Source organism: Clavelina lepadiformis, chromosome 3 (genome assembly GCF_947623445.1).
Source record: "Clavelina lepadiformis chromosome 3, kaClaLepa1.1, whole genome shotgun sequence".
Taxonomy (NCBI): Eukaryota; Metazoa; Chordata; class Ascidiacea; order Aplousobranchia; family Clavelinidae; genus Clavelina; species Clavelina lepadiformis.
The window spans coordinates 25,570,706-25,714,374 of NC_135242.1; the positions used below are offsets into that span (position 1 = coordinate 25,570,706).

Genomic DNA, 143,669 nt, shown 5'->3' on the forward strand with positions numbered 1-143,669 from the left:
TTTAATATTTTTTAAAATTGTTTTTACTGACAAAAATGCAACTAAATAAATTTTGTTTAGCCCCAGGAAAGACTTCGTGACAAGTCAGCCAGTGCATCACTTGACCAGCACTACGTTATTGGAAGATTTTCGTACAGACGCATAACAGTGATGGTAAAGTCTTATGCCAGGGGCGGGCAACTTCTTCGGTCGGCGGGCCTGATATGAGAAAATGAAGTACTTGGCGGGCCGGATTCCTGAATAGATTGGAACGCAGCTTTGTCTTATTAATGTTCATGGTCGAAAATATTTGCTCACAAATGTATGTAGACCCGAACAGAACAAGTAGATTCATGGCCATCTTTCTCAGGTTGGCAAACTTGGACTTATTCAGTGACGCAATACAGAGATTGCGGCAGAATTTGGCCGCAGGCCACATTATTATGTAAGACCGGAAAGTGTCTGCGGCCGCTCAAAATCCCGTTGCGGGCCGGATCCGGCCCGCGGGCCGTATGTTGCCCGCCCCTGTCTTATGCTGTAGAAGCAACCGGAGAAGTCACGCGTTAGCCTATTGTCCAATCAGACTCTATGATGGAACTTTTTTAGTAAGTCGGCAATATGGACATGGTAGCGAATATTTTCAGAGAACGGGATGTCGCACAGAGAAGAGAGGGGTGGCGACGCAGAGAGCGACACAAGGAGAACGCAGAGGAACTTTTAAGACTGACTGACAATTTATGAGTGAGCATTAATTGTAGGCTTACCATACGTCCCGTTTTAGCCGGGACACACCCGCTTTTTAAGGCTTTGTCCCGGCGTCCCGGTTAGTCAACCAAAAGTCCCGCTTTGGCATTTAGCCAGCTAGCATTGCCCCACACTACACGAATATTAGCACATTGTGATAGGTCTGTTTAGCCAACTTGCTGAAGACCACTGCTCGATGCGTGTTCTTGTTTCGTTGTGTTAAATGCGAAAGTTATTGTTACGTCATTCTAGCGGGTAATTGGTCCAGTAGTGAGTTGATTGTTAGCGCATTTGCTAGTTCAGTAATAATAGGCTAGAAGGAGAAGGTGATCTTTTTGCAGTTAGGTTATTGAAAGAACTTATTTCGTAAGGAGAAACTTCGTAAGGAGAAACCTTCGCACTGTTGTCAGTCTTAACTTATGTTATTCGGACTTAATTTACCTGCCGAATTAATGATCTGACTCCGTGGTTGCGTGCGGTTAGAATTCTCTAACCTAACGTTTTACTAGTCGAAAGCTCTTACGTTATCACAGATACAGTTTATCAGAAACGATCCTTTATTGTAGGAACTGTACAGGTTCCGAATATGACACAATCACAAACCTAGCATTCACCATTTAAAACAAGTCTAACGAATTACAATTAACACGACTAACGTAATACGTTCGTACGATTCTATATCTCTGTCTGTGCGGTTACTCGCGCAGAAGTTTGAGCTTATAAAGCGGAGCGATGTGAACGGAAGTATTCAACACAATATACACAAATATGTCAGAAATCGCAAACGATAAAATAAGCGTTGGGCAATGGGGATTATTTACAGTTAAAACTCGGATGTTATGAAATCACCTGGTAACGTACTAAACGGCGCTTTCACATAACGTTATTTAGAGAAAGTTTCCAAATATTAAACGACAGTTGCAGTTTTATCACTAAACAATACTTCAATAAATCACTGGCGAATACTTTCCCACGAATGATATATTGGTATTGAAAGTGGCTCCCAGGCCACTACACTTGTTTGCATTTCCTTCGGTAAAAAAACCATTTGAATTTGTAAGCCCTTATCTACTGCAAATTTAACACTGACTTTTCCTGCTGCGGCTTTTATGAGAAAATAAAGTCGAATAAAGACTTCTTGAAGAAAGTATTTTCTACAGAAAAGTATGATTGGACGATTATGTAAATTTACAAATGCTTGAACATTGTTTTGTTTCCTAGTAAAATGCATTATTTTAGTTTTTCTTGGTGTCTTACTACTTTAGTTGTCCCTGACGATAGGAATCCAAAATAGTTTCATACTCCTAGTAAAATATGAACCACATTTGTCTGATAAGGCTCGTTGATCTGAAGCTTCCCGTTTTTTAAGCACAAAAATATAGAATGCCTGACCAGAGGTAAAATAGCCTAGTGAATTCACGACACTATGTTCAAAAATCCACTCCAGTATACAATGGATAGGCAAAACATTGCTAGTGGGACGTCATATTCACAGACAATGTGTTCATACCTCATTTTAAAAACCGCTAGTGGGCACTAAAGAGTGTCCGGATTTTAAGCCACGAAAATATGGTAACCCTAATTAATTGTACGATTGAACCATTAAGTGTGTTTATTACTACTAACTTTTCGGAAGCGGTTGTGTGAGGCTCGATAAATATAACTTGTACATATGCTGCTGGTTGTGTTATTTTGTTCCAGAAGTCAGTAGGTTTGTGTAAGCGAAATAAAATTTATAACTCACCGGCAACCTACCATCTTATAGCACAATTATCATATTGCTATCTTGCATGTTTTAAGCCCTTGTGCTTTGCCACTTTTTCTTGCTCTTTAACTGTTCGTAAGCATGTGTTTTTATTGTGCTATAGCTATAACTACAATAGTTAGCATCGTAACTTTCGCTCCGCACCGTTAATGGCGAAAAACACACAATACAAAATAAGGTTGTTCCCAAGTTGACTTATATTGTGCTAATTAGCCATCGATGAGACAATCAACAAATCGATTGTGACATTGGCAGCAATCAACAATCAACTAATTACCGCTTCGTCAAACTTGGTTTGTAATCTTTTGTTATACAAATGTCTTTATAATATCCTTATAGTAGTATTATAAAGGCATTGGTTATACTATCAAAAGAATTAGAAGTCCTCAATCGTGACGAAAGAACTATAAGCCTTCATGGTTGTTAGATTTCTATGGTTCTTTTTCCCATTTAGTCATTGAATGTTGGCATTGGCATTGGCATTTGGCAATATTAATTTGCTATCGACAACTGCATTTTGCCATAGTCGATCTTTTTCATAACCTGTATCCGCCACAAAATTTAGACCCAAGCAGAAAAAAGTAGTTAAAAAAGAAACCTATGGAAAGGATAAATCCGGAAAAATTTAAAGAAACATAGAGGAGGAATTAAGGCGGAAGTGTGCGAAAAAAGTGCTCTCTAACTCGTTTCTTTCATCAGATATTACAGTTTGTGAGCTCGACATCGAAATTTCGTATTAGGCTTGAAAACCAGGTTTTTTCGAGGTGATTGAATTTGACGGGATAGAACTTGTATTGCAAAAACTCCATTAAATTGGACCAGAAATTAATATGGAAATAGCTATTTTTTGGTAAAATTCAAATACTGAGTACATTTTAGACTCGCTACCTGACCCTAGGCCTATTGGCTACCTAGTAAATTCCAGTAAACCCGTAGTGGAAAGTGTAGCACCTACACGCATGAGATTCATCTGTGCACGCCAAACTTTTCGAATGCCAATTTATAATAAGCAAATCAAATATCACGCCAAAATTTGCAATTTTTCTTTGAAAACTTCCGCTCTTTCCAGTTATGCCTCAATATGAACACTTGTTAATAACAACAGTTTCAAATGACAGCAACTACTTTTCTTGTGTAAATAGCAATTTGTGCCATGTTTTTATTGTGGGCTAAAACATTGAAAGAGCTGCACTGGTCTGCAAATATAGACGTTCTGGATAGGCTATAGATCTTAACAAAAACGATTCACTTTATTTATTTCACTAAGCGCATGGTAAATAGACAGGATAGACAATGCACAACTAAATACGATAACGTACAAATACTTTATCACTATAGTTGTAGTTAGGAAAGTAATCAATGTCTTTTGGCATATGGCCAGGGACAGATTCTAAAAGGTTTCCTTGTCCAACGTGTGCCATTCTACATTCTTGTTTAGTGAATGTACTTGGTTATGTTTTTTGCACTTGACATGGGTACAAATAAACTGCTTTATGAAACATATTTAACATATAAAACAAAGGTTTACATCTTAAAAGACACCAAAGGAAAAAACTTTAATTAGGTGAAGAACCGGAATTTATGCGTGAAGAGTCGTCGTCTCAAGATGTGTACAAATTCAAACTGCGTACCAAATCCAAGCACAAGTTATTGCTTCTAACTTTATTTACCAAATTGTGGAATGTGCCACAACAAAGTTCAGACAGCCAATGCGAAACATGGGGCAAAGGATGGCGTTGGCATGGCAAACTATTGTCATCAACGCAAAAAACTTTCGAGCCAAGTTTCATTATGATTATTCACTTGCTTTCTGCTAACTCTGTTACCAGAAACTGGGCTTCAATGAAGTTTCTTTTCCAATCCACTGGTTTATGATTCAGCATTGAAGGAATTTTCAACCATTAGTTGCTTGAACACACCACTTACTCATCTGCTTAATTTCGCTTAAATTTAACTTACGTTTTGTGCATTTAACTAATAATGGGTTTAGCGGCCATGTTAGTTGTTACCAACAATTATTACCTTAATTATTTTTAAGCACGTTTTCAGCCATTTCGGCTTTATCACTTTTTATCGTTTATTAACTCATGCTATTAATAACAGGCTTAATTTTTTTCAAACCAATCGTGCTTTTGACGAAAAGTAAAATAAAAAAGTTAAAGCACATATATTTTTTTTCCTTTTCAAGTCTGGCTGTTTAAAGCAGATGACCAGCTGCACTCAACTTCATCGTTTGAGGCGATTGGCTTACCCCTTTACCCGAGTGTGGGAAAATGCCAGTTGTTTTACACCTTGCGAATGTTGATAGCCGAATATTCAGAAAATTTCATAATAAACACATTTTCCTTTAGATTTCAATTTGTAGCCTATTTTATGGATTTATAAAATTTTTCGACGGTCATTTTAAAATATTTATGCGCGAAGTGGTTCCAAGACAAAGTGCACAATTGACTCAATTTCCCACCTGACTCCAATGCAGAGGGCAATTCACTGCTCGCCAGCCAAGAATTATGTGACCTAAATAAAATACTTTACCCGAATGCACGGAATATGTGCTTGTGGCAATACTGGAACACCGCCTTGACCCGCCCTTCATGTTGTTCTCTGGCCAGGGTATTTTTACTTATGTAAGCATCAGGGTGGCCTTGACCATGTGGCTGTAATCACGGTGTGGCTTGGCCACCCTGTAGCCTCGTAAGTAGACGTCAATGAGTACAGCCATATAACTTCCTGGGTAAAACTCGTGATTAAAATGACACAAACTTTTAGGGCATAATTGTCAAAAAAGAGAAGGTATGTAAACATTTAACAAACATTTTTTATAAAAGCAATTACGGAAATGACAAGAATTATTTTACTCAAAAAAAAATATTCTTTTTATCGCAGAAATTGCGACAACAGATTTTTTTGAAACAGCTGAATGTTTTTCTGTTGTGTGGTTGTAAAAGTAAGTGGTGGACAGCATAATTAGTAACTAGAAGCTGAGCTGTTTAAGATGGGCTGTTATTTTTGTAAATGTTCTTGTTCCAGCCAACAAATAGAATTTTATATAAAAACTTTTCATAGAACTTAGGTTTGATGGAGGAGGCGCCTCCTCCGAGGAGAGATGCAGATGGGAGCAGAGAGGATTCTAGTCCAGGAAGATGCTATAGCTCATCCGAAAATTATCGCACCACCGAAACTAAGAAGGATTGCACAGCTGAAAGCCTCTATGCAGCTGAACACAGAGATTTTGAACAGAGGCTCTGGCTGTCGTTCCAGAGCACGGCTTCTGCGATTGCGCAATTGTACCGGGAGAAAGCACAAGGTCACGAATATGACGACATGTGGATATCGTTTCAGAACGCTGCAGAAATCGCAACGAACATGTACAAAGACAGCATCGAAGGATGCAAAGTGGTCTCTGACTTGGCTCTACAGTGTGGATACCAAAGAAGAAATAAAGAAATTTTAAGTTGGGCCAAGAAGAGGAGGAGAAACATCCGACGCGAAGATCTCATCTCTCTCCTCCGCTGCCACTCTCCCTCCCCGACCAAACCTCACTCACTGAGCCAAGATGGGAACCGTGGTGATAAAATGCAAACTTTCCATGAGGCAGTTTCCATGAATGGGCTGAGTGGAGCTATGGCTGAGATAAACTTTGGCCCCGAGAACTCCCCCTTGCACCAGAGCTCTCCCCGCAACGACGCTGACCTCGCTTTACTTCTTGCTGGAGAGTTCCAACAACAAAGTGGATCAAGTTCTGGGGCATCTTCGTCAAGGAAAAGACTTTCATCTGCACACCTCAAATCTCCTTCTCCTAAAAGAAAAAAATAAACTTGTAGCTTTGTTTGTTTGTATGTTTCAAAATTCTTTAATATATGATAATGATTGCTTACTTTCTGCATTAAATGTAACTTTAAAACGTTTATCCCTGAGCTTAGAAATGGACATGAACTGGACTAATTTGTTCTGGAACGTTCAAATTCATACAATGCTTAATTAATGTGTTGTCTTGTTCTACTCTCAAACTGCCTGGAGTAATGCCATAAATATGCCTGTGACATCACAGTATATTACTCTGTTTATATTTCTTTGACGTCTTTTCAGTAGGACGATTAATGTTGAAGTTTCTTATTAAGCAATCTGTTGGCCACCAAACCAGTCTTAGACCAAGACTTGTCACACGATTGCAACTTTTCTTGAAAGCACCTCTGTCGTACTTGACAATATTTCTAGGAAGAATAAATGTGTTTGTATTATCCACATTTACATTAGATTGAGCAGATTAATCTTAAGTGGACAAAGAGTACTGTGTGGCCATTTGTGAGCTTTGACGCAAAAAAATCTTTTCCTCAAAGAAGAGTTTTAATAATGTATTGGTTATGATGTAACATTGATGTTGTTTCATGTGATTATAAGAAATGTTCCGATAAATTTTTCCCATTTCATTGCATGATGTGAACCAAGAAATAAGTTTATTTTGACAATTCTTTTCTCATTTATTGCCGCTTGCATCAGAAATACACGAACGAACAATGTTTCAATGAATTTGTGGCAGTCTTTGTCAATTTGCTTTTTATCTTCATTTTGTCCTAATTCTAAGCTAAGTTTGACTTGTTGTTTTACGTGAAATGTTGGATGTGTATCGTTATAGATGGCTTGCTCAGGTGTTTGTAAAAATAAGTGGAACACTTGCTGGCAATGAGGTCACATTTGAAGATACAAGCATCTACTTACAATTTCAAAACTACGAGCTAGTGCCACGAACATCTTATCATTGTGCAGTGAGATGGCAACATATTCGAGGATTGATGCTTAATATCAGCCTTATCTGGCCATTGTATAAATTAGGTTTTCTCTCTCAGTGGTGACATTTTGAAATATAAAGAAGTTTTCTTCGATAATATTTGTACAAATTTATCGATTTTCAGGGAAATTTAAAATTAGTGATGGCTTCCTCACAAAGCAGGCGAAAGTCGTTTCCTTCTATTTCATTTAAAATGAAGAAGGATGTTTTGAAGTTATTCTTCGACCCATCTTATACATGGCTTTTGGGATTATTGCTTTGCAACGTTGAAATCTTCATCAATTTATTTGTCATCAACAAAGTTAAGTGTAAGTTATTTCGTTGTATTACATTTTGTAGCGTTAGTTGGTAAGCTACAGGGCAATGTATGACCTCATAACTGTTTATGCCAAAGCTAGATACAGAGGTTGACTGGCTGGCTTACATGCAAGAGGTTGGAGGTTTTCTCAATGGAACTTGTGACTACATGCAGCTGAAGGGAGACACTGGACCTCTTGTTTATCCTGCAGGTTTCCCTTTTTAATTCTTTGATTCCATGGTTGTGTGATTGCATAATGCTGATTATGACATCATTGCAGGTTTTGTTTACATATATTCACTGCTTTATTATGCAACAAACAACGGCCAGAACATCAGACTTGCGCAATACATATTCTTCATATTCTACCTGATCAATCACCTCCTTGTTGTTCGGATTTATCACAAGACAAAGCTGGTAAGTTCCATGAAATATTGTGTCTTTGATGTGAATTATGGTCACTATCTCCTTCCAGTGTCCTCCCTACGTGCTCCTCTTCCTCACTTGCACTTCCTATCGAGTTCACTCCCTCTTCGTTTTGCGGCTCTTCAACGACCCCATCGCCATGCTGATCTTGTACATCGCAATAAACCTCTTCATCGACAGACAGTGGTGAGCTTCAGTTTCATGCAACTCTGCTCGCTGATAGGTTATGGCTTTGTTACATCATTAAGTGTTGAATGACCTGGATCTCTGGTTTAGGTATCTCGGCTCTCTCGTTTATTCCATCGCCGTGTCAGTGAAGATGAACATCCTCCTCTTTGCGCCGGGCCTGCTCCTCCTTTATCTTGTCGGAAATGGGATCAAGAAAACCATCATCAATTTATCGATATGCGCTTCCCTGCAGGCGAGTAAATGATCAGGCAGATGCTTCACATCGCCAATTCTATTATGATCAAACAATGGCTTGGAGTTTGCTGGATGGCATGGTCCTATACTTCAAGTTTTTGACTAATGTTTAGGTTGTTTTTGCAATTCCTTTCCTCCGGATAAATCCGCTCGGTTACGTGATTCGATCTTTTGATCTCGGTCGCCAATTCTTTCATCAATGGACGGTTAATTGGAGGTTTTTATCCGAAGATTTATTTGCCGATAGAAGATTTCACTTTGTCCTTCTTTTTTCTCACATCACAATTCTTTTTCTATTTGCTGCTTTTAAATGGAAAAGGTAATTATGACATATTAATGCCTTCAAATTCCAGTTTGTGTGAAAAGGAATTAGACTTTTATGGCATTGTTGTTTAGTTGACTTAGTATTTGACACAACACTGAAGTAGTTTAAGTCTTCATACTCCATTGTTGGTGGGGATGTAGCCTACTACTACTATCCTAACTACCAGTGTGTTACCACTCAGCTTGGCTCAAGTCAGAGGAACTAAGTCAATTGTAGATTCTCTGACTCTCAAGACAGAGAACATTTTTAGTGGCCTAAGTTATGACTCGAGTCATGACAGTGTCGTTCATAAAGCTTGCTGACTTAACAATAATGGCTGAGTTAAGTAGGTGACCATATTTCCAGCCATTTCAAGTTGTCGTGCTTAATATCTTTTCCCAGACAACGTAATTTGTTGTGACAATTGCCGATTTTATTTCTTGTAGCTCTGACTTTGACCATGTACCATAATTTGACTCAACTCAATCAGACAATCGACTCGAGTCAAATCAGAGTCATCGCAGCAATATTACTTTGGAAACATAATTTTGTGGAAAAGTTTTAATAAGTTATTTTTTCAGATCTTTCTCTGATTTGTGTGACGTCATAAATGTAAAGAAGATGTGGGGCAAAGGTCAAGCAGATATTTCATCGAATCATATCCTTATTTGGAGTGCACAGCCTCGCACATTCATTGTGGGGGTGATGTCGTGATTAAGCTGATGATGTCATAAATAGAGTGATAATGTTGCTTCGACCAACGCTCTGTAGTTGCACAACGTAGGAGGAAATGTTGCGATATCTTCCTTAATATTTTACCTACAGATTGTTTTAATTCTGTTTACAAGCAACTTCATAGGGATATGCTTCAGCCGGTCTCTTCACTATCAGTTCTACATCTGGTATTACCACACCCTGCCCTACCTGCTGTGGTCAACTCCCTATCAGGCGCCTGTAAGGTAAGACTTGACAGTGTGTGTGTTTGTTGAAGATGCTTTTTTCTAAAATCTTGAATTGACTTTAACTTTAACAAAAGTTTTTGAACCTGAGTTATTTTTCTGCCTCTAAGTTATACTCATTTGGAAAGTTTGAGATGGGCCTTCTAGTAACTTGGCTGTTACATTCATAAGTTTGAGCACGGAATTTTTGGTAAAAGTTTCTTAGTTCATTAAAACATGAACTTGTTTTGATTAAAACTTACGGAGCAAAATCTAAATCAACCATTTTCAGTTGAAAAATAATTGAAAAAATAAAAAAAAAGTTTTCAGTAAAGTTTTGAAGTCATGTATTTTGTTAAATGTCTCATTTGTAACCAGTAACAGCAAGCAACCGACCGTGCAAGTTGTGAACGAAAAAAAGCTTCCAGATTATGAGTTGGCTCGATTCTGGAAAATAGATTTTACAATTCTTGTGAATATGAGTGTAACTTCCTCTATATTGTGTGTGCTCTCCCCTATCTAATGTATGACTTCATCAGGTTGTTACTCTTCGGAGTGATCGAGTTGTGCTGGAACACCTTCCCCTCCACCAACCTCAGCTCCTCCTCCCTCCATCTCTGCCACACGCTCCTTCTTCTTGGACTGTGGAAGCGGAAGGAAGTCGTACGTGCTCAAAAGATCGAGTAAATTTTATCCTCTTCCAGCGATGTGGAAGTGGTGACCCCGCATTGTGTTTTCGTTTATGAAATCGCTTTCATTCACCGATGTTATGAGATATTTCTGAGAGGAAATAAATTCGATCACGTCATTCTCACTGTTTCGTGACTTGGTAGCATGGAAGTATTTATTACGTCGTCGTTGTGACATACATCACGCTACATATTTTACCTTACTGTGGCAAATATCTAATTTTGCTTCTGTTGTAAACACGAGATCTTGCGTCGAAGCGCAGACATGAATTGACGTGGAAAACTCCCTGAAAAGCGTTTGTGGATATCGGCGTCCAAGCGACGAGAGAGTAAAATACCGATTATTTTAGCCATAGACTGTGAGAACGAGAGAATAGTAGGAACCTCGCTGTAGACTGGTCAAACAAGAAGCACGCTAAATAAATCAACAAACGGGAAAAAGCGGCAAAGCTTTTGGGCTTAAAACGTGCAAAGTGTTAACTGCACTGCTACAAGGATGGAAGGTCACCAAACCCAGAATGCATTTTTGTTAAAACTAAAGAACATGTTATCACAATCTTTATCTTCGAACTAATTAGTGTCACGTTCCTCGGTTTCCTAATTCCGTAAAATCTATGACAAATTAATCACTGGACGGACAAAAACTTTTTCTAAAGATTTCAGAAAGTTCCAAACACATTGTGATAGAAATACTTTTGTAGTTAATAAGTTACGCTAAATAATATTGCATATGTTTGCCAATAGTATTACTACAAGCATAGAAAATAATCTACCGCAATTTATCACTTTCCTTAAATTAGTGTTGTCCTTCACTGAGACAACTATAGACAGAATTATAACTAATTTGCTATCCGCACAATATTAATGGCTTTGTAGGCCATTATTAAGCGCACATTTATTTTTAGCGAAAAGATAAATCAGCTGCGTATTTTTTAAATTTTACAAACTTTCTGAATATTTTCTGCCGAGCGTGTCTCATTGGACGTCAAACTGTGAACACGATTTGGGCGACAATTAAATCAGACAACATTTATTTTATCGTCCATACCCTGTCCCCCATGGTGACGTCATAAATTCAAATCTAAGTATGGTTAACTTTTTTCCGGACCTCTTTCAATACCGCTAGAGGACTAAGAAAGCATTTATACAACCAAGAGAAACTAAGATGTCTATTGTGTTGGTTGGCTTGCACCCTTGTCATCATATCATGGTGGTCTTAACTCTTAAGTGCAAGAGTTTAGTCAGACCGTAGTATGTAGTATAAACCAGGGCTTTGGAGCAGGCGTAAATGTTAAATTGCTCCAGCTCCGGAGCTCTATTTTATCATAAATTAGCTCCAGCTCCAGCTCCAGCTCCATTACGGCAAAAACTGAGGTTTAAGGATGAACGCTCAATTTGGAATATCTAGCTCAATGGGTCAGTCAGTAGTCAGTGCCATCGGTTGCAGCTATGAACATGTGACTGCTCTGCTGTCAAATCCCCAGCAATTCTTAATTTTGTGAAGGGTTGCTGTTAAATTATGTGAATTCAGCCAATAGTAGTAGGCTAGTAGCATAGCATCTTATGAATACATCGGAGCCGGAGATATTTTTCAAACAACTGGCTCCAGCTCCTGCTCTAGCTCCATTTGAATTTCACGTAGAGCTCCGGCTCCAGCTCCATTGAAAATGCACGGCTCCGGCTCCAAATCCCTGGTTATACTGTATGTAGGCCCATTATGAACATAATATAAACACGTGCTCAATATTCAGTATTTTAACTTCGTTATCACTCGTTTACTGCTGATTCAACCATAGTTGAAACCATAACCCACTAAGGTTGTAACTCCTAACCCCTCCTTTTGCCTACGCCACTGTATTTAACCGTTTGTCTACTAGTTTTGCTGGAAAACTAGTTAAGGGTTTTATGCAGAAAGACTTACCTTATACAGCAGGCCAATATGTTTTATACAAGCTGGCTTAAAAAGCAATGGAATCATTGTAAACGTTATTAAACATGGCAACTGCACCCCCGAGATATCTGAAGACTTTCGTTGGTGCACCTGAACGTTTTACATTTATGACACCACTGGAAAATGGAGTTCATTGCCTCTGCGTTTTGCTTACCATAGACCTACTACAAAATGCACCAAGTGCACCCAGTTATTTTACCCATCCTGCACCTCTGAGGTCTCGTCAAAAAGCGCCACGCTTTCCAGTCGGAACGCCGGCCTATAACAAAGCGAGTGAAGAAAGTGTTGCCCCACATAGCGTACTACCAAAGTTGGTGCAATTTAATCATCATTAGTGTTATCAGAGAAAGTTTTACTTCTTATTGGTGCAGCCCATTACATTGCAAACAGATTGCTGAGTCGTGATTGTAAATTAACTATTGTCACATGCGGTAAGAAGTGGCGTTTATACTTGTAAGGCTTTAAAAAGGGGCACTCGACAAAACGAAGGTTGAGAACCATTGTGGCAGATGAATATCTGCGCGTTATTGGCTGATAAATCATTAATTGTGTTGTGTTTGAAACATGGTTCACGTAATGCACTACCTGTGATGTGTGTCTTATCTCTAGGAATATCTCAATGCTTTATTGATATAAGTTGAACAAAACCCAGACTTAAGTCATCAGCGGAATCAAAATATGGATGTCAGTGGAGTTTTCAGTAAATTAAAAAACACTTTGACTAGCACTGTCAATGAAATTAGTGCAGCATTACCTGGAAATCCCCTGCTGCGAGAATATGATGCTGGCTGCCAAGTGGCAAGTGCTGGACCGAATAATCTTTGGAAAATTTATGAAGGAATGAAGAAGTCAACAAAAGCTGTAAGAAACTGGTTTCATTTATGGAATAATAATATCAGGGAATATCGTTGACTTACGACACACTTTGTATAACATAATCATAGATAACATGGTGATAATTTGTGGAGTTTCAGATATAAATCTAAACTTAAATCTGTTTGACTCACAAAGTAATTTTAATTGGTTGAAAGTCTGATTGAATAATGGTTAAATGCATAGTCTGTGTGCCATTCCCTAACACCGTAATCCCCTGAAAACACCTCAAATTGTGTAAGGTCATCAAGTATGCAAGCCACCCTTTTTCTTTTAACATATGATACGATTTTGCCAATTTGTGAGCTGGTTAGGGCTGGAAACACTTGGTCTTGTTTTCATCTCATTTGGAGTAATCTGCACTGATACAATATGATGAATAGTTGAAGTGTTTTTTGCAACATTTTTAGTTGAGATTCAGATATGTTTGTTGAAAAGCTTGAAATTTATTGTTCAGGAGGTTGCAATTTGGATCCTGGAGAAAAAGCAGCTTGAACAATTTAATCGAACAGATCGAGAACCAATACTGGATATTCTGCGACGTGGCTGCCTGCAAATGACAAAGTTGCGACATCCACGCATAGTGACTGTTGAGCATGCTTTTGAAGAGTCGAGGTGATAGAGTGAATTCTTCGCAGAGTTTTGTTTGATTTATTGTCTCACACTTATCGTTGTACTCGCCAGGGACAGCATTGTCTTCTGCACAGAACCAGTTTTTGCCAGTCTTGCAAATGTTCTTGGCATGCATGGCAACATTCCCAACCCAACGAAAGAATTGCAAGGCTACGAACTCAATGAAGTCGAACTGAAATATGGAATTTTGCAGGTTAGTGCCTACTTTTCCTGGGTTATTTTTGTAATTTCAAACTTTATGATTGTGTGAAGGTTTCTGAAGGGCTGGCATTTCTCCATACCAGTGTTAAAATGACCCATGGAAATATTTGTCCCGAATCTGTCATTATAAATAAGATTGGATCATGGAAGATTGCTGGTTTTGATTTTTGCATCCCGAACAGTGGATCTCTGGCTGATGTGAGTTCTTTGTTCGTTTTTCCACACTCGTCTACTTTAAGCTGACTGGTTTAATTTTGTTTTGTCAGAACTATTTTTATTATTTATTATTCTTGCACTACTTCATCGACTGGTAACTTTTTCTTTCCCCATGTAACAATTTTATAACGACTTTGTTATAATTCTTGTGCAGTTGCTACATGAGTTCAAATTAACTGCAAACAGATGCATGAAGTATAAAAGGTCATGCTATGTTTTGTTTCCTTTAACATTTGTGTAAAGAAATTTCCAGACTTTAAAAATTTCAAACTGTAATATTCCAGCAGCGACATCATGAATGTTTTTTGAAACTTTGAATTACCATGACACTTGCAGAAAAACTTCCCAATTAAAACTGTTCCACTGAAAGTCAAATTTCTGCTTAAAGATTGGACCATTTGGTTTCTGCGTAGTACTTGAATTTTCAACACGTAGGATAGTTGTATGTGAAGTAAGATGTTTTAAACAATTTGAGAATGATCACGTGACTCATTTTGTGGAAATCCCCCCAATTGTTGAAAGTTTTGTTTCTGGTCTCATAACCATTTGTTTTTACTTCTTCCTGTTGCTTTTGGAGCATTTTCCCCACAGACATGAACCGGTGTCATTCTACCATGAAATTGTTTTTAATTTTAATCCTATCATCAAGGGTATGGTGTTTAAATACAGTCACATGGGTTTCACAAAGAATGACTTGTGTTTTGAGACCATCCGTACTTATTACACACATTACAGAATTAAGAAGTTTTTATTCTATAATATGCTGGGGTAGTTCTCACCAAATTCAGAGTTTTGAATTCTGTTCTGGAATTGTTTAAAAGGTAAAGATTTCAAGCTTGAAATCAGACGTATACATACATACATGTGCAGGCCATCAGCCTGATAAATCCTTGTTGTTACTACAAGGTTGATAACCAACAATGAATAATAATGTGTGCTTGGTTCTGAAGCACTTATACCAATCAAAATCGTTTCTTTCCATGGAAAATAAGCTCCTAATATTAAATAAAATCCAAGAAATTAGATATTAATTTTTTGAAGTTCACTTCTTTAGGTTCTGTTATTTTATAATTTGCATTCTTATTCGCTTTACATCAAAATCCCTCTTGAAGTTGGACTGCCAACTTGTGGTTGACTTTTAAATTGCGGTTTTGTTCAGTTTGATACTAATCGTTATAGTCCTATCATTTAGTTAGTATTTTGTCTCTACATGCGGTGTTGAAATAGTAGCGATGTGATTTTATTGGTTGGGTTTAGGTGGAGTTTGCGGTCAAGGAGTGGGACACTTATTTACCAGCCGCAGCACAACCCGATCCAAATTATCTTGCCCCGGAATATATCCTGAGGAAGTCGTGCGATACTTCCAGTGACTTATTTTCTCTGGGGATGTTACTTTATGCTCTCTATCATCGAGGAAAAACCATCTTTTCTCTGAAATGTGAGGATGTTTACAGAAGAATGCCGCATAATGCAGACAAGGTAATTTTCAACTTAATCTTCACATCTCACAGCATTGATTATTCCTTCATCATAACCAGCTACAAAACCTGAGTGCTGGCTCCCTGTCCAACATTCCCGATGAATTGAAAGATCATGAGAGGATGCTTTTAAATCCTGATCCCAATGTCAGGCCGGATGCTGAACAAATGTCGAAGGTAGGATCCAGAGCACAAAGTTGTCATTTCCGCAAGTTCAACATTTTCACATTTTGCAGCTTCCATTTTTCAATCACGTTGGGGTCATGGCTTTGCAGTACCTCGACTCTTTGCTGCAAAGAGACAATTTGCAGAAGTCTCAATTTTTCAAAGGACTTCCAAAGATACTTCCACAGCTTCCAAAGGTATTATGAGGTTCTGAGGGAAGAGATTGTAGTGGAAGGTTTTGAAGTGCTGGGTTTTTTTTAATCATGAGTTTTTTGAAGAGGGTGGTGGTTCAACGCGTCTTTCCAAACCTGACGTCGGAATTCCAGAATCCAGACATGATCCCCTTTGTTCTTCCCAACGTCATGATCATTGCGGAGAATTGCACAAAAACTGAATTTGATAAAATCATCTTTCCAAAACTTATTCCTGTATTCAAGATCCAGAAACCAATTCAAGTAAGATTTTAAGATCATCCTGTGCCTGGCATCTTCATCATACTTTCTTCTTCAAGGTCTTGTTGATCCTCCTTCAAAACATGGATCTTCTTCTTTCTAAAACTGCTCCTGACAAAGTCCAGTCTAATATTCTTCCGATGTTGTCGTCTGCTCTTGATGCTCCGTCCCTCCAGATCCAGGAACTCTCCATGAATATCATCCCATCATTTGCGGAGCAGCTTGATCTGCCTGCCGTAAAGAACAACATCCTTCCAAGGATTAAGAAGATTTCTCTGCAAGGAGGCAGCACTGCCGTAAGTTGGAAGATTTAATCTTGATTTTGTGGACTTTCATTCAAATCGTGGTCTTTGCAGATTCGCATTCACGGGCTGGTATGCGTGGGAAAGCTCCTCCCTCTTTTTGACAAATGGTTCATCCAGGACGAGATCTTGACTTTCCTGCACAAATTCCGCTCTGGTGAGCCGGGAGTGCTCATGGCTATCCTGGGAGTCTACCAGAGTATTCTGAGGAACGATAAACTTGGTTTGTACCAACCATGTCAAAGATGGCCGCTCTGAAGTCTGTAATTTCATGACTTATATTTTCAGGTATTTCAAAAGACGTTATTGCTGGAAAATCTCTTCCGTTTCTTATTCCCCTTTCAATCGAGAGTTGTCTGAATGTGAATCAGTTTGCGTCGTACATGCGCGTTATAAAGGTAAGTCAGCGTGCTTGATGTCTTACGCGGCCAGGCACCAAGTGAGAGTTGTGTTAAAACAGGAATTACTTCAATTATATGAAACTGAGCAACGGATTAAACTCGAACAACTGAATAAAATTCAACTTGAGCAAGATGCTGCACTCAGTTTCACAAAAGAGGAACTCCCTCCAGTATCGCAACCAACAGAAAACGTAAGTTGTTGGTTCAGGCGCTTAGACTATGCCCAACCCGCGCACTGGTCAGCAGCACCACTTGACATAGCTTGCACATCCTCAGAGTAACAAGTTGATTTCTTTGAAGGTTGACAAAATTTTTTCATCGATGAAACAAAGCACCGACCCGGTTGCTAGGCAACCGCTGACGTTGGAGGAGAAGCAGAGGATGGCTCGGATGAAGGAGCAAGAGCATCAGATGAAGAGCGTGGGGATGATGAAACCAGTCCAACAAAACAAAGCGGTGAGGCGTAGAGGACATATGTGTAGCCATCTTGGTGGTGGCTCAGCAGATATTCCTTCAATAAAATTTGCCTTTCTCCATTACAGGTTCGTGACCTCACTTCAACTCTCCCCCCACTTCAGAAGCAAACCAATCTCAGGTCCATGACGTCAAAATCAACGAACAAAACGTCACAACCAATGGTACCAAATATGAGAAATATGACGTCTTCAACCTCCCTGCAATTTGGCCAGAACCTGCCGATGACATCACACTTTGGTTTAACAACGTCAGCAGGTCCTTGGGGAAACACCTCATCACCTTCATACCCTTCCTATAATCCTTCTATGACTTCACAAACTAATTCATCGAAAACAAATATGACGTCACTGGATAATCTTTTCGTTCAGTCTGGTCAACAAACGTTTGTTACAAAACCCATGATGTCACAAACTCCTTTCATGATGTCACAAAGTAACAACAATATGTCACAATCTCGAAACAATTCAAACGGTTTGTCGCAAAAAACTTTGAGTGAGAAGGACTTGCTCGACTTCCTGGGCTAGTCTGCAATTCTAGATGTTTCCCGCTTAAGTTTGGTTTGTCAGGAATTTAGTGGACTTGTTGCTCCAAGCTCATCCATGTCGCTGAGTTCAGGAATTGTTTGTGTGAAGACAATTGTGGCATTTGCAATTATTATGACGACGCTGCAATTTGTATGTTCAAGTTGCGCTGCTGTTACGAGTACACACTATATCCAGGTCCGCAAGTGGGCGTATTTTCACGTTTGACCTTGTCTATTAATCTCTCAGAAAATTTTGTCAAGTAAAGTGCAATAAACAAGTTCTTCATTTTAGTTCTTTCATCGACACGATGCCGGCATGTCTGAACTAAGCGCAAAAGGTTTTTCCGTACTGTTGGAAAATTAGCTCTTAAGCCAGGGACGGACCGGTCGACTGACTTTTACTGGGAAAATATTGAAAATTTGAAAGGGTGCCCAGAAAGTAGTATTTAGGCAAAGACTTTTCATCCGGTAAAGTGCGTTCATTAGCAGATTCCACGTGTAGCCCTTGTTTGAAATTGCAAGTTGCCAAAACGACTCTTTGCTGCAGAGAAATTTAACTACGTTGTAAAGATGCGTTGGTCTGAAGCGTCTGAATTTCTGAAACGCGTTGGTAAAGATGATAAAATTATATTTCGTCAGTTGAAAACGTGATCTGTGTTTTAGAAAATTGCTCAGCAAACCTTACAAAATACAGCCCAATCGACTTTGCTTCTGTCGTACATGGTTACCAGGTCGCATTCGTGCAGTATCACCTTGGGGGCAATGTTCCCTTAAATTTTTCACGAGCCTGAGCAAACACATTAACTCCCTGAGCGGTCTCTTGGACCACTGTGAGTAACCTCAGACGCACTGTGGCCATTATTATGCGTTTATTTTATTTTCAATTCAGGTTGGATTTGTTTCTTGTGTGCAGCACAGATTTTCTGTGCGCGGAGACCGTGTCAGCATTTGCGCACGCGCGCAGCTTAGAGGAAACATTTATTGGTGGGTTGAACACATCTGAGCCAGTTTGCAAAGCCATGGCTCATACAATGAAACTGCTGTTGTGACAAGAAGCGCATTTTACGAAAAGATGCGTTCTTCAGTTATAGTGTGAGTTGAAGTGCACCTGATATTTGCATGAAGTGCATCAAACATTGAATGCTTTGGCATCCGCCTAGTCGACTGTAAATGAAGCCCTTTTATTACGTTTAAAAATACAGCATTGTTTAGTCACAATGTGTTGGATGCTATTAATAAATGGAAAGGTGTAAGCATGTTTGCTGCATTGGGCCTAGGTGTAGACTATGTCTCAGTGTTTATAAAATAAAAGAAGTATCATAGGTTTTGCAGTTGGGATTTTTACAGTTGTTGTTCTAGTAAACACAAAAGCAAATTGACAAGTGAAAAACTAAACAGACGTATTTCCTGTGCAGAACAAGTTATATTCATGCAATTGACGAGGAAGAGTTTTTTGAGTTATCGTGTAGCCGAAAGAAGTAGGCTGGCTTCTATGCCACATTTTTACTGTTGTCGCTCGCATATCAGGTGAATAATGAATCGAGAAGCACGGGACTGGCTAGTATTGAAAGTATGACGTTGTTTATGACGGGAAATTGTGGAGACACACTTTTGGTGAGATAACGTGCTCTGAAACTTCTAATCTGTGTTTCTTTTAGGAAGGCTATATTACCAATAATTCTATATACACTACATATATTTGTATACTATACTTCTATATGTGTATATAGAACTGCAATAGTGGAAAGTGTGACAGCTTCACACACAAAATTCTTCCCCCTGCAGGCTCAGTTTTCTTATCGTCACACCGATTTTTAATAAATAAACAAAGAAAAAATATGGCATAGTGCGAAGGTACGCAACTAAATAATGTCACAATTTGGGCAGCGGGGTCTATTACGCAACTGCTTCCCGTGGTTGTGTACTTTTACACTAGATACAAAAAGTCGTTGTATGTACACCAATTTATAATAAATAAACAAAGAATTGTGGCTTGTGTGCACGCCATCACGTCAAAATTTGCATCTTTGCCCACACAGTTTCTCGTCATAAGCTGCCATAGTTTTCAGCTGGGTCTAGAAACATCGATATTATCTATAGAGTTTAAACAACTGACTTTGGTTAATTGATGTGATAGTTGACACGTTCTTATGTAGCCTAGTTAGTTTAGTAGAAAATGAGCATAAAGGGTTGCCTAGATTTAATCCAGTAGCAGCCTACCCTGTTTGGGAGACTAAGTTTCAGTTAAGTTTGGTAATAGGCTAGAGTGATTAGAATATAGGGTTAATGTTTTATAATTTTCAATTTTGGTTTACATTATAACAAGATAAATCACTTTGAACAGATTGAGTGTTTACCAATAATATCTGCATATAATATGCTGCCGTCATAGAATTGCGTCATTGGGCGATGGCTGTCATAACGTCTTCTACATGGGTCGTTTATTGGATATTTTTGCCAATCACGTTAGTATCAAGTAAGTTATTTTGAGTGGTAAATAATAGGTTACTGGTAACTTTGTTTTTCTTATCTTGTCTTGTCTTATCTGCTGTATAATAGGCTATAATTACATACTGCATGTCTGTATATAAGGTTTTAATTTTACCTGGAAACTAAAATTTTCTGTTTGAAAATTGTAAGTCTTTAAAATCATGTGAAGGTGTTTGTGTTAATGTCAATCCTGGCAAAATGGTGTTCTTTAACTGTAAGTATGATATATACATGGTAAAATGCTTTCACTGACACACGTTTTACCTGTTGTGGTTTGTGACAAACCTATACATACTATACACAGTTCTGCCAGCTTGGTTCAAAGTCCAGTGATTATTTTTGGAAAATGAAGCATTGCAGCTACAGCATTATTCAACTTGAGATATTTCTCTTCTTATTAAGCCACCAATAAATTTGCGCCCTCACTGCAAGTTGAAAAGAAATTACCTTTGGGCCTTGAACTATTTATGTTTAAAATCTTTTGGAATAGGATTTGAAGTTCTCTATATATAGATATCGTGCCATTCTGGGATATGGTTTTCTAGAATATTTCTGTGATTTACTTTCTTTCCCTGGTCACAGAATGCTTTTTGTTGCATAGAACTAGTGAGAAGTATAAAGCTAAAAAATCTTTTAATATTTCAGGTGTTATATTTCGTTACAATTTGCTCTCCGGTGTTTATCTAATTCTTCTGCTTGGTCTGCCTTTCACTCCACAACTGCGGCCCGATAAAATTGGTTTGTGATTGGAGATTGCATATGTTCAGTATTATATTACTCTCTTTCATTGTTCTAAAAGTTATTATCTGGCGCACAGGCTTATGGAGCAGACTTGTCAGTAATGCATATTTTCATTGAGTTATTGTCAAGTTTTTGTTAAGTTTTATTCAGATTGTTAAATTGTTTCAAGAAAAACATGAATTTCAGGATCATGGGCGGGATTTGCTCTGGCCACCGCACTTCTCTCCGGCTTATTCTTGCTTGGTCACATATGCTTCCAAATCGTCCTCCTGGTCATGTCTCCGTATGGTTCCATTCTCGGAGATTACTGTGAGTGACTAATCAGAAATCAAAGGATTATTTCCTGTTTTAATCGATTTCTCATGTATGTCAATTATCGTAAATGCTTGTTTTATAACTTGGCTTTTCACACGCAGGCTCTAGGGTAGAAAGCATAGCAAGATATGTCGGCTTCCAAAGGTATTTCTTTTCCATAAAATGTTTGCATGAGGTTCTCATAGTAATCTGACACGTCATCATTCACAGACTCGACCATGAAGATGTTGGAAATATTTTGAGACTTTTGCTCCCTGATGTCGCAGTCTTCTTGCTCGGGATTGGAACTTACATATTAATTAGAAAAACATCCGGTAAGATTGTTCTGTGTTATTATGACACTGCTTAGTGTGACATCATCTGAAGTCTGTTTCATTTCTTGAAGACTAGATCCGTAGATTTTAAACAGATTGTTCGATTTTTTTTCACAGCCTACTTTGCAAGGCAAGAACAATCTGCAGTTTCCGAGCCAAAATCCTTGTCTGTTGTTTTAAAAAATGCCACAATTTTATGTGTAAACATGATTTTTATGGCATTAGCAGGTTAAGTACAGATATTATTATTTATACACGGCAATTAGGGTACCGCTTAAAATGACACTTTGTGAAATTTCAGGTATTGCTCTTCCAAGCGTGGTGTCGTCTGTCTACCTTCTAACCTTCATGATGTTTGCGTTCTTGTGGGCTTGCCAAGTGTCATTGCTGACTTCGCTTCTCGCATCATTCAGGTGAAGTTTTGTGAAAGATTATTTGCTTCATTATTGTTCACTTCGATCTCTGTTTCATCGTTTATGCTCCACAGAGCAATGGTGTCGGCCGTTACCTTCTTGCAGCTGCTTGCCCTTTTCATTTATCAGTTCAACTTTGCTCAAGATTTTGTTCCACCAGATTCATTGGCTGCCCGGTACGACACGTTCTCATGGTTTCAATCACTTTGACTTCCTCTTATGAGTGACTTGTTACATCATTGTTCCAGGCTCATTGGATTGACGGCCATCATAAGGACAGATTGTGATGCTACATACAAGCTCTTGCTATTCCCTGCCCTGCCATGGACCGAGTTTGTGAGCCCTGCATGCATTTTCCTCCTGCATTGGTCACTTGCAGTTGGCTGCCGGATGTATTTCCAGGACTCTCATGTAAGCGTATCTTTGTCGTAACGTTTTACTGCTGAAGCTGTGAATATATTTAAACGAATGCAGACAATTCCTTTGAGGTTGAATTTGTTGAAAAATATGCAGTACTCATAAAAATATGTAATTTTATGTATATTGGAGAATTGAGCTTGTTTATCCTTTGAAATGATTTGTTGCAAACAGTTTTTCTTATGCCAGGTGAACAGACAGATACAAATATTGGACTGATATGTTTTAATCAAACCAACGCAATATTGTTGAATCACAAAGCATATACGTTGTTGATGTTAAACGTATACGTCGTTAACCCTGTGTAGGTTTTGCAGCAGCAGCAGTCTAGTTTGCTGCCATCCAGTGGTGGGATATTAAGTAGTCGCACAAAGAAAGACGAAAGAAAGGTGAGTGGTTGATGTTTGTGTGGTTGTGGTGGTCTCGCTTCATGTTTGAGTTGCTTTAGTCACATTTCTTTGTTTCTTCTGCTTTATTTCTTTCACTTGTTAAACAACAAAGCAAGGACTGCTGGCTCGATAGAAATTTTAAGAAATGAATGTTTAATTTTACCCTGTGAATGGTATTTCATGTGTGTTAATATGGTGATGTGTGTTATGACCTGGTTGAGTAAGATTTCCACTTTAATTGTGTTCGGTGTTTTTTTTATCAATTTCTTTAATTTTGGAAAAACTTGAGCAGTGATGAAAAAATTAACTTAAGTGCTGATGGCGTCGCAACCTGCAATTTGTTACTCAAGTTTTGATCAAAATCCCAACTTATATGCTATAAGTCGCGATCTCACTCACAATCAACATAAATCGTGCTTTGCCAATTTTAGTGATTTGATTATCAAGTCTTTTCCGTGATCAAGTCAAAGATTTTCTAAAAATTTTATTTGGCAATGTGAAATGCATTCAAAGTGAATTACTGGTTTTGAAAAGAAGCAATTTAAATCGATTCACAAAAGACATTGCCGACAGCTGATTCTAGCCACACTGTCTATCAGATAGATTCTATCCAACAGGCTCGGGTTTTAAAAAATGACCTGCTATTTGAGGTTTAACTTATTATAGGGATGTACACTACTGAATAATTAACTATTATAGGATGTTCTAAAATAGGTTAATTGAAATCCTATTCTAGAATACTCGCAATTTGAATCTGTGAAAGACATCAAATGCAGCAGAAGCTATCATTACAGACTGAGTTTGAATTTGTAGACAAACCTCGTTAGTATATTCACTGACTAGCTGTCACACATCAAAGATAAAATAGTGAAAATAGTCCAACATGCTCTGATAGCAGCTGTAGCAACTAAAATTCCAAGCTTGCTGGTGTGAAACTGTGCTCATATAAAAACGACACTAATGGTTGATGCCAGTAAATGTTCGGTAATCGATAACAATAATAATCGGTATAGGCATTTACGAGTATTATATAATATTATATAATACATTTATAGTATCATTACTCTCGTATTAACCGGTTCCTAGGATTCAGTTAAAAAACTAAAATTGGATTCCAATCCTTTAAGAATCAGGTCTCTTAGATTAGGTGTTGTATGTCGTTTACCTTATATGGAATGAAGGCATAGCAGTGGCAGCACAATTCCAAACTTGTACAATAATAGATTCGAAATGCAGTTCCAGTAATCCAGTCATAAGCGCAACCCAACTGTGCTGACCCCATTCAGTTAAATTTTTCACTCGCTATCAAGCTTGCAACTCAGTGTGAGTTACATTAAGGCTCAAGCATATACTTTTGTGAGTTGGTTTTTTCATTTTCACCCTTAGAAATATCATCTAATCTAAACTAATCACCTAATTTCTTTCTAATTCAACACAAGAACCACCCGATTTATGAGAATTCTCCGTTGTAATAATTAATGTTTGATCATAGTTAGCGCATAGATTCACGTTATCAAACTGTCCTACTTTGTTAAATGTAGCTTGTTTTATAGCGTTAAGTGATTTAGGCTTGCCGTAATTTGAATGCTTTTGAACTTTAGGAGAGTGTGTTGGAATACATGGAAACTGGAGCCACATTGCAAGTGCGGGTTAATTATATGCTTGCATGCTTATCGAGGATTGTTGTGAAAGTTTTTGTTGAAATTTGTTCAGAATTTCATCCACATGTTGTTGCAGCTATGATATTTGTGGCCGTGCAGTTGTTAATCTCTTCATTCTTTGAAACATGTTGGGCAATTGAATGGCTGCTGATTTCACTTTGATAATTTGCATGTTCTGCAGCACTTCGGGCATGTTATGGTGCTGACCCACTTTAATTATCATTTATCAGTCGGCATGATCACTTGTGCATGTGGTGCTAATCCATCGGCATGGCGCTTCCAAATAGTTGCTGCTGTTTAAATCCGGTTATTGTTTGTGTGATTCCTTGATAATAAGGAACAATGAATAATTAAAGGTTATTGTTCAGGTACAGAGACTCTTTATGACAAAATTGTATTTATGGTTATTAAGTTTATCTGTTATAATGGTCGTATTTTGACGACACAGCAAAGTAAAAACGCTAAGTAATTGTTTTTCGCACATGAGTGAGCAGCACGAGTTCAGTTTGTGATCTCTTAGCACTTTCATCTTATCATGAGTCCGCATTCAGCCGATAAGTCGTCTTAATTGCCTCTTGTGCAGCCTCTAGTGGCAGGGGAGGAGACACCTCACAATTATGAAGCGATCCAAGCATCTCATCCCTCTGAACGCCCCGGAACGTCGAAGCAAAGACACAATGGTCCAAAGCAAGCTGGTAAGGAAGATTTTTATGTCTATGTAAACATTGTCTTTGTAACCCGATGTCTATTTTGTGGAAGTTTAAGCATTTTAATTCCAGTCTTGAACATGCATGCGTTGCATTCGCAATCGCAAGCCTGTGCTATTTTACCATATACAGTTGTACATATTCGTGCATATTTTGGCCTATTGCAGTGGTTTGCTCAATAAAAATGCAAACGTCAAACACTACGTGGCATTTGCTGCCAGGAACACCTTTTCAAACAAGAGCTTTTCCACGTTGTGATGTCATTACTTGTCAGTAATGTGATTTATGTTGATTTCTGTTTAAGCAAGCCAGATAGATGGGCCCAGTGCAAACAAAGGGATTCTTGTTCAAATATCGAAGTGGCTTTCAGAGATAAAGCAATTCTCCTTCTATGTTGTTGCTCTCGTTGTCATGATGGTTTGTCCTTCTCAATATGTTTGGATATTTTTTACAGACTTGCATATTCTGTTGCTTGTTTCAGCTCTGGAGTGTCACTTACCACAGCTGGCTCACATTTGTCCTGCTCATGTGGTCTTGTGTGCTGTGGTTGACGAAGGCGCGGGCAAGGTACACGCTTTATTCCTCCCCTCTCCTCGCATTGTATGGTTCGTGCCTCGTCCTACTCCAGGTCAGGTTTGCTGAAATCTTCTTGAATTAAAAACTTGACACTCTGTGTGCAATCACATGTTTTGTTTCAGTTCATCTACTCTCTTAACTTGAAAGAATCTGAGCTTCCAACGGTAATAAATGAGACAGACGGCCAGATTTTGTATCTCTCTGCATTTGGGTTGCGTCGATATGACTACCCATGCCTCCACCTGGGCGCACAGGTAACGTCGCCTGCCATATCGACTCTTAAAGTTTAATTGTTGATGCCAAAGTATAAAATGTGAGCATTTGGTAGATTTTGTATCTTTGTGGTTTCTGGCTGGTTCTTCATCAGTTCATGTTCATACGACGTCTTGGACAAGCATCATCAGGTGTGCTCTATTTATACATATTTCATTATCAGGGCTCTATAACTGCCTCCCATGCAATTTGTTTGCAAAAATTTGTCCTAATGTCAGTTATGGGACATTGATTAGTATGCCAAAGATTGCATTAAGCTGTTGCTATTTGCATTTGCTTTCCACTGCTTTGCTATTGACGACTTCCTGGAAATGGTACATGGGAATGTCGAAGAAATGACATCATAACAAAATTCATCAACGCTGTTCAAGCTTAAAGCGATTATATTTAATTGCGTTTTTTGTTATTCAAATCATTGAACTGGCATTAGCCATTGCTGGTAATTTGCTGGGAATGTTCAGTGAATTGACCCTGATACCTTGATACTGAGCCTGAATGAATAAACACAAGTTCAGTTGTTTGTAAAACTTTTGCTCGTTTCAGAAAGTCAAACCAGAAATGAATCATCATTGATGGAAAATTTTGCCTCATGTGTCAAAGAATTTCTTTCCAAATACTGGATCTTTGTTGTTATTGGTTTTCACTTAGCCGTGGGCACTGAGGGTTATCCTGATGGCATGAAGCTCATCTATATGTTCTTCTTTCTTCTCAACACTTTCACCTATATTGTACGGATCACCATCGCAACGGAGTCATGACGATGACATCTTGTTGCTCATGAAATCTTCTTTTGATGCAGGTGTCGTGGAGGGTTTGGAGAACGACTTTGACATTATATTGGACGGTGCTGGTTGCCTACAGCATGTTGGTGCTTGCCCTCATTTACACTTATCAGTTCAAAGAATTCCCGAACTACTGGAGAAGTTTGACAAATTTCTCTGATGCTAAGTACAACCTGATACGTTAACGATAGCTTACGGCAAATTTTGATGTCACTCTCTTGTCAAGGTTGAACGATCTTGGTCTGGAGCAAGCCGAGACGTCGGGTCAACTTCTCGGCATGGTCCTCATCCCCGGCTTATTCCTGCTTGTCGTCATTTTTCAACTCCATTATTTCAACAAAAGATTCCTTGAGGTACCAACAGTAAGTTAATCTCAATTCTGCATTTTCATTGGTTGGATCTTGATCAGGTGACCGATCGACCAGTGGTTGTCGCACACTCTTTGAGCAACGCAACCGACCAATCACATGAATCGAGGAATGGTGACGAATACGAAATGAACGAATTATCAGGAGGTACAACAATCATGCAAGGTCTGTTTTCTGCTCCTTGTTTTCAGTTTTAATTATGTTCCATCGCAATATTTTGATCTATTTATCAACCATTTTTGCTTCCTTTGAATTAATCAATACGTTTATGGTCAATATGTTCGATGTCAATGTAATCAACGTGTTTGTTGTCTATGGTTTCATGGAGCATGACAGCATGCATGTGTTGGTGTTGGGCTTTATGAAGAGCCGGGAGTAATTTAAAATCATGTGATTATGCTCTAATTCTTTAAGTTGCCAGCATATTTGTACTTAAACATTATTCTTATAATTCTTGCAACGTGGATTTGAAATAGTCCTGTGTGTTCCAGTGGACCTTGCAGCAATGTCGTTTATTGTCAAGTGATGCTTTGTTATTTAGATTTGTTCAAATTAAAATTAGGTTACAAATGTGAAAATAAACTTTAAAGTTTCATCCTACCATGACCTCAACAAAAACTGTCAAAATTAAGTAGTTATTATGTAAATAACAGTTTTGCACTGTAGGTACAATTAAGGCCAGATGTAGTTTATGTGATAAAAATTTATTTGATGCAAGGTTATTTTTTGCTTGGCACCTGTGATACAAGGTTTGCATCAAAGCGTAACAATTCAAATTAGAAAGGAAAATATCTTTTTCATTTATTATTTATGAAGCTTAATTTGAAGTGAGGCTTAAACTGTCGTAATTTTTTGTGCTATTTAATTTCTAGTTTAATGTGTTTTTAGCGAGTATGGTTTTGTTGTCCTGCACATCAGTCTAATAATGGACTAATCAATGCGTAGCGGCTTCCATATTGGAAATGGTGGTCTACATGCAACTGTGAGATCAAACTAGGCTCATTTCAAAGTTGGAACTTTTTGTGTCATTTTAGTAGTGTAATTTCTGTTGCAAGCTTTTTAAAAACTCCGATCCTATTCAATCTCAAACTTCAATATGACTTGTATAGGTCAGTAGGTTCGTTCTCATGCATATCAGGCCAAATGGATGGGGCTTACATGGATTACTTGTGCCATCGCAATTAAATTAAACTAATTATTTAATTTTTAATCTTTCGATCACGCCATTGCCTACCATTGATCGACAGGTAGAGGAGGTCCAGGCAAGAATTTGTTTGTCTTTGCATAGTCGTGTCAGTCATAATTAGGGATGGGTCGATATGAACTCAAACTCGAATGGGAATATCGTGTTGGTGTAGATTTGGGCGTATACGAACACTAACAAAGGCCAACCTGAATATACATAACTTCATTTGTAATTTTATTTCTAAACTTTTGCAAGAAATAGTTATTTAGTTTGATAACTTCCAGCTTATATAGGGACAATGCTTTTACAATAAAAATCATTTGCCGGTTTAGGTTTTCTGTATCTATTCAAATTTCTTTATAGAAATAAAGCAAATTACGCACCAAATGTATCATTTTTAAAAACCAAATTGGGCAACACGCAGATGAACTTTAATGGTCTAGTGCTGATAGCAATATGGGATTTTTTCGTGTTGACTTGCTTGATATTTGTATGAACCCGAATATGTGCAGGTGTTGTTGTCGTTTCTTTTTGTTGTTCGCAAAGAATAGAAGCAGTAAAATAGTCAAAGTCTATGGTTTGGATTAGGCTGCTGAAAACATGCATATACTATAGTAAGCAACTGTTTGGCTTCGTTAATAATTACGAAATATGCACGCAACTTGAATGTCCTACAGGTGGTGGTAGAGAGTCGTCTTGTCTATGACGCAAAATGTTTTTGCAGGATAAAAACTGGGACGAGCTTGCTGGTATAATTAGTGCATATACCGGGGCAGCACATTTTAACCTTTCACCTTTATTTTAACCTGTAGCTCTTAGCAATTGCAATACGTGGCATCATAAGGAAAATGATCTTAAGAAGAGAATGATTATATATGTCATGAATTCATTTCAAGCATGGAATTATTCTTTCTGATTGTTTTGATTTTTTGTTTTATCTTAATTCTTTGTGCAGTTCATTTCTGTGGTTTTTAATAAATCATTTCATAAAATGACATATGTTATGTAGACAAGGATCGCAAAAATTGGTTTTTGCAAAAATTTCATGAATGGTCCCCACTCTTGTTGAAAGCCTGGGGTGCTTTTATGTCATTTTTTATGCGAGCTATGGAATTCCATATGTGGGCGTTGGTGTTTGTGACAGTTTATGCGGCCGCTGCACATCAGGTACCATGAGAGCTTTATTTGTTATATATATTATTATACACTCCATACATTTTATAAAGCATATGTTGAAACATTTTTAATGCACTTGGCTTGCTTGCCTTTGCAATAATGCGAAGTTTTTGCAGCAAAGTGTTCTAAAATGTTTCCTAAAATGGGATTCTTGTGTTGAAGGTGACTGCGTTCTACGCCATCTTTGTGGTTTTCTGGGTTTTGCTTTTGCCTCTGCGCAAGCTCCACTCCCCCCTCTTCATCATGACGAGTTCCGCTGCATCCTTGCTCATTCTCGCGATCATGTTTTATCAACTTCGGTTCATTTCAGAAGATGCCAACCTTGTTTACAACTGCACGGTGCGAAGATTGTCCATAGTTACACAGATCTGTCGTTCGCTGACCAGAGCCGTGAGCATCATGTTTCTATTTTTCTTCGTCAGGACGGGAATGAGACGGGGAAGTACCACTTGACCGACTGGATTGGAGTTGGAAAGATGTCAAAGACCGGCACCGGCTTCACCTCGTCATTCTTTTATCATGTTGAGGTAACCATGGTTACAGCTCATATCACAACAACCAGTTTCAAGCTGGGGTGTGATTATTTTGCTTCTGGGTCCTTCATGTTTTTAAAATATTTAGGGCTACATTGCTATTGTATTGATGATTGCCCTTGAAAGGACCGTTGCTCGGAGGCAAAGTTGGAGGCGTTTATGGCATCAAGAGCCCCCTCCAGTGGTGACAGCATTTTATCCGAGCATAACTTGGAGAGAAGTGGATCGAGGAATCATTGATTGTGCAAAATATTTTATCAATTATTTCTTCTACAAGTTTGGCGTTGAAGTAATATCTTTGTTTTCTGTTGTTTGCTGTTTGTAACATTTAACATAATTACAGTAAAAGTCGAGTCAGTAAAAGCCGCCTTTATAAATGCAGACCTGCTTTGTTATGAGTGTTATAACGGTGTGGACCAGAATGGATCTCTTGTCACCACTCTATTGCATTCTGCTCATAATCCCTCTTCTACTTCATAGAAGGGCCGCTGTCTTCAGGTTGCTTTGCAGTGGTAACAAATCAAGTTGACTGTTGCACTTCATTGCACTTCTCTTTCTCAGATATTGGAGCTTTTATGTCATTATGCTCATGATCTTGCTGCTTTGGGTATATTTTGCATCTCTCGGAATTCCACCAGTCTGGTGCTCAGGTAAGTTTCATGACTTGGTGTACGCACAAGTGAAGTGCAAATAATTATGCTTCCACTTGCAGATCACAACTACCCTTGGGACCATATCATGGAAAATAAAACCATAAGAGATCGATTACTTCTTTGGCTTTATCTTCCAGATTACTTTTTGGTAAAAGACAGCACCACATCCATTGGTATGTTGTCGCTTTCCAACAAATTCTCTGAATTTTAGGTTTTTATTTTTTCAAATTTCCTTTTCAGCCGATTTCTTCCAGTTGCTGTTTGTCATTTGCCAGTTGTACGTCTTTCGACGTGAATCCAACATTGGTTTAAAGTATGGTGGCGACAATAAATATTTAACTGGCGTAGACTTGGACAGAGTTACATTGTCAACCAACCCAAAGAAGAACTTCATGCTGAAGGGTTCCCGATCAATTCTGGATCAAATAAAAGTTTTTATCTTCAAGTATACAATCTGGATCACAATGTCGATTATTTTCCTGGCCGGCACATCACGGATATCGATGTTCACGCTCGGATACCTCGTCTTCTTCTTCTACCTCCTTGCTAAGCAGCAATCGTTGGTCTTAGGAAGACCGAGTCGACTGGTGAAGCTGGTCAATATATTGCTTGGTAAGTCAAATATTTTGATTTAAAACAAGTGATCATAATGTCCACTGACTCGTTTGTTTAAGGTTACACTGTGTCTGTGATTACGTTGAAAGCGAGTCTTCAAATCGCATCCTGTGTTTTTATCGACACTCTTGTAAATAAAGCCTGTTGGTTTGTCCAGCTCATGAGCTTGGCTTGCTCCAAACCTGCTGCTTATCATCTAACCGGTGAGTTTTAATACGTGGTATCTTGCCTGTTCATTTTAAACCATGAATGATGTCGCTGTATGGTCATTGGTCAGGCGTCGATCCACTGCATTTTGACCTTGTTTTAAAGATTTCTCGAGTGACTGCGAACTTTCTTACGACAACGCTGGACTTTCCTGGGATTTTGTTTGTTTTTTGTTCCTCTTGATTCAGCGGAGAATTTTCACATCTTACTATTTCCTTCATGTCGTTGAGGACACAAGAATATCAATGCAGCTTTCTGCCAGGTACTTTGGTGTCAGATATGTTGGGAAACTGTGGACTTGGTTGCCTTATCACAGGGGTGGCCAGACCTGCTTCATGCTCGAGCCGCATATAACAAATTCCAGTTTTAAAAGAGCCACAACACAAACACAATAAAAATTCGAATTTATTCACTCACAACAAAGTGTAGCTATTGATAAACATTAGTGCTACGTGGTGATACTATGAGTCTTCACCAACTCTTTTTGCAATTATTAGTATAACGTAACCAAGACTTAAAACTAGGTCAGCCCTGACGTACAGCTTCAATCTGACAGTGCTTAACTACAGTGTATAAGTTAGCACACTTCGGTACAATAATGTAGTTTTTGGAGTGTAATTTCATTATTACTAACAATGAGTCCATTGTTACTACGTGTGATAGAACGCATTGTTTCATAATCTGATCAAACAACTCGTCTTGACCGGGAAAATGCATGTCTAATTCAACAATGCTAATTCATTAAAGAGCCGCAATTAAAGGCTCAAAGAGCCGCATGCGGCTCGAGAGCCGCAGTTTGGCCACCCCTGCCTTATCACATCGTCAACGTGTAATGACTGGTGGTGACTTGTAGGGGCGGTGAACTCTTTCAAGAAAAGTTGATCGAAGAAGTGAATGAAAGAAAAAGACTGGAGGAAGAAAGCATAAGTGCGATTAAAGAATCGTGAGTTGTTGTTGTAGATGGTATTGTATGCTGTCTATGATGCTACGGCTTGTAAAATATTGCCGTTAATACAAGTCATCACAAAAGAACCCTTTGCGTGTTTTTGTGAGTGAACTCTTGTAATCTGTGATTCGCGATAAAGATAAAAAAGATGAAATTTCTGATGTTACAGGATGTTAAGGATTCAGGATCGATACTCGACTCTGAGGAAGGGAATGACTTTCATCAGGAACCACGTGGATGGTGAGAGGTTATATGACTTTGCAACTGACACCGGATTCAACTATGTCTTGTTGTTGCAGCGATACGAGCTGGCGATTACTACATGTTCGATGATGAGACCGTGAGAAGGAATTTACTTCACGGAGATGATCTGGAAATCATGGACCCAATCAAGGTAATTGAACCATCTCCGCACTTATTCACCCCTGCCTCTGTCATTTGTTATCAGTGTTTCTGATTGGTCAATAGATGGTTCATAAAGCGGGAACTTCTGGCATCGACGAAGTGTTGAGGGAGAGAGAAGCCGACAAGAAGAAACTGGAAGGTAAATTGCGTTGTTACAATTCCCTGAAGAGTTTGAAGAATTTTTAATCTTTGTTTCAAGTTATTCCTGCAACTGAAGAATGTGATGAAATTTCCAATTCGTCAAAAGAGCAATCACATGATGATGAACAATCACATGATGGGGAGCAATCACATGATGATGAACAATCACATGATGGGGAGCAATCACATTATGGGGAGCAATCACATGATGGGGAGCAATCACATGATGGGGAGCAATCACATGATGGGGAGCAATCACATGATGGAGAGCAATCACATGATGAAGAGAAAAATTCAATACTGGGTGAGTGCAAAAGATAATCATGGTTGTAGTATGATGTCAAAATGCATTGTGTGCAGATAAGATGAAAAAAGGTTTGAGATTTGTCGGCGAACTTCTGCTTGCCTCATTCGATTCTTTCATTCTCTTCTTAAACACTCGCAACAAGAACTATAGAAATGTCATGCTGAGGATCTCTGTGGAGAAAGACCAGCTGAGCAAAGAGAAGTTCGACCAGCAGGTGGATATCCAATTATACTTTTTGTCAAACTCATCGCAAATTTTTTAAAATGCTGTTTTTAAACAGATGGCTCCACGTAGATCTCTTAGTGAGGTCACAATTGAAATTGACGAGCAAACGGATAAATGTAGAAAGCAGCAAAGGTTTGTGGAGAGAGTATTGCAATCCTTTTGTTTTTTCGTAACTTTATTTTGATGCGTTTTGTGCAGAACACCCTCGCTGGCTTGTGATTGGATAGATCTTGAACCAATAGAATTTGATAAAGATCAGAGCAGGCTTCTTCGCTTCTTCTATGCGATTTGGTGAGCCACATCATGTTCCCTGCGCTTGTCACCTCAGTTGTTGATATGCAATTTGCACTGGAGCAGGTACACGGTCGTCTCACACACGGACATAGTTTGTTATTTCCTGATCATCCTCAACCTGATGCTAATGGCTTCTCTTCTTTCTCTTGTCCTCCCCGCCTGTGTCCTGCTATGGGCCACTCTCTCCAATCCAAGACCAAGCAGAAAATTCTGGAATTTTGCGATTATTTATCTAGAAGTGAGCTTGACGGAGAGCTTCATATTAACTGAAATTCATGGATATGTCAGAAGTTCATGAATATATTACTCTTCAGGTCATAATTGTCATCAAGTTCATCTTTCAATTTGAATTCTTTCCGTGGAACAAGGAAGCAACGACGAATATCAACTTGAATGAGCCATTCTGGCCGCCACGTTTTATCGGAATTGAACAGTCCTCCACTTGGAGTGTCATGGAGCTTCTTCAGCTACTTGCTGTGTTTTTTCATATTTCAATTTTAAAGGTAATTAGTTGCTGCTGTCGGTAGTTGTAATGTGTAATAATGACGTATTGTGATGTAATTAGGTGTTTGGTTTGTGGGATTCTGAGCATGGAGCACACGAAGCTGTTGAAGGAAGAAATGACGGTGAGATGGTTCTCTTTTAACCTTCTGCTCTATAGTTGGTCGATGAATTGAAGCAGATGCTGGCATGTTGTCTGTTGAACTTGCATTTTTTACTCAGAACCTTCAACTTCACGATCTGCAGATGACCTCGTCGAAATAAACCAAAGGAACCAAACAGGGAACGCACCTGGCAGAGAATCGGAGAAGAAAAAAAAGGCATCTTTCATCAAAAGGTGATCTAAAGCTTATTACAGCTTCTAACCAGGCTTAAGGCTTTTATTACGTTACACTGCTTTATGGTTCAGTTGGTGTTTGCGTCTTTGTGTAGTTTTGTTCACAGCAAACATATAATTTTCTCAATTAAATGGGTCATTATTGTGCTTACTAGGTCGTTGGCAACTATGAGAAAGGACTTACGGGTTAAAATTAATGTCTCTTATTTCGCAAATAATAAAATCTCTGTGAAATTATTTGATGCTGCTCAGAGGTAGTGAGCATGACCTTAATGTCGTTGATGTTGTAGCCACACAGCATGCACACATCCATCCCATTTGTGATGTAATAATAGAGGTGGTTCATTATAGTGCTGAAGAGCAAGCGATCCTGGCATCATGCATGTTCCACAGAGACATCCTAGCAATTAATCTTGGTCGTCAACTAAATTTATTTGACAGATGTCAGCATTACGCCAAGCAGCCTTATGTCCTCTATCGGAATCTTATCAATCAGGAATTCACCTCCGTCACAGATGTCTATGTTTACATGTTCCTCTGTGATGTCATCAATTTTATCATCATAATATTCGGATATTCTGCGTTCGGGGTAAGTTGATGCTTGTGACGTTTAAGAAATTGCTTTTGTGACATCAGTGAAATATTATTCTTGCCGCGCTGCCCTTCCTCAGACCTCAATGTGGTCATTTGGCTCCTGGCAAGTTCCCAAGCCGTCACAGATTGCTTTATCCACTAATGTTTGGTTGAAAGTGAATAATTATCACAACACCATGTGCGATGTTTGCGAGGAAATGTGATGAAGGCAAATGCATTTAAGGCTCAACGTAGATTAAAAGTTATTGACTCTGTTCGAGGTTGAACAAAAATAGGCTCTGGGCTGAGTTCTTGGGAGGTTGTCTCGCACCTCACAATGTTCGAAGACATCCTGGTCCAAGTGTTTATCAACGTATATTTTCCAGCCTTACGTGAGCCAGAGCACGGATGTTGTTTCCACCATCCAGTCCAACAACGTGCCCACCGCCTTCCTTGTCATGCTCCTGATCCAGTTCTGTATGATGGTCATAGACCGGGGATTGTATTTGAAGAAAAATCTTGTTGGAAAGTTGATCTTCCAGATTCTGCTTGTGGTTGGCGTCCACGTCTGGTTGTTCTTTATTTTGCCGTCAATCAATAAAACGTGCGTTCCACCTCTCTTAATGGTCATCAGGTTCTTGATAGATTCATCTCATTGCGTTGTCATTTCAGGCCCTTCTACGAGAACCACGTTGCTCAAACCTGGTATTTCTTCAAAGCTCTCTACTTCCTGTTATCTGCTTACCAAATCCGAGCTGGTTACCCAAAACGAGTTTCAGGAAATTTCCTCACAAAATCGTTCGGAACTTCTAACTTGTTTCTCTTCAAAGGGTGAGTGCTTCAACTTGTTTCTATTGGCTGTCTACTTGCACCAATGAACGACGTTGACTTCCATCCAGTGATACTGGCATGATTTTTTGCACAGGTATCGCGCCATTCCATTCTTAGCGGAGATCACGGCGATCATGGATTGGATGTTCACCGCAACCTCGATGGGGATCGGAGAATGGATGAAGATGTGGTCCATCCACGCCGAGGTCTTCGAACTTAAATGCTGGAGGGTTTTTGAAACCGTGAGTTCAACAAAGTGATTAGGAGGTGACTGGACACAGCGTTGCATTCTTTTTGCTTCTATGGTCAGGAGTACCCTTCACCACGCGGCGAGGCAAAGTCAAAACTGTTCAAGGGTCTGGTTGGGGGATTTCTCGTTTTCATTCTTTTCGCCATCATCTGGTTTCCACTTCTCTTCATGAATATCGCCCTCACCATCGGGGGAATACCCAACAATCCGACCCAGGTTGATGTCAAAATAACTCTCGGAACGTACGAGGTAATTACATCCACTAGGTGTCCTCCGTTTCTATTCTATACTAAATCTCTCATTTTCTGCAGCCATTGTTTCAAGTTGTTGCTGATGCCGACAATATCACCTTGTGGACACCGGCGCAGTACGCAGCATTTTCACAGCAGTTCGCCCATGACCAGGTACCCGGACAACATGCCATGAATGGGGTCACCAGTTGTGCTAACTACGACTTGTTTGTCTGCTCAGGAGGCCGCTCTCTTCTTGCAAGGATTCTCGAACAAACAAGTTGTTGACGTCAGCATTGACGGCCAATCAAAGACGATTTGGATAATTAGCCCCCCTCAGAGGGACCAGCTCCAATCCAAACTCTGCTCGAATCAAACAAAATCCGTTCGATTGCTATTTGAATGGACCATAACAAAGTAAATTGTCTCGTTTGTCAATAATACCACTTGTGTTTACCATATTTGGATTGATTAGAAGTTTGCTTTGGTCATCTTGCTACAACAGTTGCTACCAGTTTCATTGGAACTTCGTTGCATTGGAATTCATATGGGATCGGTCTTTCATCAGAATCGAATTTTTTTTATGAAACTGGGTTTTGTTTTGTAGAGACCCTGAGGCAGCCCAGGTGTTGAGTGCTTCTGGATTGAACGAAGCCAAACTTGAAGTCGGAAACCCGGCTCGACAGATCCTTTGTCAAGGCCTAACCTCTGGAGGCAACATATCCAGCATGTTAGTTCTATTTTATTTCCAAATGACTTTGGGAGTGAATTTATGGGACTTTCCCCGTGCTTCTTGCTCGGGGAATCCCCATGGTGGATCGAGATGTTTACAAACGTGATTTCAGGCGACGTACATTTCGCTGTTTATGCTTCACTGGTGCAGTGACGTGCTCAAGGAACAGGTGTTCGTTGTGAACCAATAAGGAGGAATTCGTGCGGGCAATGTAGCATAATGTACAAATAAGCGTAATATTGTAAAAAGGTTATGACGTAGTCATCTCTTAATACTTTGCGTGTCCGGGGAATCCCCATGGTGAACCGAGATGTTTTCAAATTCTCTCCTGACAATGTTTGTGCTACGTTCAATCTCGCTTCCATTTTTAAAACGGCTTTGTAGTTGTTTACGGTGCAGCATTTATGACGTGTGACGTGTGGTGCTCATGATTGACTTTGACTAGGATTTTGGCGTATTAATCTCATAAGCATGAGTAGGTCATTGCTGGACGACAAAGCTTTGTGAACATTGCGTTAATGTTTTCAGCCCTGTTGAACATCTCTTTCCTGAGTTCATCCACGTCCCGGGAAGGTCGTCAACTGCCCAGGCCGCAAAGAGTCTCTACAACGAGCAAGAGAATTTATCCGACGGGTTCCTTGATCTCGACTTGTCCCTGCAAACTTACAACAACGACACCTGGTGGTGGATGGTCAGGGAAGATTCGACCTCGTCCATCAAGATGGTCATCTTCAGTGACAAGGTCTCGTCGTCCAGCTTCAGTTTCCTAGTTAGTTACGGGTGAGTTATTGACACAGCTCTCGATTTATTCATCCTAGATGGCGCCATTAACTTGTGTTTTTTACAAGAATCATCGGACTGTACGTGTCGGTCGTGCTGGTGCTTGGGAGGTTGGTGAGATCTGCATTCATCGGAACGACGGCGACCATCATGTTCACGTGAGTCAGACTTTCATTTCACTTGACTGCAGGATCCTGAGTAACCTGATGTTGTTCCCTGCAGCGAGCTTCCATACGTCGATAGAATCCTGCAACTCTGCCTCGACATATTCCTCGTTCGTGAAGAGGAGGAATTTGAATTGGAGGAGGATCTTTTTGCAAAACTTCTCTTCCTTTATCGATCCCCGAAGATCCTCATCCGATGGACTCGGCCGAAACAGGACTAACTGATGAGTCATCTCACGTCATCACCTTTCCATCATGTACTCTTATCTTCATCGTCATGGAAACGCAGCACTTACCTCAGCATTTAATCGACGTTCTCTTGACTACACCGCAGTTCATCCAAATAATGACCCTTCGATTAATTTCAAAGTTCTTTCATTTTTCTTTACTTTGGTGCCTCGCAACTGTGCCTAGAAATTATAAAATCTTTCAAGTAGCTCAAACGTAGTTATGAAAAAATTTGCAATTCTGCAGTGTTTTGACAAATTTGCAATGATCCCTTAACCGCCGCCGCAGTGTTGTGATGAATTGCTGCGCCGATAAGTTGATCCGACACCAGGTCACAATGTTTGTTGTTTGTCGTCATCAGCTTTGTGACGTAAATGACTTGTCAACACTCCACAATCGTGATTTCTATGTTATTGTTGAATTCATCCGAGGTCACTAGGTCATTGTGTCTGATGTTGTTTAGCAGGGGAAGTACCCTGCTAGATGGCGGTAAAACTTTATTTTGTAACTTTATAAACTATTTCGCATTCATTAGTCTTAAAATTGGTGAAGTATGGAGAAAGATGTTGATTTTTGTCCCAAAATTCTGGTGTTGCGGGAGCTTGACATACGTCATTTTGTTGGTATTTCATGTTTTAATAGCTTAAGGCTGTCTACACTATGTTGTGGTTCAGATAGGCTTAAGGCTATCTACACTAGTTGTGGCTCAGATAGGCTTAAGGCTATCTACACTATGTTGTGGTTCAGATAGGCTTAAGGCTAAGCTCACATGCAAATTTTCTGGGAGCTTTATATGGGACTTTTCGAGTAATTGTGTTTTTAGTAAAACACTATTTAATATAAAATCGTAGAAATTTGTACTTTTCGAAGACCTGAAAATCAACGACAACTTTGCATTTCCCGAATATGAGCGACATATGCCAATTATGAGAATTAGCCAACGCTTTGTGCAATTAAACTAAGAAAGATTTGATCGTTTTGGTGTTTTATTTGACCTTAGAGATGTTTGGGTGGTTAGCGGTCGGACACGTGGCCGTGTCTGGACCCAAAAGCAACTTTTGTTGAAGTTTTGTTCACGATTATGTTCATTCAGTAACAAATATCAACGGTGGTTGGAATATTTTTGGTCCGGGCTGGGCAAAGTCCGATGCGAGCGATAAATATGCATTTGGCGCCGCGTTGCTGAACGCTGAAACAAAAATAACAATTTAGCTTGTTTTTTCGAAAATCTCAGTGTCATTTAGTTCGTATTCGAAAAAGCGCACTCACCGCTGGAAGTTTATCAGGAAGCAAAGCTTTGCTGAGAACTGGTTTGCTCAAGTTGTTAATTGATATTGTCCTTATTGCTCTTGTACTGTTGAATCAGGACGTTTGAAATCGCTACTATGTATGTTAATTGTAAAAAGCATAACAGGTGAATGGAAATACTGATGTAACGTTCATAGTTCTCTGGTACCCGCCCGTTCTTGCCCACTTTTGTCGCGTTTTGTTTGTTTTCCTCTAATTTCTGTGGCGATCTTCCATTGCAAGCTCGAAATCTAGGCCTATCTATCAAAAACTATCCTTCAAAACTCAAAACGTCCACTTTGAAGAAGTTTTAGGGAGGAAGAGCGAATAAAATTGAAATTTTGTATCGTAGGAAAGAGAGAAATGAAAAGGTCTCCGTCGTCATGTGTTAAAGCATTGCAAAGCCATATCGACCAAAATCAAAGACGAATTTTTCCTGGCGTTAGGCTTTTTCGGATCGTCAGATCTAACGACTTACTCCGCGATTCTGTTAGGATCACGACTTGCTTGACCTCCAACCAGAAGGACGTTCCCCGTCTGGCCCGGCCAACCCGCGTCTCTTTGCCCTGTATTATGCGGCTCTTTCGTTCATATTAAACCTGCGAAAGAGAGCACATGTTATGTGTGATACCCATTTACCATTTACCCATACATACGTACCCATACCCATTTATGCAGATAAATGATAAGTTACAGAAAAGTAATCTCTACTGGCTAATGTTCAATTGATATTAGGCTTGTAATGAAATGGTTGTTTGTCGTACCTTATCCTGTAAGGGCGACCAAATCACTACAACGTTTGTCGGTTGAAATTTTTATTACCCTCGATGATAAATGAGCCTCAAGGTCGTTGTTCTGCTTTTCTTAATCTTAGAATTAATTGTAGCCTACACCTTGACAACTGTATATTCTGATTATATTGAAGCTTCTTTGAACGAATACATCAAGATAAAACATTGTGACAGCAACAGCATAAAGACATGTTGCGGCGTTGAACGTAATAGCAAGAAGAGACTGATAAGTGATAACTAGGGCAAGTTTTTGCAACTTTTGCAACTTTTTTTTACAGCTTCCAGCAGCTTCGTAAATACTCAGAATTTATGTAGTATGATGTTTTAAGCTGTTTGTAGGAATTTTATATTGCAACTTTTTGCAACTTTTTTCTATTTTTCATGCAACTTTTTACTGCAACTTTTATTAAATATTGTGCAAAATGTAAAGGAGTGATTTAAAAAACATGCTATAAAACTTTTTCTAGTATGTTTCTATTCTCTTTGCTTTGCATAACAAAGAGCTATGTGTTGGATTAGCTGCATCTCAATGTTATCTATGACGCAACATTTGGCTTGCAAGTTAGAAGTTTAACAACCCCAGCCAAGCACGACAGTGCCCGAACTAAATTAGAAGTGGAAGTATGACTTGGCTTTTGGCCAAGCCCGCACAAACGGAAACAGGTTGTGTCTAGTCTTTCGAGGTCAATTTTTGTTGAGATAGCTTAGTTAGTTGCAGACCTAGGGGGTTTGGGGTGGGGTATTTGACTTGTTTTGGGGGGAGGGGAGAGGTGGTTTAACGCTTTGCTGTTTAGCTTTTTGCGGAAAATTATTTCCGCATTGCGTTATTTTCTTGTTGCGTACCGGCAAAAAATGTTATTTTCGCCGGTCTCGCCAGGCCGTCTGTGAAATGGAAAAGTACCAAATTTGACAGCTCTACAGGAGCTGACAGCGAAATCCTGTCATGTAGGTTTCAAACCTAAAGAACATAAAAATGTATGCATGATCGATTGTATAGCGAAGAAAGAAACGGAAAAAGCAGACACCCTGCAAATCTTAAACTGTTGGGTTATACAATGGATCCTTTCGAGTATCTCATACCCTAATGCTTTTAAAAACTTGTGCATAAATGCAACTTTTTACTGCAATTTTTGTTAAAATTAAGTGCAACTTTCTCACGTTTTTAGTGCAACAAAAACTTGCCCTAGTGATAACTCGTACTGCACGCACAATAACAGGGAAGCAATCGATTACGTCACGCAGTGTTATGCTTCGCTGATTCGATAGATGAGAATTCTATGTCGTACACAATCTTATATTACATTAATTCATAATATTATCACAGGCTCTTAGTCTCTGACTGGTTGGCCACCCCTGCCCTACACCCTAAAATAAAGAAGATTCGGTTAGGGCGAAGGTCTTTGACAATGTGTAGCACATTGTCAGTCATGTAGCCTTTTGTGAAATTGACCTGGCAAATTGCTCTGTACTGTATGTGTAGTGATTCGGTATTTAATGTGGCAAATGGCTACTACGATTTTACAAATTGCTATAAACTGCGTAGCTAACTATTAGAGACCATACCTTTTGACAAATGTTCTACCCGTGCGCATTGGTAAATACATTTCACGATGTGCAACTTCGTATACATTTGTTTTTTTGTTTTTTTTCAGACGTTTTTTTCAGGGAGAGTTAACAATTTGCTACTCTCCCTGACGCTGTTTCCATTGTCTTCCAAGTTGTGTCGTTATAATTATATTTCTGCTATTTACCGCGCTATTACATAACGTCATACTTGCCATAAGTTCAATCTCAGTTCACGGTATAACTGCAGACTTATCGAAGAATAATTGATTGACAATCAGTCCCGTGAACATGCTATCTACCTTGCACCTTTGAACTTATTGTACTTAGATAACCCCATACCTGTCATCCTATTTTGTAAACATGTTATTTACATTGCATTATGAACTTGTCGAATTCGAAATAACCCCTATATGCAGGGTTGCCATACCGTCCTTATTTCTAAGATTTGTCCTTATTTTAAAGGCCTGTGTCTTAGAAAATATGTTTGTCCTTTTTTCTAAGAAATGTCCTTATTTTCACTTTCGTTCTTATTTTTAGGGCGGAGGTGGGCACTTTTGTCCTTATTTTGGGCATTTTGTCACCTTTACGATACCATTTTGTACCAAAGAGATACCAAAATTATGAACATGCAGATAGTGTCTTGTTTTTTTTTTGTTTTTTTTTTTAGGAACATTGGTTGCTTTCTCCTGTTGTGCACTGTTTAAGGTGGTATTCCTCGTTCGTTTTCTAGTCGTCCTTATTTTTGAGTTGAGACTGATGGCAACCCTGCCTATATGTGATTGACAAATTAATTTGTAAAAATAATTAACTGCACGATTGACCTCGTATTAACAACATTGTTAACGTAAAAATAGACAATGTTGACATTTGTTTCCTTTTATTGAAAATTTCCAAATTGAAATTATCACCTGACCTGTAAAACTTCGAGTTTAAAAGTCCAAATCATTTCCTGTTATTGATAAACGCATTGCGCCTCAAGTTGGAATTCTGTTTCTTAAGTTTTAATTTTCAATGAATGAGAATATATAGATCGTAATAACTCTGTGAACAATTCCTTAAGTCGATGAGAAATATAGAGTGATGCGCTTTCATTGCTAATTGGTTCTTAAAATCCTTTTTATATAAATAATAATATTGCTGTAAATTTTAGTGTTTGTTTGAAGTAATAATGAAGAATATTAAAACCGATATTAATCAGATTCACAGTGTTTAAAATTATACAAACTATTCAACTGAAGTTTGGGAATAAGTTTAGTAATGTGATTAAGCCTTAATCTTGTTGTGTTGAGCGAGGATTCGAGAAAAGCTAACTGCAAATTTTTAAAACAAACTAGACGCTTCCAGCTACCAAACCAGCACTTATGCTTGCAACAATCGCAAAACTCACGAACTAAGCATTTATAGTTTGCTCTGGTTTATTTCGTAAAGGAATTATTGGCCGAAGTATGACAAAATTTCAATCGGTCGTTCAATCGGTATTTTGTTTTTCCTATTGGCTAGACATTTAAAATCTTTGTATGTTGAGAACACTTCTTGCCCTGCTGCCTCTTCCATCTCTTCTTCCGTTTCCTTTTCGATACTTTTCTTTTCGCTTTCATCATAAAACAAAGCATTTTAAGTCATCACAGTTTACATAGAGCATGGTAATTTTTAAAATCTTGCATAAGTTCAAGCCATGTTACTCACAGACTAACTGTCGATGCGTTCTAGCATTACTTAGGCCACTATTTCTCCGGCAGCCACGCCCTCGGCCATTGAGTCGCTGAGGTTCTTAAAACGGCAGACATGAAACAACTTATCAAGTAATTTAAACATTGTCAAATAAAATAAGAATTTAACTCAAATTCGGTCTGTATACATAAAAACAAACAATCTGAATGCTAACTTTAAAGGGCTTACTTATAGACAGGGTTGCCATCAGTCTCAACTCAAAAATAAGGACGACTAGAAAATGAACGAGGAATACCACCTTAAACAGTGCACAACAAGAGAAAGCAACCAATGTTCCTAAAAAAAAAAAAAAAAAAAACAAGACACTATCTGCATGTTCATAATTTTGGTATCTCTTTGGTACAAAATGGTATCGTAAAGGTGACAAAATGCCCAAAATAAGGACAAAAGTGCCCACCTCTGCCCTAAAAATAAGGACGAAAGTGAAAATAAGGACATTTCTTAGAAAACAGGACAAACATATTTTCTAAGACACAGGCCTTTAAAATAAGGACAAATCTTAGAAATAAGGACGGTATGGCAACCCTGCTTATAGGCAAGATTTAATTCCTGGCCAACCTCGCCCATACTTTCGATTGTGTTTTGACCGAAATTAGACCGCTGTAGGTCTTTGTTTTTATTTGAATAATTGCGGCCTTCTTGAACTGATCTGCAAAATAAACATTTTCACCTTTTTCTTCTGCTAACTGGCACACAGTTTAATGAAAAAATCTGTACGAAATTGTGTCAAGAACAGAGTGAAAGAAAAAGTGAAAACTCTTACCTAAAACCTTGTACTAACGATTTCATTGCCTTCTTTCGAGTTTCAATATAACCAGGCTCTGCAGCATTGAAGTTCTTCGGAATTGTTTTCTTTTTTCTTTTCATAAGCTGCAAATTAAAATAACAAACATTTTATAACTTTTTAATCAACAGAATTTACAAAACGCATATGTCTGATATTTTCAAGAAATTAAATGAGGTCAACATTAAATTGCAAGGAACCAAAATGTGTCTCATCAAAGCAAAGGGAATAATAATGGCATTTATTAGAAAATTAGATTTCTACAAAAATTGTTTACTAAGGCTAGACTTAAATCAGTTTCCTAGCCTAAAAGCCATAAAGGAAAACCAAACCGATGATTCATGTTTATCAGACACTGATCTAGACTGCTATTCCTCTCATCTTCAAGCATTGAAAGAAGAATTGTTGATCAGATTTAAAGATCTCAAAGAATTAAAAATACCAGAGTGGGTTGTAAATCCATTCCAGGCTGATGCAAACAATGCTGATCCAAATCTAGTTGAAGAACTTATAGACTTGCAAAATGACTTTGAAGGTAAAGTGTTGTTCCAGCAGATTGGCTATGAAGCTTTCTGGCCAAAGGAACAAGTTAAATATCCTCATCTTTGGGAAAAAATCAAATTATTACTGTTAGCATTTCCTTCATCATACCTGGTAGAGAAGGGATTCAGTTCGGTCTTGCAACTCTTAACTAAGCAGAGAAATAGATTGCAAATATGTAAAAGGGGTGATCTGAGACTCTTTTTATCAAATATTGAACCTGATATACTTAAGTTGGCAAGTTATCACCAGGCCCAAGGTAGTCATTAAATACATTTTTCCTGCTTTATTAATGTGTATTTTTGTGTATCAACCATTCTCTTATTATTTCTGTTTATTAAATAATATCGCTTGTCTCAAATACAAGGCAACCGGATTTGTGATTAAGCCGGTCTTTTCGCTAAACATTTATAATTTTTAACACAGCCCTTTCATTATGGTGGGCGGCAGACTATGGAAACCTCTGAAAAGGGGCGCTGGGGGAAAAAAGGTTAAGAACCACTGGTTTAAATCAATGTCATTATAAAAAAATATCTCAAATAAACAGAAGCTCTACGAGTCTACGGGACCAGTTGGTGGTGCTATTATTCTTAAATTATCGTCACTTACCCGGAGTTTGTTCTCGAATAAAGAGGAATCGCGTTGTGTGGTTGCGTCACGTTGTTATGGAGATCCCATGCGTTGACGCTCTGGTACATTATGGGATGCATACGCATGAAGTTGAGACTGCGGACAGATAATTTGCTTGGATCGCTTGCACAGCTGGAAATGAAAAAATACGTCATAATTACTAACCCTTGTGCATAGCACGATGATCAAATATTACGTCAAAAACGACTTTTATGAGACGTCATAATAATGTATGATGTACCTGGCCAGGTGAGGTTCGGAGTAGTTGTCCTGCTGAGCCCAGTATTGTGCACTGGTCTTTGCATCGGCGAATTTCTCATAAAATGCGCCGTTCATGGAAGCTTCAATGTCCGGCAGAGAGAATGCGCAAATGGCCGATGCAGGGATGCTGTTGCTGCGAGGAGGAGCGAGAATTCAATGTGGTGTGGTCAAGCTTGGGTTATGCTGCCGGGTGCCTTCATACTAGTTCGAGGTTTGTGAATATTCAGCCCCATGCTAACCCACCTGGGCGTGTTCATGAGAGCGAAAACCATCTTTGTCTTCCCGACCTTGTACAACTTGTCCAACGTCACCAGCTCAGTGACGTCACTAAGCTCGTTGAAGTAGAACGGCGGTTGTCCTGGCAACGAGCAGTTCAGTCTCGCTTTGAAGAATTACGAGAACTTATTCCTCAAATTGCGCCATCCACCGTCGTGCTTGCAAACTTGACCGATGCGCGTGTAAACTTGCTGTAGGGAAAACATTAATTTAACTTTCCCGCCAATTTTAAATTGCTGCCTATTATATGAAGTAATTTAATGTACCTCTGATTTATCCTCGACGGAGATCTCGGTAAAAAACGAATAAACTTTGTTCAAAGACATGCCGCCGTCGAAGAATTTAATGAAATGGGGGGCTGGAAAATAACAACCATTATTTATGGTCATTAACTGGCAATTAGTTGCTATTTATTAACGAACACCAAGCATTAAAATTTTAATAAATCTTAGACGATAACACTTTTCATTCCGACGAAGTGACTTGGCGTGACAAGTTTGGGACATAGTCATTTGTTTCTTACATGATAATAGGTTCTATTACATGTCATTACGTCACATAGAGGTCGGGTTTACTTTAGAAAAATGCTTATTGTTGCGTGAAAGCTAAAAAAACGACAAGTACCAAGTAAGAAATGCAAGTCTTGTGCAAACGCAGGTTGACCATCCAGGGCATCCGGCAATGGGCGCCATTGCCTGACTTGGTGCATTTGAGACGAAAGTTAATTTGCAATTTTTATCGCGAATGTAAACACGGGTTGGTGAAGCCGAAGCCGCAACGAGTCGCTTTGGACTGCAGACCAGACTGCAGACCACGTCATAACATCTTGTCCGACATACCGCCATCCTTGTGGGAACCGTAGTCTGACAACAATGGATGAAAACCTGGTCAACTGGCTAACAAACACCTGCCCTACAATATGAGGTTTTTTGCTCACTCTCTCAAGAAACCATCTACTCCAAACGAAGAAGAAGAAGAAAGAAATGAGAAAAATGGAGCGTAAAGTTAATTCACAATGGGATACAGGAAAACGTACTGATCGAAAACGTTATCAACTTTAAGGTTGTGATTTTAGAACTGAAGAAATTTGCTAAATACCATTGCGAAATTTGCCATTTGCTAAATAGGGTTAACAAATTGCTACTGAGTGAAACCATTTGCTAAATAGAGTTAACATGTGGCTACTGAGTGTAACCATTTGCTAAATAGGGTTAACAAATGGTTATAGACATTAAACATTTGCTAAATAGCGTTAACAAATGGCTACTGATTGTAACCATTTGCTAAATAGGGTTAACAAATGGCTACTGAGTGAAACCATTTGCTAAATAGGGTTAACAAATGGCTACAGACATTAAACATTTGCTAAATACGGTTAACAAATGGCTACTGAGTGTAACCATTTGCTAAATAGGGTTAACAAATGGCTACTCATGTATGTAGGGTCAACAAATGGCTATATAGCAAATGGTTACACTCAGTAGCTATTTGTAAATAGCAAAAGGTTACCATCGGTAACCAAATGTTAACACTGCTTAACAAATGGTTATAGACATTAAACATTTGCTAAATAGGGTTAACCAATTGCTGCTGAGTTTAACCATTTGCTAAATAGGGATAACAAATTGCTACTGAGTGTAACCATTTTCTAAATAGGGTAAACAAATGGCTACTGAGTGTAACCATTTTCTAAATAGGGGTTACATTTGCCTACTGAGTGTAACCATTTTATAAATAAGGTTAGGGTTAGTTATAATTCGCACGGGTACAAATATGCACGAAGTAACTATTACCAAATGTATCTCGCATCGTATACGGGTACAAATTGCTAACAAGTATGGTATCTGGAAAATGGCTACGCATTTTGTAACCATTTCCAGATTAACTTGCAAATCACTACTCCAAATTAGAAATTTATCTGGGCAACTCGCAAAAGGCTATTGTATTGCACAGCGTTTAACTTTTGCAATTTTAATTTTGTGGAGAGTAAAGAAACATATTACAATAATTTTGATTAAAAAGGTGTTTTAGGTAAAGAACCGCAAGATGAAGCCAGACAAGTCTATTTTTTGAATTTCGATTCATCTGCGTCAAGTGGTGAAAGCGTTTTATTGCAGTAAAATATTGTGTTTGCTGTTTTAAATTTGAGAAAATTAACTTTTTCTCAAACGCGTAAAAACGCTGTGTGTTAGTGATTGTTGGTAGGCCCAACGTCGAATCGTGTAAGATTGTAGTTAGCGCGCTAACGTAGGTCCGACGAAGATTTTTTGTTGCAATTTGATTCCCGTATACATTGCGAGATACATTTGGTAATTTTTACTTCGTGCAATTTGATACCCGTATACGTTGCGAGATACATTTGGTAATTGTTACTTCGTGCAATTTGATACCCGTATACGTTGCGAGATACATTTGGTAATAGTTAATTCGTGCAATTTGATACCCGTATACGTTGCGAGACACATTTGGTAATTGTTACTTCGTGCAATTTGATACCCGTATACGTTGCGAGATACATTTGGTAATTTTTACTTCGTGCAATTTGATACCCGTATACGTTGCGAGATACATTTGGTAATAGTTACTTCGTGCAATTTGATACCCGTATACGTTGCGAGACACATTTGGTAATTGTTACTTCGTGCAATTTGATACCCGCATACGTTGCGAGGTACATTTGGTAATTTTTACTTCGTGCAATTTAATACCCGTATACGTTGCGAGATACATTTGGTAATAGTTACTTCGTGCATATTTGTACCCGTGCGAATTATAACTTACAAAAAAATACGAACGCAATGCGAATGAAATGAATTTTTTGCTTTGGTACCTCAAGACACTTAGATATATTATTATATATAACAAATATTATTATTGTATAAAAGAAATCTATGGCTATACATTGATGTTTCTGCAGATTACACGTAGAAAATAAACATCGAAAAACTAAACCTTGATATTAGGTAATTTAGTGCTGATAATGTTTGATAATTTTTCAGTTTTTCAGAATTGTGTGACGCTGTGTTAATTCACCAAGGAATTGACCAATCGCAAAGACAACGAAATTGTTGCGAAACATTTTATGAGTTTTGTATATGGTAAAAATGGGTTAGCAGTTTTTCAACGTTCTCAGTTAGTGCAATTCAAAACCAGATAGCACGTTGCTCGAGGGCCGATGTTGAGCCGTTAGCTTGCTTCTGGCGGCCCACCAACGATAATTTAACCGCTGAATGGCCAGCGGGCTTATAGGTCGGGTAGAGTCCAACAAAAAATCTTCGTCGGACCTAGGTTGGCGCGCTAACTACAATATTACACGATTCGACGTTGGGCCTACCAACAATCACTAACACACAGCGTTTTTACGCGTTTGAGAAAAAGTTAATTTTCTCAAATTTGAAACAGCAAACACAATATTTTACTGCAATAAAACGCTTTCACCACTTGACGCAGATGAATCGCAATTCAAAAAATAAACTTGTCTGGCTTCATCTTGCGGTTCTTTACCTAAAACACTTTTTTAATCAAAATTATTGCAATTTGTTTCTTTACTATCCACAAAATTGAAATTGCAAAAGTTAAACGCTGTGCAATACAATAGCCTTTTGCGAGTTGCCCAGTTAAATTTCTAATTTGGAGTAGTGATTTGCAAGTTAATCTGGAAATGGCTACAAAATGCGTAGCAATTTTCCAGATACCATACTTGTTAGCAATTTGTACCCGTATACGATGCGAGATACATTTGGTAATTTTTACTTCGTGCAATTTAATACCCGTATACGTTGCGAGATACATTTGGTAATAGTTACTTCGTGCATATTTGTACCCGTGCGAATTTACAAAACTTACGTTTGTACCCGTGCTAATTATAACTAACCTTAACTTCATTTATAAAATGGTTACACTCAGTAGGCATTTGTTAACCCTATTTGGCAAATGATTACAATCAGTAGCCATTTTTTAACCCTATTTAGCAAATGGTTTCACTCAGTAGCAATTTGTTAACCCTATTTAGCAAATGGTTACACTCAGTAGCCATTTGTTAACCCTATTTAGCAAATGGTTTCACTCAGTAGCAATTTGTTAACCCTATTTAGCAAATGGCAAATTTAGCAAATGGTAATATTGTACCGTAGTTAGCGCGCCAACCTAGGTCCGACGAAGATTTTTTATTGGACTCTACCCGACCTATAAGCCCGCTGGCCATTCAGCGATTAAATTATCGTTGGTGGGCCGCCAGAAGCAAGCTAACGGCTCAACGTCGGCCCTCGAGCAACGTGCTATCTGGTTTTGAATTGCACTAACTGAGAACGTTGAAAAACCGCCAACCCATTTTTACCATATACAAAACTCATAAAATATTTCGCAACAATTTCGTTGTCTTTGCGATTGGTCAATTCCTTGGTGAATTAACACAGCGTCACACAATTCTGAAAAACTGAAAAATTATCAAACATTATCAGCACTAAATTACCTAATATCAAGGTTTAGTTTTTCGATATATAATTTCTACGTGTAATCTGCAGAAACAGCAATGTATAGCCATAGATTTCTTTTATATAATAATAATATTTGTTATATATAATAATATATCTAAGTGTCTTGAGGTACCAAAGCAAAAAATTCATTTCATTCGCATTGCGTTCGTATTTTTTGTAAGTTATAATTCGCACGGGTACAAACGTAAGTTTTGTAAGTTATAATTCGCACGGGTACAAATATGCACGAAGTAACTATTACCAAATGTATCTCGCAACGTATACGGGTATCAAATTGCACGAAGTAACTATTACCAAATGTATCTCGCAACGTATACGGGTATCAAATTGCACGAAGTAAAAATTACCAAATGTATCTCGCAACTTATACGGGTATCACATTGCACGAAGTAACAATTACCAAATGTGTCTCGCAACGTATACGGGTATCAAATTGCACGAAGTAACTATTACCAAATGTGTCTCGCAACGTATACGGGTATCAAATTGCACGAAGTAAAAATTACCAAATGTATCTCGCAACTTATACGGGTATCAAATTGCACGAAGTAACAATTACCAAATGTATCTCATAACATGTACCGGTATCAAATTTCACGAAGTAATAATTACCAAATGTATCTCTCAATGTATATGTAACCTAACTTTTTCTGACAAGGAAAGCTCCCCGCTTAACGGCTAATCAATTAGCCAGGCTCTCTTATTTTTACGAGTCTTCCTTAGATAAAAACAAAGGTCTTCTCTTTATTAAAACCAAACGTAGACTGATTTAACACTAGCTCAGCACCACACAGCCGAGCGCAACATTACCACAAAACAAATTCCACGCGACTAAGGAATCCCCGTGGGACGCCAAATACATTACTAATTGGGCCCTCGGGCTAACGATCTGAGACGTCACGAGTATAAACAAGTAAAACACGACATATCGTGAACATGCATAAAGACAATACAATGCGAATAAAAACGGTGTATAACGTGATGGATATAAAAACGGTGTATAACGTGATGGATATAAAAACGGTGTATAAAAATACTCTCGTGACATAAACGGGTATCAAATTGCAACAAAAAATCTTCGTCGGACCTAGGTTGGCGCGCTAACTACAATCTTACACGATTCGACGTTGGGCCTACCAACAATCACTAACACACAGCGTTTTTACGCGTTTGAGAAAAAGTTAATTTTCTCAAATTTAAAACAGCAAACACAATATTTTACTGCAATAAAACGCTTTCACCACTTGACGCAGATGAATCGAAATTCAAAAAATAGACTTGTCTGGCTTCATCTTGCGGTTCTTTACCTAAAACACCTTTTTAATCAAAATTATTGTAATATGTTTCTTTACTATACACAAAATTAAAATTGCAAAAGTTAAACGCTGTGCAATACAATAGCCTTTTGCGAGTTGCCCAGTTAAATTTCTAATTTGGAGTAGTGATTTGCAAGTTAATCTGGAAATGGCTACAAAATGCGTAGCCATTTTCCAGATACCATACTTTTTGGCAATTTGTACCCGTATACGATGCGAGATACATTTGGTAATTTTTACTTCGTGCAATTTAATACCCGTATACGTTGCGAGATACATTTGGTAATTGTTACTTCGTGCAATTTAATACCCGCAACGTTGCGAGATACATTTGGTAATAGTTACTTCGTGCATATTTGTACCCGTGCGAATTATAACTTATAAAACTTACGTTTGTACCCGTGCTAATTATAACTAATCCTAACCTTATTTATAAAATGGTTACACTCAGTAGGCATTTGTTAACCCTATTTAGCAAATGGTTACAATCAGTAGCCATTTGTTAACCCTATTTAGCAAATGGATTCACTCAGTAGTAATTTGTTAACCCTATTTAGCAAATGGTTTCACTCAGTAGCAATTTGTTAACCCTATTTAGCAAATGGTTAAACTCAGTAGCAATTTGTTAACCCTATTTAGCAAATGGTTAAAGTCTATAACCATTTGTTAAGCAGTGTTAACATTTGGTTACCGATGGTAACCTTTTGCTATTTACAAATGGCTACTGAGTGTAACCATTTGCTATATAGCCATTTGTTGACCCTACATACATGAGTAGCCATTTGTTAACCCTATTTAGCAAATGGTTACACTCAGTAGCAATTCGTTAACCCTATTTAGCAAATGGTTTCACTCAGTAGCAATTTGTTAACCTTATTTAGCAAATGGTTAAAGTCAGTAGCCACATGTTAACTCTATTTAGCAAATGGTTTCACTCAGTAGCAATTTGTTAACCCTATTTCGCAAATGGCAAATTTAGCAATGGTATTTAGCAAATTTCTTCAGTTCTAAACTCACCACCTTAAAGTTGATAACGTTTTCGATCAGTACGTTTTCCTGTATCCCATTGTGAATTAACTTTACGCTCCATTTTTCACATTTTTTTCTTTTTCTTCGTTTGGAGTAGATGGTTTCTTGAGAGATTGAGCAAAGGTTTGGAAATATTTTGAAACATTTTGACATATTTGAACATATTTGGGAAAATGTAAAACAGCTTTAACCTGTTTGGAAATATTTTGAAACATTTTGAAATATTTGAACATATTTGGGCAAATGTAAACCGGTTTGAACTGGTTTGTATATATTTAGAAATATTTTGACAAATTTGGACATTTTTGGCCAAATTTCAAACAGCTTTAACCGGTTTGGAAATATTTCGAAACATTTTAAAATATTTGAACATATTTGGGCAAATGTAAACCGGGTTGAACAGGTTTGGAAATATTTGGAAACATTTTGACATATTTGGACATTTTTGGCCAAATTTAAAACAGCTTTAACGGGTTTGAAAATATTTCGAAACATTTGAACATATTTGGGCAAATGTAAACCGGTTTGAACTGGTTTGGAAATATTTGGAAACATTTTGACATATTTGAACATTTTTGGCCAAATTGAAAACAGCTTTAACCGGTTTGGAAATATTTCGAAACATTTTGACATATTTGAACATATTTGGGAAAATGTAAAACAGCTTTAACCGGTTTGGAAATATTTCGAAACATTTTGAAATATTTGAACATATTTGGGCAAATGTAAACCGGTTTGAACTGGTTTGTATATATTTAGAAATATTTCGACAAATTTGGACATTTTTGGCCAAATTTCAAACAGCTTTAACCGGTTTGGAAATATTTCGAAACATTTTGACATATTTGAACATATTTGGGAAAATGTAAAACAGCTTTAACCGGTTTGGAAATATTTCGAAACATTTTGAAATATTTGAACATATTTGGGCAAATGTAAACCGGTTTGAACTGGTTTGTATATATTTAGAAATATTTCGACAAATTTGGACATTTTTGGCCAAATTTCAAACAGCTTTAACCGGTTTGGAAATATTTCGAAACATTTTGAAATATTTGAACATATTTGGGCAAATGTAAACCGGTTTGAACAGGTTTGGAAATATTTGGAAACATTTTGACATATTTGGACATTTTTGGCCAAATTTAAAACAGCTTTAACCGGTTTGAAAATATTTGGAAACATTTGAACATATTTGGGCAAATGTAAACCGGTTTGAACTGGTTTGGAAATATTTCGAAACATTTTGACATATTTGGACATTTTTGGCCAAATTTAAAACAGCTTTTACTGGTTTGGAAATATTTATTTAACCTTTGTCCTACTGCATAATTTTACACCGCTAAAGGGCGGTATGGGTACAATTGTACCCACATACATTTTATATTGAAATTCCCAAATTAGTTATACTTTTTGTACGGTGTGCCGTATTTAATGGTCCGAATGTTTAAATACTGTGCTCTACAGAAGTATCACACGTGTTGTTAGGCCACGTAGACATTGAACAACGCTATATGATATGTTATCTTTGTGACCTCGATTATACTCAGAAAAACAGCTCATTATGCCCCTGTCCTCAACTCCCATAAATTTCCGCTGATATTGCATGGTATTTCACCGATTCGAAATTTAGCATAGATTCTTTAGCATTTATTGGCATCCTTATTGTTGCTGGTGTACGCAGAAATAACAAAGATAATCTGGAAGATATGTGGAAAGTAGATGCTTTGCCTCTTGTACGTGCAGCTATGTTTCGAGATCGCTTCAAGATGATGCTCAGATTTATTAAATTTGACAACGAAAATACACGTGCAGAGCATGTGTAAAAAGATAAAGCTGCACCAATACGAGATATTTGGCTCATGCTGAATAAAAATTTGGAGAGAGCCTACAAACCACATAAATGCATCACCATAGATGAACAATTGTTTCCATATCGAGGACATACTAAATTTACACAGTATATAATTATATACCATCAAAACTGGCTAAATATGGCATCAAGGATTTCTGGGCTCGTGATGCATCAAACTCCCACCCGCTACATGGTCAGATTTATACTGGTAAACCAGTAGATGGTCCCAGACAAGTAAATATTGGTGAGCGAGCAGTTCCGAACCTGGCTTGTTTGTATAAAGGCTCTGGAAGAAATGTCACCATCGATACTTTCTTTAGAGGCACAGCTAGCTAATGTAATGAACACATGGGACATGACTTTAGTTGGAACAGTCAGAAAAAACAAAAGGTTTTTGCCTAGCAACATGCAGCCTGCCAAGAAAAGGGCTGTTTACTCGACCAATTTCGTCTACCATCAAGATGCAAGAGTCTGTTCATATGTGCCAAAGAAAAAAAAATCGGTTGTGCTCTTCTATCATCCATGCACATGACTGGAGAAGTCGAAGCGACGCAATCAAGCAAACCCTAGGGCCTAGATAATCAAGTCTTATGTCAAAACCAAAGGTGGGTTGGACACGATGGACAAAATGCTGGGTGAGTGAAATGTAAACGACGGACATTGCGTTGGCCTTTGGCATTTTTATGATCGACTTCACAGGCTTAGCGTCGTTTATCATCTACAGGGAGCACAACCAAGAGTTCTAAAAAAAGGACCAACGGAGAGAGTTTCTGAAAGATCTTGCGAAACAGCTATGTATGCCTTCAGGGAAAGCTCGCTTTGCCAACCGGATGGTGATGAGAAACCGTTTCCTTCGAGATGCAGTGGAAATGGTTCTAGGACGCACACTGCGACACCGCCAGAAGGCGAACTAACTCCAGCAACTAACTCCAAAGAACCCCATGGAAGTAATGGAGCTACACCGATTGTTGGTAACTGCTATGTGGCAGACACCAGAAACAAAAACGACGAAAGACCAGGAAAAGCTGCGTGGTTTGCGTTCAGCCTGTTTGCGACGAACACTGAGTAACAAGAACAAAGTGCATTACTTGTGAAACGGACTAAAACCACCTTGATTAAGTTTTCTTTCATATTTCTGTACCAAATAAATCATTTCTGTAATCTGTTTCACTCAACATTCGAAAAATTGTCTTTGTGTTATGTATTCCGGCGTCATTTCGATACAAAATGTGTAAGGGTACAATTGTACCCATGCCGCCTCTTAAGGGTGTAAAAACAACTCGATCCTCTATCTCGGTAACGTGTAAAGATTTTTTGCCGAAATTTACTCTGCATAATCTAACACAAAGATGTAGAGATGTCAGGAAATTTCAGGTCCCTCAGGTTTCTAGAAAAAAGACTGCCTTAATTTAAAATTGGAAAGGTTACAATTGTACCCACGCAGTAGGACAAAGGTTAATAAATAAATTAATTAAAATAAATGTGCATGTAATTGTATTGTATGTACTCAGTAAATTCATTTACCTGCCCAAGATGTTGAAATAGCCTAGTTATCAAGTGTTCTTTGTTCTGAATTCTTAACATGTTATATAGGCCTATTTAGTGTGAATAATAAGCATTTGTCGAATTGCAAATATGTTTTAGCGATGAAAAAATACTGTGTGTAGTTAAATGTATTTATTTTGTATTTTTTTAGATCGTAAAAAACAGCTTCACGATGAACAACTTTACCATACGCTCCTTCCTACGATGCAAAACCCCAACTTTAATGCGCGCTTTCACCCTAACCCTAACCCCTCTATGAAATGGAGTCATTTTGCCAGATGCCGCTGGTCAATAAGTCCTAACCCTGAAGATTTAGAAACCGGTATTGTATTTAATTTAGTTGGTAGAGAACAATTCCACCATACAGAACTTGTCCAGACACCATTTCCTACGATGCTAACCCTCAAATTTAAAAGCGATTTCACCCCTAACCCTAACCCCTCAATTAATTGGAGTCATTTTGCCAGATGCGACCGGACATTAGGTTCTAACCCTACAAATTTAGAAACCGGTATTGTCTTTATTTTAGATCGTAAAGAACAGCTTCACGATGAACAACTTTTCCATACGCTCCTTCCTACGATGCAAAACCTCAAATTTAATGCGCGCTTTCACCCAAAAGCCTAACCCCTCTATAAAATGGAGTCATTTTGCCAGATGCTGCTTGTCAATAAGTCTTAACACTGAAGATTTAGAAACCGGTATTGTATTTAATTTATTTGGTAGACAACAATTCCACCATAAAGAACTTGTCCAGACACCATTTCCTACGATGCTAACCCTCAATTTTAAAAGCGATTTCACCCCTAACCCTAACCCCTCTATGAAATGGAGTCATTTTGCCAGATGCAACCGGTCATTAAGTCCTAAGCTTGAAATTTTGGAAACCGGTATTTTATTTAATTTATTTGGTAGAGAACAATTCCACCATAGAGAACTTTTCCAGACACCATTTCCTACGATGCAAAACCTAAATTTTAAAAGCGATTTCTCCCCTAACCCTAACCCCTCAATTAAATGGAGTCATTTTGCCAGATGCTCCCGGTCATTAAGTCCTAACCCTGAAAATTTAGAAACCGATATTGTATTTAATTTATTCGGTAGAGAACATTTCCACCATACAGAACTTTTCCAGACACCATTTCCTACGATGCTAACTCTCAATTTTAAAAGCGATTTTACCCCTAACCCTAACCCCTTTATGAAATGGAGTCATTTTGCCAGATGCGACCGGACATTAGGTTCTAACCCTACAAATTTAGAAACCGGTATTGTATTTATTTTAGATCGTAAAGAACAGCTCCACGATGAACAACTTTTCCATACGCTCCTTCCTACGATGCAAAACCTCAACTTTAATGCGCGCTTTCACTCTAACCCTAACCCTTCAATTAAATGGAGTCATTTTGCCAGATGCGACCGGTCATTAAGTCCTAACCCTGAAAATTTGGAAACCATTATTGTATTTAATTTAGTTGGTAGAGAACAATTCCACCATACAGAACTTGTCCAGACACCATTTCCTACGATACTAACCCTCAATGTTAAGGGCGCTTTCACCTCTAACCCTAGCCACTCAATTAATTGGAGTCATTTTGCCAGATTCGACCGGACATTAGGTTCTAACCCTACAAATTTAGAAACCGGTATTGTATTTATTTTAGATCGTAAAGAACAGCTTCACGATGAACAACTTTTCCATACGCTCCTTCCTACGATGTAAAACCTCAACTTTAATGCGCACTTTCACCCTAACCCTAACCCCTCTATGAAATGGAGTCATTTTGCCAAATGCCGGTGGTCAATAAGTCCTAACCCTGAAGATTTAGAAACCGGTATTGTATTTAATTTATTTGGTAGAGAACAATTCCACCATAGAGAACTTGTCCAGACACCATTTCCTACGATGCTAACTCTCAATTTTAAAAGCGATTTCACCCCTAACCCTAACCCCTTTATGAAATGGAGTCATTTTGCCATATGCCGCTGGTCAATAAGTCCTAACCCTGAAGATTTAGAAACCGGTATTGTATTTAATTTATTTGGTAGACAACAATTCCACCATAAAGAACTTGTCCAGACACCATTTCCTACGATGCTAACCCTCAATTTTAAAAGCGATTTCACCCGTAACCCTAACCTTTCAATTAAATGGAGTCATTTTGCTAGATGCGACCGGTCATTAAGTCCTAACCCTGAAAATTTCGAAACCGGTATTGTATTTAATTTAGTCGGTAGAGAACAATTCCACCATAGAGAACTTGTCCAGACACCATTTCCTACGATACTAACCCTCAATTTTAAGGGCGATTTCACACCTAACCCTAACCGTAACCCAAGATTCGAGGTCCGAGGTTCGCGTAGGTTCGAATCCTGCCGACAACGTGGAATTGAAATCATGCTTCCATAAGTGATTCGAGAAAAATGCCATTTGATCCATTTGCATTGAACATTAAGCACAGTTGTCGTGGCCGAGTGGTTAAGGCGACAGATTAGAAATCTCCTGGGCTTTGCCCGCGTAGGTTCGAATCTTGCCGACAATGCGGAATTGAAATCATGTTTTCATAAGTGATTCGAGAAAAGTGCGATTTTATCTATTTGCATTGCACATTAAGCACAGTTGTCGTAGCCGAATGGTTAAGGCGACAGACTACAGATCTGTTGGGCTCTGCCCGCGTATGTTCGAATCCTGCCGACAACGCGGAATTGAAATCATGCTTACATAAGTGATTCGCGGAAAGTGCGACTTTATTTAATTGCATTGAACATTAAGCACAGTTGTCGTGGCCGAGTGGTTAAGACTACAGACTACAAATTTGTTGGGCTCTGCACGCGTATGTTCGAATCCTGCCGACAACGCGGAATTGAAATCATGTTTTCATAAATGGTTCCAGAAAAGTGCTGTTTCGTCTGCATGACTACGCTAGACTGCGCTAGATTGCGCTCGACTACGCTCGACTACGCTCGACTACGCCCGACTACGCCCGACTACGCCCGACTACGCCCGACTACGCTCGACTACGTTCGACCACGCAAAACTACGCAATACTACGCAAGACTACGCAATAATACGCAAGACTACGCTCGACTACGCTCGACCACGCAAGACCACGCCCGACTACGCCCGACTACGCCCGACTACGCCCGACTACGCCCGACTACGCCCGACTACGCCCGACTACGCCCGACTACGCCCGACTACGCCCGACTACGCCCGACTACGCAAGACTACGTTCGACCACGCAAAACTACGTTCGACCACGCAAGACTACGTTCGACCACGCAAGACTACGCAAGACTACGCTCAACTACGCTCGACTACGCTCGACCACGCTCGACTACGCTCGACCACGCTCGACTACGCTCGACCATGTACGACTACGCTCGACCACGCTCGACCACGCTCGACCACGCAAGACCACGCAAGACCACGCAAAACCACGCAAGACTACGCAAGACTACGCAAGACTACGCAAGACTACGCTCGACTACGCTCGACTACGCTCGACCACGCAAGACCACGCAAGACCACGCAAGACTACGCCCGACTACGCCCGACTCCGCCCGACTCCGCCCGACTACGCCCGACTACGCCCGACTACGCCCGACTTCGCCCGACTACGCCCGACTACGCCCGACTACGCCCGACTACGCCCGACTACGCACGACTACGCCCGACTACGCCCGACTACGCCCGACTACGCCCGACTACGCCCGACTACGCAAGACTACGTTCGACCACGCAAGACTACGTTCGACCACGCAAGACTACGCAAAACTACGCTCAACTACGCTCAACTACGCTCGACCACGCTCGACTACGCTCGACCACGCTCGACTACGCTCGACCATGCTCGACTACGCTCGACCACGCTCGACCACGCTCGACCACGCAAGACCACGCAAGACCACGCAAGACCACGCAAAACCACGCAAGACTACGCAAGACTACGCAAGACTACGCTCGACTACGCTCGACTACGCTCGACTACGCTAGACTACGCTCAACTACGCTTGACTACGCTCGACTTTGCTCGACTTCGCTCGACTACGCAAGACTACGCTTGACTACGCTCGACTACGCTCGACTACGCAAAACTACGCAAGACTACGCTCGACTACGCTCGACTACGCTCGACCACGCAAGACTACGGTCGACCACGCAAGACTACGCAAGACTACGCAAGACTACGCAAGACTACGCAAGACTACGCTCGACTACGCTCGACTACGATCGACTACGCTCGACTACGCACGACTACGCCCGACTACGCCCGACTACGCCCGACTACTCCCGACTACGCCCGACTACACTCGACTACGCCCGACTACGCCCGACTACGCCCGACTACGCCCGACTACGCCCGACTACGCCCGACTACGCCCAACTACGCTTGACTACGCCCGACTACGCCCGACTACTCCCGACTACGTTCGACTACGCTCGACTTCTTAAATTGAAATCAGGTTTCCATAAGTGATTGGCGAAAAATGCCATTTCATCCATTTGCATTGCACATTAAGCACAGTTGTCGTGGCCGAGTGGTTAAGGCGACAGACTACAAATCTGTTGGGCTCTGCCCGCGTATGATCGAATCCCGCCGACAACGTGGAATTAAAATCACGCTTCCATAAGTGATTTGCGACAGTACGATTTTATCTATTTGCATTGAACATTAAGCACAGTTGTCGTGGCCGAGTGGTTGAGACGACAGATTAGAAATTTGTTGGGCTCTGCACGCGTATGTTCGAATCCTGCCGACAACGCGGAATTGAAATCATGCTTCCATAAGTGATTTGCGAAAAGTGCTGTTTCGTCTCCATGACTACGCTAGACTGCGCTAGATTGCGCTAGACTACGATCGAATACGTTCGACTACGCTCGACTACGCTCGACTGCAGGGGGTGCTGCACTGTTTATCAGTCTTAACTTATGATATTCGGACTTAATTTACCTGCCGAATTAATGATCTGACTCCGTGGTTGCGTGCGGTTAGAATTCTCTAACCTAACGGTTTACTAGCCGAAAGCTCTTACGATTAACAGATACAGTTTATCAGAAACAATCCTTTATTGTAGGAACTGTACAGGTTCCGATTATTACACAGTCACAAACTTAGCATTTACCATTTAAAACAAGTCTAACAGATTACAATTAACACGACCAATGTAATACGTTGGTAAGATTCAATATCTCTGTCTGCGCGGTTACTCGCGCATCAGCTCGAGTTTATAAAGCGGAGCGATGTGAACGGAAGTATTCAACACAATATACACAAATATGTCAGAAATCGCAAACGATAAAATAAGCGTTGGGCAATGCGATGTTATGAAATCACCTGGTAACGTACTAAACGGCGCTTTCACATAACGTTATTTAGAGAAGGTTTCCAAATATTAAGCGACAATTGCAGTTTCATCAATAAACAATACTTCAATAAATAACTGGCGAATACTTTCCCACGAATGGTATATTGGTATTAAAAGTGGCTCCCAGGCCACTACACGACTACGCACGACTACGCAAGACTACTCCCGACTACGCCCGACTACGCAAGACTACGCAAGACTACTCCCGACTACGCCCGACTACGCCCGACTACGCCCGACTACGCCCGACTACGCCCGACTAAGCCCGACTACGCCCGACTAGGCCCGACTACGCCAGACTACGCCCGACTACGCCCGACTACGCCCGACTACGCCCGACTACGCCCGACTACGCCCGACTACGCTCGACTACGCTCAACTACGTTCGACCACGCAAGACTACGCAAGACTACGCAAGATTACGCCCGACTATGCCCTACTACGCTCGACTATTGAAATCATGCTTCCATAAGTGATTTGCGAAAAGTGCTGTTTCGTCTCCATGACTACGCTAGACTGCGCTAGATTGCGCTAGACTACGCTCGACTACGCTCGACTACGCTCGACTACGCTCGATTACGCTCGACTACGCTCAACTACGCTCGACTACGTTCGATTACGCTCGACTACGCTCGACTACGCTCGACTACGCTCGACTACGCTCGACTACGCTCGACTACGCTCGACTACGCTAGTCTACGCAAAACTACGCAAGACTACGCTCGACTACGCTCGACTACGCTCGACTACGCTCGACTACGCTCGACTACGCTCGACTACGCTCGACTACGCTCGACTGCGCAAGACTACGCTCAACTACGCTCAACTACGCAAGACTACGCAAGACTACGCTCGACTACGATTAAGCACAGTTGTCGTGGCCGAGTGGTTAAGGCGACAGACTTGAAATCTGTTGGGCCTTGCCGCCGTAGGTTCGAATCCCGCCGACAACGTGGAATTAAAATCACGCTTCCATAAGTGATTTGCGACAGTGCGATTTTATCTATTTGCATTGAACATTAAGCACAGTTGTCGTGGCCGAGTGGTTGAGACGACAGATTAGAAATTTGTTGGGCTCTGCCCGCGTATGTTCGAATCTTGCCTACAATGCGGATTTAAAATCATGTTTTCATAAGTGATTCGAAAAAAGTGCGATTTTATCTATTTGCGTTGAACATTAAGCACAATTGTCGTGGCCGAGTGGTTAAGGCGGTACTATGACACTTTATCGAAAGACACTTTATCGAACGACACTTTATCGAACGACAGCTGATCGAAACGACAGATGATCGAACGACTTTTTATCGAACGACAGTTAATCGAACCGACAGTTGATCGAACGACATTTTATCGAACCGGTAAAATAGGTATTTTTAAAAGTGACACATTTCCAGAAATTCTTCTTGTTACGCCGCGCCCCCGCTGTGAGAAGAGAACGAAAGAGAATAGTTAGTCAAGTTATTGGTGCGTAAATGAGTAAACGAAAACGTTACGCTTCAATGCGGAGAGAGCAAAATTATATAAATATCACAATATCTCAAAAATTACAAAATCCAACTTTATCAAACAAACATGGACAGATAGCTAAACATTTTTTATGAAAAGTCACCAAATTTTAATTTTCTACAGCAAACAATGCAACTGTACGCCACGTTTTGCTATGACTGTGTGCGGGAGAAGCAACAGTCGATTCGATCAACTGTCGCTTTGATCAGCTGTCGGTTCGATAAAGTGTCGTTTGATCAACTGTCGGTTCGATAAAGTGTCGTTCGATCAACTGTCGTTTCGATCAGCTGTCGTTTCGATCAGCTGTCGTTCGATTAAGTGTCGTTCGATAAACTGTCGTTCGATTAAGTGTCGTTCGATCAACTGTCGTTTCGATCAGCTGTCGTTTCGATCAGCTGTCGTTCGATTAAGTGTCGTTCGATAAACTGTCGTTCGATAAAGTGTCTTTCGATCAGGTGTCTCGTCACGGGTTAAGGCGACAAACTCGAAATCTGCTGGGTCTTTGTCGGCGAAGGTTCGAATCCCGCCGACAACGTGGAATTAAAATCACGCTTTCATAAGTGATTTGCGACAGTGCGATTTTATCTATTTGCATTGAACATTAAGTACACTTGTCGTGGGCGAGTGGTTAAGTCAACAGATTGCAAATTTGTTGGGCTCTGCCCGTGTATGTTCGAATCTTGGCGACAATGCGGAATTGAAATCATGCTTCCATAAGTGATTTGCGAAAAGTGCTGTTTCGTCTCCATGACTACGCTAGACTGCGCTAGATTGCGCTAGACTACGATCGAATACGTTCGACTACGCTCGACTACGCTCGACTACGCTCGACTATGCTCGACTACGCTCGACTACGCACGACTACGCAAGACTACGCAAGACTACTCCCGACTACGCCCGACTACGCCCGACTACGCCCGACTACGCCCGACTACGCCCGACTACGCCCGACTACGCCCAACTACGCCCGTCTACGCCCGACTACGCCCGACTACGCCCGACTACGCTCGACTACGCTCGACTACGTTCGACCACGCAAGACTACGCAAGACTACGCAAGACTACGCAAAACTACGCAAGACTACGCAAGACTATTGAAATCATGCTTCCATAAGTGATTTGCGACAGTGCGATTTTATCTATTTGCATTGAACATTAAGCACAGTTGTCGTGGCCGAGTGGTTAAGTCAACAGATTGCAAATTTGTTGGGCTCTGCCCGCGTATGTTCGAATCTTGCCGACAATGCGGAATTGAAATCATGCTTCCATAAGTGATTTGCGAAAAGTGCTGTTTCGTCTCCATGACTACGCTAGACTGCGCTAGATTGCGCTAGACCAGCGTGGTCCAACTTCTTTTCATCGCGGGCCAACATCAGAAAATTTTTTTATCTTGCGGGCCAATGTTTTTAAATTAGAACTGAAGAGCTTAGCTATTTAGCTACTTAGCTATTAAATGCTGATCAATGTGACATCTGCGGTCGAGGTTCTTCCTCGACAATAGCGACTATCAAAGCTGAGTATCAGTTCGTGGACCAAAAAATCGGTGCTCGCGGGCCAACTTTGGCCCGCGGGCCTGCAGTTGGACCACGCTGCGCTAGACTACGATCGAATACGCTCGACTACGCTCGACTACGCTCGACTACGCTCGAATACGCTCGACTACGCTCGACTACGCACGACTACGCACGACTACGCAAGACTATTCCCGACTACGTCCGACTACGCCCGACTACGCCCGAATACGCCCGACTACGCCCGACTACGCCCGACTACGCCCAACTACGCCCGACCACGCTCGTCTACGCCCGACTACGGCCGACTACGCCCGACTACGCCCGACTACGCCCGACTACGCTCGACTACGCTCGACTACGCTCGACTACGCTCGACTACGCTCGACTACGCTCGACTACGCTCGACTACGCTCGACTACGCTCAACTACGCTCGACTACGTTCGACCACGCAAGACTACGCAAGACTACGCAAAACTACGCAAGACTACGCAAGACTATTGAAATCATGCTTCCATAAGTGATTTGCGACAGTGCGATTTTATCTATTTGCATTGAACATTAAGCACAGTTGTCGTGGGCGAGTGGTTAATTCAACAGATTGCAAATTTGTTGGGCTCTGCCCGCGTATGTTCGAATCTTGCCGTTGTTCGAATTATGTTCGAATCTTCTGTTTCGTCTCCATGACTACGCTAGACTGCGCTAGATTGCGCTAGACTACGATCGAATACGTTCGACTACGCTCGACTACGCTCGACTACGCACGACTACGCAAGACTACGCAAGACTACTCCCGACTACGCCCGACTACGCCCGACTACGCCCGACTACGCCCGACTACGCCCGACTACGCCCGACTACGCCCGATTACGCCCGACTACGCTCGACTACGCTCGACTACGCTCGACTACGCTCAACTACGTTCGACCACGCAAGACTACGCTAGACTACGCAAGACTACGTACTCTAGCGTAGTCTAGCGTAGATTAGCGTAGTCTAGATCAAATCTATTTAGCCTAGCGTGGTCTAGCGTAGTCTCATCTACTCTAGCGTAGTCTAGCGTAGTCTCATCTACTCTAGCGTAGGCTCATCTACTCTAGCGTAATCTAGCGTAGTCTAGATCAAATCTAGCTAGCGTAGTTTAGCGTAGTCTAGCGTAGTCTAGCGTAGTCTAGATCAAATCTAGCTAGCGTAGTCTAGCGTAGTCTTGCGTAGTCTAACGTAGTCTTGCGTAGTCTTGCGTAGTCTAGCGTAGTCTAGCGTAGTCTAGCGTAGTCTTGCGTAGTCTAGCGTAGTCTAGCGTAGTTCAGCGTAGTCTTGCGTAGTCTAGCGTAGTCTCATCTACTCTAGCGTAGTCTAGCGTAGTCCAGCGTAGTCTACGTCCAACGTAGTCCAACGTAGTCCAACGTAGTCCAACGTAGTCCAACGTAGTCCAACGTAGTCCAACGTAGTCCAACGTAGTCCAACGTAGTCCAACGTAGTCCAACGTAGTCCAACGTAGTCCAACGTAGTCCAACGTAGTCCAGTCTAGTCTATTCCATCGTAGTTGAAATTGAAATCACCACACACTCTTATTGAATCCAAATCTTAGCCAAACTCTGAGCCTCGTCTGAGTAAAGGATAAGAAAATAATCTACGAAATGTACGTAAAGGTAACATTTTTCGTGGTTTGACAAACCATTAATCTTAACCCCAAGACTTTAACTTGATTTGAAACAGTTTAAAACGTCGTGGAAAATTTAAAATTTCGTATCTTCTTTATTTTAAGCCGTACAATTACGTCGCTTTGTCTGTAGTAGTTTTTTGCGTCTCAAAGACGGATGATAGCGGTTAAATTCATTTAAAAGCACAGGTTTCGTTTCTTGGTAACGGCGTGCAATAGGAGGTTGAAATTGAAATCACCACCTTTTCTTATCGAAACAATATCCTTGCCAAACTCTGAGCAACGTCAGAGTAAAGGATAATAAAATAATCTACAAAGTGCACGTAAGGAAACATTTTTCGGGGTATGACAAACCAGTAAGTCTTAACCCCAAGACTTTAACTTGATTTAAAACAGTTTAAAACGCCGTGGAAAATTTAAACTTTCGTATCTTCTTTATTTCAGGCCGTACAATTACGTCGCTTTGTCTGTAGAGTTTTTTGCGTTTCAAAGACGAATGATAGCGTTTAAATTCATTTAAAAGCACAGATTTCGTTTCTTGATAATGGCGTGCAATAGGAGGTTGAAATTGAAATCGCCACATTCTCTTATCGAAAAAATATCCTTGCCAAACTCTGAGCCACGTCTGAGTAAAGGATAAGGAAATAATCTACGAAGTGTACATAAGGAAACATTTTTCATGGTATGACAAACCAAGAAATCCTAACCCCAAGACTTTAATTTCATTTGAAACAGTTCAAAACGCCGTGGAAAATTTAAACTTTCGTATCTTCTTTATTTTAGGCCGTACAATTACATCGCTTTGTCTGTAGAGGTTTTTTGTGTCTCAAAGACGGATGACAGCGGTTAAATACATTTAAAAGCACAGGTTTCGGTTCTTGGTAACGGCGTACAATAGGAGGTTGAAGTTGAAATCACCACCTTTTCTTATCGAAACAATATCCTTGCCAAACTCTGAGCCACGTCTGAGTAAAGGATAAGGAAATAATCTACAAAGTGCACGTAAGGAAACATTTTTCGTGGTATGACAAACCAATAAGTCTTAACCCCAAGACTATAAATTAGGACGTCGAATTGGCCCATTGGAAAGGGTTAGAGGTGAAAGCGCCCTTAACATTGAGGGTTAGTATCGTAGGAAATGGTGTCTGGAAAAGTTCTGTATGGTGGAATTGTTCTCTACCAAAAAAATTATTTATATTACCGGTTTCCAAATTTTCAGGGTTAGGACTTAATGACCGGTCGCATCTGGCAAAATGACTCCATTTAATTGAGGGGTTAGGGTTAGGGTTAGGGGTGAAATCGCTTTTAAAATTGAGGGTTAGCATCGAAGGAAATGGTGTCTGGACAAGTTCTCTATGGTGGAATTGTTCTCTACCAAATAAATTAAATACAATACCGGTTTCTAAATCTTCAGGGTTAGGACTTATTGACCAGCGGCATCTGGCAAAATGACTCCATTTCATAGAGGGGTTAGGGTTAGGGTGAAAGCGCGCATTAAAGTTGAGGTTTTGCATCGTAGGAAGGAGCGTATGGAAAAGTTGTTCATCGTGGAGCTGTTCTTTACGATCTAAAATGAATACAATACCGGTTTCTAAAATTGTAGGGTTAGAACCTAATGTCCGGTCGCATCTGGCAAAATGATTCCAATTAATTGAGGGGCTAGGGTTAGAGGTGAAAGCGCCCTTAACATTGAGAGTTAGTATCGTAGGAAATGGTGTCTGGACAAGTTCTCTATGGTGGAATTGTTCTCTACCAACTAAATTAAATACAATACCGGTTTCCAAATTTTCAGGGTTAGGACTTAATGACCGGTCGCATCTGGCAAAATGACTCCATTTAATTGAAGGGTTAGGGTTAGGGGTGAAATCGCTTTTAAAATTGAAGGTTAGCATCGTAGGAAAAGGTGTCTCGACAAGTTCTCTATGGTGGAATTGTTATCTACCAAATAAAATAAATACAATACCGGTTTCTAAATCTTCAGGGTTAGGACTTATTGACCAGCGGCATCTGGCAAAAGGACTCCATTTCATAGAGAGGTTAGGGTTAGGGTTAGGGTGAAAGCGCGCAATAAAGTTAAGGTTTTGCATCGTAGGAAGGAGCGTATGGAAAAGTTGTTCATCGTGGAGCTGTTCTTTACGATCTAAAATAAATACAATACCGGTTTCTAAATTTGTAGGGTTAGAACCTAATGTCCGGTCGCATCTGGCAAAATGACTCTATTTAATTAAGGGGCTAGGGTTAGGGGTGAAATCGCTTTTAAAATTAAGGGTTAGCATCGTAGGAAATGGTGTCTGGACAAGTTCTGTATGGTGGAATTGTTCTCTACCAACTAAATTAAATACAAAACCGGTTTCTAAATCTTCAGGGTTAGGACTTATTGACCAGCGGCATCTGGCAAAATGACTCCATTTCATAGTAGGGTTAGGGTTAGGATGAAAGCTTGCATTAAAGTTGAGGTTTTACATCGTAGGAAGGAGCGTATGGAAAAGTTGTTCATCGTGAAGCTGTTCTTTACGATCTAAAATAAAGACAATACCGGTTTCTAATTTTGTAGGGTTAGAACCTAATGTCCGGTCGCATCTGGCAAAATGACTCCATTTAATTGAGGGGTTAGGGTTAGGGGTGAAATCGCTTTTAAAATTGAGGGTTCGTATCGTAGGAAATGGTGTCTGGACAAGTTCTGTATGGTGGAATTGTTCTCTACCAAATAAATTAAATACAATACCGGTTTCTAAATCTTCAGGGTTAGGACTTATTGACCAGCGGCATCTGGCAAAATGACTCCATTTCATAGAGGGGTTATGGTTAGGATGAAAGCGCGCATTAAAGTTGAGGTTTTGCATCGTAGGAAGGAGCGTATGGAAAAGTTGTTCATCGTGGAGCTGTTCTTTACGATCTAAAATAAATACAGTACCGGTTTCTAAATTTGTAGGGTTAGAACCTAATGTCCGGTCGCATCTGGCAAAATGATTTCAATAATTGAGAGGCTAGGGTTAGAGGTGAAAGCGCCCTTAACATTGAGAGTTAGTATCGTAGGAAATGGTGTCTGGAAAGTTCTGTATGGTGGAATTGTTCTCTACCAACTAAATTAAATACAATACCGGTTTCCAAATTTTCAGGGTTAGGACTTAATGATCGGTCGCATCTGGCAAAATGACTCCATTTAATTGTGGGGTTAGGGTTAGGGGTGAAATCGCTTTTAAAATTGAGGGTTAGCATCGTAGGAAATGGTGTCTGGAAAAGTTCTGTATGGTGGAATTGTTCTCTACCAAATGAATTAAATACAATACCGGTTTCTAAATCTTCAGGGTTCGGACTTATTGACCAGCGGCATCTGGCAAAACGACTCCATTTCATAGAGGGGTTAGGGTTAGGGTGAAAGCGCGCATTAAAGTTGAGGTTTTACATCGTAGGAAGGAGCGTATGGAAAAGTTGTTCATCGTGAAGCTGTTCTTTACGATCTAAAATAAAGACAATACCGGTTTCTAAATTTGTAGGGTTAGAACCTAATGTCCGGTCGCATCTGGCAAAATGACTACATTTAATTGAGGGGTTAGGGTTAGGGGTGAAATCGCTTTTAAAATTGAGGGTTAGTATCGTAGGAAATGGTGTCTGGACAAGTTCTGTATGGTGGAATTGTTCTCTACCAAATAAATTAAATACAATACCGGTTTCTAAATCTTCAGGGTTAGGACTTATTGACCAGCGGCATCTGGCAAAATGACTCCATTTCATAGAGGGGTTATGGTTAGAGTGAAAGCGCGCATTAAAGTTGAGGTTTTGCATCGTAGGAAGGAGCGTATGGAAAAGTTGTTCATCGTGGAGCTGTTCTTTACGATCTAAAATAAATACAATACCGGTTTCTAAATTTGTAGGGTTAGAACCTAATGTCCGGTCGCATCTGGCAAAATGACTCCATTTAATTGAGGGGCTAGGGTTAGGGGTGAAATCGCTTTTAAAGTTAACGGTTAGCATCGTAGGAAATGGTGTCTGGACAAGTTCTCTATGGTGGAATAGTTTTCTACCAAATAAATTAAATACAATACCGGTTTCTAAATCTTCAGGGTTCGGACTTATTGACCAGCGGCATCTGGCAAAATGACTCCATTTCATAGAGGGGTTAGGGTTAGGATGAAAGCGCGCATTAAAGTTGAGGTTTTACATCGTAGGAAGGAGCGTATGGAAAAGTTGTTCATCGTGGAGATGTTCTTTACGATCTAAAATTAATACAATACCGGTTTCTAAATTTGTAGGGTCAGAACCTAATGTTCGGTCGCATCTGGCAAAATGATTCCAATTAATTGAGGGGCTAGGGTTAGAGGTGAAAGCGCCCTTAACATTGTAAGTTAGTATCGTAGGAAATGGTGTCTGGACAAGTTCTGTATGGTGGAATTGTTCTCTACCAACTAAATTAAATACAATACCGGTTTCCAAATTTTCAGGGTTCGGACTTAATGACCGGTCGCATCTGGCAAAATGACTCCATTTAATTGAGGGGTTAGGGTTAGGGGTGAAATCGCTTTTAAAATTGAGAGTTAGCATCATAGGAAATGGTGTCTGGACAAGTTCTGTATGGTGGAATTGTTCTCTACCAACTAAATTAAATACAAAACCGGTTTCTAAATCTTCAGGGTTAGGACTTATTGACCAGCGGCATCTGGCAAAATGACTCCATTTCATAGTAGGGTTAGGGTTAGGATGAAAGCGCGCATTAAAGTTGAGGTTTTACATCGTAGGAAGGAGCGTATGGAAAAGTTGTTCATCGTGAAGCTGTTCTTTACGATCTAAAATAAAGACAATACCGGTTTCTAATTTTGTAGGGTTAGAACCTAATGTCCGGTCGCATCTGGCAAAATGACTCCATTTAATTGAGGGGTTAGGGTTAGGGGTGAAATCGCTTTTAAAATTGAGGGTTCGTATCGTAGGAAATGGTGTCTGGACAAGTTCTCTATGGTGGAATTGTTCTCTACCAAATAAATTAAATACAATACCGGTTTCTAAATCTTCAGGGTTAGGACTTATTGACTAGCGGCATCTGGCAAAATGACTCCATTTCATAGAGGGGTTATGGTTAGGATGAAAGCGCGCATTAAAGTTGAGGTTTTGCATCGTAGGAAGGAGCGTATGGAAAAGTTGTTCATCGTGGAGCTGTTCTTTACGATCTAAAATAAATACAGTACCGGTTTCTAAATTTGTAGGGTTAGAACCTAATGTCCGGTCGCATCTGGCAAAATGATTTCAATAATTGAGAGGCTAGGGTTAGAGGTGAAAGCGCCCTTAACATTGAGAGTTAGTATCGTAGGAAATGGTGTCTGGAAAGTTCTGTATGGTGGAATTGTTCTCTACCAACTAAATTAAATACAATACCAGTTTCCAAATTTTCAGGGTTAGGACTTAATGATCGGTCGCATCTGGCAAAATGACTCCATTTAATTGTGGGGTTAGGGTTAGGGGTGAAATCGCTTTTAAAATTGAGGGTTAGCATCGTAGGAAATGGTGTCTGGACAAGTTCTGTATGGTGGAATTGTTCTCTACCAAATGAATTAAATACAATACCGGTTTCTAAATCTTCAGGGTTCGGACTTATTGACCAGCGGCATCTGGCAAAACGACTCCATTTCATAGAGGGGTTAGGGTTAGGGTGAAAGCGCGCATTAAAGTTGAGGTTTTACATCGTAGGAAGGAGCGTATGGAAAAGTTGTTCATCGTGAAGCTGTTCTTTACGATCTAAAATAAAGACAATACCGGTTTCTAAATTTGTAGGGTTAGAACCTAATGTCCGGTCGCATCTGGCAAAATGACTACATTTAATTGAGGGGTTAGGGTTAGGGGTGAAATCGCTTTTAAAATTGAGGGTTAGTATCGTAGGAAATGGTGTCTGGACAAGTTCTGTATGGTGGAATTGTTCTCTACCAAATAAATTAAATACAATACCGGTTTCTAAATCTTCAGGGTTAGGACTTATTGACCAGCGGCATCTGGCAAAATGACTCCATTTCATAGAGGGGTTATGGTTAAAGTGAAAGCGCGCATTAAAGTTGAGGTTTTGCATCGTAGGAAGGAGCGTATGGAAAAGTTGTTAATCGTGGAGCTGTTCTTTACGATCTAAAATAAATACAATACCGGTTTCTAAATTTGTAGGGTTAGAACCTAATGTCCGGTCGCATCTGGCAAAATGACTCCATTTAATTGAGGGGCTAGGGTTAGGGGTGAAATCGCTTTTAAAGTTAACGGTTAGCATCGTAGGAAATGGTGTCTGGACAAGTTCTCTATGGTGGAATAGTTTTCTACCAAATAAATTAAATACAATACCGGTTTCTAAATCTTCAGGGTTCGGACTTATTGACCAGCGGCATCTGGCAAAATGACTCCATTTCATAGAGGGGTTAGGGTTAGGATGAAAGCGCGCATTAAAGTTGAGGTTTTACATCGTAGGAAGGAGCGTATGGAAAAGTTATTCATCGTGGAGATGTTCTTTACGATCTAAAATTAATACAATACCGGTTTCTAAATTTGTAGGGTTAGAACCTAATGTTCGGTCGCATCTGGCAAAATGATTCCAATTAATTGAGGGGCTAGGGTTAGAGGTGAAAGCGCCCTTAACATTGTAAGTTAGTATCGTAGGAAATGGTGTCTGGACAAGTTCTGTATGGTGGAATTGTTCTCTACCAACTAAATTAAATACAATACCGGTTTCCAAATTTTCAGGGTTAGGACTTAATGACCGGTCGCATCTGGCAAAATGACTCCATTTAATTGAGGGGTTAGGGTTAGGGGTGAAATCGCTTTTAAAATTGAGAGTTAGCATCATAGGAAATGGTGTCTGGACAAGTTCTCTATGGTGGAATTGTTCTCTACCAAATAAATTAAATACAATACCGGTTTCTAAATCTTCAGGGTTAGGACTTATTGACCAGCGGCATCTGGCAAAACGACTCCATTTCATAGAGGGGTTAGGGTTAGGGTGAAAGCGCGCATTAAAGTTGAGGTTTTACATCGTAGGAAGGAGCGTATGGAAAAGTTGTTCATCGTGAAACTGTTCTTTACGATCTAAAATAAAGACAATACCGGTTTCTAAATTTGTAGGGTTAGAACCTAATGTCCGGTCGCATCTGGCAAAATAACTCCATTTAATTGAGGGGCTAGGGTTAGGGGTGAAATCGCTTTTAAAATTAAGGGTTAGCATCGTAGGAAATGGTGTCTGGACAAGTTCTGTATGGTGGAATTGTTCTCTACCAACTAAATTAAATACAATACCGGTTTCCAAATTTTCAGGGTTAGGACTTAATGATCGGTCGCATCTGGCAAAATGACTCCATTTAATTGAGGGGTTAGGGTTAGGGGTGAATTCGCTTTTAAAATTGAGGGTTAGCATCGTAGGAAATGGTGTCTGGACAAGTTCTGTTTGGTGGAATTGTTCTCTACCAAATAAATTAAATACAATACCGGTTTCTAAATCTTCAGGGTTAGGACTTATTGACCAGCGGCATCTGGCAAAACGACTCCATTTCATAGAGGGGTTAGGGTTAGGGTGAAAGCGCGCATTAAAGTTGAGGTTTTACATCGTAGGAAGGAGCGTATGGAAAAGTTGTTAATCGTGAAGCTGTTCTTTACGATCTAAAATAAAGACAATACCGGTTTCTAAATTTGTAGGGTTAGAACCTAATGTCCGGTCGCATCTGGCAAAATGACTCCATTTAATTGAGGGGCTAGGGTTAAGGGTGAAATCGCTTTTAAAGTTAACGGTTAGCATCGTAGGAAATGGTGTCTGGACAAGTTCTCTATGGTGGAATAGTTTTCTACCAAATAAATTAAATACAATACCGGTTTCTAAATCTTCAGGGTTCGGACTTATTGACCAGCGGCATCTGGCAAAATGACTCCATTTCATAGAGGGGTTAGGGTTAGGATGAAAGCGCGCATTAAAGTTGAGGTTTTACATCGTAGGAAGGAGCGTATGGAAAAGTTGTTCATCGTGGAGCTGTTCTTTACGATCTAAAATTAATACAATACCAGTTTCTAAATTTGTAGGGTTAGAACCTAATGTCCGGTCGCATCTGGCAAAATGACTCCATTTAATTGAGGGGCTAGGGTTAGAGGTGAAAGCGCCCTTAACATTGAGAGTTGGTATCGTAGGAAATGGTGTCTGGACAAGTTCTGTATGGTGGAATTGTTCTCTACCAACTAAATTAAATACAATACCGGTTTCCAAATTTTCAGGGTTAGGACTTAATGACCGGTCGCATCTGGCAAAATGACTCCATTTAATTGAGGGGTTAGGGTTAGGGGTGAAATCGCTTTTAAAATTGAGAGTTAGCATCATAGGAAATGGTGTCTGGACAAGTTCTCTATGGTGGAATTGTTCTCTACCAAATAAATTAAATACAATACCGGTTTCTAAATCTTCAGGGTTAGGACTTATTGACCAGCGGCATCTGGCAAAACGACTCCATTTCATAGAGGGGTTAGGGTTAGGGTGAAAGCGCGCATTAAAGTTGAGGTTTTACATCGTAGGAAGGAGCGTATGGAAAAGTTGTTCATCGTGAAACTGTTTTTTACGATCTAAAATAAAGACAATACCGGTTTCTAAATTTGTAGGGTTAGAACCTAATGTCCGGTCGCATCTGGCAAAATAACTCCATTTAATTGAGGGGCTAGGGTTAGGGGTGAAATCGCTTTTAAAATTAAGGGTTAGCATCGTAGGAAATGGTGTCTGGACAAGTTCTGTATGGTGGAATTGTTCTCTACCAACTAAATTAAATGCAATACCGGTTTCTAAATCTTCAGGGTTAGGACTTATTGACCAGCGGCATCTGGCAAAATGACTCCATTTCATAGAGGGGTTATGGTTAGAGTGAAAGCGCGCCTTAAAGTTGAGGTTTTGCATCGTAGGAAGGAGCGTATGGAAAAGTTGTTCATCGTGGAGCTGTTCTTTACGATCTAACATAAATACAATACCGGTTTCTAAATTTGTAGGGTTAGAACCTAATGTTCGGTCGCATCTGGCAAAATGACTCCATTTAATTGAGGGGCTAGGGTTAGGGGTGAAATCGCTTTTAAAGTTAACGGTTACCATCGTAGGAAATAGTGTCTGGACAAGTTCTCTATGGTGGAATAGTTTTCTACCAAATAAATTAAATACAATACCGGTTTCTAAATCTTCAGGGTTCGGACTTATTGACCAGCGGTATCTGGCAAAATGACTCCATTTCATAGAGGGGTTAGGGTTAGGATGAAAGCGCGCATTAAAGTTGAGGTTTTACATCGTAGGAAGGAGCGTATGGAAAAGTTGTTCATCGTGGAGCTGTTCTTTACGATCTAAAACTAATACAATACCGGTTTCTAAATTTGTAGGGTTAGAACTTAATGTCCGGTCGCATCTGGCAAAATGATTCCAATAATTGAGGGGCTAGGGTTAGAGGTGAAAGCACTTTTAACATTGAGAGTTAGTATCGTAGGAAATGGTGTCTGGAAAAGTTCTGTATGGTGGAATTGTTCTCTACCAACTAAATTAAATACAATACCGGTTTCCAAATTTTCAGGGTTAGGACTTAATGATCGGTCGCATCTGGCAAAATGACTCCATTTAATTGAGGGGCTAGGGTTAGGGGTGAAATCGCTTTTAAAATTGAGGGTTAGCATCGTAGGAAATGGTGTCTGGACAAGTTCTGTATGGTGGAATTGTTCTCTACCAAATAAATTAAATACAATACCGGTTTCTAAATCTTCAGGGTTAGGACTTATTGACCAGCGGCATCTGGCAAAACGACTCCATTTCATAGAGGGGTTAGGGTTAGGGTGAAAGCGCGCATTAAAGTTGAGGTTTTACATCGTAGGAAGGAGCGTATGGAAAAGTTGTTCATCGTGAAGCTGTTCTTTACGATCTAAAATAAAGACAATACCGGTTTCTAAATTTGTAGGGTTAGAACCTAATGTCCGGTCGCATCTGGCAAAATGACTCCATTTAATTGAGGGGCTAGGGTTAGGGGTGAAATCGCTTTTAAAGTTAACGGTTAGCATCGTAGGAAATGGTGTCTGGACAAGTTCTCTATGGTGGAATAGTTTTCTACCAAATAAATTAAATACAATACCGGTTTCTAAATCTTCAGGGTTCGGACTTATTGACCAGCGGCATCTGGCAAAATGACTCCATTTCATAGAGGGGTTAGGGTTAGGATGAAAGCGCGCATTAAAGTTGAGGTTTTACATCGTAGGAAGGAGCGTATGGAAAAGTTGTTCATCGTGGAGCTGTTCTTTACGATCTAAAATTAATACAATACCGGTTTCTAAATTTGTAGGGTTAGAACCTAATGTCCGGTCGCATCTGGCAAAATGACTCCATTTAATTGAGGGGCTAGGGTTAGAGGTGAAAGCGCCCTTAACATTGAGAGTTGGTATAGTAGGAAATGGTGTCTGGACAAGTTCTGTATGGTGGAATTGTTCTCTACCAACTAAATTAAATACAATACCGGTTTCTAAATTTGTAGGGTTAGAACCTAATGTCCGGTCGCATCTGGCAAAATGATTCCAATTAATTGAGGGGCTAGGGTTAGAGGTGAAAGCGCCCTTAACATTGAGAGTTAGTATCGTAGGAAATGGTGTCTGGACAAGTTCTGTATGGTGGAATTGTTCTCTACCAAATAAACTAAATACAATACCGGTTTCTAAATCTTCAGGGTTAGGACTTAATGATCGGTCGCATCTGGCAAAATGACTCCATTTAATTGAGGGGTAAGGGTTAGGAGTGAAATCGCTTTTAAAATTGAGGGTTAGCATCGTAGGAAATGGTGTCTGGACAAGTTCTGTATGGTGGAATTGTTCTCTACCAAAGAAATTAAATACAATACCGGTTTCCAAATCTTCAGGGTTAGGACTTATTGACCAGCGGCATCTGGCAAAACGATTCCATTTCATAGAGGGGTTAGGGTTAGGGTGAAAGGGCGCATTAAAGTTGAGGTTTTACATCGTAGGAAGGAGCGTATGGAAAAGTTGTTCATCGTGGAGCTGTTCTTTACGATCTAAAATAAAGACAATACCGGTTTCTAAATTTGTAGGGTTAGAACCTAATGTCCGGTCGCATCTGGCAAAATGATTCCAATTAATTGAGGGGCTAGGGTTAGAGGTGAAAGCGCCCTTAACATTGAGAGTTAGTATCGTAGGAAATGGTGTCTGGACAAGTTCTGTATGGTGGAATTGTTCTCTACCAAATAAATTAAATACAATACTGGTTTCTAAATCTTCAGGGTTAGGACTTAATGACCGGTCGCATCTGGCAAAATGACTCCATTTCATAGAGGGGTAAGGGTTAGGGGTGAAATCGCTTTTAAAATTGAGGGTTAGTATCGTAGGAAATGGTGTCTGGACAAGTTCTCTATGGTGGAATTGTTCTCTACCAAATAAATTAAATACAATACCGGTTTCTAAATCTTCAGGGTTAGGACTTATTGACCAGCGGCATCTGGCAAAATGACTCCATTTCATAGAGGGGTTATGGTTAGAGTGAAAGCGCGCATTAAAGTTGAGGTTTTGCATCGTAGGAAGGAGCGTATGGAAAAGTTGTTCATCGTGGAGCTGTTCTTTACGATCTAAAATAAATACAATACCGGTTTCTAAATTTGTAGGGTTAGAACCTAATGTCCGGTCGCATCTGGCAAAATGACTCCATTTAATTGAGGGGCTAGGGTTAGGGGTGAAATCGCTTTTAAAGTTAACGGTTAGCATCGTAGGAAATGGTGTCTGGACAAGTTCTCTATGGTGGAATAGTTTTCTACCAAATAAATTAAATACAATACCGGTTTCTAAATTTTCAGGGTTCGGACTTATTGACCAGCGGCATCTGGGAAAATGACTCCATTTCATAGAGGGGTTAGGGTTAGGATGAAAGCGCGCATTAAAGTTGAGGTTTTACATCGTAGGAAGGAGCGTATGGAAAAGTTGTTCATCGTGGAGCTGTTCTTTACGATCTAAAATTAATACAATACCGGTTTCTAAATTTGTAGGGTTAGAACCTAATGTTCGGTCGCATCTGGCAAAATGATTCCAATTAATTGAGGGGCTAGGGTTAGAGGTGAAAGCGCCCTTAACATTGAGAGTTGGTATCGTAGGAAATGGTGTCTGGACAAGTTCTGTATGGTGGAATTGTTCTCTACCAAATAAATTAAATACAATACCGGTTTCTAAATCTTCAGGGTTAGGACTTAATGACCGGTCGCATCTGGCAAAATGACTCCATTTAATTGAGGTGTTAGGGTTAGGGGTGAAATCGCTTTTAAAATTGAGAGTTAGCAACATAGGAAATGGTGTCTGGACAAGTTCTCTATGGTGGAATTGTTCTCTACCAACTAAATTAAATACAATACCGGTTTCTAAATCTTCAGGGTTAGGACTTATTGACCAGCGGCATCTGGCAAAACGACTCCATTTCATAGAGGGGTTAGGGTTAGGGTGAAAGCGCGCATCAAAGTTGAGGTTTTACATCGTAGGAAGGAGCGTATGGAAAAGTTGTTCATCGTGGAGCTGTTCTTTACGATCTAAAATTAATACATGACCGGTTTCTAAATTTGTAGGGTTAGAACCTAATGTCCGGTCGCATCTGGCAAAATGATTCCAATAATTGAGGGGCTAGGGTTAGAGGTGAAAGCGCCCTTAACCTTGAGAGTTAGTATCGTAGGAAATGGTGTCTGGACAAGTTCTGTATGGTGGAATTGTTCTCTACCAACTAAATTAAATACAATACCGGTTTCCAAATTTTCAGGTTTAGGACTTATTGACCAGCGGCATCTGGCAAAACGACTCCATTTCATAGAGGGGTTAGGGTTAGGGTGAAAGCGCGCATTAAAGTTGAGGTTTTACATCGTAGGAAGGAGCGTATGGAAAAGTTGTTCATCGTGAAGTTGTTCTTTACGATCTAAAATAAAGACAATACCGGTTTCTAAATTTGTAGGGTTAGAACCTAATGTCCGGTCGCATCTGGCAAAATGACTCCATTTAATTGAGGGGTTAGGGTTAGGGGTGAAATCGCTTTTAAAATTGAGGGTTAGTATCGTAGGAAATGGTGTCTGGACAAGTTCTCTATGGTGGAATTGTACTCTACCAAATAAATTAAATACAATACCGGTTTCTAAATCTTCAGGGTTAGGACTTATTGACCAGCGGCATCTGGCAAAATGACTCCATTTCATAGAGGGGTTAGGGTTAGGGTGAAAGCGCGCATTAAAGTTGAGGTTTTGCATCGTAGGAAGGAGCGTATGGAAAAGTTGTTCATCGTGGAGCTGTTCTTTACGATCTAAAATGAATACAATACCGGTTTCTAAAATTGTAGGGTTAGAACCTAATGTCCGGTCGCATCTGGCAAAATGATTCCAATTAATTGAGGGGCTAGGGTTAGAGGTGAAAGCGCCCTTAACATTGAGAGTTAGTATCGTAGGAAATGGTGTCTGGACAAGTTCTCTATGGTGGAATTGTTCTCTACCAACTAAATTAAATACAATACCGGTTTCCAAATTTTCAGGGTTAGGACTTAATGACCGGTCGCATCTGGCAAAATGACTCCATTTAATTGAAGGGTTAGGGTTAGGGGTGAAATCGCTTTTAAAATTGAAGGTTAGCATCGTAGGAAAAGGTGTCTCGACAAGTTCTCTATGGTGGAATTGTTATCTACCAAATAAAATAAATACAATACCGGTTTCTAAATCTTCAGGGTTAGGACTTATTGACCAGCGGCATCTGGCAAAAGGACTCCATTTCATAGAGAGGTTAGGGTTAGGGTTAGGGTGAAAGCGCGCAATAAAGTTAAGGTTTTGCATCGTAGGAAGGAGCGTATGGAAAAGTTGTTCATCGTGGAGCTGTTCTTTACGATCTAAAATAAATACAATACCGGTTTCTAAATTTGTAGGGTTAGAACCTAATATCCGGTCGCATCTGGCAAAATGACTCTATTTAATTAAGGGGCTAGGGTTAGGGGTGAAATCGCTTTTAAAATTAAGGGTTAGCATCGTAGGAAATGGTGTCTGGACAAGTTCTGTATGGTGGAATTGTTCTCTACCAACTAAATTAAATACAAAACCGGTTTCTAAATCTTCAGGGTTAGGACTTATTGACCAGCGGCATCTGGCAAAATGACTCCATTTCATAGTAGGGTTAGGGTTAGGATGAAAGCTTGCATTAAAGTTGAGGTTTTACATCGTAGGAAGGAGCGTATGGAAAAGTTGTTCATCGTGAAGCTGTTCTTTACGATCTAAAATAAAGACAATACCGGTTTCTAATTTTGTAGGGTTAGAACCTAATGTCCGGTCGCATCTGGCAAAATGACTCCATTTAATTGAGGGGTTAGGGTTAGGGGTGAAATCGCTTTTAAAATTGAGGGTTCGTATCGTAGGAAATGGTGTCTGGACAAGTTCTGTATGGTGGAATTGTTCTCTACCAAATAAATTAAATACAATACCGGTTTCTAAATCTTCAGGGTTAGGACTTATTGACCAGCGGCATCTGGCAAAATGACTCCATTTCATAGAGGGGTTATGGTTAGGATGAAAGCGCGCATTAAAGTTGAGGTTTTGCATCGTAGGAAGGAGCGTATGGAAAAGTTGTTCATCGTGGAGCTGTTCTTTACGATCTAAAATAAATACAGTACCGGTTTCTAAATTTGTAGGGTTAGAACCTAATGTCCGGTCGCATCTGGCAAAATGATTTCAATAATTGAGAGGCTAGGGTTAGAGGTGAAAGCGCCCTTAACATTGAGAGTTAGTATCGTAGGAAATGGTGTCTGGAAAGTTCTGTATGGTGGAATTGTTCTCTACCAACTAAATTAAATACAATACCGGTTTCCAAATTTTCAGGGTTAGGACTTAATGATCGGTCGCATCTGGCAAAATGACTCCATTTAATTGTGGGGTTAGGGTTAGGGGTGAAATCGCTTTTAAAATTGAGGGTTAGCATCGTAGGAAATGGTGTCTGGAAAAGTTCTGTATGGTGGAATTGTTCTCTACCAAATGAATTAAATACAATACCGGTTTCTAAATCTTCAGGGTTCGGATTTATTGACCAGCGGCATCTGGCAAAACGACTCCATTTCATAGAGGGGTTAGGGTTAGGGTGAAAGCGCGCATTAAAGTTGAGGTTTTACATCGTAGGAAGGAGCGTATGGAAAAGTTGTTCATCGTGAAGCTGTTCTTTACGATCTAAAATAAAGACAATACCGGTTTCTAAATTTGTAGGGTTAGAACCTAATGTCCGGTCGCATCTGGCAAAATGACTACATTTAATTGAGGGGTTAGGGTTAGGGGTGAAATCGCTTTTAAAATTGAGGGTTAGTATCGTAGGAAATGGTGTCTGGACAAGTTCTGTATGGTGGAATTGTTCTCTACCAAATAAATTAAATACAATACCGGTTTCTAAATCTTCAGGGTTAGGACTTATTGACCAGCGGCATCTGGCAAAATGACTCCATTTCATAGAGGGGTTATGGTTAGAGTGAAAGCGCGCATTAAAGTTGAGGTTTTGCATCGTAGGAAGGAGCGTATGGAAAAGTTGTTCATCGTGGAGCTGTTCTTTACGATCTAAAATAAATACAATACCGGTTTCTAAATTTGTAGGGTTAGAACCTAATGTCCGGTCGCATCTGGCAAAATGACTCCATTTAATTGAGGGGCTAGGGTTAGGGGTGAAATCGCTTTTAAAGTTAACGGTTAGCATCGTAGGAAATGGTGTCTGGACAAGTTCTCTATGGTGGAATAGTTTTCTACCAAATAAATTAAATACAATACCGGTTTCTAAATCTTCAGGGTTCGGACTTATTGACCAGCGGCATCTGGCAAAATGACTCCATTTCATAGAGGGGTTAGGGTTAGGATGAAAGCGCGCATTAAAGTTGAGGTTTTACATCGTAGGAAGGAGCGTATGGAAAAGTTGTTCATCGTGGAGATGTTCTTTACGATCTAAAATTAATACAATACCGGTTTCTAAATTTGTAGGGTCAGAACCTAATGTTCGGTCGCATCTGGCAAAATGATTCCAATTAATTGAGGGGCTAGGGTTAGAGGTGAAAGCGCCCTTAACATTGTAAGTTAGTATCGTAGGAAATGGTGTCTGGACAAGTTCTGTATGGTGGAATTGTTCTCTACCAACTAAATTAAATACAATACCGGTTTCCAAATTTTCAGGGTTCGGACTTAATGACCGGTCGCATCTGGCAAAATGACTCCATTTAATTGAGGGGTTAGGGTTAGGGGTGAAATCGCTTTTAAAATTGAGAGTTAGCATCATAGGAAATGGTGTCTGGACAAGTTCTGTATGGTGGAATTGTTCTCTACCAACTAAATTAAATACAAAACCGGTTTCTAAATCTTCAGGGTTAGGACTTATTGACCAGCGGCATCTGGCAAAATGACTCCATTTCATAGTAGGGTTAGGGTTAGGATGAAAGCGCGCATTAAAGTTGAGGTTTTACATCGTAGGAAGGAGCGTATGGAAAAGTTGTTCATCGTGAAGCTGTTCTTTACGATCTAAAATAAAGACAATACCGGTTTCTAATTTTGTAGGGTTAGAACCTAATGTCCGGTCGCATCTGGCAAAATGACTCCATTTAATTGAGGGGCTAGGGTTAGAGGTGAAAGCGCCCTTAACATTGAGAGTTGGTATCGTAGGAAATGGTGTCTGGACAAGTTCTGTATGGTGGAATTGTTCTCTACCAACTAAATTAAATACAATACCGGTTTCCAAATTTTCAGGGTTAGGACTTAATGACCGGTCGCATCTGGCAAAATGACTCCATTTAATTGAGGTGTTAGGGTAAGGGGTGAAATCGCTTTTAAAATTGAGGGTTAGCATCGTAGGAAATGGTGTCTGGACAAGTTCTCTATAGTGGAATTGTACTCTACCAACTAAATTAAATACAATACCGGTTTCTAAATCTTCAGGGTTAGGACTTATTGACCAGCGGCATCTGGCAAAACGACTCCATTTCATAGAGGGGTTAGGGTTAGGGTAAAAGCGCGCATTAAAGTTGAGGTTTTACATCGTAGGAAGGAGCGTATGAAAAAGTTGTTCATCGTGAAACTGTTCTTTACGATCTAAAATAAAGACAATACCGGTTTCTAAATTTGTAGGGTTAGAACCTAATGTCCGGTCGCATCTGGCAAAATGACTCCATTTAATTGAGGGGTAAGGGTTAGGGGTGAAATCGCTTTTAAAATTTAGGGTTAGTATCGTAGGAAATGGTGTCTGGACAAGTTCTCTATGGTGGAATTGTTCTCTACCAAATAAATTAAATACAATACCGGTTTTTAAATCTTCAGGGTTAGGACTTATTGACCAGCGGCATCTGGCAAAATGACTCCATTTCATAGAGGGGTTAGGGTTAGGGTTAGGGTGAAAGCGCGCTTTAAAGTTGAGGTTTTGCATCGTAGGAAGGAGCGTATGGAAAAGTTGTTCATCGTGGAGCTGTTCTTTACGATCTAAAATAAAAACAATACCGGTTTCTAAATTTGTAGGGTTAGAACCTAATGTCCGGTTGCATCTGGCAAAATGACTCCATTTAATTGAGGGGCTAGGGTTAAGGGAGAAATCGCTTTTGAAATTAACGGTTAGCATCGTAGGAAATGGTGTCTGGACAAGTTCTGTATGGAGGAATTTTTCTCTACCAACTAAATTAAATACAATACCGGTTTTTAAATCTTCAGGGTTAGGACTTATTGACCAGCGGCATCTGGCAAAATGACTCCATTTCATAGAGGGGTTAGGGTTAGGGTTAGGGTGAAAGCGCGCTTTAAAGTTGAGGTTTTGCATCGTAGGATAGAGCGTATGGAAAAGTTGTTCATCGTGGAGCTGTTCTTTACGATCTAAAATAAAGACAATACCGGTTTCTAAATTTGTAGGGTTAGAACCTAATGTCCGGTCGCATCTGGCAAAATGACTCTATTTAATTGAGGGGTTAGGGTTAGGGGTGAAATCGCTTTTAAAAATGAGGGTTAGTATCGTAGGAAATGGTGTCTGGACAAGTTCTGTATGGTGGAATTGTTCTCTACCAAATAAATTAAATACAATACCGGTTTCTAAATCTTCAGGGTTAGGACTTAATGATCGGTCGCATCTGGCAAAATGACTCCATTTCATAGAGGGGTTATGGTTAGGATGAAAGCGCGCATTAAAGTTGAGGTTTTGCATCGTAGGAAGGAGCGTATGGAAAAGTTGTTCATCGTGGAGCTGTTCTTTACGATCTAAAATAAATACAGTACCGGTTTCTAAATTTGTAGGGTTAGAACCTAATGTCCGGTCGCATCTGGCAAAATGATTTCAATAATTGAGAGGCTAGGGTTAGAGGTGAAAGCGCCCTTAACATTGAGAGTTAGTATCGTAGGAAATGGTGTCTGGACAAGTTCTGTATGGTGGAATTGTTCTCTACCAACTAAATTAAATACAATACCAGTTTCCAAATTTTCAGGGTTAGGACTTAATGATCGGTCGCATCTGGCAAAATGACTCCATTTAATTGTGGGGTTAGGGTTAGGGGTGAAATCGCTTTTAAAATTGAGGGTTAGCATCGTAGGAAATGGTGTCTGGACAAGTTCTGTATGGTGGAATTGTTCTCTACCAAATAAATTAAATACATTACCGGTTTCTAAATCTTCAGGGTTAGGACTTATTGACCAGCGGCATCTGGCAAAATGACTCCATTTCATAGAGGGGTTATGGTTAAAGTGAAAGCGCGCATTAAAGTTGAGGTTTTGCATCGTAGGAAGGAGCGTATGGAAAAGTTGTTAATCGTGGAGCTGTTCTTTACGATCTAAAATAAATACAATACCGGTTTCTAAATTTGTAGGGTTAGAACCTAATGTCCGGTCGCATCTGGCAAAATGACTCCATTTAATTGAGGGGCTAGGGTTAGGGGTGAAATCGCTTTTAAAGTTAACGGTTAGCATCGTAGGAAATGGTGTCTGGACAAGTTCTCTATGGTGGAATAGTTTTCTACCAAATAAATTAAATACAATACCGGTTTCTAAATCTTCAGGGTTCGGACTTATTGACCAGCGGCATCTGGCAAAATGACTCCATTTCATAGAGGGGTTAGGGTTAGGATGAAAGCGCGCATTAAAGTTGAGGTTTTACATCGTAGGAAGGAGCGTATGGAAAAGTTATTCATCGTGGAGATGTTCTTTACGATCTAAAATTAATACAATACCGGTTTCTAAATTTGTAGGGTTAGAACCTAATGTTCGGTCGCATCTGGCAAAATGATTCCAATTAATTGAGGGGCTAGGGTTAGAGGTGAAAGCGCCCTTAACATTGTAAGTTAGTATCGTAGGAAATGGTGTCTGGACAAGTTCTGTATGGTGGAATTGTTCTCTACCAACTAAATTAAATACAATACCGGTTTCCAAATTTTCAGGGTTAGGACTTAATGACCGGTCGCATCTGGCAAAATGACTCCATTTAATTGAGGGGTTAGGGTTAGGGGTGAAATCGCTTTTAAAATTGAGAGTTAGCATCATAGGAAATGGTGTCTGGACAAGTTCTCTATGGTGGAATTGTTCTCTACCAAATAAATTAAATACAATACCGGTTTCTAAATCTTCAGGGTTAGGACTTATTGACCAGCGGCATCTGGCAAAACGACTCCATTTCATAGAGGGGTTAGGGTTAGGGTGAAAGCGCGCATTAAAGTTGAGGTTTTACATCGTAGGAAGGAGCGTATGGAAAAGTTGTTCATCGTGAAACTGTTCTTTACGATCTAAAATAAAGACAATACCGGTTTCTAAATTTGTAGGGTTAGAACCTAATGTCCGGTCGCATCTGGCAAAATAACTCCATTTAATTGAGGGGCTAGGGTTAGGGGTGAAATCGCTTTTAAAATTAAGGGTTAGCATCGTAGGAAATGGTGTCTGGACAAGTTCTGTATGGTGGAATTGTTCTCTACCAAATAAATTAAATACAATACCGGTTTCTAAATCTTCAGGGTTAGGACTTATTGACCAGCGGCATCTGGCAAAATGACTCCATTTCATAGAGGGGTTATGGTTAAAGTGAAAGCGCGCATTAAAGTTGAGGTTTTGCATCGTAGGAAGGAGCGTATGGAAAAGTTGTTAATCGTGGAGCTGTTCTTTACGATCTAAAATAAATACAATACCGGTTTCTAAATTTGTAGGGTTAGAACCTAATGTCCGGTCGCATCTGGCAAAATGACTCCATTTAATTGAGGGGCTAGGGTTAGGGGTGAAATCGCTTTTAAAGTTAACGGTTAGCATCGTAGGAAATGGTGTCTGGACAAGTTCTCTATGGTGGAATAGTTTTCTACCAAATAAATTAAATACAATACCGGTTTCTAAATTTTCAGGGTTCGGACTTATTGACCAGCGGCATCTGGGAAAATGACTCCATTTCATAGAGGGGTTAGGGTTAGGATGAAAGCGCGCATTAAAGTTGAGGTTTTACATCGTAGGAAGGAGCGTATGGAAAAGTTGTTCATCGTGGAGCTGTTCTTTACGATCTAAAATTAATACAATACCGGTTTCTAAATTTGTAGGGTTAGAACCTAATGTTCGGTCGCATCTGGCAAAATGATTCCAATTAATTGAGGGGCTAGGGTTAGAGGTGAAAGCGCCCTTAACATTGAGAGTTGGTATCGTAGGAAATGGTGTCTGGACAAGTTCTGTATGGTGGAATTGTTCTCTACCAAATAAATTAAATACAATACCGGTTTCTAAATCTTCAGGGTTAGGACTTAATGACCGGTCGCATCTGGCAAAATGACTCCATTTAATTGAGGTGTTAGGGTTAGGGGTGAAATCGCTTTTAAAATTGAGAGTTAGCAACATAGGAAATGGTGTCTGGACAAGTTCTCTATGGTGGAATTGTTCTCTACCAACTAAATTAAATACAATACCGGTTTCTAAATCTTCAGGGTTAGGACTTATTGACCAGCGGCATCTGGCAAAACGACTCCATTTCATAGAGGGGTTAGGGTTAGGGTGAAAGCGCGCATCAAAGTTGAGGTTTTACATCGTAGGAAGGAGCGTATGGAAAAGTTGTTCATCGTGGAGCTGTTCTTTACGATCTAAAATTAATACATGACCGGTTTCTAAATTTGTAGGGTTAGAACCTAATGTCCGGTCGCATCTGGCAAAATGATTCCAATAATTGAGGGGCTAGGGTTAGAGGTGAAAGCGCCCTTAACATTGAGAGTTAGTATCGTAGGAAATGGTGTCTGGACAAGTTCTGTATGGTGGAATTGTTCTCTACCAACTAAATTAAATACAATACCGGTTTCCAAATTTTCAGGTTTAGGACTTATTGACCAGCGGCATCTGGCAAAACGACTCCATTTCATAGAGGGGTTAGGGTTAGGGTGAAAGCGCGCATTAAAGTTGAGGTTTTACATCGTAGGAAGGAGCGTATGGAAAAGTTGTTCATCGTGAAGTTGTTCTTTACGATCTAAAATAAAGACAATACCGGTTTCTAAATTTGTAGGGTTAGAACCTAATGTCCGGTCGCATCTGGCAAAATGACTCCATTTAATTGAGGGGTTAGGGTTAGGGGTGAAATCGCTTTTAAAATTGAGGGTTAGTATCGTAGGAAATGGTGTCTGGACAAGTTCTCTATGGTGGAATTGTACTCTACCAAATAAATTAAATACAATACCGGTTTCTAAATCTTCAGGGTTAGGACTTATTGACCAGCGGCATCTGGCAAAATGACTCCATTTCATAGAGGGGTTAGGGTTAGGATGAAAGCGCGCATTAAAGTTGAGGTTTTACATCGTAGGAAGGAGCGTATGGAAAAGTTGTTCATCGTGGAGCTGTTCTTTACGATCTAAAATTAATACAATACCGGTTTCTAAATTTGTAGGGTTAGAACCTAATGTCCGGTCGCATCTGGCAAAATGATTCCAATAATTGAGGGGCTAGGGTTAGAGGTGAAAGCGCCCTTAACATTGAGAGTTAGTATCGTAGGAAATGGTGTCTGGACAAGTTCTGTATGGTGGAATTGTTCTCTACCAACTAAATTAAATACAATACCGGTTTCCAAATTTTCAGGTTTAGGACTTAATGATCGGTCGCATCTGGCAAAATGACTCCATTTAATTGAGGGGTTAGGTTTAGGGGTGAAATCGCTTTTAAAATTGAGGGTTAGCATCGTAGGAAATGGTGTCTGGAAAAGTTCTGTATGGTGGAATTGTTCTCTACCAAATAAATTAAATACAATACCGGTTTCTAAATCTTCAGGGTTCGGACTTATTGACCAGCGGCATATGGCAAAACGACTCCATTTCATAGAGGGGTTAGGGTTAGGGTGAAAGCGCGCATTAAAGTTGAGGTTTTACATCGTAGGAAGGAGCGTATGGAAAAGTTGTTCATCGTGCAACTGTTCTTTACGATCTAAAATAAAGACAATACCGGTTTCTAAATTTGTAGGGTTAGAACCTAATGTCCGGTCGCATCTGGCAAAATGACTCCATTTAATTGAGGGGCTAGGGTTAGAGGTGAAAGCGCCCTTAACATTGAGAGTTGGTATCGTAGGAAATGGTGTCTGGACAAGTTCTGTATGGTGGAATTGTTCTCTACCAACTAAATTAAATACAATACCGGTTTCCAAATTTTCAGGGTTAGGACTTAATGACCGGTCGCATCTGGCAAAATGACTCCATTTAATTGAGGTGTTAGGGTAAGGGGTGAAATCGCTTTTAAAATTGAGGGTTAGCATCGTAGGAAATGGTGTCTGGACAAGTTCTCTATAGTGGAATTGTTCTCTACCAACTAAATTAAATACAATACCGGTTTCTAAATCTTCAGGGTTAGGACTTATTGACCAGCGGCATCTGGCAAAACGACTCCATTTCATAGAGGGGTTAGGGTTAGGGTAAAAGCGCGCATTAAAGTTGAGGTTTTACATCGTAGGAAGGAGCGTATGAAAAAGTTGTTCATCGTGAAACTGTTCTTTACGATCTAAAATAAAGACAATACCGGTTTCTAAATTTGTAGGGTTAGAACCTAATGTCCGGTCGCATCTGGCAAAATGACTCCATTTAATTGAGGGGTAAGGGTTAGGGGTGAAATCGCTTTTAAAATTGAGGGTTAGTATCGTAGGAAATGGTGTCTGGACAAGTTCTCTATGGTGGAATTGTTCTCTACCAAATAAATTAAATACAATACCGGTTTTTAAATCTTCAGGGTTAGGACTTATTGACCAGCGGCATCTGGCAAAATGACTCCATTTCATAGAGGGGTTAGGGTTAGGGTTAGGGTGAAAGCGCGCTTTAAAGTTGAGGTTTTGCATCGTAGGAAGGAGCGTATGGAAAAGTTGTTCATCGTGGAGCTGTTCTTTACGATCTAAAATAAAAACAATACCGGTTTCTAAATTTGTAGGGTTAGAACCTAATGTCCGGTTGCATCTGGCAAAATGACTCCATTTAATTGAGGGGCTAGGGTTAAGGGAGAAATCGCTTTTGAAATTAACGGTTAGCATCGTAGGAAATGGTGTCTGGACAAGTTCTGTATGGAGGAATTTTTCTCTACCAACTAAATTAAATACAATACCGGTTTTTAAATCTTCAGGGTTAGGACTTATTGACCAGCGGCATCTGGCAAAATGACTCCATTTCATAGAGGGGTTAGGGTTAGGGTTAGGGTGAAAGCGCGCTTTAAAGTTGAGGTTTTGCATCGTAGGATAGAGCGTATGGAAAAGTTGTTCATCGTGGAGCTGTTCTTTACGATCTAAAATAAAGACAATACCGGTTTCTAAATTTGTAGGGTTAGAACCTAATGTCCGGTCGCATCTGGCAAAATGACTCTATTTAATTGAGGGGTTAGGGTTAGGGGTGAAATCGCTTTTAAAAATGAGGGTTAGTATCGTAGGAAATGGTGTCTGGACAAGTTCTGTATGGTGGAATTGTTCTCTACCAAATAAATTAAATACAATACCGGTTTCTAAATCTTCAGGGTTAGGACTTAATGATCGGTCGCATCTGGCAAAATTACTCCATTTAATTGAGGGGTAAGGGTTAGGGGTGAAATCGCTTTTAAAATTGAGGGATAGCATCGTAGGAAATGGTGTCTGGACAAGTTCTGTATGGTGGAATTGTTCTCTACCAAATAAATTAAATACAATACCGGTTTCCAAATCTTCAGGGTTAGGACTTATTGACCAGCGGCATCTGGCAAAACGACTCCTTTTCATAGAGGGGTTAGGGGTAGGGTGAAAGGGCGCATTAAAGTTGAGGTTTTACATCGTAGGAAGGAGCGTATGGAAAAGTTGTTCATCGTGGAGCTGTTCTTTACGATCTAAAATTAATACAATACCGGTTTCTAAATTAGTAGGGTTAGAACCTAATGTCCGGTCGAACATGGCAAAATGATTCCAATTAATTGAGGGGCTAGGGTTAGAGGAGAAAGCACCCTTAACATTGAGAGTTGGTATCGTAGGAAAGGGTGTCTGGACAAGTTCTGTATGGTGGAATTGTTCTCTACCAAATAAATTAAATACAATACCGGTTTTTAAATCTTCAGGGTTAGGACTTATTGACCAGCGGCATCTGGCAAAATGACTCCATTTCATAGAGGGGTTATGGTTAGTGTAAAAGCGCGCATTAAAGTTGAGGTTTTGCATCGTAGGAAGGAGCGTATGGAAAAGTTGTTCATCGTGAAGCTGTTCTTTACGATCTAAAATAAATACAATACCGGTTTCTAAATTTGTAGGGTTAGAACCTAATGTCCGGTCGAATCTGGCAAAATGACTACAATTAATTGAGGGGCTATGGTGAGAGGTGAAAGCGCCCTTAACATTGAGGGTTAGTATCGTAGGAAATGGTGTCTGGACAAGTTCGGTATGGTGGAATTGTTCTCTACCAACTAAATTAAATACAATACCGGTTTCCAAATTTTCAGGGTTAGGACTTAATGACCGGTCGCATCTGGCAAAATGACTCCATTTAATTGAGGGGTTAAGGTTAGGGGTGAAATCGCTTTTAAAATTGAGAGTTAGCATCATAGGAAATGGTGTCTGGACAAGTTCTCTATGGTGGAATTGTTCTCTACCAAATAAATTAAATACAATACCGGTTTCTAAATCTTCAGGGTTACGAGTTATTGACCAGCGGTATCTAGCAAAATGACTCCATTTCATAGAGGGGTTAGGGTAGGGTGAAAGCGCGCATTAAAGTTGAGGTTTTGCATCGTAGGAAGGAGCGTATGGAAAAGTTGTTCATCGTGGAGCTGTTCTTTACGATCTAAAATAAATACAATACCGTTTTCAAAATTTGTAGGGTTAGAACCTAATGTCCGGTCGCATCTGGCAAAATGACTCCATTTAATTGAGGGGCTAGGGTTAGGGGTGAAATCGCTTTTAAAATTAACGGTTAGCATCGTAGGAAATGGTGTCTGGACAAGTTCTCTATGGTGGAATAGTTTTCTACCAAATAAATTAAATACAATACCGGTTTCTAAATCTTCAGGGTTCGGACTTATTGACCAGCGGCATCTGGCAAAATGACTCCATTTCATAGAGGGGTTAGGGTTAGGATGAAAGCGCGCATTAAAGTTGAGGTTTTACATCGTAGGAAGGAGCGTATGGAAAAGTTGTTCATCGTGGAGCTGTTCTTTACGATCTAAAATTAATACAATACCGGTTTCTAAAATTGTAGGGTTAGAACCTAATGTCCCGTCGCATCTGGCAAAATGATTCCAATTAATTGAGGGGCTAGGGTTAGAGGTGAAAGCGCCCTTAACATTGAGAGTTGGTATCGTAGGAAATGGTGTCTGGACAAGTTCTGTATGGTGGAATTGTTCTCTACCAACTAAATTAAATACAATACCGGTTTCCAAATTTTAAGGGTTAGGACTTAATGATCGGTCGCATCTGGCAAAATGACTCCATTTAATTGAGGGGTTAGGGGTGAAATCGCTTTTAAAATTGAGAGTTAGCATCATAGGAATAGGTGTCTGGACAAGTTCTCTATGGTGGAATTGTTCTCTACCAACTAAATTAAATACAATACCGGTTTCTAAATTTGTAGGGTTAGGACTTATTGACCAGCGTCATCTGGCAAAACGACTCCATTTCATAGAGGGGTTAGGGTTAGGGTGAAAGCGCGCATTAAAGTTGAGGTTTTACATCGTAGGAAGGAGCGTATGGAAAAGTTGTTCATCGTGAAACTGTTCTTTACGATCTAAAATAAAGACAATACCGGTTTCTAAATTTGTAGGGTTAGAACCTAATGTCCGGTCGCATCTGGCAAAATGACTCCATTTAATTGAGGGGTAAGGGTTAGGGGTGAAATCGCTTTTAAAATTGAGGGTTAGTATCGTAGGAAATGGTGTCTGGACAAGTTCTCTATGGTGGAATTGTTCTCTACCAAATAAATTAAATACAATACCGGTTTTTAAATCTTCAGGGTTAGGACTTATTGACCAGCGGCATCTGGCAAAATGACTCCATTTCATAGAGGGGTTAGGGTTAGGGTTAGGGTGAAAGCGCGCTTTAAAGTTGAGGTTTTGCATCGTAGGAAGGAGCGTATGGAAAAGTTGTTCATCGTGGAGCTGTTCTTTACGATCTAAAATAAAGACAATACCGGTTTCTAAATTTGTAGGGTTAGAACCTAATGTCCGGTCGCATCTGGCAAAATGATTCCAATTAATTGAGGGGCTAGGGTTAGAGGTGAAAGCGCCCTTAACATTGAGAGTTAGTATCGTAGGAAATGGTGTCTGGACAAGTTCTGTATGGTGGAATTGTTCTCTACCAAATAAATTAAATACAATACCGGTTTCTAAATCTTCAGGGTTAGGACTTAATGATCGGTCGCATCTGGCAAAATTACTCCATTTAATTGAGGGGTAAGGGTTAGGGGTGAAATCGCTTTTAAAATTGAGGGATAGCATCGTAGGAAATGGTGTCTGGACAAGTTCTGTATGGTGGAATTGTTCTCTACCAAATAAATTAAATACAATACCGGTTTCCAAATCTTCAGGGTTAGGACTTATTGACCAGCGGCATCTGGCAAAACGACTCCTTTTCATAGAGGGGTTAGGGGTAGGGTGAAAGCGCGCATTAAAGTTGAGGTTTTACATCGTAGGAAGGAGCGTATGGAAAAGTTGTTCATCGTGGAGCTGTTCTTTACGATCTAAAATTAATACAATACCGGTTTCTAAATTAGTAGGGTTAGAACCTAATGTCCGGTCGAACCTGGCAAAATGACTCCAATTAATTGAGGGGCTAGGGTTAGAGGAGAAAGCACCCTTAACAATGAGAGTTGGTATCGTAGGAAAGGGTGTCTGGACAAGTTCTGTATGGTGGAATTGTTCTCTACCAAATAAATTAAATACAATACCGGTTTTTAAATCTTCAGGGTTAGGACTTATTGACCAGCGGCATCTGGCAAAATGACTCCATTTCATAGAGGGGTTATGGTTAGTGTAAAAGCGCGCATTAAAGTTGAGGTTTTGCATCGTAGGAAGGAGCGTATGGAAAAGTTGTTCATCGTGAAGCTGTTCTTTACGATCTAAAATAAATACAATACCGGTTTCTAAATTTGTAGGGTTAGAACCTAATGTCCGGTCGAATCTGGCAAAATGACTACAATTAATTGAGGGGCTATGGTGAGAGGTGAAAGCGCCCTTAACATTGAGGGTTAGTATCGTAGGAAATGGTGTCTGGACAAGTTCGGTATGGTGGAATTGTTCTCTACCAACTAAATTAAATACAATACCGGTTTCCAAATTTTCAGGGTTAGGACTTAATGACCGGTCGCATCTGGCAAAATGACTCCATTTAATTGAGGGGTTAAGGTTAGGGGTGAAATCGCTTTTAAAATTGAGAGTTAGCATCATAGGAAATGGTGTCTGGACAAGTTCTCTATGGTGGAATTGTTCTCTACCAAATAAATTAAATACAATACCGGTTTCTAAATCTTCAGGGTTACGAGTTATTGACCAGCGGTATCTAGCAAAATGACTCCATTTCATAGAGGGGTTAGGGTAGGGTGAAAGCGCGCATTAAAGTTGAGGTTTTGCATCGTAAGAAGGAGCGTATGGAAAAGTTGTTCATCGTGGAGCTGTTCTTTACGATCTAAAATAAATACAATACCGTTTTCAAAATTTGTAGGGTTAGAACCTAATGTCCGGTCGCATCTGGCAAAATGACTCCATTTAATTGAGGGGCTAGGGTTAGGGGTGAAATCGCTTTTAAAATTAACGGTTAGCATCGTAGGAAATGGTGTCTGGACAAGTTCTCTATGGTGGAATAGTTTTCTACCAAATAAATTAAATACAATACCGGTTTCTAAATCTTCAGGGTTCGGACTTATTGACCAGCGGCATCTGGCAAAATGACTCCATTTCATAGAGGGGTTAGGGTTAGGATGAAAGCGCGCATTAAAGTTGAGGTTTTACATCGTAGGAAGGAGCGTATGGAAAAGTTGTTCATCGTGGAGCTGTTCTTTACGATCTAAAATTAATACAATACCGGTTTCTAAAATTGTAGGGTTAGAACCTAATGTCCCGTCGCATCTGGCAAAATGATTCCAATTAATTGAGGATCTAGGGTTAGAGGTGAAAGCGCCGTTAACATTGAGAGTTGGTATCGTAGGAAATGGTGTCTGGACAAGTTCTGTATGGTGGAATTGTTCTCTACCAACTAAATTAAATACAATACCGGTTTCCAAATTTTAAGGGTTAGGACTTAATGATCGGTCGCATCTGGCAAAATGACTCCATTTAATTGAGGGGTTAGGGTTAGGGGTGAAATCGCTTTTAAAATTGAGGGTTAGCATCGTAGGAAATGGTGTCTGGACAAGTTCTGTATGGTGGAATTGTTCTCTACCAAATAAATTAAATACAATACCGGTTTCTAAATCTTCAGGGTTCGGACTTATTGACCAGCGGCATCTGGCAAAACGGCTCCATTTCATAGAGGGGTTAGGGTTAGGGTGAAAGCGCGCATTAAAGTTGAGGTTTTACATCGTAGGAAGGAGCGTATGGAAAAGTTGTTCATCGTGAAGCTGTTCTTTACGATCTGAAATAAAGACAATACCGGTTTCTAAATTTGTAGGGTTAGAACCTAATGTCCGGTCGCATCTGGCAAAATGACTCCATTTAATTGAGGGGTAAGGGTTAGGGGTGAAATCGCTTTTAAAATTGAGGGTTAGTATCGTAGGAAATGGTATCTGGACAAGTTCTCTATGGTGGAATTGTTCTCTACCAAATAAATTAAATACAATACCGGTTTTTAAATCTTCAGGGTTATGACTTATTGACCAGCGACATCTGGCAAAATGACTCCATTTCATAGAGGGGTTATGGTTAGAGTAAAAGCGCGCATTAAAGTTGAGGTTTTGCATCGTAGGAAGGAGCGTATGGAAAAGTTGTTCATCGTGGAGCTGTTCTTTACGATCTAAAATAAATACAATACCGGTTTCTAAATTTGTAGGGTTAGAACCTAATGTCCGGTCGCATCTGGCAAAATGACTCCATTTAATTGAGGGGCTAGGGTTAGGGGTGAAATCGCTTTTAAAGTTAACGGTTAGCATCGTAGGAAATGGTGTCTGGACAAGTTCTCTATGGTGGAATAGTTTTCTACCAAATAAATTAAATACAATACCGGTTTTTAGATCTTCAGGGTTCGGACTTATTGACCAGCGGCATCTGGCAAAATGACTCCATTTCATAGAGGGGTTAGGGTTAGGATGAAAGCGCGCATTAAAGTTAAGGTTTTACATCGTAGGAAGGAGCGTATGGAAAAGTTGTTCATCGTGGAGCTGTTCTTTACGATCTAAAATTAATACAATACCGGTTTCTAAATTTTTAGGGTTAGAACCTAATGTCCGGTCGCATCTGGCAAAATGATTCCAATAATTGAGGGGCTAGGGTTAGAGGTGAAAGCGCCCTTAACATTGAGAGTTAGTATCGTAGGAAATGGTGTCTGGAAAAGTTCTGTATGGTGGAATTGTTCTCTACCAACTAAATTAAATACAATACCGGTTTCCAAATTTTCAGGGTTAGGACTTAATGATCGGTCGCTTCTGGCAAAATGACTCCATTTAATTGAGGGGTTAGGGTTAGGGGTGAAATCGCTTTTAAAATTGAGAGTTAGTATCGTAGGAAATGGTGTCTGGACAAGTTCTCTATGGTGGAATAGTTTTCTACCAAATAAATTAAATACAATACCGGTTTCTAAATCTTCAGGGTTCGGACTTATTGACCAGCGGCATCTGGCAAAATGACTCCATTTCAAAGAGGGGTTAGAGTTAGGGTGAAAGCGCGCATTAAAGTTGAGGTTTTACATCGTAGGAAGGAGCGTATGGAAAAGTTGTTCATCGTGAAGCTGTTCTTTACGATCTAAAATAAAGACAATACCGGTTTCTAAATTTGTAGGGTTAGAACCTAATGTCCGGTCGAATCTGGCAAAATGACTACAATTAATTGAGGGGCTATGGTTAGAGGTGATAGCGCCCTTAACATTGAGGGTTAGTATAGTAGGAAATGGTGTCTGGACAAGTTCTGTATGGTGGAATTGTTCTCTACCAACTAAATTAAATACAATACCGGTTTCCAAATTTTCAGGGTTAGGACTTAATGACCGGTCGCATCTGGCAAAATGACTCCATTTAATTGAGGGGTTAGGGTTAGGGTTAGGGGTGAAATCGCTTTTAAAATTGAGGGTTGGCATCATAGGGAAATGGTGTCTGGACAAGTTCTCTATGGTGGAATTGTTCTCTACCAAATAAATTAAATACAATACCGGTTTCTAAATCTTCAGGGTTCGGACTTATTGACCAGCGGCATCTGGCAAAACGACTCCATTTCATAGAGGGGTTAGGGTTAGGGTGAAAGCGCGCATTAAAGTTGAGGTTTTACATCGTAGGAAGGAGCGTATGGAAAAGTTGTTCATCGTGAAGCTGTTCTTTACGATCTAAAATAAAGACAATACCGGTTTCTAAATTTGTAGGGTTAGAACCTAATGTCCGGTCGCATCTGGCAAAATGACTCCATTTAATTGAGGGGTTAGGGTTAGGGGTGAAATCGCTTTTAAAATTGTGGGTTAGTATCGTAGGAAATGGTGTCTGGACAAGTTCTCTATGGTGGAACTGTTCTCTACCAAATAAATTAAATACAATACCGGTTTCTAAATCTTCAGGGTTAGGACTTATTGACCAGCGGCATCTGGCAAAATGACTCCATTTCATAGAGGGGTTATGGTTACAGTGAAAGCGCGCATTAAAGTTGAGGTTTTGCATCGTAGGAAGGAGCGTATGGAAAAGTTGTTCATCGTGGAGCTGTTCTTTACGATCTAAAATAAATACAATACCGGTTTCTAAATTTGTAGGGTTAGAACCTAATGTCCGGTCGCATCTGGCAAAATGACTCCATTTAATTGAGGGGCTAGGGTTAGGGGTGAAATCGCTTTTAAAGTTAACGGTTAGCATCGTAGGAAATGGTGTCTGGACAAGTTCTCTATGGTGGAATAGTTTTCTATCAAATAAATTAAATACAATACCGGTTTCTAAATTTGTAGGGTTAGAACCTAATGTCCGGTCGCATCTGGCAAAATGATTCCAATAATTGAGGGGCTAGGGTTAGAGGTGAAAGCGCCCTTAACATTGAGAGTTAGTATCGTAGGAAATGGTGTCTGGAAAAGTTCTGTATGGTGGAATTGTTCTCTACAAACTAAATTAAATACAATACCGGTTTCCAAATTTTCAGGGTTAGGACTTAATGATCGGTCGCATCTGGCAAAATGACTCCATTTAATTGAGGGGTTAGGGTTAGGGGTGAAATCGCTTTTAAATTTGAGGGTTAGCATCGTAGGAAATGGTGTCTGGACAAGTTCTGTATGGTGGAATTGTTCTCTACCAAATAAATTAAATACAATACCGGTTTCCAAATTTACAGGGTTAGGACTTAATGACCGGTCGCATCTGGCAAAATGACTCCATTTAATTGAGGGGTTAAGGTTAGGGGTGAAATCGCTTTTAAAATTGAGGGTTAGCATCATAGGGAAATGGTGTCTGGACAAGTTCTCTATGGTGGAATTGTTCTCTACCAAATAAATTAAATACAATACCGGTTTCTAAATCTTCAGGGTTACGAGTTATTGACCAGCGGTATCTAGCAAAATGACTCCATTTCATAGAGGGGTTAGGGTAGGGTGAAAGCGCGCATTAAAGTTGAGGTTTTGCATCGTAGGAAGGAGCGTATGGAAAAGTTGTTCATCGTGGAGCTGTTCTTTACGATCTAAAATAAATACAATACCGTTTTCAAAATTTGTAGGGTTAGAACCTAATGTCCGGTCGCATCTGGCAAAATGACTCCATTTAATTGAGGGGCTAGGGTTAGGGGTGAAATCGCTTTTAAAATTAACGGTTAGCATCGTAGGAAATGGTGTCTGGACAAGTTCTCTATGGTGGAATAGTTTTCTACCAAATAAATTAAATACAATACCGGTTTCTAAATCTTCAGGGTTCGGACTTATTGACCAGCGGCATCTGGCAAAATGACTCCATTTCATAGAGGGGTTAGGGTTAGGATGAAAGCGCGCATTAAAGTTGAGGTTTTACATCGTAGGAAGGAGCGTATGGAAAAGTTGTTCATCGTGGAGCTGTTCTTTACGATCTAAAATTAATACAATACCGGTTTCTAAAATTGTAGGGTTAGAACCTAATGTCCCGTCGCATCTGGCAAAATGATTCCAATTAATTGAGGATCTAGGGTTAGAGGTGAAAGCGCCGTTAACATTGAGAGTTGGTATCGTAGGAAATGGTGTCTGGACAAGTTCTGTATGGTGGAATTGTTCTCTACCAACTAAATTAAATACAATACCGGTTTCCAAATTTTAAGGGTTAGGACTTAATGATCGGTCGCATCTGGCAAAATGACTCCATTTAATTGAGGGGTTAGGGTTAGGGGTGAAATCGCTTTTAAAATTGAGGGTTAGCATCGTAGGAAATGGTGTCTGGTCAAGTTCTGTATGGTGGAATTGTTCTCTACCAAATAAATTAAATACAATACCGGTTTCTAAATCTTCAGGGTTCGGACTTATTGACCAGCGGCATCTGGCAAAACGGCTCCATTTCATAGAGGGGTTAGGGTTAGGGTGAAAGCGCGCATTAAAGTTGAGGTTTTACATCGTAGGAAGGAGCGTATGGAAAAGTTGTTCATCGTGAAGCTGTTCTTTACGATCTGAAATAAAGACAATACCGGTTTCTAAATTTGTAGGGTTAGAACCTAATGTCCGGTCGCATCTGGCAAAATGACTCCATTTAATTGAGGGGTAAGGGTTAGGGGTGAAATCGCTTTTAAAATTGAGGGTTAGTATCGTAGGAAATGGTATCTGGACAAGTTCTCTATGGTGGAATTGTTCTCTACCAAATAAATTAAATACAATACCGGTTTTTAAATCTTCAGGGTTATGACTTATTGACCAGCGACATCTGGCAAAATGACTCCATTTCATAGAGGGGTTATGGTTAGAGTAAAAGCGCGCATTAAAGTTGAGGTTTTGCATCGTAGGAAGGAGCGTATGGAAAAGTTGTTCATCGTGGAGCTGTTCTTTACGATCTAAAATAAATACAATACCGGTTTCTAAATTTGTAGGGTTAGAACCTAATGTCCGGTCGCATCTGGCAAAATGACTCCATTTAATTGAGGGGCTAGGGTTAGGGGTGAAATCGCTTTTAAAGTTAACGGTTAGCATCGTAGGAAATGGTGTCTGGACAAGTTCTCTATGGTGGAATAGTTTTCTACCAAATAAATTAAATACAATACCGGTTTTTAGATCTTCAGGGTTCGGACTTATTGACCAGCGGCATCTGGCAAAATGACTCCATTTCATAGAGGGGTTAGGGTTAGGATGAAAGCGCGCATTAAAGTTAAGGTTTTACATCGTAGGAAGGAGCGTATGGAAAAGTTGTTCATCGTGGAGCTGTTCTTTACGATCTAAAATTAATACAATACCGGTTTCTAAATTTTTAGGGTTAGAACCTAATGTCCGGTCGCATCTGGCAAAATGATTCCAATAATTGAGGGGCTAGGGTTAGAGGTGAAAGCGCCCTTAACATTGAGAGTTAGTATCGTAGGAAATGGTGTCTGGAAAAGTTCTGTATGGTGGAATTGTTCTCTACCAACTAAATTAAATACAATACCGGTTTCCAAATTTTCAGGGTTAGGACTTAATGATCGGTCGCTTCTGGCAAAATGACTCCATTTAATTGAGGGGTTAGGGTTAGGGGTGAAATCGCTTTTAAAATTGAGAGTTAGTATCGTAGGAAATGGTGTCTGGACAAGTTCTCTATGGTGGAATAGTTTTCTACCAAATAAATTAAATACAATACCGGTTTCTAAATCTTCAGGGTTCGGACTTATTGACCAGCGGCATCTGGCAAAATGACTCCATTTCAAAGAGGGGTTAGAGTTAGGGTGAAAGCGCGCATTAAAGTTGAGGTTTTACATCGTAGGAAGGAGCGTATGGAAAAGTTGTTCATCGTGAAGCTGTTCTTTACGATCTAAAATAAAGACAATACCGGTTTCTAAATTTGTAGGGTTAGAACCTAATGTCCGGTCGAATCTGGCAAAATGACTACAATTAATTGAGGGGCTATGGTTAGAGGTGATAGCGCCCTTAACATTGAGGGTTAGTATAGTAGGAAATGGTGTCTGGACAAGTTCTGTATGGTGGAATTGTTCTCTACCAACTAAATTAAATACAATACCGGTTTCCAAATTTTAAGGGTTAGGACTTAATGATCGGTCGCATCTGGCAAAATGACTCCATTTAATTGAGGGGTTAGGGTTAGGGGTGAAATCGCTTTTAAAATTGAGGGTTAGCATCGTAGGAAATGGTGTCTGGACAAGTTCTGTATGGTGGAATTGTTCTCTACCAAATAAATTAAATACAATACCGGTTTCTAAATCTTCAGGGTTCGGACTTATTGACCAGCGGCATCTGGCAAAACGGCTCCATTTCATAGAGGGGTTAGGGTTAGGGTGAAAGCGCGCATTAAAGTTGAGGTTTTACATCGTAGGAAGGAGCGTATGGAAAAGTTGTTCATCGTGAAGCTGTTCTTTACGATCTGAAATAAAGACAATACCGGTTTCTAAATTTGTAGGGTTAGAACCTAATGTCCGGTCGCATCTGGCAAAATGACTCCATTTAATTGAGGGGTAAGGGTTAGGGGTGAAATCGCTTTTAAAATTGAGGGTTAGTATCGTAGGAAATGGTATCTGGACAAGTTCTCTATGGTGGAATTGTTCTCTACCAAATAAATTAAATACAATACCGGTTTTTAAATCTTCAGGGTTATGACTTATTGACCAGCGACATCTGGCAAAATGACTCCATTTCATAGAGGGGTTATGGTTAGAGTAAAAGCGCGCATTAAAGTTGAGGTTTTGCATCGTAGGAAGGAGCGTATGGAAAAGTTGTTCATCGTGGAGCTGTTCTTTACGATCTAAAATAAATACAATACCGGTTTCTAAATTTGTAGGGTTAGAACATAATGTCCGGTCGCATCTGGCAAAATGACTCCATTTAATTGAGGGGCTAGGGTTAGGGGTGAAATCGCTTTTAAAGTTAACGGTTAGCATCGTAGGAAATGGTGTCTGGACAAGTTCTCTATGGTGGAATAGTTTTCTACCAAATAAATTAAATACAATACCGGTTTTTAGATCTTCAGGGTTCGGACTTATTGACCAGCGGCATCTGGCAAAATGACTCCATTTCATAGAGGGGTTAGGGTTAGGATGAAAGCGCGCATTAAAGTTAAGGTTTTACATCGTAGGAAGGAGCGTATGGAAAAGTTGTTCATCGTGGAGCTGTTCTTTACGATCTAAAATTAATACAATACCGGTTTCTAAATTTTTAGGGTTAGAACCTAATGTCCGGTCGCATCTGGCAAAATGATTCCAATAATTGAGGGGCTAGGGTTAGAGGTGAAAGCGCCCTTAACATTGAGAGTTAGTATCGTAGGAAATGGTGTCTGGAAAAGTTCTGTATGGTGGAATTGTTCTCTACCAACTAAATTTAATACAATACCGGTTTCCAAATTTTCAGGGTTAGGACTTAATGATCGGTCGCTTCTGGCAAAATGACTCCATTTAATTGAGGGGTTAGGGTTAGGGGTGAAATCGCTTTTAAAATTGAGAGTTAGTATCGTAGGAAATGGTGTCTGGACAAGTTCTCTATGGTGGAATAGTTTTCTACCAAATAAATTAAATACAATACCGGTTTCTAAATCTTCAGGGTTCGGACTTATTGACCAGCGGCATCTGGCAAAATGACTCCATTTCAAAGAGGGGTTAGAGTTAGGGTGAAAGCGCGCATTAAAGTTGAGGTTTTACATCGTAGGAAGGAGCGTATGGAAAAGTTGTTCATCGTGAAGCTGTTCTTTACGATCTAAAATAAAGACAATACCGGTTTCTAAATTTGTAGGGTTAGAACCTAATGTCCGGTCGAATCTGGCAAAATGACTACAATTAATTGAGGGGCTATGGTTAGAGGTGAAAGCGCCCTTAACATTGAGGGTTAGTATAGTAGGAAATGGTGTCTGGACAAGTTCTGTATGGTGGAATTGTTCTCTACCAACTAAATTAAATACAATACCGGTTTCCAAATTTTCAGGGTTAGGACTTAATGACCGGTCGCATCTGGCAAAATGACTCCATTTAATTGAGGGGTTAGGGTTAGGGTTAGGGGTGAAATCGCTTTTAAAATTGAGGGTTGGCATCATAGGGAAATGGTGTCTGGACAAGTTCTCTATGGTGGAATTGTTCTCTACCAAATAAATTAAATACAATACCGGTTTCTAAATCTTCAGGGTTCGGACTTATTGACCAGCGGCATCTGGCAAAACGACTCCATTTCATAGAGGGGTTAGGGTTAGGGTGAAAGCGCGCATTAAAGTTGAGGTTTTACATCGTAGGAAGGAGCGTATGGAAAAGTTGTTCATCGTGAAGCTGTTCTTTACGATCTAAAATAAAGACAATACCGGTTTCTAAATTTGTAGGGTTAGAACCTAATGTCCGGTCGCATCTGGCAAAATGACTCCATTTAATTGAGGGGTTAGGGTTAGGGGTGAAATCGCTTTTAAAATTGTGGGTTAGTATCGTAGGAAATGGTGTCTGGACAAGTTCTCTATGGTGGAACTGTTCTCTACCAAATAAATTAAATACAATACCGGTTTCTAAATCTTCAGGGTTAGGACTTATTGACCAGCGGCATCTGGCAAAATGACTCCATTTCATAGAGGGGTTATGGTTACAGTGAAAGCGCGCATTAAAGTTGAGGTTTTGCATCGTAGGAAGGAGCGTATGGAAAAGTTGTTCATCGTGGAGCTGTTCTTTACGATCTAAAATAAATACAATACCGGTTTCTAAATTTGTAGGGTTAGAACCTAATGTCCGGTCGCATCTGGCAAAATGACTCCATTTAATTGAGGGGCTAGGGTTAGGGGTGAAATCGCTTTTAAAGTTAACGGTTAGCATCGTAGGAAATGGTGTCTGGACAAGTTCTCTATGGTGGAATAGTTTTCTATCAAATAAATTAAATACAATACCGGTTTCTAAATTTGTAGGGTTAGAACCTAATGTCCGGTCGCATCTGGCAAAATGATTCCAATAATTGAGGGGCTAGGGTTAGAGGTGAAAGCGCCCTTAACATTGAGAGTTAGTATCGTAGGAAATGGTGTCTGGAAAAGTTCTGTATGGTGGAATTGTTCTCTACAAACTAAATTAAATACAATACCGGTTTCCAAATTTTCAGGGTTAGGACTTATTGACCAGCGGCATCTGGCAAAATGACTCCATTTCAAAGAGGGGTTAGAGTTAGGGTGAAAGCGCGCATTAAAGTTGAGGTTTTACATCGTAGGAAGGAGCGTATGGAAAAGTTGTTCATCGTGAAGCTGTTCTTTACGATCTAAAATAAAGACAATACCGGTTTCTAAATTTGTAGGGTTAGAACCTAATGTCCGGTCGAATCTGGCAAAATGACTACAATTAATTGAGGGGCTATGGTTAGAGGTGATAGCGCCCTTAACATTGAGGGTTAGTATAGTAGGAAATGGTGTCTGGACAAGTTCTGTATGGTGGAATTGTTCTCTACCAACTAAATTAAATACAATACCGGTTTCCAAATTTTCAGGGTTAGGACTTAATGACCGGTCGCATCTGGCAAAATGACTCCATTTAATTGAGGGGTTAGGGTTAGGGTTAGGGGTGAAATCGCTTTTAAAATTGAGGGTTGGCATCATAGGGAAATGGTGTCTGGACAAGTTCTCTATGGTGGAATTGTTCTCTACCAAATAAATTAAATACAATACCGGTTTCTAAATCTTCAGGGTTCGGACTTATTGACCAGCGGCATCTGGCAAAACGACTCCATTTCATAGAGGGGTTAGGGTTAGGGTGAAAGCGCGCATTAAAGTTGAGGTTTTACATCGTAGGAAGGAGCGTATGGAAAAGTTGTTCATCGTGAAGCTGTTCTTTACGATCTAAAATAAAGACAATACCGGTTTCTAAATTTGTAGGGTTAGAACCTAATGTCCGGTCGCATCTGGCAAAATGACTCCATTTAATTGAGGGGTTAGGGTTAGGGGTGAAATCGCTTTTAAAATTGTGGGTTAGTATCGTAGGAAATGGTGTCTGGACAAGTTCTCTATGGTGGAACTGTTCTCTACCAAATAAATTAAATACAATACCGGTTTCTAAATCTTCAGGGTTAGGACTTATTGACCAGCGGCATCTGGCAAAATGACTCCATTTCATAGAGGGGTTATGGTTACAGTGAAAGCGCGCATTAAAGTTGAGGTTTTGCATCGTAGGAAGGAGCGTATGGAAAAGTTGTTCATCGTGGAGCTGTTCTTTACGATCTAAAATAAATACAATACCGGTTTCTAAATTTGTAGGGTTAGAACCTAATGTCCGGTCGCATCTGGCAAAATGACTCCATTTAATTGAGGGGCTAGGGTTAGGGGTGAAATCGCTTTTAAAGTTAACGGTTAGCATCGTAGGAAATGGTGTCTGGACAAGTTCTCTATGGTGGAATAGTTTTCTATCAAATAAATTAAATACAATACCGGTTTCTAAATTTGTAGGGTTAGAACCTAATGTCCGGTCGCATCTGGCAAAATGATTCCAATAATTGAGGGGCTAGGGTTAGAGGTGAAAGCGCCCTTAACATTGATAGTTAGTATCGTAGGAAATGGTGTCTGGAAAAGTTCTGTATGGTGGAATTGTTCTCTACAAACTAAATTAAATACAATACCGGTTTCCAAATTTTCAGGGTTAGGACTTAATGATCGGTCGCATCTGGCAAAATGACTCCATTTAATTGAGGGGTTAGGGTTAGGGGTGAAATCGCTTTTAAATTTGAGGGTTAGCATCGTAGAAAATGGTGTCTGGACAAGTTCTGTATGGTGGAATTGTTCTCTACCAAATAAATTAAATACAATACCGGTTTCCAAATTTACAGGGTTAGGACTTAATGACCGGTCGCATCTGGCAAAATGACTCCATTTAATTGAGGGGTTAGGGTTAGGGGTGAAATCGCTTTTAAAATTGAGGGTTAGCATCATAGGGAAATGGTGTCTGGACAAGTTCTCTATGGTGGAATTGTTCTCTACCAAATAAATTAAATACAATTACGGTTTCTAAATCTTCAGGGTTAGGAGTTATTGACCAGCGGCATCTAGCAAAATGACTCCATTTCATAGAGGGGTTAGGGTTAGGGTGAAAGCGCGCATTAAAGTTGAGGTTTCACAACGTAGGAAGGAGCGTATGGAAAAGTTGTTCATCGTGAAGCTGTTCTTTACGATCTAAAATAAAAACAATACCGGTTTCTAAATTTGTAGGGTTAGAACCTAATGTCCGGTCGCATCTGGCAAAATGACTCCATTTAATTGAGGGGCTAGGGTTAGGGTGAAATCGCTTTTAAAATTAAGGGTTAGCATCGTAGGAAATGGTGTATGGAAAAGTTCTGTATGGTGGAATTGTTCTCTACCAAATAAATTAAATACAATACCGGTTTCTAAATCTTCAGGGTTAGGACTTATTGACCAGCGGCATCTGGCAAAATGAATCCATTTCATAGAGGGGTTAAGGTTAGGATGAAAGCGCGCATTAAAGTTGAGGTTTTACATCGTAGGAAGGAACGTATGGAAAATTTGTTCATCAGGGAGCTGTTCTTTACGATCTAAAATAAAAACAATACCGGTTTCTAAATCTTCAGGATTAGAACCTAATGTCCGGTCGCATCTGGCAAAATGATTCCAATTGATTGAGGGGCTGGGGTTAGAGGTGAAAGCGCCCTTAACATTGAGAGTTAGCATCGTAAGAAATGGTGTCTGGACAAGTTCTCTATGGTGGAATTGTTCTCTACCAAATAAATTAAATACAATACCGGTTTCTAAATCTTCAGGGTTCGGACTTATTGACCAGCGGCATCTGGCAAAACGACTCCATTTCATAGAGGGGTTAGGGTTAGAGGTGAAAGCGCGCATTAAAGTTGAGGTTTCACAACGTAGGAAGTAGCGTATGGAAAAGTTGTTCATCGTGAAGCTGTTCTTTACGATCTAAAATAAAGACAATACCGGTTTCTAAATTTGTAGGGTTAGAACCTAATGTCCGGTCGCATCTGGCAAAATGACTCCATTTAATTGAGGGGTTAGGGTTAGGGGTGAAATCGCTTTTAAAATTGAGGGTTAGCATCGTAGGAAATGGTGTCTGGACAAGTTCTCTATGGTGGAATTGTTCTCTACCAAATAATTTAAATACAATACCGGTTTCTAAATCTTCAGGGTTCGGACTTATTGACCAGCGGCATCTGGCAAAACGGCTCCATTTCATAGAGGGGTTAGGGTTAGGGTGAAAGCGCGCATTAAAGTTGAGGTTTTACATCGTAGGAAGGAGCGTATGGAAAAGTTGTTCATCGTGAAGCTGTTCTTTACGATCTAAAATAAATACAATACCGGTTTCTAAGTTTGTAGGGTTAGAACCTAATGTCCGGTCGCATCTGGCAAAATGACTCCATTTAAATGAGGGGTAAGGGTTAGGGGTGAAATCGCTTTTAAAATTGAGGGTTAGTATCGTAGGAAATGGTATCTGGACAAGTTCTCTATGGTGGAATTGTTCTCTACCAAATAAATTAAATACAATACCGGTTTTTAAATCTTCAGGGTTATGACTTATTGACCAGCGACATCTGGCAAAATGACTCCATTTCATAGAGGGGTTATGGTTAGAGTAAAAGCGCGCATTAAAGTTGATGTTTTGCATCGTAGGAAGGAGCGTATGGAAAAGTTGTTCATCGTGGAGCTGTTCTTTACGATCTAAAATAAATACAATACCGGTTTCTAAATTTGTAGGGTTAGAACCTAATGTCCGGTCGCATCTGGCAAAATGACTCCATTTAATTGAGGGGCTAGGGTTAGGGGTGAAATCGCTTTTAAAGTTAACGGTTAGCATCGTAGGAAATGGTGTCTGGACAAGTTCTCTATGGTGGAATAGTTTTTTACCAAATAAATTAAATACAATACCGGTTTCTAGATCTTCAGGGTTCGGACTTATTGACCAGCGGCATCTGGCAAAATGACTCCATTTCATAGAGGGGTTAGGGTTAGGATGAAAGCGCGCATTAAAGTTGAGGTTTTACATCGTAGGAAGGAGCGTATGGAAAAGTTGTTCATCGTGGAGCTGTTCTTTACGATCTAAAATTAATACAATACCGGTTTCTAAATTTGTAGGGTTAGAACCTAACGTCCGGTCGCATCTGGCAAAATGATTCCAATAATTGAGGGGCTAGGGTTAGAGGTGAAAGCGCCCTTAACATTGAGAGTTAGTATCGTAGGAAATGATGTCTGGAAAAGTTCTGTATGGTGGAATTGTTCTCTACCAACTAAATTAAATACAATACCGGTTTCCAAATTTTCAGGGTTAGGACTTAATGATCGGTCGCTTCTGGCAAAATGACTCCATTTAATTGAGGGGTTAGGGTTAGGGGTGAAATCGCTTTTAAAATTGAGGGTTAGTATCGTAGGAAATGGTGTCTGGACAAGTTCTCTATGGTGGAATAGTTTTCTACCAAATAAATTAAATACAATACCGGTTTCTAAATCTTCAGGGTTCGGACTTATTGACCAGCGGCATCTGGCAAAATGACTCCATTTCAAAGAGGGGTTAGGGTTAGGGTGAAAGCGCGCATTAAAGTTGAGGTTTTACATCGTAGGAAGGAGCGTATGGAAAAGTTGTTCATCGTGAAGCTGTTCTTTACGATCTAAAATAAAGACAATACCGGTTTCTAAATTTGTAGGGTTAGAACCTAATGTCCGGTCGAATCTGGCAAAATGACTACAATTAATTGAGGGGCTATGGTTAGAGGTGATAGCGCCCTTAACATTGAGGGTTAGTATAGTTGGAAATGGTGTCTGGACAAGTTCTGTATGGTGGAATTGTTCTCTACCAACTAAATTAAATACAATACCGGTTTCTAAATTTTCAGGGTTAGGACTTAATGACCGGTCGCATCTGGCAAAATGACTCCATTTAATTGAGGGGTTAGGGTTAGGGTTAGGGGTGAAATCGCTTTTAAAATTGAGGGTTGGCATTATAGGGAAATGGTGTCTGGACAAGTTCTCTATGGTGGAATTGTTCTCTACCAAATAAATTAAATACAATACCGGTTTCTAAATCTTCAGGGTTAGGACTTATTGACCAGCGGCATCTGGCAAAACGACTCCATTTCATAGAGGGGTTAGGGTTAAGGTGAAAGCGCGCATTAAAGTTGAGGTTTTACATCGTAGGAAGGAGCGTATGGAAAAGTTGTTCATCGTGAAGCTGTTCTTTACGATCTAAAATAAAAACAATACCGGTTTCTAAATCTTCAGGATTAGAACCTAATGTCCGGTCGCATCTGGCAAAATGATTCCAATTAATTGAGGGGCTAAGGTTAGAGGTGAAAGCGCCCTTAACATTGAGAGTTAGCATCGTAAGAAATGGTGTCTGGACAAGTTCTCTATGGTGGAATTGTTCTCTACCAAATAAATTAAATACAATACCGGTTTCTAAATCTTCAGGGTTCGGACTTATTGACCAGCGGCATCTGGCAAAACGACTCCATTTCATAGAGGGGTTAGGGTTAGAGGTGAAAGCGCGCATTAAAGTTGAGGTTTCACAACGTAGGAAGTAGCGTATGGAAAAGTTGTTCATCGTGAAGCTGTTCTTTACGATCTAAAATAAAGACAATACCGGTTTCTAAATTTGTAGGGTTAGAACCTAATGTCCGGTCGCATCTGGCAAAATGACTCTATTTAATTGAGGGGTTAGGGTTAGGGGTGAAATCGCTTTTAAAAATGAGGGTTAGTATCGTAGGAAATGGTGTCTGGACAAGTTCTCTATGGTGGAATTGTTCTCTACCAAATAAATTAAATACAATACCGGTTTCTAAATCTTCAGGGTTAGAACCTAATGTCCGGTCGCATCTGGCAAAATGACTCCATTTAATTGAGGGGTTAGGGTTAGGGGTGAAATCGCTTTTAAAATTGAGGGTTAGTATCGTAGGAAATGGTGTCTGGACAAGTTCTCTATGGTGGAATTGTTCTCTACCAAATAAATTAAATACAATACCGGTTTCTAAATCTTCAGGGTTAGGACTTATTGACCAGCGGCATCTGGCAAAATGACTCCATTTCATAGAGGGGTTATGGTTAGAGTGAAAGCGCGCATTAAAGTTGAGGTTTTGCATCGTAGGAAGGAGCGTATGGAAAAGTTGTTCATCGTGAAGCTGTTCTTTACGATCTAAAATAAAGACAATTCCGGTTTCTAAATTTGTAGGGTTAGAACCTAATGTCCGGTCGCATCTGGCAAAATGACTCCATTTAATTGAGGGGTTAGGGTTAGGGGTGAAATCGCTTTTAAAATTGTGGGTTAGTATCGTAGGAAATGGTGTCTGGACAAGTTCTCTATGGTGGAATTGTTCTCTACCAAATAAATTAAATACAATACCGGTTTCTAAATCTTCAGGGTTCCGACTTATTGACCAGCGGCATCTGGCAAAATGACTCCATTTCATAGAGGGGTTAGGGTTAGGATGAAAGCACGCATTAAAGTTGAGGTTTTACATCGTAGGAAGGAGCGTATAGAAAAGTTGTTCATCGTGGAGCTGTTCTTTACGATCTAAAATTAATACAATACCGGTTTCTAAATTTGTAGGGTTAGAACCTAATGTTCCGTCGCATCTGGCAAAATGATTCCAATTAATTGAGGGGCTAGGGTTAGAGGTGAAAGCGCCCTTAACATTGAGAGTTGGTATCGTAGGAAATGGTGTCTGGACAAGTTCTGTATGGTGGAATTGTTCTCTACCAAATAAATTAAATACAATACCGGTTTCTAAATCTTCAGGGTTAGGACTTATTGACCAGCGGCATCTGGCAAAATGACTCCATTTCATAGAGGGGTTATGGTTAGAGTGAAAGCGCGCATTAAAGTTGAGGTTTTGCATCGTAGGAAGGAGCGTATGGAAAAGTTGTTCATCGTGGAGCTGTTCTTTACGATCTAAAATAAATACAATACCGGTTTCTAAATTTGTAGGGTTAGAACCTAATGTCCGGTCGCATCTGGCAAAATGACTCCATTTAATTGAGGGGCTAGGGTTAGGGGTGAAATCGCTTTTAAAATTGAGAGTTAGCATCGTAGGAAATGGTGTCTGGACAAGTTCTCTATGGTGGAATAGTTTTCTACCAAATAAATTAAATACAATACCGGTTTCTGAATCTTCAGTGTTCGGACTTATTGACCAGCGGCATCTGGCAAAATGACTCCATTTCATAGAGGGGTTAGGGTTAGGATGAAAGCGCGCATTAAAGTTGAGGTTTTACATCGTAGGAAGGAGCGTATGGAAAAGTTGTTCATCGTGGAGCTGTTCTTTACGATCTAAAATTAATACAATACCGGTTTCTAAATTTGTAGGGTTAGAACCTAATGTTCGGTCGCATCTGGCAAAATGATTCCAATTAATTGAGGGGCTAGGGTTAGAGGTGAAAGCGCCCTTAACATTGAGAGTTGGTATCGTAGGAAATGGTGTCTGGACAAGTTCTGTATGGTGGAATTGTTCTCTACCAACTAAATTAAATACAATACCGGTTTCCAAATTTTCAGGGTTAGGACTTAATGACCGGTCGCATCTGGCAAAATGACTCCATTTAATTGAGGGGTTAGGGTTAGGGGTGAAATCGCTTTTAAAATTGAGAGTTAGCATCATAGGAAATGGTGTCTGGACAAGTTCTCTATGGTGGAATTGTTCTCTACCAAATAAATTAAATACAATACCGGTTTCTAAATCTTCAGGGTTAGGACTTATTGACCAGCGGCATCTGGCAAAACGACTCCATTTCATAGAGGGGTTAGGGTTAGGGTGAAAGCGCGCATTAAAGTTGAGGTTTTACATCGTAGGAAGGAGCGTATGGAAAAGTTGTTCATCGTGAAACTGTTCTTTACGATCTAAAATAAAGACAATACCGGTTTCTAAATTTGTAGGGTTAGAACCTAATGTCCGGTCGCATCTGGCAAAATGACTCCATTTAATTGAGGGGTAAGGGTTAGGGGTGAAATCGCTTTTAAAATTGAGGGTTAGTATCGTAGGAAATGGTGTCTGGACAAGTTCTCTATGGTGGAATTGTTCTCTACCAAATAAATTAAATACAATACCGGTTTTTAAATCTTCAGGGTTAGGACTTATTGACCAGCGGCATCTGGCAAAATGACTCCATTTCATAGAGGGGTTAGGGTTAGGGTTAGGGTGAAAGCGCGCATTAAAGTTGAGGTTTTGCATCGTAGGAAGGAGCGCATGGAAAAGTTGTTCATCGTGGAGCTGTTCTTTACGATCTAAAATAAATACAATACCGGTTTCTAAATTTGTAGGGTTAGAACCTAATGTCCGGTCGCATCTGGCAAAATGACTCCATTTAATTGAGGGGTTAGGGTTAGGGGTGAAATCGCTTTAAAAATTGAGGGTTAGTATCGTAGGAAATGGTGTCTGGACAAGTTCTCTATGGTGGAATTGTTCTCTACCAAATAAATTAAATACAATACCGGTTTCTAAATCTTCAGGGTTAGGACTTATTGACCAGCGGCATCTGGCAAAATGACTCCATTTCATAGAGGGGTTATGGTTAGAGTGAAAGCGCGCATTAAAGTTGAGGTTTTGCATCGTAGGAAGGAGCGTATGGAAAAGTTGTTCATCGTGGAGCTGTTCTTTACGATCTAAAATAAATACAATACCGGTTTCTAAATTTGTAGGGTTAGAACCTAATGTCCGGTCGCATCTGGCAAAATGACTCCATTTAATTGAGGGGCTAGGGTTAGGGGTGAAATCGCTTTTAAAGTTAACGGTTAGCATCGTAGGAAATGGTGTCTGGACAAGTTCTCTATGGTGGAATAGTTTTCTACCAAATAAATTAAATACAATACCGGTTTCTAAATCTTCAGGGTTCGGACTTATTGACCAGCGGCATCTGGGAAAATGACTCCATTTCATAGAGGGGTTAGGGTTAGGATGAAAGCGCGCATTAAAGTTGAGGTTTTACATCGTAGGAAGGAGCGTATGGAAAAGTTGTTCATCGTGGAGCTGTTCTTTACGATCTAAAATAAATACAATACCGGTTTCTAAATCTTCAGGGTTAGGAGTTATTGACCAGCGGCATCTAGCAAAATGACTCCATTTCATAAAGGGGTTAGGGTTAGGGTGAAAGCGCGCATTAAAGTTGAGGTTTCACAACGTAGGAAGGAGCGTATGGAAAAGTTGTTCATCGTGAAGCTGTTCTTTACGATCTAAAATAAAAACAATTCAGTTTTCTAAATTTGTAGGGTTAGAACCTAATGTCCGGTCGCATCTGGCAAAATGATTCCAATTAATTGAGGGGCTAGGGTTAGAGGTGAAAGCGCCCTTAACATTGAGAGTTAGCATCGTAGGAAATGGTGTCTGGACAAGTTTTCTATGGTGGAATTGTTCTCTACCAAATAAATTAAATACAATACCGGTTTCTAAATCTTCAGGGTTAGGACTTATTGACCAGCGGCATCTGGCAAAACGACTCCATTTCATAGAGGGGTTAGGGTTAGGGTGAAAGCGCGCATTAAAGTTGAGGTTTTACATCGTAGGAAGGAGCGTATGGAAAAGTTGTTCATCGTGGAGCTGTTCTTTACGATCTAAATGAAATACAATACCGGTTTCTAAATTTGTAGGGTTAGAACCTAATGTCCGGTCGAATCTGGCAAAATGACTACAATTAATTGAGGGGCTATGGTTAGAGGTGAAAGCGCTCTTAACATTGAGGGTTAGTATAGTAGGAAATGGTGTCTGGACAAGTTCTGTATGGTGGAATTGTTCTCTACCAACTAAATTAAATACAATACCGGTTTCCAAATTTTCAGGGTTAGGACTTAATGACCGGTCGCATCTGGCAAAATGACTCCATTTAATTGAGGGGTTAGGGTTAGGGTTAGGGGTGAAATCGCTTTTAAAATTGAGGGTTAGCATCATAGGGAAATGGTGTCTGGACAAGTTCTCTATGGTGGAATTGTTCTCTACCAAATAAATTAAATACAATACCGGTTTCTAAATCTTCAGGGTTAGGAGTTATTGACCAGCGGCATCTAGCAAAATGACTCCATTTCATAAAGGGGTTAGGGTTAGGGTGAAAGCGCGCATTAAAGTTGAGGTTTCACAACGTAGGAAGGAGCGTATGGAAAAGTTGTTCATCGTGAAGCTGTTCTTTACGATCTAAAATAGAAACAATTCAGTTTTCTAAATTTGTAGGGTTAGAACCTAATGTCCGGTCGCATCTGGCAAAATGACTCCATTTAATTGAGGGGCTAGGGTTAGGGGTGAAATCGCTTTTAAAATTGAAGGTTAGCATCGTAGGAAATGGTGTCTGGACAAGTTCTGTATGGTGGAATTGTTCTCTACCAAATAAATTAAATACAATACCGGTTTCTAAAACTTCAGGGTTCGGACTTATTGACCAGCGGCATCTGGCAAAATGACTCCATTTCATAGAGGGGTTAGGGTTAGAGTGAAAGCGCGCATTAAAGTTGAGGTTTTGCATCGTAGGAAGGAGCGTATGGAAAAGTTGTTCATCGTGGAGCTGTTCTTTACGATCTAAAATAAAAACAATACCGGTTTCTAAATCTTCAGGATTAGAACCTAATGTCCGGTCGCATCTGGCAAAATGATTCCAATTAATTGAGGGGCTAGGGTTAGAGGTGAAAGCGCCCTTAACATTGAGAGTTAGCATCATAGGAAATGGTGTCTGGACAAGTTCTCTATGGTGGAATTGTTCTCTACCAAATAAATTAAATACAATACCGGTTTCTAAATCTTCAGGGTTAGGACTTATTGACCAGCGGCATCTGGCAAAACGACTCCATTTCATAGAGGGGTTAGGGTTAGGGTGAAAGCGCGCATTAAAGTTGAGGTTTTACATCGTAGGAAGGAGCGTAAGGAAAAGTTGTTCATCGTGAAGCTGTTCTTTACGATCTAAAATAAAGACAATACCGGTTTCTAAATTTGTTGGGTTAGAACCTAATGTCCGGTCGCATCTGGCAAAATGACTCCATTTAATTGAGGGGTAAGGGTTAGGGGTGAAATCGCTTTTAAAATTGAGGGTTAGTATCGTAGGAAATGGTGTCTGGACAAGTTCTCTATGGTGGAATTGTTCTCTACCAAATAAATTAAATACAATACCGGTTTTTAAATCTTCAGGGTTAGGACTTATTGACCAGCGGCATCTGGCAAAATGACTCCATTTCATAGAGGGGTTAGGGTTAGGGTTAGGGTGAAAGCGCGCATTAAAATTGAGGTTTTGCATCGTAGGAAGGAGCGTATGGAAAAGTTGTTCATCGTGGAGCTGTTCTTTACGATCTAAAATAAATACAATACCGGTTTCTAAATTTGTAGGGTTAGAACCTAATGTCCGGTCGCATCTGGCAAAATGACTCCATTTAATTGTGGGGCTAGGGTTAGGGGAGAAATCGCTTTTAAAATTAACGGTTAGCATCGTAGGAAATGGTGTCTGGACAAGTTCTGTATGGTGGAATTGTTCTCTACCAACTAAATTAAATACAATACCGGTTTCTAAATCTTCAGGGTTCGGACTTATTGACAAGCGGCATCTGGCAAAATGACTCCATTTCATAGAGGGGTTAGGGTTAAGATGAAAGCGCGCATTAAAGTTGAGGTTTTACATCGTAAGAAGGAGCGTATGGAAAAGTTGTTCATCGTGGAGCTGTTCTTTACGATCTAAAATAAATACAATACCGGTTTCTAAATTTGTAGGGTTAGAACCTAATGTCCGGTCGCATCTGGCAAAATGATTCCAATTAATTGAGGGGCTAGGGTTGGAGGTGAAAGCGCCCTTAACATTGAGAGTTAGTATCGTAGGAAATGGTGTCTGGACAAGTTCTGTATGGTGGAATTGTTCTCTACCAAATAAATTAAATACAATACCGGTTTTTAAATCTTCAGGGTTCGGACTTATTGACCAGCGGCATCTGGCAAAACGACTCCATTTCATAGAGGGGTTAGGGTTAGGGTGAAAGCGCGCATTAAAGTTGAGGTTTTACATCGTAGGAAGGAGCGTATGGAAAAGTTGTTCATCGTGAAGCTGTTCTTTACGATCTAAAATAAAGACAATACCGGTTTCTAAATTTGTAGGGTTAGAACCTAATGTCCGGTCGCATCTGGCAAAATGACTCCATTTAATTGAGGGGTTAGGGTTAGGGGTGAAATCGCTTTAAAATTGAGGGTTAGTATCGTAGGAAATGGTGTCTGGACAAGTTCTCTATGGTGGAATTGTTCTCTACCAAATAAATTAAATACAATACCGGTTTTTAAATCTTCAGGGTTAGGACTTATTGACCAGCGGCATCTGGCAAAATGACTCCATTTCATAGAGGGGTTATGGTTAGAGTGAAAGCGCGCATTAAAGTTGAGGTTTTGCATCGTAGGAAGGAGCGTATGGAAAAGTTGTTCATCGTGGAGCTGTTCTTTACGATCTAAAATAAATACAATACCGGTTTCTAAATTTGTAGGGTTAGAACCTAATGTCCGGTCGCATCTGGCAAAATGACTCCATTTAATTGAGGGGCTAGGGTTAGGGGTGAAATCGCTTTTAAAGTTAACGGTTAGCATCGTAGGAAATGGTGTCTGGACAAGTTCTCTATGGTGGAATAGTTTTCTACCAAATAAATTAAATACAATACCGGTTTCTAAATCTTCAGGGTTCGGACTTATTGACCAACGGCATCTGGCAAAATGACTCCATTTCATAGAGGGGTTAGGGTTAGGATGAAAGCGCGCATTAAAGTTGAGGTTTTACATCGTAGGAAGGAGCGTATGGAAAAGTTGTTCATCGTGGAGCTGTTCTTTACGATCTAAAATAAATACAATACCGGTTTCTAAATTTGTAGGGTTAGAACCTAATGTCCGGTCGAATCTGGCAAAATGACTACAATTAATTGAGGGGCTATGGTTAGAGGTGAAAGCGCCTTTAACATTAAGGGTTAGTATAGTAGGAAATGGTGTCTGGACAAGTTCTGTATGGTGGAATTGTTCTCTACCAACTAAATTAAATACAATACCGGTTTCTAAATCTTCAGGGTTAGGAGTTATTGACCGGTCGCATCTGGCAAAATGACTCCATTTAATTGAGGGGTTAGGGTTAGGGTTAGGGGTGAAATCGCTTTCAAAATTGAGGGTTAGCATCATTGGGAAATGGTGTCTGGACAAGTTCTCTATGGTGGAATTGTTCTCTACCAAATAAATTAAATACAATACCGGTTTCTAAATCTTCAGGGTTAGGAGTTATTGACCAGCGGCATCTAGCAAAATGACTCCATTTCATAGAGGGGTTAGGGTTAGGGTGAAAGCGCGCATTAAAGTTGAGGTTTCACAACGTAGGAAGGAGCGTATGGAAAAGTTGTTCATCGTGAAGCTGTTCTTTACGATCTAAAATAAAAACAATACCGTTTTCTAAATTTGTAGGGTTAGAACCTAATGTCCGGTCGCATCTGGCAAAATGACTCCATTTAATTGAGGGGCTAGGGTTAGGGGTGAAATCGCTTTTAAAATTAAGGGTTAGCATCGTAGGAAATGGTGTCTGGACAAGTTCTCTATGGTGGAATTGTTCTCTACCAACTAAATTAAATACAATACCGGTTTCCAAATTTTCAGGGTTAGGACTTAATGATCGGTCGCATCTGGCAAAATGACTCCATTTAATTGAGGGGTTAGGGTTAGGGGTGAAATCGCTTTTAAAATTGAGGGTTAGCCTCGTAGGAAATGGTGTCTGGACAAGTTCTGTATGGTGGAATTGTTCTCTACCAAATAAATTAAATACAATACCGGTTTCCAAATCTTCAGGGTTCGGACTTATTGACCAGCGGCATCTGGCAAAATGACTCCATTTCATAGAGGGGTTAGGGTTAGGGTGAAAGCGCGCATTAAAGTTGAGGTTTTACATCGTAGGAAGGAGCGTATGGAAAAGTTGTTCATCGTAAAGCTGTTCTTTACGATCTAAAATAAAGACAATACCGGTTTCTAAATTTGTAGGGTTAGAACCTATTATCCGGTCGCATCTGGCAAAATGACTCCATTTAATTGAGGGGTTAGGGTTAGGTGTGAAATCGCTTTTAAAATTGAGGGTTAGCATCTTAGGAAATGGTGTCTGGACAAGTTCTGTATGGTGGAATTGTTATCTACCAAATAAATTAAATACAATACCGGTTTCTAAATCTTCAGGGTTCGGACTTATTGACCAGCGGCATCTGGCAAAACGACTCCATTTCATAGAGGGGTTAGGGTTAGGGTGAAAGCGCGCATTAAAGTTGAGGTTTCACAACGTAGGAAGTAGCGTATGGAAAAGTTGTTCATCGTGAAGCTGTTCTTTACGATCTAAAATAAAGACAATACCGGTTTCTAAATTTGTAGGGTTAGAACCTAATGTCCGGTCGCATCTGGCAAAATGACTCCATTTAATTGAGGGGTTAGGGTTAGGGGTGAAATCGCTTTTAAAATTGAGGGTTAGTATCGTAGGAAATGGTGTCTGGACAAGTTCTGTATGGTGGAATTGTTCTCTACCAAATAAATTAAATACAATACCGGTTTTTAAATCTTCAGGGTTAGGACTTATTGACCAGCGGCATCTGGCAAAATGACTCCATTTCATAGAGGGGTTATGGTTAGAGTGAAAGCGCGCATTAAAGTTGAGGTTTTGCATCGTAGGAAGAAGCGTATGGAAAAGTTGTTCATCGTGGAGCTGTTCTTTACGATCTAAAATAAAGACAATACCGGTTTCTAAATTTGTAGGGTTAGAACCTAATGTCCGGTCGCATCTGGCAAAATGACTCCATTTAATTGAGGGGCTAGGGTTAGGGGTGAAATCGCTTTTAAAATTAACGGTTAGCATCGTAAGAAATGGTGTCTGGACAAGTTCTCTTTGGTGGAATAGTTTTCTACCAAATAAATTAAATACAATACCGGTTTCTAAATCTTCAGGGTTCGGACTTATTGACCAGCGGCGTCTGGCAAAATGACTCCATTTCATAGAGTGGTTAGGGTTAGGATGAAAGCGCGCATTAAAGTTGAGGTTTTACATCGTAGGAAGGAGCGTATGGAAAAGTTGTTCATCGTGGAGCTGTTCTTTACGATCTAAAATTAATACAATACCGGTTTCTAAATTTGTAGGGTTAGAACCTAATGTTCGGTCGCATCTGGCAAAATGATTCCAATTAATTGAGGGGCTAGGGTTAGAGGTGAAAGCGCCCTTAACATTGAGAGTTGGTATCGTAGGAAATGGTGTCTGGACAAGTTCTGTATGGTGGAATTGTTCTCTACCAACTAAATTAAATACAATACCGGTTTCTAAATTTTCAGGGTTAGGACTTAATGATCGGTCGCATCTGGCAAAATGACTCCATTTAATTGAGGGGCTAGGGTTAGGGTTAGGGTTAGGGGTGAAATCGCTTTTAAAATTGAGGGTTGGCATCATAGGGAAATGGTGTCTGGACAAGTTCTGTATGGTGGAATTGTTCTCTACCAAATAAATTAAATACAATACCGGTTTCTAAATCTTCAGGGTTCGGACTTATTGACCAGCGGCATCTGGCAAAACGACTCCATTTCATAGAGGGGTTATGGTTAGAGTAAAAGCGCGCATTAAAGTTGAGGTTTTGCATCGTAGGAAGGAGCGTATGGAAAAGTTGTTCATCGTGGAGCTGTTCTTTACGATCTAAAATTAATACAATACCGGTTTCTAAATTTGTAGGGTTAGAACCTAATGTCCGGTCGAATCTGGCAAAATGACTCCAATTAATTAAGGGGCTAGGGTTAGGGGTGAAAGCGCCCTTAACATTGAGGGTTAGTATCGTAGGAAATGGTGTCTGGACAAGTTCTGTATGGTGGAATTGTTCTCTAGCAACTAAATTAAATACAATACCGGTTTCTAAATTTTCAAGGTTAGGACTTAATGACCGGTCGCATCTGGCAAAATGACTACATTTCATAGAGGTGTTAGGGTTAGGGTTAGGGTTAGGGGTGAAATCGCTTTTAAAATTGAGGGTTAGCATCATAGGAAATGGTGTCTGGACAAGTTCTCTATGGTGGAATTGTTCTCTACCAAATAAATTAAATACAATACCGGTTTCTAAATCTTCAGGGTTAGGAGTTATTGACCAGCGGCATCTAGCAAAATGACTCCATTTCATAGAGGGGTTAGGGTTAGGGTAAAAGCGCGCAATAAAGTTGAGGTTTTACATCGTAGGAAGGAGCGTATGGAAAATTTGTTGATCGTGGAGCTGTTCTTTACGATCTAAAATAAATACAATACCGGTTTTCTAAATTTGTAGGGTTAGAACCTAATGTCCGGTCGAATCTGGCAAAATGACTCCAATTAATTAAGAGGCTAGGGTTAGAGGTGAAAGCGCACTTAACATTGAGGGTTAGTATCGTAGAAAATGGTGTTTGGACAAGTTCTGTATGGTGGAATTGTTCTCTAGCAACTAAATTGAATACAATACCGGTTTCCAAATTTTCAGGGTTAGGACTTAATGACCGGTCGCATCTGGCAAAATGACTCCATTTAATTGAGGGGTTAGGGTTAGGGGTGAAATCGCTTTTAAAATTGAGGGTTAGCATCGTAGGAAATGGTGTCTGGACAAGTTCTGTATGGTGGAATTGTTCTCTACCAAATAAATTAAATACAATACCGGTTTCTAAATCTTCAAGGTTCGGACTTATTGACCAGCGGCATCTGGCAAAACGACTCCATTTCATAGAGGGGTTAGGGTTAGGGTGAAAGCGCGCATTAAAGTTGAGGTTTTACATCGTAGGAAGGGACGTATGGAAAAGTTGTTCGTCGTGAAGCTGTTCTTTACGATCTAAAATAAAAACAATACCGGTTTCTAAATCTTCAGGTTTAAAACCTAATGTCCGGTCGCATCTGGCAAAATGACTCCATTTAATTGAGGGGTTAGGGTTAGGGGTGAAATCGCTTTTAAAATTGAGGGTTAGCATCGTAGGAAATGGTGTCTGGACAAGTTCTGTATGGTGTAATTGTTCTCTACCAAATAAATTAAATACAATACCGGTTTCCAAATCTTCAGGGTTCGGACTTATTGACCAGCGGCATCTGGTAAAACGACTCCATTTCATAGAGGGGTTAGGGTTAGGGTGAAAGCGCGCATTAAAGTTGAGGTTTTACATCGTAGGAAGGAGCGTATGGAAAAGTTGTTCATCGTGAAGCTGTTCTTTACGATCTAAAATAAAGACAATACCGGTTTCTAAATTTGTAGGGTTAGAACCTAATGTCCGGTCGCATCTGGCAAAATGACTCCATTTAATTGAGGGGTTAGGGTTAGGGGTGAAATCGCTTTTAAAATTGAGGGTTAGTATCGTAGGAAATGGTGTCTGGACAAGTTCTGTATGGTGGAATTGTTCTCTACCAAATAAATTAAATACAATACCGGTTTCTAAATCTTCAGGGTTAGGAGTTATTGACCAGCAGCATCTAGCAAAATGACTCCATTTCATAGAGAGGTTAGGGTTAGAGTGAAAGCGCGCATTAAAGTTGAGGTTTTGCATCGTAGGAAGGAGCGTATGGAAAAGTTGTTCATCGTGAAGCTGTTCTTTACGATCTAAAATAAAGACAATACCGTTTTCTAAATTTGTAGGGTTAGAACCTAATGTCCGGTCGCATCTGGCAAAATGACTCCATTTAATTGAGGGGTTAGGGTTAGGGGTGAAATCGCTTTTAAAATTGAGGGTTAGCATCGTAGGAAATGGTGTCTGGACAAGTTCTGTATGGTGGAATTGTTCTCTACCAAATAAATTAAATACAATACCGGTTTCTAAATCTTCAAGGTTCGGACTTATTGACCAGCGGCATCTGGCAAAACGACTCCATTTCATAGAGGGGTTAGGGTTAGGGTGAAAGCGCGCATTAAAGTTGAGGTTTTACATCGTAGGAAGGGACGTATGGAAAAGTTGTTCGTCGTGAAGCTGTTCTTTACGATCTAAAATAAAAACAATACCGGTTTCTAAATCTTCAGGTTTAAAACCTAATGTCCGGTCGCATCTGGCAAAATGACTCCATTTAATTGAGGGGTTAGGGTTAGGGGTGAAATCGCTTTTAAAATTGAGGGTTAGCATCGTAGGAAATGGTGTCTGGACAAGTTCTGTATGGTGTAATTGTTCTCTACCAAATAAATTAAATACAATACCGGTTTCCAAATCTTCAGGGTTCGGACTTATTGACCAGCGGCATCTGGTAAAACGACTCCATTTCATAGAGGGGTTAGGGTTAGGGTGAAAGCGCGCATTAAAGTTGAGGTTTTACATCGTAGGAAGGAGCGTATGGAAAAGTTGTTCATCGTGAAGCTGTTCTTTACGATCTAAAATAAAGACAATACCGGTTTCTAAATTTGTAGGGTTAGAACCTAATGTCCGGTCGCATCTGGCAAAATGACTCCATTTAATTGAGGGGTTAGGGTTAGGGGTGAAATCGCTTTTAAAATTGAGGGTTAGTATCGTAGGAAATGGTGTCTGGACAAGTTCTGTATGGTGGAATTGTTCTCTACCAAATAAATTAAATACAATACCGGTTTCTAAATCTTCAGGGTTAGGAGTTATTGACCAGCAGCATCTAGCAAAATGACTCCATTTCATAGAGAGGTTAGGGTTAGAGTGAAAGCGCGCATTAAAGTTGAGGTTTTGCATCGTAGGAAGGAGCGTATGGAAAAGTTGTTCATCGTGAAGCTGTTCTTTACGATCTAAAATAAAGACAATACCGTTTTCTAAATTTGTAGGGTTAGAACCTAATGTCCGGTCGCATCTGGCAAAATGACTCCATTTAATTGAGGGGTTAGGGTTAGGGGTGAAATCGCTTTTAAAATTGAGGGTTAGCATCGTAGGAAATGGTGTCTGGACAAGTTCTGTATGGTGGAATTGTTCTCTACCAAATAAATTAAATACAATACCGGTTTCTAAATCTTCAAGGTTCGGACTTATTGACCAGCGGCATCTGGCAAAACGACTCCATTTCATAGAGGGGTTAGGGTTAGGGTGAAAGCGCGCATTAAAGTTGAGGTTTTACATCGTAGGAAGGGACGTATGGAAAAGTTGTTCGTCGTGAAGCTGTTCTTTACGATCTAAAATAAAAACAATACCGGTTTCTAAATCTTCAGGTTTAAAACCTAATGTCCGGTCGCATCTGGCAAAATGACTCCATTTAATTGAGGGGTTAGGGTTAGGGGTGAAATCGCTTTTAAAACTGAGGGTTAGCATCGTAGGAAATGGTGTCTGGACAAGTTCTGTATGGTGTAATTGTTCTCTACCAAATAAATTAAATACAATACCGGTTTCCAAATCTTCAGGGTTCGGACTTATTGACCAGCGGCATCTGGCAAAACGACTCCATTTCATAGAGGGGTTAGGGTTAGGGTGAAAGCGCGCATTAAAGTTGAGGTTTTACATCGTAGGAAGGAGCGTATGGAAAAGTTGTTCATCGTGAAGCTGTTCTTTACGATCTAAAATAAAGACAATACCGGTTTCTAAATTTGTAGGGTTAGAACCTAATGTCCGGTCGCATCTGGCAAAATGACTCCATTTAATTGAGGGGTTAGGGTTAGGGGTGAAATCGCTTTTAAAATTGAGGGTTAGTATCGTAGGAAATGGTGTCTGGACAAGTTCTGTATGGTGGAATTGTTCTCTACCAAATAAATTAAATACAATACCGGTTTCTAAATCTTCAGGGTTAGGAGTTATTGACCAGCGGCATCTAGCAAAATGACTCCATTTCATAGAGGGGTTAGGTTCAGAGTGAAAGCGCCCATTAAAGTTGAGGTTTTGCATCGTAGGAAGGAGCGTATGGAAAAGTTGTTCATCGTGAAGCTGTTCTTTACGATCTAAAATAAAAACAATACTGTTTTCTAAATTTGTAGGGTTAGAACCTAATGTCCGGTCGCATCTGGCAAAATGACTCCATTTAATTGAGGGGTTAGGGTTAGGGGTGAAATCGCTTTTAAAATTGAGGGTTAGCATCGTAGGAAATGGTGTCTGGACAAGTTCTGTATGGTGGAATTGTTCTCTACCAAATAAATTAAATACAATACCGGTTTCTAAATCTTCAAGGTTCGGACTTATTGACCAGCGGCATCTGGCAAAACGACTCCATTTCATAGAGGGGTTAGGGTTAGGGTGAAAGCGCGCATTAAAGTTGAGGTTTTACATCGTAGGAAGGGACGTATGGAAAAGTTGTTCATCGTGAAGCTGTTCTTTACGATCTAAAATAAAGACAATACCGGTTTCTAAATTTGTAGGGTTAGAACCTAATATCCGGTCGCATCTGGCAAAATAACTCCATTTAATTGAGGGGTTAGGGTTAGGGGTGAAATCGCTTTTAAAATTGAGGGTTAGTATCGTAGGAAATGGTGTCTGGACAAGTTCTCTATGGTGGAATTGTTTTCTACCAAATAAATTAAATACAATACCAGTTTCTAAATCTTCAGGGTTAGGACTTATTGACCAGCGGCATCTGGCAAAACGACTCCATTTCATAGAGGGGTTAGGGTTAGGGTGAAAGCGCGCATTAAAGTTGAGGTTTTACATCGTAGGAAGGAGCGTATGGAAAAATTGTTCATCGTGAAACTGTTCTTTACGATCTAAAATAAAGACAATACCGGTTTCTAAATTTGTAGGGTTAGAACCTAATGTCCGGTCGCATCTGGCAAAATGACTCCATTTAATTGAGGGGTAAGGGTTAGGGGTGAAATCGCTTTTAAAATTGAGGGTTAGTATCGTTATAAATGGTGTCTGGACAAGTTCTTTATGGTGGAATTGTTCTCTACCAAATAAATTAAATACAATACCGGTTTCTAAATCTTCAAGGTTCGGACTTATTGACCAGCGGCATCTGGCAAAACGACTCCATTTCATAGAGGGGTTAGGGTTAGGGTGAAAGCGCGCATTAAAGTTGAGGTTTTACATCGTAGGAAGGGACGTATGGAAAAGTTGTTCGTCGTGAAGCTGTTCTTTACGATCTAAAATAAAAACAATACCGGTTTCTAAATCTTCAGGTTTAAAACCTAATGTCCGGTCGCATCTGGCAAAATGACTCCATTTAATTGAGGGGTTAGGGTTAGGGGTGAAATCGCTTTTAAAATTGAGGGTTAGCATCGTAGGAAATGGTGTCTGGACAAGTTCTGTATGGTGTAATTGTTCTCTACCAAATAAATTAAATACAATACCGGTTTCCAAATCTTCAGGGTTCGGACTTATTGACCAGCGGCATCTGGCAAAACGACTCCATTTCATAGAGGGGTTAGGGTTAGGGTGAAAGCGCGCATTAAAGTTGAGGTTTTACATCGTAGGAAGGAGCGTATGGAAAAGTTGTTCATCGTGAAGCTGTTCTTTACGATCTAAAATAAAGACAATACCGGTTTCTAAATTTGTAGGGTTAGAACCTAATGTCCGGTCGCATCTGGCAAAATGACTCCATTTAATTGAGGGGTTAGGGTTAGGGGTGAAATCGCTTTTAAAATTGAGGGTTAGTATCGTAGGAAATGGTGTCTGGACAAGTTCTCTATGGTGGAATTGTTCTCTACCAAATAAATTAAATACAATACCGGTTTCTAAATCTTCAGGGTTAGGAGTTATTGACCAGCGGCATCTAGCAAAATGACTCCATTTCATAGAGGGGTTAGGTTCAGAGTGAAAGCGCGCATTAAAGTTGAGGTTTTGCATCGTAGGAAGGAGCGTATGGAAAAGTTGTTCATCGTGAAGCTGTTCTTTACGAACTAAAATAAAAACAATACTGTTTTCTAAATTTGTAGGGTTAGAACCTAATGTCCGGTCGCATCTGGCAAAATGACTCCATTTAATTGAGGGGTTAGGGTTAGGGGTGAAATCGCTTTTAAAATTGAGGGTTAGCATCGTAGGAAATGGTGTCTGGACAAGTTCTGTATGGTGGAATTGTTCTCTACCAAATAAATTAAATACAATACCGGTTTCTAAATCTTCAAGGTTCGGACTTATTGACCAGCGGCATCTGGCAAAACGACTCCATTTCATAGAGGGGTTAGGGTTAGGGTGAAAGCGCGCATTAAAGTTGAGGTTTTACATCGTAGGAAGGGACGTATGGAAAAGTTGTTCATCGTGAAGCTGTTCTTTACGATCTAAAATAAAGACAATACCGGTTTCTAAATTTGTAGGGTTAGAACCTAATATCCGGTCGCATCTGGCAAAATGACTCCATTTAATTGAGGGGTTAGGGTTAGGGGTGAAATCGCTTTTAAAATTGACGGTTAGTATCGTAGGAAATGGTGTCTGGACAAGTTCTCTATGGTGGAATTGTTCTCTACCAAATAAATTAAATACAATACCGGTTTCTAAATCTTCAGGGTTAGGACTTATTGACCAGCGGCATCTGGCAAAACGACTCCATTTCATAGAGGGGTTAGGGTTAGGGTGAAAGCGCGCATTAAAGTTGAGGTTTTACATCGTAGGAAGGAGCGTATGGAAAAATTGTTCATCGTGAAACTGTTCTTTACGATCTAAAATAAAGACAATACCGGTTTCTAAATTTGTAGGGTTAGAACCTAATGTCCGGTCGCATCTGGCAAAATGACTCCATTTAATTGAGGGGTAAGGGTTAGGGGTGAAATCGCTTTTAAAATTGAGGGTTAGTATCGGTATAAATGGTGTCTGGACAAGTTCTTTATGGTGGAATTGTTCTCTTCCAAATAAATTAAATACAATACCGGTTTTTAAATCCTCAGGGTTAGGACTTATTGACCAGCGGCATCTGGCAAAATGACTCCATTTCATAGAGGGGTTATGGTTAGAGTAAAAGCGCGCATTAAAGTTGAGGTTTTGCATCGTAGGAAGGAGCGTATGGAAAAGTTGTTCATCGTGGAGCTGTTCTTTACGATCTAAAATAAAAACAATACCGGTTTCTAAATCTTCAGGTTTAAAACCTAATGTCCGGTCGTATCTGGCAAAATGACTCCATTTAATTGAGGGGTTAGGGTTAGGGGTGAAATCGCATTTAAAATTGAGGGTTAGCATCGTAGGAAATGGTGTCTGGACAAGTTCTGTATGGTGTAATTGTTCTCTACCAAATAAATTAAATACAATACCGGTTTCCAAATCTTCAGGGTTCGGACTTATTGACCAGCGGCATCTGGCAAAACGACTCCATTTCATAGAGGGGTTAGGGTTAGCGTGAAAGCGCGCATTAAAGTTGAGGTTTTACATCGTAGGAAGGAGCGTATGGAAAAGTTGTTCATCGTGAAGCTGTTCTTTACGATCTAAAATAAAGACAATACCGGTTTCTAAATTTGTAGGGTTAGAACCTAATGTCCGGTCGCATCTGGCAAAATGACTCCATTTAATTGAGGGGTTAGGGTTAGGGGTGAAATCGCTTTTAAAATTGAGGGTTAGTATCGTAGGAAATGGTGTCTGGACAAGTTCTCTATGGTGGATTTGTTCTCTACCAAATAAATTAAATACAATACCGGTTTCTAAATCTTCAGGGTTAGGACTTATTGACCAGCGGCATCTGGCAAAATGACTCCATTTCATAGAGAGGTTATGGTTAGAGTGAAAGCGCGCATTAAAGTTAAGGTTTTGCATCGTAGGAAGGAGCGTATGGAAAAGTTGTTCATCGTGGAGCTGTTCTTTACGATCTAAAATAAATACAATACCGAATTCTAAATTTGTAGGGTTAGAACCTAATGTCCGGTCGCATCTGGCAAAATGACTCGATTTAATTGAGGGGCTAGGGTTAGGGGTGAAATCGCTTTTAAAATTAACGGTTAGCATCGTAGGAAATGGTGTCTGGACAAGTTCTCTATGGTGGAATAGTTTTCTACCAAATAAATTAAATACAATACCGGTTTCTAAATCTTCAGGGTTCGGACTTATTGACCAGCGGCGTGTGGCAAAATGACTCCATTTCATAGAGTGGTTAGGGTTAGGATGAAAGCGCGCATTAAAGTTGAGGTTTTACATCCTAGGAAGGAGCGTATGGAAAAGTTGTTCATCGTGGAGCTGTTCTTTACGATCTAAAATTAATACAATACCGTTTTCTAAATTTGTAGGGTTAGAACCTAATGTCCGGTCTCATCTGGCAAAATGACTCCATTTAATTGAGGGGTTAGGGTTAGGGGTGAAATTGCTTTTAAAATTGAGGGTTAGTATCGTAGGAAATGGTGTCTGGACAAGTTCTCTATGGTGGAATTGTTTTCTACCAAATAAATTAAATACAATACCGGTTTCTAAATCTTCAGGGTTAGGACTTATTGACCAGCGGCATCTGGCAAAACGACTCCATTTCATAGAGGGGTTAGGGTTAGGGTGAAAGCGCGCATTAAAGTTGAGGTTTTACATCGTAGGAAGGAGCGTATGGAAAAGTTGTTCATCGTGAAACTGTTCTTTACGATCTAAAATAAAGACAATACCGGTTTCTAAATTTGTAGGGTTAGAACCTAATGTCCGGTCGCATCTGGCAAAATGACTCCATTTAATTGAGGGGTTAGGGTTAGGGGTGAAATCGCTTTTAAAATTGACGGTTAGTATCGTAGGAAATGGTGTCTGGACAAGTTCTCTATGGTGGAATTGTTCTCTACCAAATAAATTAAATACAATACCGGTTTCTAAATCTTCAGGGTTAGGACTTATTGACCAGCGGCATCTGGCAAAACGACTCCATTTCATAGAGGGGTTAGGGTTAGGGTGAAAGCGCGCATTAAAGTTGAGGTTTTACATCGTAGGAAGGAGCGTATGGAAAAATTGTTCATCGTGAAACTGTTCTTTACGATCTAAAATAAAGACAATACCGGTTTCTAAATTTGTAGGGTTAGAACCTAATGTCCGGTCGCATCTGGCAAAATGACTCCATTTAATTGAGGGGTAAGGGTTAGGGGTGAAATCGCTTTTAAAATTGAGGGTTAGTATCGGTATAAATGGTGTCTGGACAAGTTCTTTATGGTGGAATTGTTCTCTTCCAAATAAATTAAATACAATACCGGTTTTTAAATCCTCAGGGTTAGGACTTATTGACCAGCGGCATCTGGCAAAATGACTCCATTTCATAGAGGGGTTATGGTTAGAGTAAAAGCGCGCATTAAAGTTGAGGTTTTGCATCGTAGGAAGGAGCGTATGGAAAAGTTGTTCATCGTGGAGCTGTTCTTTACGATCTAAAATAAAAACAATACCGGTTTCTAAATCTTCAGGTTTAAAACCTAATGTCCGGTCGTATCTGGCAAAATGACTCCATTTAATTGAGGGGTTAGGGTTAGGGGTGAAATCGCATTTAAAATTGAGGGTTAGCATCGTAGGAAATGGTGTCTGGACAAGTTCTGTATGGTGTAATTGTTCTCTACCAAATAAATTAAATACAATACCGGTTTCCAAATCTTCAGGGTTCGGACTTATTGACCAGCGGCATCTGGCAAAACGACTCCATTTCATAGAGGGGTTAGGGTTAGCGTGAAAGCGCGCATTAAAGTTGAGGTTTTACATCGTAGGAAGGAGCGTATGGAAAAGTTGTTCATCGTGAAGCTGTTCTTTACGATCTAAAATAAAGACAATACCGGTTTCTAAATTTGTAGGGTTAGAACCTAATGTCCGGTCGCATCTGGCAAAATGACTCCATTTAATTGAGGGGTTAGGGTTAGGGGTGAAATCGCTTTTAAAATTGAGGGTTAGTATCGTAGGAAATGGTGTCTGGACAAGTTCTCTATGGTGGATTTGTTCTCTACCAAATAAATTAAATACAATACCGGTTTCTAAATCTTCAGGGTTAGGACTTATTGACCAGCGGCATCTGGCAAAATGACTCCATTTCATAGAGAGGTTATGGTTAGAGTGAAAGCGCGCATTAAAGTTAAGGTTTTGCATCGTAGGAAGGAGCGTATGGAAAAGTTGTTCATCGTGGAGCTGTTCTTTACGATCTAAAATAAATACAATACCGAATTCTAAATTTGTAGGGTTAGAACCTAATGTCCGGTCGCATCTGGCAAAATGACTCGATTTAATTGAGGGGCTAGGGTTAGGGGTGAAATCGCTTTTAAAATTAACGGTTAGCATCGTAGGAAATGGTGTCTGGACAAGTTCTCTATGGTGGAATAGTTTTCTACCAAATAAATTAAATACAATACCGGTTTCTAAATCTTCAGGGTTCGGACTTATTGACCAGCGGCGTGTGGCAAAATGACTCCATTTCATAGAGTGGTTAGGGTTAGGATGAAAGCGCGCATTAAAGTTGAGGTTTTACATCCTAGGAAGGAGCGTATGGAAAAGTTGTTCATCGTGGAGCTGTTCTTTACGATCTAAAATTAATACAATACCGTTTTCTAAATTTGTAGGGTTAGAACCTAATGTCCGGTCTCATCTGGCAAAATGACTCCATTTAATTGAGGGGTTAGGGTTAGGGGTGAAATTGCTTTTAAAATTGAGGGTTAGTATCGTAGGAAATGGTGTCTGGACAAGTTCTCTATGGTGGAATTGTTTTCTACCAAATAAATTAAATACAATACCGGTTTCTAAATCTTCAGGGTTAGGACTTATTGACCAGCGGCATCTGGCAAAACGACTCCATTTCATAGAGGGGTTAGGGTTAGGGTGAAAGCGCGCATTAAAGTTGAGGTTTTACATCGTAGGAAGGAGCGTATGGAAAAGTTGTTCATCGTGAAACTGTTCTTTACGATCTAAAATAAAGACAATACCGGTTTCTAAATTTGTAGGGTTAGAACCTAATGTCCGGTCGCATCTGGCAAAATGACTCCATTTAATTGAGGGGTAAGGGTTAGGGGTGAAATCGCTTTTAAAATTGAGGGTTAGTATCGTTATAAATGGTGTCTGGACAAGTTCTTTATGGTGGAATTGTTCTCTTCCAAATAAATTAAATACAATACCGGTTTTTAAATCCTCAGGGTTAGGACTTATTGACCAGCGGCATCTGGCAAAATGACTCCATTTCATAGAGGGGTTATGGTTAGAGTAAAAGCGCGCATTAAAGTTGAGGTTTTGCATCGTAGGAAGGAGCGTATGGAAAAGTTGTTCATCGTGGAGCTGTTCTTTACGATCTAAAATAAAAACAATACCGGTTTCTAAATCTTCAGGTTTAAAACCTAATGTCCGGTCGCATCTGGCAAAATGACTCCATTTAATTGAGGGGTTAGGGTTAGGGGTGAAATCGCATTTAAAATTGAGGGTTAGCATCGTAGGAAATGGTGTCTGGACAAGTTCTGTATGGTGTAATTGTTCTCTACCAAATAAATTAAATACAATACCGGTTTCCAAATCTTCAGGGTTCGGACTTATTGACCAGCGGCATCTGGCAAAACGACTCCATTTCATAGAGGGGTTAGGGTTAGCGTGAAAGCGCGCATTAAAGTTGAGGTTTTACATCGTAGGAAGGAGCGTATGGAAAAGTTGTTCATCGTGAAGCTGTTCTTTACGATCTAAAATAAAGACAATACCGGTTTCTAAATTTGTAGGGTTAGAACCTAATGTCCGGTCGCATCTGGCAAAATGACTCCATTTAATTGAGGGGTTAGGGTTAGGGGTGAAATCGCTTTTAAAATTGAGGGTTAGTATCGTAGGAAATTGTGTCTGGACAAGTTCTCTATGGTGGAATTGTTATCTACCAAATAAATTAAATACAATACCGGTTTCTAAATCTTCAGGGTTAGGACTTATTGACCAGCGGCATCTGGCAAAATGACCCCATTTCATAGAGAGGTTATGGTTAGAGTGAAAGCGCGCATTAAAGTTGAGGTTTTGCATCGTAGGAAGGAGCGTATGGAAAAGTTGTTCATCGTGGAGCTGTTCTTTACGATCTAAAATAAATACAATACCGAATTCTAAATTTGTAGGGTTAGAACCTAATGTCCGGTCGCATCTGGCAAAATGACTCCATTTAATTGAGGGGCTAGGGTTAGGGGTGAAATCGCTTTTAAAATTAACGGTTAGCATCGTAGGAAATGGTGTCTGGACAAGTTCTCTATGGTGGAATAGTTTTCTACCAAATAAATTAAATACAATACCGGTTTCTAAATCTTCAGGGTTCGGACTTATTGACCAGCGGCGTGTGGCAAAATGACTCCATTTCATAGAGTGGTTAGGGTTAGGATGAAAGCGCGCATTAAAGTTGAGGTTTTACATCCTAGGAAAGAGCGTATGGAAAAGTTGTTCATCGTGGAGCTGTTCTTTACGATCTAAAATTAATACAATACCGTTTTCTAAATTTGTAGGGTTAGAACCTAATGTCCGGTCTCATCTGGCAAAATGACTCCATTTAATTGAGGGGTTAGGGTTAGGGGTGAAATTGCTTTTAAAATTGAGGGTTAGTATCGTAGGAAATGGTGTCTGGACAAGTTCTCTATGGTGGAATTGTTTTCTACCAAATAAATTAAATACAATACCGGTTTCTAAATCTTCAGGGTTAGGACTTATTGACCAGCGGCATCTGGCAAAACGACTCCATTTCATAGAGGGGTTAGGGTTAGGGTGAAAGCGCGCATTAAAGTTGAGGTTTTACATCGTAGGAAGGAGCGTATGGAAAAGTTGTTCATCGTGAAACTGTTCTTTACGATCTAAAATAAAGACAATACCGGTTTCTAAATTTGTAGGGTTAGAACCTAATGTCCGGTCGCATCTGGCAAAATGACTCCATTTAATTGAGGGGTAAGGGTTAGGGGTGAAATCGCTTTTAAAATTGAGGGTTAGTATCGTTATAAATGGTGTCTGGACAAGTTCTTTATGGTGGAATTGTTCTCTTCCAAATAAATTAAATACAATACCGGTTTTTAAATCCTCAGGGTTAGGACTTATTGACCAGCGGCATCTGGCAAAATGACTCCATTTCATAGAGGGGTTATGGTTAGAGTAAAAGCGCGCATTAAAGTTGAGGTTTTGCATCGTAGGAAGGAGCGTATGGAAAAGTTGTTCATCGTGGAGCTGTTCTTTACGATCTAAAATAAAAACAATACCGGTTTCTAAATCTTCAGGTTTAAAACCTAATGTCCGGTCGCATCTGGCAAAATGACTCCATTTAATTGAGGGGTTAGGGTTAGGGGTGAAATCGCATTTAAAATTGAGGGTTAGCATCGTAGGAAATGGTGTCTGGACAAGTTCTGTATGGTGTAATTGTTCTCTACCAAATAAATTAAATACAATACCGGTTTCCAAATCTTCAGGGTTCGGACTTATTGACCAGCGGCATCTGGCAAAACGACTCCATTTCATAGAGGGGTTAGGGTTAGCGTGAAAGCGCGCATTAAAGTTGAGGTTTTACATCGTAGGAAGGAGCGTATGGAAAAGTTGTTCATCGTGAAGCTGTTCTTTACGATCTAAAATAAAGACAATACCGGTTTCTAAATTTGTAGGGTTAGAACCTAATGTCCGGTCGCATCTGGCAAAATGACTCCATTTAATTGAGGGGTTAGGGTTAGGGGTGAAATCGCTTTTAAAATTGAGGGTTAGTATCGTAGGAAATTGTGTCTGGACAAGTTCTCTATGGTGGAATTGTTATCTACCAAATAAATTAAATACAATACCGGTTTCTAAATCTTCAGGGTTAGGACTTATTGACCAGCGGCATCTGGCAAAATGACCCCATTTCATAGAGAGGTTATGGTTAGAGTGAAAGCGCGCATTAAAGTTGAGGTTTTGCATCGTAGGAAGGAGCGTATGGAAAAGTTGTTCATCGTGGAGCTGTTCTTTACGATCTAAAATAAATACAATACCGAATTCTAAATTTGTAGGGTTAGAACCTAATGTCCGGTCGCATCTGGCAAAATGACTCCATTTAATTGAGGGGCTAGGGTTAGGGGTGAAATCGCTTTTAAAATTAACGGTTAGCATCGTAGGAAATGGTGTCTGGACAAGTTCTCTATGGTGGAATAGTTTTCTACCAAATAAATTAAATACAATACCGGTTTCTAAATCTTCAGGGTTCGGACTTATTGACCAGCGGCGTGTGGCAAAATGACTCCATTTCATAGAGTGGTTAGGGTTAGGATGAAAGCGCGCATTAAAGTTGAGGTTTTACATCCTAGGAAAGAGCGTATGGAAAAGTTGTTCATCGTGGAGCTGTTCTTTACGATCTAAAATTAATACAATACCGTTTTCTAAATTTGTAGGGTTAGAACCTAATGTCCGGTCTCATCTGGCAAAATGACTCCATTTAATTGAGGGGCTAGGGTTAGGGGTGAAATCGCTATTAAAATTAACGGTTAGCATCGTAGGAAATGGTGTCTGGACAAGTTCTCTATGGTGGAATAGTTTTCTACCAAATAAATTAAATACAATACCGGTTTCTAAATCTTCAGGATTCGGACTTATTGACCAGCGGCATCTGGCAAAATGACTCCATTTCATAGAGGGGTTAGGGTTAGGATGAAAGCGTGCATTAAAGTTGAGAATTTACATCGGAGGAAGGAGCGTATGGAAAAGTTGTTCATCGTGGAGCTGTTCTTTACGATCTAAAATTAATACAATACCGGTTTCTAAATTTGTAGGGTTAGAACCTAATGTTCGGTCGCATCTGGCAAAATGATTCCAATTAATTGAGGGGCTAGGGTTAGAGGTGAAAGCGCCCTTAACATTGAGAGTTGGTATCGTAGGAAATGGTGTCTGGACAAGTTCTGTATGGTGGAATTGTTCTCTACCAACTAAATTAAATACAATACCGGTTTCCAAATTTTCAGGGTTAGGACTTAATGATCGGTCGCATCTGGCAAAATGACTCCATTTAATTGAGGGGTTAAGGTTAGGGGTGAAATCGCTTTTAAAATTGAGGGTTAGCATCGTAGGAAATGGTGTCTGGACAAGTTCTGTATGGTGGAATTGTTCTCTACCAATTAAATTAAATACAATACCGGTTTCTAAATCTTCAGGGTTAGGAGTTATTGACCAGCGGCATCTGGCAAAACGACTCCATTTCATAGAGGGGTTAGGGTTAGGGTGAAAGCGCGCATTAAAGTTGAGGTTTTACATCGTAGGAAGGAGCGTATGGAAAATTTGTTCATCGTGGAGCTGTTCTTTACGATCTAAAATAAATACAATACCGGTTTTCTAAATTTGTAGGGTTAGAACCTAATGTCCGGTCGAATCTGGCAAAATGACTCCAATTAATTGAGAAGCTAGGGTTAGAGGTGAAAGCGCACTTAACATTGAGGGTTAGTATCGTAGAAAATGGTGTCTGGACAAGTTCTGTATGGTGGAATTGTTCTCTAGCAACTAAATTGAATACAATACCGGTTTCCAAATTTTCAGGGTTAGGACTTAATGACCGGTCGCATCTGGCAAAATGACTCCATTTAATTGAGGGGTTAGGGTTAGGGGTGAAATCGCTTTTAAAATTGAGGGTTAGCATCATAGGAAATGGTGTCTGGACAAGTTCTCTATGGTGGAATTGTTCTCTACCAAATAAATTAAATACAATACCGGTTTCTAAATCTTCAGGGTTAGGAGTTATTGACCAGCGGCATCTAGCAAAATGACTCCATTTCATAGAGGGGTTAGGGTTAGAGTGAAAGCGCGCATTAAAGTTGAGGTTTTGCATCGTAGGAAGGAGCGTATGGAAAAGTTGTTCATCGTGAAGCTGTTTTTTACGTTCTAAAATAAAGACAATACCGTTTTCTAAATTTGTAGTGTTAGAACCTAATGTCCGGTCGCATCTGGCAAAATGACTCCATTTGATTGAGGGGCTAGGGTTAGGGGTGAAATCGCATTTAAAATTGAGGGTTAGCATCGTAGGAAATGGTGTCTGGACAAGTTCTGTATGGTGGAATTGTTCTCTACCAAATAAATTAAATACAATACCGGTTTCTAAATCTTCAACGTTCGGACTTATTGACCAGCGGCATCTGGCAAAACGACTCCATTTCATAGAGGGGTTAGGGTTAGGGTGAAAGCGCGCATTAAAGTTGAGGTTTTACATCGTAGGAAGGAGCGTATGGAAAAGTTGTTCATCGTGAAGCTGTTCTTTACGATCTAAAATAAAGACAATACCGGTTTCTAAATTTGTAGGGTTAGAACCTAATATCCGGTCGCATCTGGCAAAATGACTTCATTTAATTGAGGGGTTAGGGTTAGGGGTGAAATCGCTTTTAAAATTGAGGGTTAGTGTCGTAGGAAATGGTGTCTGGACAAGTTCTCTATGGTGGAATTGTTTTCTACCAAATAAATTAAATACAATACCGGTTTCTAAATCTTCAGGGTTAGGACTTATTGACCAGCGGCATCTGGCAAAACGACTCCATTTCATAGAGGGGTTAGGGTTAGGGTGAAAGCGCGCATTAAAGTTGAGGTTTTACATCGTAGGAAGGAGCGTATGGAAAAATTGTTCATCGTGAAACTGTTCTTTACGATCTAAAATAAAGACAATACCGGTTTCTAAATTTGTAGGGTTAGAACCTAATGTCCGGTCGCATCTGGCAAAATGACTCCATTTAATTGAGGGGTAAGGGTTAGGGGTGAAATCGCTTTTAAAATTGAGGGTTAGTATCGTTATAAATGGTGTCTGGACAAGTTCTTTATGGTGGAATTGTTCTCTTCCAAATAAATTAAATACAATACCGGTTTTTAAATCCTCAGGGTTAGGACTTATTGACCAGCGGCATCTGGCAAAATGACTCCATTTCATAGAGGGGTTATGGTTAGAGTGAAAGCGCGCATTAAAGTTGAGGTTTTGCATCGTAGGAAGGAGCGTATGGAAAAGTTGTTCATCGTGGAGCTGTTCTTTACGATCTAAAATAAATACAATACCGGTTTCTAAATTTGTATGGTTAGAACCTAATGTCCGGTCGCATCTGGCAAAATGACTCCATTCAATTGAGGGGCTAGGGTTAGGGGTGAAATCGCTTTTAAAATTAACGGTTAGCATCGTAGGAAATGGTGTCTGGACAAGTTCTCTATGGTGGAATAGTTTTCTACCAAATAAATTAAATACAATACCGGTTTCTAAATCTTCAGGGTTCGGACTTATTGACCAGCGGCGTGTGGCAAAATGACTCCATTTCATAGAGTGGTTAGGGTTAGGATGAAAGCGCGCATTAAAGTTGAGGTTTTACATCGTAGGAAGGAGCGTATGGAAAAGTTGTTCATCGTGGAGCTGTTCTTTACGATCTAAAATTAATACAATACCGTTTTCTAAATTTGTAGGGTTAGAACCTAATGTCCGGTCTCATCTGGCAAAATGACTCCATTTAATTGAGGGGCTAGGGTTAAGGGTGAAATCGCTTTTAAAATTAACGGTTAGCATCGTAGGAAATGGTGTCTGGACAAGTTCTCTATGGTGGAATAGTTTTCTACCAAATAAATTAAATACAATACCGGTTTCCAAATCTTCAGGATTCGGACTTATTGACCAGCGGCATCTGGCAAAATGACTCCATTTCATAGAGGGGTTAGGGTTAGGATGAAAGCGTGCATTAAAGTTGAGGTTTTACATCGTAGGAAGGAGCGTATGGAAAAGTTGTTCATCGTGGAGCTGTTCTTTACGATCTAAAATTAATACAATACCGGTTTCTAAATTTGTAGGGTTAGAACCTAATGTTCGGTCGCATCTGGCAAAATGATTCCAATTAATTGAGGGGCTAGGGTTAGAGGTGAAAGCGCCCTTAACATTGAGAGTTGGTATCGTAGGAAATGGTGTCTGGACAAGTTCTGTATGGTGGAATTGTTCTCTACCAACTAAATTAAATACAATACCGGTTTCCAAATTTTCAGGGTTAGGACTTAATGATCGGTCGCATCTGGCAAAATGACTCCATTTAATTGAGGGGTTAGGGTTAGGGGTGAAATCGCTTTTAAAATTGAGGGTTAGCATCGTAGGAAATGGTGTCTGGACAAGTTCTGTATGGTGGAATTGTTCTCTACCAATTAAATTAAATACAATACCGGTTTCTAAATCTTCAGGGTTAGGACTTATTGACCAGCGGCATCTGGCAAAACGACTCCATTTCATAGAGGGGTTAGGGTTAGGGTGAAAGCGCGCATTAAAGTTGAGGTTTTACATCGTAGGAAGGAGCGTATGGAAAATTTGTTCATCGTGGAGCTGTTTTTTACGTTCTAAAATAAAGACAATACCGTTTTCTAAATTTGTAGTGTTAGAACCTAATGTCCGGTCGCATCTGGCAAAATGACTCCATTTGATTGAGGGGCTAGGGTTAGGGGTGAAATCGCATTTAAAATTGAGGGTTAGCATCGTAGGAAATGGTGTCTGGACAAGTTCTGTATGGTGGAATTGTTCTCTACCAAATAAATTAAATACAATACCGGTTTCTAAATCTTCAACGTTCGGACTTATTGACCAGCGGCATCTGGCAAAACGACTCCATTTCATAGAGGGGTTAGGGTTAGGGTGAAAGCGCGCATTAAAGTTGAGGTTTTACATCGTAGGAAGGAGCGTATGGAAAAGTTGTTCATCGTGAAGCTGTTCTTTACGATCTAAAATAAAGACAATACCGGTTTCTAAATTTGTAGGGTTAGAACCTAATATCCGGTCGCATCTGGCAAAATGACTTCATTTAATTGAGGGGTTAGGGTTAGGGGTGAAATCGCTTTTAAAATTGAGGGTTAGTGTCGTAGGAAATGGTGTCTGGACAAGTTCTCTATGGTGGAATTGTTTTCTACCAAATAAATTAAATACAATACCGGTTTCTAAATCTTCAGGGTTAGGACTTATTGACCAGCGGCATCTGGCAAAACGACTCCATTTCATAGAGGGGTTAGGGTTAGGGTGAAAGCGCGCATTAAAGTTGAGGTTTTACATCGTAGGAAGGAGCGTATGGAAAAATTGTTCATCGTGAAACTGTTCTTTACGATCTAAAATAAAGACAATACCGGTTTCTAAATTTGTAGGGTTAGAACCTAATGTCCGGTCGCATCTGGCAAAATGACTCCATTTAATTGAGGGGTAAGGGTTAGGGGTGAAATCGCTTTTAAAATTGAGGGTTAGTATCGTTATAAATGGTGTCTGGACAAGTTCTTTATGGTGGAATTGTTCTCTTCCAAATAAATTAAATACAATACCGGTTTTTAAATCCTCAGGGTTAGGACTTATTGACCAGCGGCATCTGGCAAAATGACTCCATTTCATAGAGGGGTTATGGTTAGAGTGAAAGCGCGCATTAAAGTTGAGGTTTTGCATCGTAGGAAGGAGCGTATGGAAAAGTTGTTCATCGTGGAGCTGTTCTTTACGATCTAAAATAAATACAATACCGGTTTCTAAATTTGTATGGTTAGAACCTAATGTCCGGTCGCATCTGGCAAAATGACTCCATTTAATTGAGGGGCTAGGGTTAGGGGTGAAATCGCTTTTAAAATTAACGGTTAGCATCGTAGGAAATGGTGTCTGGACAAGTTCTCTATGGTGGAATAGTTTTCTACCAAATAAATTAAATACAATACCGGTTTCTAAATCTTCAGGGTTCGGACTTATTGACCAGCGGCGTGTGGCAAAATGACTCCATTTCATAGAGTGGTTAGGGTTAGGATGAAAGCGCGCATTAAAGTTGAGGTTTTACATCGTAGGAAGGAGCGTATGGAAAAGTTGTTCATCGTGGAGCTGTTCTTTACGATCTAAAATTAATACAATACCGTTTTCTAAATTTGTAGGGTTAGAACCTAATGTCCGGTCTCATCTGGCAAAATGACTCCATTTAATTGAGGGGCTAGGGTTAAGGGTGAAATCGCTTTTAAAATTAACGATTAGCATCGTAGGAAATGGTGTCTGGACAAGTTCTCTATGGTGGAATAGTTTTCTACCAAATAAATTAAATACAATACCGGTTTTTAAATCCTCAGGGTTAGGACTTATTGACCAGCGGCATCTGGCAAAATGACTCCATTTCATAGAGGGGTTATGGTTAGAGTGAAAGCGCGCATTAAAGTTGAGGTTTTGCATCGTAGGAAGGAGCGTATGGAAAAGTTGTTCATCGTGGAGCTGTTCTTTACGATCTAAAATAAATACAATACCGGTTTCTAAATTTGTATGGTTAGAACCTAATGTCCGGTCGCATCTGGCAAAATGACTCCATTTAATTGAGGGGCTAGGGTTAGGGGTGAAATCGCTTTTAAAATTAACGGTTAGCATCGTAGGAAATGGTGTCTGGACAAGTTCTCTATGGTGGAATAGTTTTCTACCAAATAAATTAAATACAATACCGGTTTCTAAATCTTCAGGGTTCGGACTTATTGACCAGCGGCGTGTGGCAAAATGACTCCATTTCATAGAGTGGTTAGGGTTAGGATGAAAGCGCGCATTAAAGTTGAGGTTTTACATCGTAGGAAGGAGCGTATGGAAAAGTTGTTCATCGTGGAGCTGTTCTTTACGATCTAAAATTAATACAATACCGTTTTCTAAATTTGTAGGGTTAGAACCTAATGTCCGGTCTCATCTGGCAAAATGACTCCATTTAATTGAGGGGCTAGGGTTAAGGGTGAAATCGCTTTTAAAATTAACGGTTAGCATCGTAGGAAATGGTGTCTGGACAAGTTCTCTATGGTGGAATAGTTTTCTACCAAATAAATTAAATACAATACCGGTTTCCAAATCTTCAGGATTCGGACTTATTGACCAGCGGCATCTGGCAAAATGACTCCATTTCATAGAGGGGTTAGGGTTAGGATGAAAGCGTGCATTAAAGTTGAGGTTTTACATCGTAGGAAGGAGCGTATGGAAAAGTTGTTCATCGTGGAGCTGTTCTTTACGATCTAAAATTAATACAATACCGGTTTCTAAATTTGTAGGGTTAGAACCTAATGTTCGGTCGCATCTGGCAAAATGATTCCAATTAATTGAGGGGCTAGGGTTAGAGGTGAAAGCGCCCTTAACATTGAGAGTTGGTATCGTAGGAAATGGTGTCTGGACAAGTTCTGTATGGTGGAATTGTTCTCTACCAACTAAATTAAATACAATACCGGTTTCCAAATTTTCAGGGTTAGGACTTTAATGATCGGTCGCATCTGGCAAAATGACTCCATTTAATTGAGGGGTTAGGGTTAGGGGTGAAATCGCTTTTAAAATTGAGGGTTAGCATCGTAGGAAATGGTGTCTGGACAAGTTCTGTATGGTGGAATTGTTCTCTTTCAATTAAATTAAATACAATACCGGTTTCTAAATCTTCAGGGTTAGGACTTATTGACCAGCGGCATCTGGCAAAACGACTCCATTTCATAGAGGGGTTAGGGTTAGGGTGAAAGCGCGCATTAAAGTTGAGGTTTTACATCGTAGGAAGGAGCGTATGGAAAATTTGTTCATCGTGGAGCTGTTCTTTACGATCTAAAATAAATACAATACCGGTTTTCTAAATTTGTAGGGTTAGAACCTAATGTCCGGTCGAATCTGGCAAAATGACTCCATTTAATTGAGGGGTTAGGGTTAGGGGTGAAATCGCTTTTAAAATTGAGGGTTAGCATCGTAGGAAATGGTGTCTGGACAAGTTCTGTATGGTGGAATTGTTCTCTACCAAATAAATTAAATACAATACCGGTTTCTAAGTCTTCAAGGTTCGGACTTATTGACCAGCGGCATCTGGCAAAACGACTCCATTTCATAGAGGGGTTAGGGTTAGGGTGAAAGCGCGCATTAAAGTTGAGGTTTTACATCGTAGGAAGGGACGTATGGAAAAGTTGTTCATCGTGAAGCTGTTCTTTACGATCTAAAGAAAAGACAATACCGGTTTCTAAATTTGTAGGGTTAGAACCTAATATCCGGTCGCATCTGGCAAAATGACTTCATTTAATTGAGGGGTTAGGGTTAGGGGTGAAATCGCTTTTAAAATTGAGGGTTAGTATCGTAGGAAATGGTGTCTGGACAAGTTCTCTATGGTGGAATTGTTTTCTACCAAATAAATTAAATACAATACCGGTTTCTAAATCTTCAAGGTTAGGACTTATTGACCAGCGGCATCTGGCAAAACGACTCCATTTCATAGAGGGGTTAGGGTTAGGGTGAAAGCGCGCATTAAAGTTGAGGTTTTACATCGTAGGAAGGAGCGTATGGAAAAATTGTTCATCGTGAAACTGTTCTTTACGATCTAAAATAAAGACAATACCGGTTTCTAAATTTGTAGGGTTAGAACCTAATGTCCGGTCGCATCTGGCAAAATGACTCCATTTAATTGAGGGGCTAGGGTTAGGGGTGAAATCGCTTTTGAAATTAACGGTTAGCATCGTAGGAAATGGTGTCTGGACAAGTTCTCTATGGTGGAATAGTTTTCTACCAAATAAATTAAATACAATACCGGTTTCTAAATCTTCAGGGTTCGGACTTATTGACCAGCGGCGTGTGGCAAAATGACTCCATTTCATAGAGTGGTTAGGGTTAGGATGAAAGCGCGCATTAAAGTTGAGGTTTTACATCCTGGGAAGGAGCGTATGGAAAAGTTGTTCATCGTGGAGCTGTTCTTTACGATCTAAAATTAATACAATACCGTTTTCTAAATTTGTAGGGTTAGAACCTAATGTCCGGTCTCATCTGGCAAAATGACTCCATTTAATTGAGGGGCTAGGGTTAGGGGTGAAATCGCTATTAAAATTAACGGTTAGCATCGTAGGAAATGGTGTCTGGACAAGTTCTCTATGGTGGAATAGTTTTCTACCAAATAAATTAAATACAATACCGGTTTCTAAATCTTCAGGATTCGGACTTATTGACCAGCGGCATCTGGCAAAATGACTCCATTTCATAGAGGGGTTAGGGTTAGGATGAAAGCGTGCATTAAAGTTGAGGTTTTACATCGGAGGAAGGAGCGTATGGAAAAGTTGTTCATCGTGGAGCTGTTCTTTACGATCTAAAATTAATACAATACCGGTTTCTAAATTTGTAGGGTTAGAACCTAATGTTCGGTCGCATCTGGCAAAATGATTCCAATTAATTGGGGGGCTAGGGTTAGAGGTGAAAGCGCCCTTAACATTGAGAGTTGGTATCGTAGGAAATGGTGTCTGGACAAGTTCTGTATGGTGGAATTGTTCTCTACCAACTAAATTAAATACAATACCGGTTTCCAAATTTTCAGGGTTAGGACTTAATGATCGGTCGCATCTGGCAAAATGATTCCATTTAATTGAGGGGTTAGGGTTAGGGGTGAAATCGCTTTTAAAATTGAGGGTTAGCATCGTAGGAAATGGTGTCTGGACAAGTTCTGTATGGTGGAATTGTTCTCTACCAATTAAATTAAATACAATACCGGTT

The 143,669-nt window shown here is 39.8% G+C and overlaps 4 protein-coding genes, 2 long non-coding RNA genes and 4 other non-coding genes across 15 annotated transcripts; 8 read left to right on the forward strand and 2 right to left on the reverse strand.

The window, feature by feature from the left end:
* Positions 1 to 5,477: 5,477 nt before the first annotated feature.
* LOC143450727 (HUWE1-associated protein modifying stress responses 1-like) lies at positions 5,478 to 7,125 on the forward strand. The gene has a single exon (XM_076951389.1). The coding sequence runs from the start codon at positions 5,567 to 5,569 to the stop codon at positions 6,302 to 6,304; it is 738 nt and encodes a 245-aa protein (XP_076807504.1). The 5' UTR covers positions 5,478 to 5,566; the 3' UTR covers positions 6,305 to 7,125.
* Positions 7,102 to 10,474, forward strand: LOC143450725 (dol-P-Man:Man(5)GlcNAc(2)-PP-Dol alpha-1,3-mannosyltransferase-like). The gene is made up of 10 exons (XM_076951388.1): positions 7,102 to 7,254; positions 7,402 to 7,585; positions 7,676 to 7,786; positions 7,856 to 7,992; positions 8,051 to 8,187; positions 8,278 to 8,422; positions 8,538 to 8,743; positions 9,310 to 9,385; positions 9,551 to 9,687; positions 10,206 to 10,474. The coding sequence occupies exons 1-10, from the start codon at positions 7,102 to 7,104 to the stop codon at positions 10,351 to 10,353; spliced, it is 1,434 nt and encodes a 477-aa protein (XP_076807503.1). The 3' UTR covers positions 10,354 to 10,474.
* On the reverse strand, positions 9,997 to 11,157 carry LOC143450728 (uncharacterized). Its single transcript, XR_013114766.1, has 2 exons — positions 10,555 to 11,157; positions 9,997 to 10,446 (listed from the first exon to the last, which is right to left on the reverse strand). It is a non-coding gene; the product is annotated as an uncharacterized LOC143450728 (long non-coding RNA).
* Positions 11,158 to 11,772: 615 nt separating this feature from the next.
* Positions 11,773 to 18,318, forward strand: LOC143450724 (SCY1-like protein 2). The gene is made up of 14 exons (XM_076951387.1): positions 11,773 to 13,167; positions 13,637 to 13,794; positions 13,864 to 14,005; positions 14,065 to 14,211; positions 15,487 to 15,708; positions 15,768 to 15,884; positions 15,944 to 16,069; positions 16,151 to 16,327; positions 16,384 to 16,620; positions 16,681 to 16,849; positions 16,915 to 17,024; positions 17,087 to 17,218; positions 17,328 to 17,483; positions 17,570 to 18,318. Exons 1-14 carry the CDS (start codon positions 12,985 to 12,987, stop codon positions 18,026 to 18,028), a joined length of 2,535 nt encoding a protein of 844 aa, XP_076807502.1. The 5' UTR covers positions 11,773 to 12,984; the 3' UTR covers positions 18,029 to 18,318.
* A 2,053-nt stretch (positions 18,319 to 20,371) lies between these two features.
* On the forward strand, positions 20,372 to 39,761 carry LOC143450723 (piezo-type mechanosensitive ion channel component 1-like). Of its 6 annotated transcripts, none has more exons than XR_013114765.1 (54): positions 20,372 to 20,503; positions 21,163 to 21,255; positions 21,445 to 21,567; positions 21,675 to 21,717; positions 21,784 to 21,887; positions 22,005 to 22,115; positions 22,189 to 22,300; positions 22,375 to 22,476; positions 22,549 to 22,711; positions 23,026 to 23,106; positions 24,708 to 24,749; positions 25,351 to 25,462; positions 25,779 to 25,891; positions 25,956 to 26,102; positions 26,173 to 26,304; positions 26,379 to 26,454; positions 26,867 to 27,051; positions 27,123 to 27,271; positions 27,332 to 27,458; positions 27,515 to 27,638; positions 29,669 to 29,826; positions 29,998 to 30,174; positions 30,258 to 30,362; positions 30,457 to 30,657; positions 30,751 to 30,866; positions 30,930 to 31,018; positions 31,081 to 31,194; positions 31,262 to 31,633; positions 31,696 to 31,839; positions 31,949 to 32,105; positions 32,697 to 32,786; positions 32,959 to 33,029; positions 33,089 to 33,183; positions 33,258 to 33,333; positions 33,394 to 33,639; positions 33,696 to 33,856; positions 33,923 to 33,999; positions 34,066 to 34,158; positions 34,225 to 34,399; positions 34,476 to 34,664; positions 34,727 to 34,787; positions 34,885 to 34,999; positions 35,441 to 35,588; positions 35,959 to 36,176; positions 36,245 to 36,403; positions 36,498 to 36,645; positions 36,714 to 36,902; positions 36,965 to 37,057; positions 37,125 to 37,300; positions 37,491 to 37,613; positions 38,145 to 38,396; positions 38,465 to 38,554; positions 38,619 to 39,502; positions 39,540 to 39,761. XR_013114765.1 is itself a non-coding variant. In XM_076951386.1 (54 exons), the coding sequence occupies exons 1-54, from the start codon at positions 20,437 to 20,439 to the stop codon at positions 38,779 to 38,781; spliced, it is 6,993 nt and encodes a 2,330-aa protein (XP_076807501.1). In that variant the 5' UTR covers positions 20,372 to 20,436; the 3' UTR covers positions 38,782 to 39,761. The 6 variants fall into 6 exon arrangements, 5 of the variants coding, with proteins under 5 accessions (XP_076807501.1, XP_076807497.1, XP_076807498.1 ...); XM_076951386.1 differs by having other exon boundaries at positions 33,394 to 33,566; positions 33,621 to 33,639; positions 38,619 to 39,761; XM_076951382.1 differs by having other exon boundaries at positions 38,619 to 39,761.
* Positions 39,762 to 46,763: 7,002 nt separating this feature from the next.
* LOC143450403 (uncharacterized) lies at positions 46,764 to 47,695 on the reverse strand. The gene is made up of 3 exons (XR_013114692.1): positions 47,279 to 47,695; positions 46,921 to 47,012; positions 46,764 to 46,845 (listed from the first exon to the last, which is right to left on the reverse strand). It is a non-coding gene; the product is annotated as an uncharacterized LOC143450403 (long non-coding RNA).
* An 11,819-nt stretch (positions 47,696 to 59,514) lies between these two features.
* Positions 59,515 to 59,596, forward strand: Trnac-aca (transfer RNA cysteine (anticodon ACA)). The gene has a single exon. It is a non-coding gene; the product is annotated as a tRNA-Cys (tRNA).
* Positions 59,597 to 59,672: 76 nt separating this feature from the next.
* On the forward strand, positions 59,673 to 59,754 carry Trnac-aca (transfer RNA cysteine (anticodon ACA)). Its single transcript has one exon. It is a non-coding gene; the product is annotated as a tRNA-Cys (tRNA).
* A 1,669-nt stretch (positions 59,755 to 61,423) lies between these two features.
* Positions 61,424 to 61,505, forward strand: Trnac-aca (transfer RNA cysteine (anticodon ACA)). The gene has a single exon. It is a non-coding gene; the product is annotated as a tRNA-Cys (tRNA).
* A 1,631-nt stretch (positions 61,506 to 63,136) lies between these two features.
* Trnas-uga (transfer RNA serine (anticodon UGA)) lies at positions 63,137 to 63,218 on the forward strand. The gene has a single exon. It is a non-coding gene; the product is annotated as a tRNA-Ser (tRNA).
* Positions 63,219 to 143,669: the final 80,451 nt, after the last annotated feature.

Excerpts from the sequence above, each read along its gene's own strand:
- LOC143450723 (XM_076951382.1), top strand. The coding sequence starts at position 20,437 with ATGGCTGTCATAACGTCTTCTACATGGGTCGTTTATTGGATATTTTTG. Across the intron at positions 37,058-37,124 it reads AGCAGTTCGCCCATGACCAG|GAGGCCGCTCTCTTCTTGCA; the intron begins GTACCCGGACAA and ends TTGTCTGCTCAG. Across the intron at positions 38,555-38,618 it reads ACGGCGACCATCATGTTCAC|CGAGCTTCCATACGTCGATA; the intron begins GTGAGTCAGACT and ends TGTTCCCTGCAG.
- LOC143450727 (XM_076951389.1), top strand. The coding sequence starts at position 5,567 with ATGGAGGAGGCGCCTCCTCCGAGGAGAGATGCAGATGGGAGCAGAGAG.
- LOC143450724 (XM_076951387.1), top strand. The coding sequence starts at position 12,985 with ATGGATGTCAGTGGAGTTTTCAGTAAATTAAAAAACACTTTGACTAGC. Across the intron at positions 14,006-14,064 it reads TGAAATATGGAATTTTGCAG|GTTTCTGAAGGGCTGGCATT; the intron begins GTTAGTGCCTAC and ends GATTGTGTGAAG. Across the intron at positions 14,212-15,486 it reads ACAGTGGATCTCTGGCTGAT|GTGGAGTTTGCGGTCAAGGA; the intron begins GTGAGTTCTTTG and ends GGTTGGGTTTAG.
- LOC143450725 (XM_076951388.1), top strand. The coding sequence starts at position 7,102 with ATGTTGGATGTGTATCGTTATAGATGGCTTGCTCAGGTGTTTGTAAAA. Across the intron at positions 7,993-8,050 it reads TTTATCACAAGACAAAGCTG|TGTCCTCCCTACGTGCTCCT; the intron begins GTAAGTTCCATG and ends ATCTCCTTCCAG. Across the intron at positions 8,744-9,309 it reads GCTGCTTTTAAATGGAAAAG|ATCTTTCTCTGATTTGTGTG; the intron begins GTAATTATGACA and ends TTATTTTTTCAG.